The following is a 119,313-nucleotide window of genomic DNA, read 5'->3' on the forward strand; positions in this document are numbered from 1 at the left end:
ACAAAGAATTGTCTGGTTTACCATGTCAGCAGAGGCAAAAATGAGAAATCCTGATTTATTTATTTATTTTAAAAGATTTTATTTATTTGGGAGTGAGAGAGAGAAAGAGATCACGAGTGGGGAGGAGGGGTAGAGGGAGAAGCAGGCTCCCTGCTAAGCAGGGAGCCAGATGGAAGACTTGATCCCAGGTCCCTGGGATCATGACCTGAGCCAAAGGCCCTTACTTAACCAACTGAGGCACCCAAGCACCTGAGAAATCCTGATTTAAATCAGTTTCTTTTGGGAGTGGCTGGGTGGCTCAGTTGGTTAAGCAGCTGCAGGCTTGGGTTGCCATTGGAGTCCTGGGATCCAACCCAATTCCCATCTCAATAGATCGGGCTCCCTGCTCAGCATGAAGTCTGCTTCTCCTTCTCCCTTTGCCCCTCCCTCTTGTCCATGCTCTGTCTAGTGCTTTCTCTCTCAAATAAATAAAATCTTTTTTAAAAAAATCAGCTCATTTTCTCCTAAACTTAGTAATACCTAACATTTATTAAGCAACACTATATTTTGAATATTTTTCTAAATGCTTAATATGCAATGTCTCACTGAATCCCCACATTAACCTTCTGTGTTAATTTACCATTAAACCTGTTTCACAAGTGAGGAAACTGAGAGTTACTTAATTTATCCAAGGTCTAATAGCTAGTAAGTAAGTAGAGGAATCTGAATAGTATGATGCTAGAGATCCTGAACTTAACCAATGGGATCTACTTTATATTACTACTTAAATGAAAACCAGTATCACATGCTTTATGTAGTAGAAGAAAATATAAATAAATTCAGTGAGAGCACAGTGTTATTAAGCTGTAGCTGCATATTGTTGCCTACATAGAAGCCTCTGGATCTAAAGCCTGTGGCTCTTCTTAAAACCAGAGACTTAGTGTTAAAGAGATATTAGTATCAAGCCAAAACTTTCTCCTTCATATAATGAGAAGAAATGAAAATAAAGGGGAATAACTTTTTCTTTCTTTTTTTTTTTTTTTTAAGATTTTATTTATTTGTTTATGAGAGACACAGAGAGAGGCAGACACACAGGCAGAGGGAGAAGCAGGCTCCTTGCGGTGAACCCAATGTGGAACTTGATCTCAGGGCACTGGGATCATACCCTGAGCTAAAGGCAGACGCTCACTGAGCCACCCAGGCATCCCAGGGAATAACTTTCTTAATATGTGATCCGGTATTATATAATACTGTGTTTGGGGCACCCCGGTGGCGCAGCGGTTTAGCGCCGCCTGCAGCCCAGCGCCTGATCCTGGAGACCCAGGATCGAGTCCCACGTCCCTGCATGGAGCCTGTGTCTCTGCCTCTCTCTCTCTCTCTCTGAATGAATAAATAAATAAATAAATCTTAAAAACAAAAATACTGTGTTTGTGTGACTTAAAATCCCAACTCTTCAATAAAAAAGCCCTGGGACGTTTTGATTCTCCATGAATTAGTACCTGGGTTCAAATTCTGAAATCTCCTACTTACTACTGGTGCTATATTAGATGTGATTTAATATCCTCATTCATAGAACTTGGACAGTAATGTCTGCCTCAGAGGGGTGTGGTGAGAATTAAGACTCTGAGATACAGAGTCTTGCAAGATTCTTGGCAGAAAATTATACAGCATAAAATAAATATTAGTTCCCCTCATTTCCTAAAGACTCTGTGGTCTCTTTCAAGTACTGGCTTAGATTCTCATATGCTTCCACGATTATACAAGCTTTCTAAGAGCTATGGCAGTTCAGGCAGGCCACAGTTGGCTCAGAATATTCTAGGAAACAAAGAGCTGCCTTCAGCCCTATCCAGAGTAGCCTCTTGGGAGGCACTGGCCTTTTGAGCCATGCTGTGTAGCCACAAACCACCCCTTCCCACCCCCCTGCCTCCTGTGAGGGGTGTTGATGATCCAGGGAAGATTTAAGGAAATTGTAAGCATGAAGGCCCCGTGACAGTGATTTTAATAGATGACACACATCCCTGGAGGTTGCCAGAGGGAGGAAAGACACTGGAGAAGGAGGAGCCTTTGTTCCTTGGAACAGAGTTGTGGTTCCATCTTAATTTCTTTACACATACACCTGCTCCAATTTTAGACCTGCCATTTGACCATGCAGTCATTGAGCTATGGCTAAAGGCTGTATTTTAAATATTCACAACACTCCCTATAAAATTTAGTTTGCAATTCTGTGGTATCAAATAAAGCAGAGTTCAACATAGCATTGGAACTATTGTCCGCTTGGTGGTCAGGAGAACTTTTTTTGTCTTTACACTGTGACTCTGGAATTTCTTCCCTACTCGATTCCTGATACCTTTACTCTTTTAAAACATTGCTTTAATAAGGCTTGAGATTTCATGCCATAATTGGGGATCGTGAAAATGCAAATACAACTAGAGTTAATGCACTGACAAATTCAGAAGGTCTCCTCCCCACTAGAATATAAACTTCTTGGGGTCAGGGAATTTGTTTTGTACCCTACTATATCCCCCAAGTACTGATAAAAGTAATAGCATATGGTTAGTACTAATAAATATTGTTGAGTGAATAAATGAGAGTTCATCCTATGGCCATCAGTTGTAGCAGTCAGCATTTCCTTTGTTTACATGTGTTTTTTTCATGCTTCTGGGCTTTACATATGTGGCATTATTTTTCTTTTTTTCTTTAATTTTATTTATTTATTCATGAGAGACACAGAGACATAGGCAGAGGGAGAAGCATGCTCCCTGCGGGGAGCCCAATGCAGGACTTGATCCCAGGACCCCAGGGTCACATCCTGAGCCAAAGGCAGATGCTCAACCACTGAGCCACCCAGGCGTCCCCTGGCATTATCTTTCTGTAATGCCTTCTCTCTGCCTCTTACTCCTCTATCATTCCTTCTTTTTTTAAAAAAAAAAAAAAAGATTTATTTATTTATTCATGATAGACAGAGAGAGAGAGAGAGAGAGGGGGGGGGCAGAAACACAGGAGGAGGGAGAAGCAGGCTCCATGTGGGGAGCCCGAGTCAGGACTCGATCCCGGGACTCCAGGATCGCGCCCTGGGCCAAAGGCAGGCACCAAACCGCTGAGCTACCCGGGCACCCCTCATTCCTTCTTGATCTGGAGAAAGTCTACTAATTCTTCAAGACTTGCTTCTTTGGTAAAAGTCTCTGTGATCTTTATTTTCCTTCTCAAATTAACTCTTTCCTGAGCTGAGCTCCTTTAGCTCTTGGCACATAATCCAGTTAGATTTTGTGTTGTAATTATTTGTTTATAGGTCAGGCTCTGGCATTAGAAATGAGCTCCTTGAGGGCTGAAATGTATATTTCTTTTGTATCCTCCTCTCTAGCATGGTGACTAGTTTATGGGAGATCTTCAATAAGATCTACTGACTGAATGAATAAATCTTGCAAGTGGTCCTTTATAGTAGGGTTCCAGAAAGGTCTCAGATCCCTCATTAGGAGTGCATTACAAGATTACTTCCTTTAAATGCCTTATTTTGGATAGGAAATCTTCCTGATCATTGTGGTTTCATTCTACGACAGCCCTTGCCCTGTACTCACTTGAAATGATCGGTGTGGAAACACAGAATAGAGCCTATAAATAAGGGATTTGGAAACAGTTGGTCAAATTTCAAGGTGGGACTGATCATCCTGGGCTGCTTCTCTACAGATGCATCCTGGTTACCTTGATACTGTACTAGCCTTAAAAGTAGTGATATTTTGGGAGGGTTGAAATATTTCTTCCAAGGAAAAAATAAACAGGTTGACTATCACGGACAGATTCCTATTGGTGCAGTATAGAGGAATTATATTGTACAAAGGAGTAGCTCACGTCTCCAGCTATACGAGAATTGTGGCCTTCTCAGGTTGCTATGGTTGTGACCATGACAACTGTGAAAAACATGAGAGAATGCCAAGAAGAGGGTGTGGTAATGACCATAAGCAAGAAAGAACAAATGGCTGGGACTAGGGACTGCCCAGGGTCCCTAGAGTCCCTAGGCAGGGATTCAAGACCATATTGGAAGATCTGAATTCCATATTTCATTGTTTACATTGATGTGAACCCTCAACTGCTCATAACTAATCTCTATTATTCATCCATTCTGCTTTAAGGAGGGGAATGGAGATGGGGGAAGCAGCTGAAGAACATAGGGCATAACCCAAAGGGCTGCAGCTCTTGAGAACAGGCACTATTTAATTAAGCCAACTGTGAATTTGTGTGGGTGAAAGTAACAGCTGCTGCTTCTCTTAGGATATTTTTAAGTTGCAGCCAGTTGGGATACTCTCCATGCCTATATATGGTCTTTCATGCTAAAGGACCTCATGGCGATGGGTGGGCTAAAAACAGACTCTTTGAAACTGTATCATCATCTCTTGGTCTTTGACAGCACATAAGCAGCTTGCTCTTTAGGGAAACCTTAGCAAGGTTAAAAGCTGAGCTGCTCATCTGACATACTTAGTAGTGATTCCTCTATCCCTCACCCTCCACATTGTTGCTAGGCCTCTTTGAGATTTAAAGAGAGACTTATTTGTTTAGTTCCCATACACTTTCAGGCTGCTTAGCTACCACATCTTGTGCACATCTTGTGCACAATGTGCACTCCAGGCAAACAAATTTTAAGGGCACGGCAGATTGAAGCGGCAAGCAAGCCTACCAGATTGAGCCCCCTGAGCCCATGTGTGATATGAGGCAAATGAAGATACAGCTGGTAGAGTTAATTTTAGGCTTTCTGACCTTGGAAATGTCCTATCAATTCGGGAAAAGCAGCTTTGAATAGGTTCAAAAAGGACCCTTCTCCCAACGCAGCTGCCTAGAAAAGTGGCTACATGGTCTAAGTTTAGTGGGAAAAACCAATTAATAATGGACCATAGTAAACTTGATAGATCAAGAAATTCAACATTTATTTAGCAAGTGCAAAGTCCAGGCAAGAAATATTTTATGATTTTTGTCCTATGAACTAAGATTCTAACACTTGTACAGAAACTAACACCTAAAAAGTTCTAAGACTGGCTTCTTGAAAACAAAAATCAATTTCGATGTCATAGTGCTTCAAAACATCACAAGTTGGTAAGCAATAACAAGAGGGTTAATAGTTTTATTTAATTATGCTGTTTATAAACATAACAGGAATTTAAATCCAAGGATAAATATGTACTATTCATTTCTCAATGCATAAGAACCAACACTCTGGTAACCAAAATAGATGAGGTCCCTGTAATAAATACTCACATATAACATGAACTTTTCCTTCCTGAAAGTTATACAATTTTTTAAAATTTTGCTTTTATTTATTTGATTGCCTGTATTTTCTAATGACCTATAGGATTCATAATGTTTTTTGCTCCAAGAGGCCATAGTAGACAATAAATGCTTGTTCACTGGATAAATGATTTACATCTCATCATTGTCTTAAATTTAGCATTCCATTGTGCGAACCTCACTTTCAAAAGAATGAACAGCTTGACGGGGAGGGTACTGGGTAAAGTTTAGGATCAATGGAAGATTTATTCTTCTATTATAACACATTATATAAACTTTGTGTTTTGATACTTTATGGCTTTTAGTGATAAATGAATGCACTGAGACACACCAAGCTTCATGAACCAATCTTTTATACTTCCATTCTTTTCTATTACATCAGAATAATATGTCCTTGAGAAACATTTATAACCATACACTACATACATGTTTGTCTGTAATGAAGCAAGATATAGAATTAAAATCTAAAGAGCATTAAAAAGGGTTAAGTTGAATTGCTAGGTATGTGGGATTGTGTAGCATGCCAAAATTCACTTAGGATATTTTCATTCTAATTTAGGTCACCCTGGGAATGGGGGGTAGGGAAATGGGCTCTACTGAATTGAGATCATGCTTATTAGCTACATGATTTTGAGCAAGTTACATACATAACCTCTTAGCATTAGTTTCCTTACCTATAAATGGGGGGAAATAACACCTAACATCAACCTTATGGGGCAGTCTAAGGAATAAATGACATAAGGATAAAATATATGAAAAGCTTAGCAGAGTGACTAGACTATTAGAAATATTCAATATATGATAGCTATAAAAACAATCTTATGTAATAAACTAATTAGGTGGAATAATTACCACATCAATCTAGATGCTATGTAATCAAAATACTCCGGTACAACAGAATGCATTTTATCAGGTTACTAAAAGATTTGTTGCCCGGGTATACTTTTTCTAGTATATACTGTTTGGGTGTCTATTCTTTCACAGTCAGATCACATTTCTAAATCAGAAGGGATCAGCTACTTAAGAAATACTGAGGCCTAGATTTAGCCACAGAGTTTGAATTCAGCATTTCTTCTCTCTGGCATTAACAGCATTTGCTTTTACTTTTACATGTTAAAGAATATCTTAATATATAGGCAGAAAAAACTGGCCAATATGAGGGCAAGGAAAGAATGCTCTAGTCCAAAAAATCATTGTCTACATCAGCAAATTTTAAATTCCCATCATTAATAATACTTTTAATAGGCCTCTTCAAAAGGAGACTTACTATTTATTTTTCTTTTTTATTATGGGAAAATTCAAAACTAAACAAGAGTAGACAGGAGAGTATAATGATCCTCATGTACTTATCACCTGGCTTTGATGGCTATCAACTCATGGCCAATCTCCTTTTTTTTTTTTTTTTTAGTTTATTCCTGAAAGACACACCAAGAGAGATAGGCAGAGACATAGGCAAAGGGAGAAGCAGGCTCCATGCAGGGAGCCCGATGTAGGACTTGATCCGGGGTCTCCAGGATCACGCCCTGAGCCAAAGGCAGATGCTCAACTGCTGAACCACACAGACATCCCAACTCATGGCCAATCTCAATCCATCTATACTCCTACTTCCCTCTCCCACATAATTTGAAGCAAATCCCAGGCATATTATTTCACCTGTAAATATTTCAGTATATATTTATAAAACATAAGGACTTTTTGACACAACACAATTACAACATCATCATCATAACTGGGTAAATGGGGGCATCTGGGTGGCTCGGTGGTTGAGCATCTACCTTTGGCTTAGGGCGTGATACCAGCGTCCTGGGATCGAGTCCCACACTGGGCTCCCCGCAGGGAGCCTATTCTCCCTCTGCCTATGTCTCTGCTTCTCTCTCTGTGTCGCTCATGAATAAATAAATAAAACCTTAAAAAAAAAAAAAAACTGGGTAAATGGCGATCAGAAACCGGAGATATCTGGGAAGAGAAGTAAAGAAAGAACAAACTCAGATGCTTACAGGTAACACTTTGCTATGTTTATCCTCATTGGGCATATACATTTCTTTTTGGATCTTATGGCTTCAAATACTTTTTTTAAAGATTGTATTTATCGGGCAGAGAGCCCGGTGTGGGACCCGATCCTGGGGCTGCGGGATCACACCCCGACCCAAAGGCAGATGCTCAACCGCCCAGCCACCCAGGCGTCCCATTCAAACACTTTTTTTTTTCAAACTATCAAACTCCACTCATTGGGCCAGAGACTCGTGTGTTAGGAGTAGACTTGCCCCTCTTGTAGCACACTATCTACACTGTGTGTTCATCGGCCAGCCAGTGGCCTCAACTCCAAGCTCTAACAACGTGGGGTTTCAAATATGATTTACTTACTGAGGTCTGTATTCATGCCACTAGTTCAGATCTTGACCCCCGCCCCTGACATGCTTTGCACTGTAGGCAAAACTCTACCTGGTACCACTACTCTGCTGTCTAATGGACATCTCAAAGCAAACATATCTAAAATGGAACTTTTAGTTTTACTCCCAAATTGTGACTCGTATCTTTCCTATTTCAGTAAATGGGTATTTCCATCAATTGCCAAAGCCAAAATAATAGTAGTAATCTTTGTCTCCTTCATTTCCCCAACCTCCACAATCAATCGATCACCAAGTGCTGTTGGTATTACCTTGAGATTATTAATTTCTTCTATTATTGATACTACACGAAATCAAATCACAACTGAGAAACAACTGGACTATTAGAATAGTCTTCTGGTTTCCCTTCTGACATGCTGGCCCCTTCTGGTCCATTTTCCACAAGAAGAGAGAGTGATCTTTCCAAAATGTTAATCACAGATCATGAACTGATAATTGCTGAAGCTATGTGATGGATTCATTATATTAATTTCTTCCCCTTTGTATATGTTTGAAATTATCAAATTTGAAAAACCGAAATGTTATTTGGATTATTTTATTTTACTTCTCTGCTGACTTCTCCAAATGTCTTGCCTAGGCCTGTGAACCCCAGCCTGCCCTCGGACATGTCCAGCTTTATCTGATGCCATTCTTCTTGCTCACTTGCCCAGGTTATAACCTTTCAGTTTTAAGAACTCCTTAAGCTCTTTCTTATCTTAGAGCATTTGTGCTTGTTATTTCCTCTACCAGAAAATGCTCATCCGCTCGCTCTTCGCAAGTCTGGCTCCTTCTCTGTTTCAGGTCTTAGCAAAAATGTCACCTCCTTAGGGAGGCTTTTCTTAGCTCTCCCTTCACTGGTACTATCACATTATTCTATTTACTTCCTATCTTACCACAATTTATAACTATTGTTTGTTTATATTTATATATATATAATTACACTTACTTGTAAATTTGAACGAAACTTTTTATTTTAACTTTTGTAAAATATTTTATTTATTCATTTGAGAGAGAGCACAAGCAGTGGGAGCAGCAGAGGGAGAGGGAGAAGCAGGCTCCCGCTGAGCAGGGAGCCCAACATGAGGCTCAATCCCAGGGCCCCATGATTATGACCTGTGCCAAAGGCAGACGCCCAACCAACTGAGCCACCAGGTGCTTCTGAATGAGTCTTTTTTTTTTTTAAAGGACATTTTTAAAAAAATTTTTATTTATTTGTGATAGTCACAGAGAGAGAGAGAGAATGAGGCAGAGACACAGGCAGAGGGAGAAGCAGGCTCCATGCACCGGGAGCCCGACGTGGGATTCGATCCCGGGTCTCCAGGATCGCGCCCTGGGCCAAAGGCAGGCGCCAAACCGCTGCGCCACCCAGGGATCCCCTGAATGAGTCTTTTAAAAAGATATTTGAAGGTATATCCATACATGTTCTGTTCTATTCTTGTTATAGTGTCAATTCTTTGAAAAATTGGTAAATACAAATTTTAATCATCTTCCTTCATAAACAAAGACTTATTTTGGGGGAAGATTTTATTTATTTATTTGAGATAGGAAGAGAGCAGGAGAGAGAGAGTGCATGAGCAGGGGTTGGGGGCTAGGGGCAGAGGGAGAGGGAGAGCAGGCTCTCCACTGAGCAAGGAGCCTGATGTGGGGTTCGATCCTAGGATCCTGGGATCACAATCTGAACAGAAGGCCGATGCTTAACTGACTGTGCTACCCAAGTGCCCACATAAACAAATATTTATAAATAAAATAAGATTTTGATCAGGAGAGTAACTTCTTGAAATTTTAAGAGGAGAGTAATATGAAATATGAATTGGTGAAGGTGAAATTGTCATTAGAAACGTCTATTTGAATATACCCTTTATTTGATTCTAAATTTTCCAGTGCTTTTGAAGCTGAATAATTTTGTGACAGCCACAGTATGATTTAAATGTTTAATCTATGGAATTATATTCTGTATTATTAACATGACACCTCTATCATTTCTAAGACCAATATATTTAAATTTTATCACGCGTTAATTTCAGGCAGCTCTCCTTGAGATATGAAAAGAAGAACTCAGCAGGTAATTTGGCAGATTCTCTTCTCTGCTGATCATTATTCTGATTCAGTGTCATAGAATTCATCTAAACTGTGTTAGAACAAAAGCAAAGCCACATAAGCCACCTACCAAGTCAGTGAGCAGATGAGAACTGTCTGCCAGTCCTTTGAATGAAACCCCTGACATAACAGATTTTAGAACTGGAAGATATCTTACAGATCATGTAATAATCCAAGGCTCTCATTTTAACAGGGGTGAGACGGTTGTTTGAACAGGTCAACTGATTTACTCCCCCCAAACATAATTTCCTAATCTGGTTAATTCAAGGTCTTACTTTCAGAAGACCCTTAAGGAATTATATAGTAAATTAGTAGCACCAAATCAAGATCTGGGCTTTTGTCGTAAATCCATTATCTTCACTATATTAAGATGGATTCTTCCCCTCTTCTTTCCTGCATCTTCTGAGTCTTTAAGTCTCAAATTATTCCAGTGACCTCTGCTTCTTTGGAGTTGGTGTCAAGATTCCAAGATTTTCTTCTTTTTTTTTTAAATTTTTATTTATTTATGATAGTCACAGAGAGAGAGAGAGAGAGGCAGAGACACAGGCAGAGGGAGAAGCAGGCTCCATGCAGGGAGCCCGACGTGGGATTCGATCCCGGGTCTCCAGGATCGCGCCCTGGGCCAAAGGCAGGCGCCAAACCCCTGCGCCACCCAGGGATCCCTATTTTCCTCATTTTTAAAACACGGTTTGATTTGCCAAAGTAATAGTGCACAAACGCAACAGAATACACTGCATATTAGTACTTCTTTTAAGTAACCAACCCAAGGTGGGTTAATAGCTGCACATTATTTAAGTTTTGTTCAGATACTTTGAAAATTTACTTGTCGATTTTTTTTAAGATTCAAAAAAGTCACTTATTTGACAGAGAGAGAGAAAGCATAAGCAGGGGGAGCAATAAAGGGAGAGAGAGAAGCAAGCTGTCCCCTGAGCAGGGAGTGCAACAGGGGCTGGATCCCGGGATCCTGAGATCAGCACCTGAGCCAAAGGCAGGCACCTCACTGAGCCACCCCGGCGCCGCTTACTTGTGATTTGGTGCTTGCTGCGCGTAGAGATGCACATGTCATGTGCAATAAATGGGTCCTCAAATTGATAACGTTGGGGGGGGGTTGGCTCTCGGCGGATGCTGATTCAGCAAGCATTTACGGGGCCCAGGACCACTGTAACCGCTGGGCGCTGCACGAAGCATCCTGGAGGCCGGACATGGCTCAGTCTCCCTTGCAGAGCTCCGCATTTCGGAGTCCAGGGTTCTGGGCCAAACTCTGGGATCTGCTCAGGAACGCTCCGGGCACCAGGGCCGAGGACAGCCTAAGCTGCCTGCGGAGGCAGTGACGGCCCCGGGCGGCCCCCGGTTCAGGGCTCTCAGGCGCGACCTCACGATGGCAGGGACCCTGAGCCCCACGCGGACTCCCGGGCTCCGGCGGAGCCACGCCCAACCTGTTCCAAACACGTCGCCCTCCTCGGGTCTCTAAGGCGGCAGGGGCGGCCCCGCCTTCGTCATCCCTGGCACATCCGCAGCCGGCGGGTCTCCGCGGGCAGATCCGTCCCTCGCTGCAGAGCCCCGGCATCCCGGGGTCGGCGCTCGCTTCCCTCCTGGCTGCTGGAGCCCCGCGGGGCAGCGCCGCGCCCCCGACCCGGTGCACCGGCCCGTAGCGGCGGGCGGGCTCCGCGGGAGGAGGAGGGTGGGCGCGCGCCGCTCTCGCGAGAGCTCGCGGGGTGAGGGCCGCGGGGGGCGGGGCGAAGCGGGAGGAGGGGGAGGGGAGGGGGCGGCGCGGCGGGCGGGCTCCGCGGGAGGAGGAGGGTGGGCGCGCGCCGCTCTCGCGAGAGCTCGCGGGGTGAGGGCCGCGGGGGGCGGGGCGAAGCGGGAGGAGGGGGCGGCGGCGGCGGCGGCGGCGGCTGTGCTCCCGGGGGCGGGCGTGCGGCCTTTCCCCGCCTCCCGGAGGGCGATCCGCGCCGGGCGCCTCTCCCTCCCGCCCCCTCTGCCTGCCGTTGGAACTAGCAGAGCCGAGCCGGCGCCGCCTTCCTCCTGCTGCCGCGCGCCTGCCGCCCCGAGGCCTAGAGACGCCGCCCAGCCCGCGCCGCGGCCGACATGAGCTTCTTGTTGTGAGTCGCCGGGCCCCGCGCGCCGGCTTTGTTCGGGCGGCCCCGGGCGGGGGGGGGGGGGCGGGGGCTCCCCCGCGGTCCCGGCCCCCCTGCAGCCCCGCAGCCCCCGAGCAGGCTCTGTCCGCCCGGCCCTGCACCCCGCGGCTCCGAGCCTCCCTGCCCCTTGCCCGGGGCTCGCGCGCTGCGCTGCGCTGCGGGGACACCTGCTGCCCCTCCCCTCCCCTCCCCGGCCCGTGCGTCCTGTGCCGCCAGCTGCCGCCCGCCGCCTCCTCCTGGGTCCCGAGCACAGAAGAGTGGGCGCTGCGCTTTTTTTTTTTTTTCCCCCCTGTGGCCTCAGCGCCCTTTTAACTTTCCCCTTAGGTTTTAGGCGTGGAAGTCGGGGCGCCGAGCCCCGTGGAGGGGACACCCTTAACGAGGCTGCTTTCGGGTCCGGATGCCCTGGCGACAGCCCGAGGCCTCGGGGTCTGCAGAGCCGCCTGCCTCCCCCCCCCTCCCCGGCGTGCGCCCCCGGGAAGTCCGGGCCTCATCCTTTCAGACAAGCACCCATCAGTCGGGCTTGATTAGGTCCGCGGGGAGTTGTTTTGCGAAGGATTTGAAAATGCCAATAACGTCACGTTTAGGACTGACTGGTCATTATTTCATTTATTCGTCCTTTATTGTGGACGATTTTAGGAGGGATGGGCAGACCAACGGGATGGGCAAATGGGAGTATGGGGGCAGCAGACAGCCTCAGGTCGTCAGCAAACAGGACTTGACACCCTCGGAATTCCTCTTTTGAAGGCTTCGTTGTGATTCACCCACGTTTAGTCTGTGGTTAGAGAAGCTCATAAAGACTCGGAGGCTGAAACTTGCACCTTATACTCCTTTACTGCCGTGGACGGGATAGCATTTTCCTTCACAACAATGACCCTAGCAGTTGTGTCCCGATTTCCTCCTTTCCCCACCTGTAATTTTTTAGTCATCAACATTGGCACTTGGATCCTGAGAATTTAATTGACCCTTAATTTCACGTGCTCATACGTGGGATTTTAATCGTTTTCCGGGCATTATGCAAAGCTGTGATCACAGAACATTAACTGGCAGGTGGTGGGCTTGATATTTCTCGTGTGCACAGGAGCCCTGCCTTGAGTCACCCTGCGGAACACATGTGAGTTGGTGAAATCTCTTTCTTAGGCTCATCCTGGAAGTTGATCTGAGTGTGTCATACAGGTGTGCTACATGAGAGGCCTGGGTGACTTTATGAAGGTCTCTGCTTCCAGTTTTAGCTTGAATCCAGGTATCCAGGTGTCTCAGCTTGAAGCTTCTCATCTAGACTATGTTTTACATTGCTTGCATTTGATTTCTTCAAGAATGTAGACGCTGTCTTCAAAATAGCAATGTGGATGATGTCCATGACTGCTGCCGATGGGCTTGTGTCTCTTGGAACTCAGAGCTAAATTGGTTGAAGCAGGGAAGAACCATATTTGGCTGAAACTAGGGGATGTCTCGAGAAGGTCTTGGTGATATTTTCTGAATACAAATAGAATAGTATCCTATTTTTACATGGCTCAGTATTTTATAGTTACTGAAATGCAGTGCTTAAGTTCATTTCTTCTGAAGCATACAAGTTACATAAGAAAAATCCTGCCATAACAAATGTGTGTATATATATATGTATGTGTGTGTGTGTGTATATATATATATATATATATATATATATATATAGCACATTATAGGTTTGTACTCTCTGGAGCACAATTTTTCAGTTAGGTTTCATGTAGCAGTTAATACATTCCCAATATATTTGGCCCTCATGCCTGACAATCCAAAAAAGTTAATCCAACCTTATTGGTTTTGTTTTTTGTCTACCAGTAGTTTCAAATCTAAAGTGAAGACCTCATGGATAGAAGTAATTATTATCAAAGTGAAAGAACAAAGTTTTGATTATTTCATCTATATATTATTTGGTATATCTTCCTGAAGATATACACCTATTTCTGTACCAGTAGGTGAGCAGGAAAATTAAAAGTTGCAAGTTAGGAAGTAAATGTAAACATTTTCTTCTAGCTCTTGGAAGCCTACTTGTAAGGCTACTGTAAATGATGGAGCCGAGGAAATAAGGGCAATGTGAGATAGGTTTATGAAGATGCTGACTCATAACTCCTGACGGCTTTAAGTCAGAAGGAGAGAATTATTGGTTAAGAAAATCGTTTATTGTGCCAGGTACTGATATAGGCACCAGGTATCATTTATGAACAAAACAGACAAAAATTCCTGTATTAGTTCAGTTTATGTTTTGGTAAGTGACCATAAACACTGAATACCAGTAAATTATATTGCATTGTAGGAGGATGTAAGTGCCATGGAACAAAGTAAAGCAGGGTAAAGAGGTTTTTTTGGAAGGGGAGATGAGGTAGATTAGGTAATCCCCAAACGGTACCCAGATAATCAGCAGCAATGATACCTTTTATAGCTTTTGTGCAAATGCTCAGAATAAATTGTACAGCATCTATAGATATGACTGGGACAAAGCTTTGGTTGTGCTACACATTGGCCTTTATGTATCTTCAGATTAATAAGCTAAACTCCCAAATGTACATAGGGAAACTTCACAGGAACCTAATTTAACTTTGTAGTCTCAAATCTTTAAACATCCTCAGCACCTGCTGTGTGCTAAGCATTGTGCGCAATGTGGAACTCCAGAGTGGTAGACAGTTTATAAATAGTCATCTGTAATAGATGCAATACAGTCATGGAGGTCTAAAGAATATGGAATAATTTGCTTTATTTGGGCTGGAGGAAGGCTTCTTGAAATAAGTGATTGATAGTTAATGGAATGTATAACAAGGGTTCTCTAAAAGGGTGTGGGAAACTAGAAGATTTCAGTCGCAGGAAACATCACAGAAACGTGAATTTGCTTGTGAATTGTCCATTTTCAGGTTTGTCCAGGAGGCTATGGAATTGTGGAGCTAGATGGGATCTATAGTAACATAGCTTACTCAACCTCTTTTGGGTAAAATGGCAAAATCACTGACATCAGGTTACCGGCCTAATTATTGGCTTGTGTTGAATTGAAACACAGGCCTTTTAGGGTTTTTCCTCTCTTGGCATTTTATGCACATAACATTCAGGGAAATTTAGGATCAGAGTGAGTTCTCAATGTTCATTCAGAGTACGTTGAGTGTTTTCTGTTTCTAGCATTTTGTAATTGCTGGTCTCTTCTGACCAATAGAATTTCACTGAAATATTTGACTTGGAAAAGACCAAGATATTATTTCCTAATGTAGGGCTACTTGATTGGAACAGAGTTAAAACAAATATTTGTAGTTAACTTTAAAATGGAAGTCTGGAGGAAAGGTGGTTTAGGGATGTGAATGAATATAAACCAGGTCTGTTTCTGTATAGGGAGAATCAGATCCGTTGGGAAAGGAAGGAAATACTGAGCATTATTCTAGGTAAATTCAATTTATCTTTTCCAAAATAATAGCAATTTAGGAAAGGAGATGTAGCTGTGTTTATATGTGTCTCTGTCTCCCTCTTCTACCTCTTTCAGTCCTGCCCCCCCTCACCAAAAATAACCCCAGCATCTTTGTTTTAAGGCAAATAAGCTGACTGACTGGAGTGCTTCAGCATCTTCACCTATAAAGGAAACTAATATTAATAATAGTAATAATAAATATTGCTAAGTGTTTACCATGTGCCAGGCACTCAGTGCTCTAAATGATTAACTTAGTTCAATAACTAGCAGAAGAAGAAACTAGCAAAGAGAGGTTAAATAATTTGTTTAAAATTATGGGGCCAGTGATAATAGCAGGGGTCTGAATTTTAGCAGTCTAGATCCAACAGTCCTGCCTCATATCTATAATTGATAAAATTATATAAAAAGATGGGATCCCTGGGTGGTGCAGCGGTTTAGCGCCTGCCTTTGGCCCGCCCAGGGCGCGATCCTGGAGACCCGGGATCGAATCCCACATCGGGCTCCCGGTGCCTGAAGCCTGCTTCTCCCTCTGCCTGTGTCTCTGCCTCTCTCTCTCTCTGTGTGACTATCATAAATAAATAAAAATTAAAAAAAAATTATATAAAAAGATAGTATTCAAAAGGCCTTGTTTTTAGAAGTCTCCCATTCCCAGGTATTAATAGCTCATACTCCTGGACTGTTTGCTAAGGGTCACCAAGAATATAATAGTGGAAGAAAAAAATAGAAGCTTTTAAATTTAAATAATACTTATAATTATTTTTGACTTCCATCTTTTATAAAAGATTTTATTTATTTATTTATGAGAGACACAGAGAGGCAGAGACAGGCAGAGGGAGAAGCAGGCTCCCTGTGGGAGCCTGATGCGGGACTCAGTCCCAGGACCCCAGGTTCACGAACTGAGCCAAAGGCAGATGCTCAACCAGAGTCATCCAGGTGCCCCTTGACTCCCATTTTTAATGTAAAAATAATACACATGTTGCAGAAATCACAATATAGTGCTAAGAAAAGCAAGAAAATAAGTCACTCATAATCATTACACCTTCCAAAATAACTATTATTTGTATTCTGTGATACAGTTTCCTCATCTTTCCTGCCACGTTTCTACTACATATAGACCAGATTTTCCATTTGGGAATTTTTTTATGTCAGCAAACATCATTCTGCAATATGATTTTGAATGGCTGTTGACCAAGTGTTAACAGTTTTGTTTTCTGACAGCCTGATTTACTATGTTATGCTTTTTTTGAGGGGAGGGGGAGTAGATTAAGTGTGGTCATCTTTTAGAACTACAGTTTGAGAATTGTAGATACCTGACTGGGTTTAGTTTACTTTTCCTCTCTAATATAGAATTGCTTTTGCTTTACATTACTGAGTGCAAAATAATTACTATGTGATCACTTTTATCATTATTGATTTTTTTTTTTTTTGCCCTCATAGTTGCAGAGTTTTTGTACCTTTGGAGTGTCTAATATACAAAAGCACATGTAGTACTTCTTCTCAGCTGTATATTTGATTATGAGGTATTGGGACAGAATAGCTACGTGTTACTTGAAAAAATGGTACCTTTTAGGAGCGTTAAGTCTTATAGAGAAATTTTTTTAACTCTTCTTTCCACATTTCCGTTTTTTAAAATTGAGATATAATTGATATATAACATTATGTTAGCTTCAAGAGTACAACTTGCATTTTTGTTTTGTATCAATCATCTAACTTAAGGCCATCCTTCATAGCTCATTTAGTAAAAAGTGTAGCTGTGAAACCTGTTCATTTGTAGAAAGTGGTTTTTAAATTTTATTTTGAAAGATTTTCAGATTTTTAGAAAAGTTGCAAAAAATAGCCCAAAGAATTCCTACATAGTTTTTATCCAGAGACCCCATTTAGTGTGATCCAATAATGTTATCCTCAGCAAAAGGGTCCAGTCATGACTCACCCAATTTTGTTCTTCAGCCTTCTTCCAACTGAAATATTTCCTTAAGTTTTCCCTTGCCTTTCAGGACCTTGATATTTTTGAGGATTATAGGCCAGTTATTTTGTGGAATATCCTTCAGTTTGAGTTTGTCATGTTTTCTTGTGGTTAGACCTGGTTATGCATTTGGGGCAAAAATATTACAGAAGTGTTACATAGGTTTATCTTATAGCTTCTTATGGTGCATTTAACATATGTTTGCCCATGATTGGAAGTGATCCTTTGATTAAAGCGTCTACAGAGATTCTCCAGTGTGACATTATTATATATGTTTTTTCCTTTGAGTAATTAATATTTTGTGGGGAGGTGTTTTGAGACTGTGGAACTGTCTCATTCCTCATTTTGTTTTCACCCACTAGTTTTAGTGTTCTTTGATGTTTCTTGTCTAACTTATTACTACTTATTACATTGATGGCTGTGTTCTAATTCTGTCAGGCTTTTACATTTATTTGACATTTTTACTGAAGAATTTTATCTATCAGTGGAGGCATTTTGATTCCTATTGTATTTAATGATTTATAACTATAATTATTTATGTTGATGCTCCTAATGTTTCAGCTTTGGCTAGTGGGAGCCCTGTTCAGTCTGGTTTCTAAGTCTCTCTGCTTGTCTCTTTTTCTGAGTATTTCCTAACTTTCTGGCACAACCAGGTATTCCAGATTTGTCCTACATTTTCTGTGCCCTGTACCTGGAAATGGCCATTTCTCTAAAGGTGTTTATTCTGTTCATTGAAAAATGGTATTTAGAAAACAGAATGTAGGTGATAGGTATGTTAGTACAGATATGTTGCTGTTCCCAGGCCCTCTCAGCAGATAGTGCTAGAAAATACCATGTCCACATACATTTACATGTATGTATTGAGTGAGTTCATACTAATATCTGCAGGTCTGATCCGAGTAGCACAGGGTTCATTCTACTTTCTCTCTTCACATATTTTTCACTTTGTTAGTGAAAAATAGGCTCCCATAATTCTCAACATATGTATTTGCTCAAACGACTGTGCATTGCCATTCTCCTAACCCTTCCTGGCCACCACCCTTGTTGTGGCTCCAGCTTCCACATGTCATCCATGTCTCCAGAGCATGTGCAGGCCCCTGCTTCAGCCGTATTGAAAGCAGACTGAGACTCCACTGTGTATGGTACGAGTATGACAGTAATCTAATTTTTTTCCTATGAATCCTGTGTTAGGATCAAGACCTCAGAGATGTTGGAAGAATTAAAGATATTGAATGTAAAAGGCCTAGCTCAATAAATTATAGTTAAGTGCAGCAGCAATATCTAGTTCATTATTGATAACTCAACAGTGTCATGATTGCTAGTAGCTGTTGTTATTTTTTATTGACATATTCATCATTCTGATTGCTTAAATCATACACAATTTCTGTAGGTTTATAATCATATGTATCAGTGCTACTTTGATTTTTCTGCAGTTAGAACTTAAAAGCAGGAGTTGAAGGCAAGCAAATATTTGAGTAGTGGTTTACCTCATAGCCAAGTAGTCTTATTATTACTATTTATGAAGGAAAGTTTGCATTTTCTTTTATTGCTACTATTATTTTATCTTTCAGCCTAAATCCTTTTGTTCTCAAATTCAAATTTGATGAGAATAGTTCAGTAGTTATAGTATTAAGTATTAGAGGAATATTTTTTGTGTGTTTCTTTGTAGAAGTAGATAATGGTATAACAAATACTTTCTTAATAATCAGTGTAAATATAGAATAATAAGTAGAAGCAATAGAGGTGAAAGCCTTTTATGGCAACTTTTCTGGTATCTTGGTGCCTCGATCATGTTCCAGACAGAGGAGCAGCAGCAGCATGGCCTTTTTGCTCGGAGGGAAACTTTTTGCTTGTTAGTGTCCTGTTAGCATTAGATTTTACTACTGGAAGAACTCTTTGTTTAAAAACTCCCCGTGGCTATAGTTTTTACTTATAGGCCAAGTTCCATTCTCCCTAATTCTTCCCCACATCCTGCCAAATATTTAGCTGGCTCTCTTATTTTCAACTCTTAGAAATGTCACTTTTGAATCATGACCAACAAACTGAATTGACAAAACTGTATTCTCTCAACCAGAATGAGCGAGTGTTGAAGAGTGTTGCTTGTGTCTCTAGTCTATTGTTAAGGACTTCCAAAGGGATCTTATCAGTCAGCTTGTTTAACTCTTTAATCAACCTATTGTCAACCTTGCCATTTTTTTTTTTTTTTCTTAAAGTAAACTCTACCTCCAACGTGTAACTCCAACTTTACAGACTGAGCCAGCCAGGTACCCTAAACTTGCAGTTTTTAATTTGGGAAATGACAAGTTACCAAGAACCAAAATAAAGTTTTTTGTTTTTTGTTTTTTATCAGACTATATTTACAGCCAAACTATTCCAAAAAGTACAATTCTAAGTTCCTGGATATGTATGGGAACCAAAATGTGCCTCACTTGAGTTGTACTGATTTTACCTTTGCTGAAGTGGGAACATAATTTAGGTGTTGGGACTGTATTGCCTAGTGATGCCTGTAAGTTCTAGAGATACCTTTATTTATTTTAATGCCATTCAACATTTAGAAAAAAAGTACCACTGTCATTTTATAGCACTATTGGGAAGCAAGGCTGTAGTTGACTCTCTGGTGTCAGAAGACCACCCCTAGGACTGAGGAAATCCATATCTGTACATGATTAAAGCTCTTGGTAAGTCTACTTTAGACCCTTAAAGTGTGGGGCTTTGGGCATCACATGGGAGCATGTTAAAAATGCAAGATTTCAGGCCCAAAACCTTGAATTAGAATGCATTTTAAGATTCCTAGGTGAAAAGCATGTTCAAGTTTAAGAAGCTTTAGATAATAGCAAGTGGACGATGTCTGTATATTGAGTTAAATGATTCAAAATAAGGTAAAGAAGAAAAATCCTTGGGATTCAATATTAACACTACCTCCTTTTTTGAGACATTCTGTGAAGCCCTGGTGCTCTTGAGCCCTGGTAGAAGCTTGACAAAACTTTAGTCAGGCTCTTGAGCCTTCTTCTAGGTTCATCTGTGTACTTTATAAAGTTTAGTTTTAGCAGAGACCCTACTTGCTGAATTTAACCAGAACCCCCTTTCCCCAACCTCAATATCTGATTTAGCTTGGTCATCTACCATTGTCCCTCAGGTGATGTCTGATCACCCTGGCTTGTGTCTTCAGCAAGAATCCTGTTAGGTCAATTTAGTTAGAACCCTTCTAATCCTGATGTTTTCTCCTAGTAATTTTCTATCCACTTATCCCTATACCCTGCTCCTTGCCTCTTAATTCCCACTTGCACATGCTTTATTTAGATTTGAACCCCATCTCCCCCAATGCCACTCTCCCCAACTGTAAAATCCCATTGCAGTTGTTCCTATATCTATCTCATTGTTCCTGAATAAAGTCTGCCTTACTATCTTTGACAATTGTCAGTGAATATTTTTTTCTTTAACAGTTCTCAAGGAGCTTAGGTCCCTTGGTTGTCTTTGCATACCTGTGATTACCTTTATTAATTATTAATTAAGGTTTTTCTCCCCTTCTGAACATTAAGTTTCATAGGGTTTGTTCGCTATTTTATTTCCCAGGGTGTTAGTACATTGCTTGGTAAATATGTCATCTACTTACTTATCTATCTGGACCAAAGACTTTGAAACCCAGGACCCCTCATTCATAGGCCACTACTCTTTCCATAACAACCTTATATATATATATATAAAGAATAGTGGCCCATGAATGAGGAGACCTAGGTTTCAAAGTCTTGGTCTGTCACCAGACATGTGACTTTGGGCACATCATTTAATTTCTTAGCTTCTGTTTCCTTTATCTACTGGGTGGAAAGGAATGCCTTTTCCATTGGGTAAATGTGAGAATTGAATGAGAATGTATATGGAAGTTTTTATAAACCAGAGAATCCTGTACAAACACTTTTATTATCCTTACTCAAGAAGTTCCCAAGCCCAGTATGTAAACTCTTTCTGCATTCCAAATTTATTTAGCTATCTTATAAATGAATGGTATTATTGCATAATACAATAATTTATTGGATATCTCCTGTGTCTAAAGCAAAGTGTTAGCTGGTGTTGGGAGGAGAAAGAGGTCAGGAATAATACTTGGAACACCCCGGGAAATTAAAGAGTAAGGGAAGGGAGTGGCTGGAATCCTTTGGATTTTCTTCCTGCAGTTCACTTCAATTTTCCAGGTAGAGATTGGAGTGTGCTAGCAGTGGTTGGCAAAATCCCAAGACATAGAGAACCTCTGTGATACGGTGTTTGCTTATTACTCCAGCCTCATTTGTGCCTTCCTTCCATGTCTTCCCTCACAGAGCCCAGCCATTTTATTTTATTTTTGGAGGGGGAGGGGCAGGGAGAGAGGGAGAAAGAGAATCTGAAGCAGGCTTCATGCCTGGCCCAGAGACCGACTTGATCTCACAACCCTGAGATCATGACCTGAGCCAAAACCTGGAGTCAGATGCTTAATTGACTGAGCCACCCAGGTGCTCCAGTTTGCATTTCTTTCAACATGCATTTCTTCCTTGTCTGCCTGCCTCTGTAAATGCTGTTCCTGTTGTTCTGGCTGGACTGCCTTTCTTCCCACGCTCATTTTTTCAGTTCAAGAGTCAGTTCTTTTTCCCTGCCCTGTGCCCCCTTTCCAGTTTGTTACCATTTGGTGCCATTTCAGATTCCTTCATGTTCCTTATTATAACCATTATCAAAAAAGATACCGTATTTGTCCGTTTTCAGGCCTTTCTTCATCAGAATGTGTGACCTCGCAATTTCAAAAGCCGTTTTTAAATCTCTGCCACCTAGCATAGTGCCTAGCACATACTCAGTAACAAAATTTTTTTAAAAAATCCGTGACATTTTCAAGTATTTCCTGGTGGTAGGTGGAGGTGTGAGTGATTTCTTTTATTCTGCTCTGATTTTGACCTTCAAGAGACTTGGGAAATATAAATAGGTGGCTACTGTGCACAGAAAGGTTTGGAACACCTATTTATTGGATCTGTATCTCACAATTTTGTAGAGACCTTGTTATCTTACCCTCTTTTCAGGATTGATATGTGCCAGGCACGTTTCCTACCTGCCACTGTAAATGGTGTTCCAGTAGTAGTGAATGAGAGTCCTTATTGCCCTATATCCCTACCACCATTATACTAATAAGAATAATCATCAAAAAAACTTCTTGGCTTCTTAGGCTTTTCATATTAATGCCAGGTAAACAAGTTGTTGTTTTTTAATTTTTTTAAAATTAAAGTCGGGCTAGAACTCATGACCCTGAATTAAGACCTGAGCTGAGATCAAGAGTTAGATGCTTGGGCAGCCCAGGTGGCTTAGTGGTTTAGTACTGTCTTCAGCCTGGAGCGTGATCCTGGAGTCCCGGGATCAAGTCCTGCATCAGGCTCCCTGCATGGAGCCTGCTTCTCCCTCTGCCTGTGTCTCTGCCTCTCTCTCTCTCTCTGTGTGTGTCTCTCATGAATAAATAAATAAAATCTTAAAAAAAGAAAGAAAAAAAAAAAAGATGCTTAACTCACTCAGCCACCTAGGTGCTCCCAAAGTACACAAGTTAATGGTATGGTAAAGAGTCTTCCAAAGAATCCCCCCTCCCCCCTTTTTTAAAGACTATTTATTTATTCATGAGAGACACAGCGAGAGAGAGGCAGAAACACAGGCAGAGGGAGAAGCAGGCTTACGTAGGGAGCCTGACGTGGGTCTCGATCCTGGGTCTCCAGCATCACAACCTGGGCAGAAGGCTGAGCCACCCGGGCTGCCCCTTCTTTTCTAACGAAATAGTTAGGGTACTTGCTTACATTACCATCAATCTTTTTCCTCTTTTATTTTAAAAGGGTAAAGTAATGCTTTCTGTTATAATTTAGAATGGAGCTATTTATTAATAATTGAAAATTTAAAATTAAGTCATGTAAAAAAATAGAATATAATTAAAATTTTTTTGTTGCTCAATGTGTTTAACAGTCATAAAATTAAGTTTTTAAAATATTAGTAACTTATTAGGAAGATACTAAGTTTCTCCAAGATCTGTACAGATTATGGTCTGTAAAGGGAGATTTTACAAAATGAAATATTTAACTTTAATTGGATTTCTTCTTAATTATCTTTGATATTTTAATGCAGATAATAAGCTACTGATTTAATGCAAATGGCATGTTTGGGAGGCAGATGGCATACTTGGAGCTGTAAAAATGACTTATAGATTCTGGAAATAGATTTAAAGCAGCTTTTCAGGGCACCTGGGTGGCTCTGTGGTGGAGCATCTGCTTTTGGCTCAGATCATGATCCTGGGGTCCTGGGATTGAGTCCCACATTAGGCTCCCCACAGGGAGGCTGCTTCTCCCTCTGCCTATGTCTCTGCTTCTCTCTGTCTCTCATGAATAAATAAATAAAATCTTAAAAAAAAATAAAGCTGCTTTTCACCTATTACTTTTAACATATTTATTACTCTTCTCATGGAGTCTGATAGAGAGCTCTGCCAGGGTTTTTCTCTCTGTATTATTTCAAGGTAGAGAGTGGTTTTTTTTCTTCCCAAAGTGCTGTTGAATTTGAAGCATATACTTTTATGAAGTGCTTATAGTTTTGAGCATTTATAGGCTGATTGTTATAGTAAGGTATATGGTGTGACAACTCAAGGACATTTTATCATTTTATCAGTAAATACTTCACATATTTGTATATATGAGAAACCTGCTAACCTTAATGGATTTGTTCCTTTTCTTGTGGTAGTTCTGATACATTTCACTTAGTTAAAAAAAAAAAAAAACTGGGGGTGATGAGGGAAGATTTTTATGATTAGTTTTATGCATTTTTTTTTTTTTTCTTTTTCTCCTCTTTGGTGGTTTTCACTTATTTGTGTTATCCTTTCATAGTTTTAAATGGCTGCAGTTGACCCATTGCAGGTACTGGGAAGTATTGCTGAATCCCAGAAAATGTCATTTTTTTCAGTATTAGGATTAGAGTGGCTTTTTTTTTTTTTTAATTGTACCATTCCTTGAGTTTTATATAGTCTTTTTTCTGCCTTGTGTTCCCAGGTTTGATTATTATTTTCACAGGAACTCTCCTGACATTACACTGGTAAATATAAGCTGCTTGTTAGCTTTCATTTAGAGGAATGATTGTCCTGTGGTTGGGTGCCGTAGTCTCATGCTTAAATCATTGGTGATTGGAAAGATGGAACCCTTGCTTCCCAACAGAAAAGGAGAATGAAAAAAAGAAATATTTTATCTGAATTTCTCTAAAGAAGAATTCAGTTTTTCTGATGACCTACAGTTGTACTCTAAAACAGTATACTAGAAAAAAAAAAAATAAAACCGTATACTAGAGCCTGTGTTGGCTCCTGTAAGTCAGGATCACAGAGGTAAGACTTGGAATTTAGGTAATAGTACAGAATTTAAGTTGGGCAAAATCATTGTACTTTTGTGCCTCTTTTTCAACTACTTATAAAAAGCATAGTTTTATATTTACCAATATGCAGTCTTCTTCATGGTGTTTGAGATTTATGGTGACTTGTGGAATTGGTAAGAATGAGATCAAATCTCTGGATAATTTACCGTTTTAGAGTTGGAGAAGATTCTAGTCCAATCTCTTATTTTTAGATGAACCAGTTGAGACTGTGGGATCTTGTGATTTTCCATGGCTACACTTTGTCAGTTGTGTAAACAAATTCTAATGAGACAAATCTTGGTTACACTAAGTATTCCAAGTATCTTGTCATTTTAGTTGTATTTTTTGACATTACATTATTTTTTTGCCCTTTTTAGAGTTGCTGCTTAAATATGTACAATATGTAGCTGTGACTCAAGCTTTTATCTATGGATGGGCTTTTGCTATAAGGGATAAAGAGATGGTATGAATATATTTAAGTGGTATCAGTTATTGAGTGCTGACTATGCACGGGGTGGTTCCTTACATTTCTGTACATATTGTTTAGTTTAGTTTTGGTTTTTAAGAGTTTTAAGATTTTATTTATTTTAGAGAGAGTGAGCGGTTGGGGGGGACAGAGGGAGATGGAGAAGCAGGCTCCCCATGGAGCAGGGAGCCCAACATAGGGCTTGATACCAGGATACAGGACGTGGAGATCATGAGCTGAGCTGAAGGGAGACGCTTAACTGACTAAGTCACCGAGGTGCCCCCATATCATTTAGTTTTCAGAACCATCCTACATGATAGGTGATACAGTTTCTCTTTTCTGTAAATCAGAATGATTAAGTAGTTTACCTAAAGTCACATAACTAGTATAAGCCAAATGAGGGATTCCCGGGTACCCAACTGCAAAAATCAAGATTCTGCATGAAATAGATAACGCCCCAAGTTAAATAATAAACAGTAGGGATCTTTGTGCCAGGTATTTTACTGTCTGGTTTCTAATCCTGAAACAACTTCAGCATAACACTTTCTCCATTTTGTAGATGAGGCAAATAAGGCTGTAGAGAGGCTAAGTAACTAAGTCTAAGTGTCTCACTAAGTAGTAGAGGCACCATGTCATTCTAGGGCTATAGGATTCCAGTTAGCAGTCAGTGTTCTCCCATTACTCTGTGTTGTAGGCTGCTTTTACAAATCTCAAATTGATAATGTACTTAATTGATGGCTTTTGGTTTTCTCAAGAGCCATTGGTTCATTAAATTGAATCTGGCAGTTTCTAAAGTGAATGAATGTTTTTGAGACAATTTGATAGTAGAGCTAAGCAATAGCAGCCACCAGCTACTAAACCATTAGGATGAGAAGTCTCCATATATATAGGTGATTTTGGCTTACTGATCTATGGTGTACTGTAAATATGATGAATCATAAATATATTGCATAGTATGCTTTGATTTTAAAGATAGAACAGTTTATTAACATTTCTGTAAACAATCCATTTTATTGCCATGTATTCATAAGCATTCACATTTTTTAAACTTTCATACTTTGAAAATTTTACTTTTGTTGGCATTATACATGTACATGATTTAATTTAGAGCTAAATAGTTCTGTAAGGCTTGTCATAAAAACAACCCCTTTTTTCCTGCTTCAGGATACAGCCATTTGAACTCTTATATCGGACTGTTTTATCTTTATCTCTAATTTTTTATCTCTAATTTGTATTGTTTCTCATTTTTTAAAAAATTTCTGTGTGTTAAATATTGGGTTCTTTTTTTATTGAAGTATAATTGACATACAGTATTAGCTTCAGGTGTACAACAGACTGATTCAACATTTGTATACATTGCAAAATGATCCCTAAAAGTCTAGTCAATTCATGTGTCATCAAAGTATGATACAGTATTATTGACTCTATTTCTTATGCCGTATATTACACCCCTATCACTTATTATATAGCTGTAACTTTGTATTTCTTGATTCATTTGTACTTCCCCAACCTTCCTCCCCTCTGGCAACCACCAGTCCGTTCTATGTTTCTATGTGTCTGGGCTTTGTTTTGTTTTTTAGATCCCACACTTAACTGAAATCATGTAGTATTTGCCTTTTCTGTGATTCATTTCACTTAGCATAATACCTGTTGATCCACCCATGTTGTGGCAAATGGTAAGATTTCATTCTTTTTTATGGCTTAGTAGTAGTCGTGTGTGTGTCACATACTCTTTATCCATTCATCTATTGATGGCCACTTAGGCTGTTTCCATATCTTGGATATTGTACAAAATGCTGCAATAAACATAAGAGTGCCTTATGTCTTGTCAATTTAGTAGTGTTCCCTCCCTCCTATAGACGCTCAGTAAGTAGTGGAATTGTTGGCTCATACGGTAGTTCTTTTAATTTTTTGAGGAACCTCCATACTTTTCCATAGTGGCTGTAGCAGTTTACATTCCCAGCAACAGTGCATGAGGGTCTTCTTTTTTACACGTCCTCACCAATACTTGTTATTTCTTATCTTTTTTATAATAGCCATTCAGACAGATGTAAGGTGATATCTCACTGTGGTTTTGGTTTTTTTTTTAAGGTATTTATTTATTTATTTATGATAGTCACAGAGAGAGAGAGAGGCAGAGACACAGGCAGAGGGAGAAGCAGGCTCCATGCACCGGGAGCCTGATGTGGGATTCGATCCCGGGTCTCCAGGATCGCGCCCTGGGCCAAAGGCAGGCGCCAAACCGCTGTGCCATCCAGGGATCCCCTCACTGTGGTTTTGATTTGAATTTCCCTGTGATTAGTGATGGTGAGCACCTTTTCATGTGCTTGTTGGCTATGTCTTTTTGGAAAAATGTCTATTCAGGTCCTTTACCCATTTTTTTTTTTTAAGATTTATTCATGAGAGAGAGAAAGAGAGAGAGAGAAAGAGGCAGAGACACACGCAGAGGGAGGAGCAGGCTCCATGCCGAGAGCCCAATGTGGGACTCGATCCCAGGTCTCCAGGATCATGCCCTGGGCTGAAGGCGGCGCTAAGCTGCTGAGCCATCCAGGCTGCCCCCTTTACCCAGTTTTTAATCAGATTTTGTTGTTGTTGTTGTTGAGTGGTATGAGTTCTTTATGTATTTTAAATATTAACACCTTATTGGATATATCATTTGCCCATATCTTCTCCCATTCAGTAGGTTGCCTTTAAGTTTTATTGATGGTTTCCTTTGCAGTGCAGAAGCTTCTTAGTTTGATGTAGTCCCCTTTGTTTGTTTTTGCTTTTGTTTCCCTTGCCTTTGGAATCAGATACAAAAAAGGTATCACTAAGACCGATGTCAAGGGAGCTAGCCACCAATGTTTTTTTCTAGAAATTTTATGGTTTCAGGTCTTACATTCAAGTCTTTAATCCATGTTGAGTTAATTTTTGTGTATGATGTATGACAGTGGACAGTTTAATTTTTTTGTATGTAGCTGTCCAGTTTTTCCAACACCATTTATTAAAGAGATTGTCCTTGGGGCACCTGGGTGGCTCCGTCAGTTAAATGATTCTTGGTTTCAGCTCAGGTCATGATCTCAGGGACACGGAGTTGAGTCCCATGTGCAGCTCTGTACTCAGTACAGAGTCTGATAATTGGTATTCTTTCTCTCCCTCTCCTTTCCCCTGTGTCCCTCCCCTGGTTGCATGTGTGTACTCTCTCTCTGTCTCAAATAAATAAATCTCTAAAAAAAAAAAGGTTGTCCTTTCCCCATTGTATATTTTTGTCTCCTTTGTTGTAAATTAATTTACTATATATGCAGGAGTTTATTTCTGGGTTCTGTATTCTATTCCATTGATCTATGTATCTGTTTTTAGGCCGTTTTGATTACGGTAGCTTTGTAGGATAGTTTGAAATTAGGGAGCGTGATACATCTGGCTTTGTTCTTTTTAAAGATTGTTTTGGCTATTCAGGGTTGAATTCAGGGTTGAATTCTTAAAATGGGAGAAGAAAATATCACACCCCCTCCTATCACACCTCCCACCAAGTATATACATAGTTCTTATCCTGCCAGCTTCTCAATATGATTGGTACTTTGTAAACACTGTTGACAGTTGAGCCAAGTATGTACTGTAATTTTCTTTTTCCTTTCCTGAACAACTTTAAGCTGTCTCTGGAAATGTTTTCTTTGTACTCATTGTTCTTTTAATCCCCAGTACTCCCCAGTTAATCTTTAAAAATATTTATCTTCTTTTGCTCTATTTTCGTAAGTGCCTATTGGAGTTTTCTGACCTGCTCTAGTCTGTATTGTCTAATGGTATCTAGTGCTGTTGCATAGCTGTTACTTTTGGAATCTCTTTTCACTTTCTGAGGATTCCTCCTTATATGACTTTTGGGTTGGGTTTCTTGTTTCTTGGGTATCATGTCCTTTCTCTTGGGTTTCCTTCCTTATTTTGGTGGGGCAGATATCTAAAAACTCCCTAGACATAGTAAGTGGAATGTAAATATTTTAAGACCTTATGTGTATAGAAATATATTTTATCTTCATACTTGATTTTATTTTTATTATGTCAGAGTATAGAGTTCTAGGTTGTAAATAATTTTTCCACAGAATTTTAATTTTAATTTATATGAGAGCTAAGCTCCAGCTGTTGAGAGACATCTAAATACCTTTATGATTCCTAACTCATAAAAACTAGTTTTTATTTTGTCCTCTGGACTATTGTAGAGCCTTCTCTTTATACATACAGTTCTGGAGTTTCATAATGGCATCTTTTTTTTTTTTTTTAAAGATTTTATTTATTCATGATAGTCACACAGAGAGAGACAGAGAGGCAGAGACACAGGCAGAGGGAGAAGCAGGCTCCATGCACCGGGAGCCCGACGTGGGATTCGATCCCGGGTCTCCAGGATCGCGCCCTGGGCCAAAGGCAGGCGCCAAACCACTGTGCCACCCAGGGATCCCCATAATGGCATCTTTTGATGTGGATCTATTTTCATCCACCCAATTAGGTTGCTCAGTCTAAAAGTGCATTTTCAATTCTGGGAATTTGATGATTTATTTCACTGATAAAGTATTTTTATGATTAAATATTTCCTTGTTATTCTGTTACATCTTTTTGGAATTTCTTTTTCTTGGATATTGGACCTCTTAGACTGGTCCTTGATTTTCTGCTTTCCATCTCTTTGTTTTGTATGCTTCGTGTCCCAAGAGATTGTTTACTTTCTATTTTTTTTATCATGTTTTTCATTTCTGCTACCATTTTAAAAGAAATTCAAGGGTTGGGATGCCTGGGTGGCTCAGTGGCTAAGCGTCTGCCTTTGGCTCAGGTCATGATCCCGTGGTACTGGGGTCGAGTTCCGCATCAGGCTCCCCATCGGGGAACCTGTATTATTATTTAGTTTCTTTTTTTTTTCTTTTCTTTTTTTTTTTTTAATATAGTATCCTGTTCTTATTTCATGAAGCATTTTTTTCCTATAAGTATTAATGTTTTTTTGGAATGGAGTAATTTTTATTCTTTTGCATTGTTTATTGTTCAAGTTGCCTTTTTTCTGTTTTAGTGTCTTCTTTCATGTTAGAGGGTTCCTACAAGTACCTGGTAACCCTTTGAAGCTTTCTGCTTTTATTTACAAGTAGGACAACTGAAAAGCTAATTGGAATCTGTATAAAGGGTGAGTGGTCTTTGCCGAAGGATAGTGTTTCTGCTGGGCTATTTCCCTGAAGAACTCCTAGTATGAATCCTTTTAGGTCTTTGTACATGGGTGGTCAAATTTGTTAGGAAGAGCTCTTCTGATGTTTGCTTGGAGATTATTATCCTGGCTGCAAGGTTTTTAGGATCCTGATGGGGAAAGGTGCAGGGGAGGCTAGAGGTCTTGACACTGATTTTTCACAGTCATCTAATCTCCCAATGTTAGGTATGGTGCATGTGCCATAAGTGTGCCTCGCCTCCCAAATCAGACACCCTCTCTGTTTTGCCTTTTTCATAGGATAACCCTTAGCTCCTAGTCTTTTCTTAGGGTTGGGATAGTATAGAAAACCGCTGTGCAAATTGCAGAGGGAATTTGGATATGTAATTTCTTAGACTGTGAAAGTCTTATTCCATCTTCACTCCCATTTCCAGAATATTCTTATTTCTGAACCCTTTGTGGGATCTGTGGTGTAAATTGGGTTGCTTCTAAGTTTAAGATTGGGTTTTCTTAGGTAGGTTAGTTACTTCAGTTATTTATTCATCTACTTTTCTAATTTTCAAAATTTTATTGTCTCTTTCATTCTTTTTGTCCTTATGGGATTATGATTTTTTAAAAATTCACTTTATTATCATTTTTAGTAGGGAGTGGAAACTAATGTGTATTTGTAGCCCAGCCCACATCTTCAACTATCACTCTTCAAAATAGTTTCATTATAAGTTCTAATTCATTTTATTGCCATGCTCTGTTAAGTATTGACAGTTCTGTGCTGTCTCTAAGTGAAAGGAAATTATGTCTCTGTGTTAAACTACTCTGTGTTTTTTGAGTTTTGTTTCAGTGATGTATTAGTAGGTAGTGAGTCTGAAAGCCCTTTTTCCAACTAACAGGCTCAATAACTTATTTTTACAAGAAAACTGATTAATCCAAATTTGAGCTGTAAGGAACTTTTATTTATTATTTATTATCAATCTTCATTGAATTCCACATTATTCAGGTTATGTTTCTGAAGTATATTTTAGCAAATCTCATTTAAATCTTTAATGTCTTTGACTTTAATTATTCATTGGGTGAAATATATTTCCAAATCAAGAATGATCCCTTTTATTCAAAAACAAATAAAAACCAATCAGCTGTATTTGAAATTATATATATGTTTTTAAAGATTTTATTTATTTATGTTATTTTAGAGAGAGAGAGAATAGGGGGATGGACAGAGGAAGAGGGAGAAAAATCTCAGGCTAACTTTGAGCTGATCATGAAGCTCCGTGTGGGGCTTGATCTCATAATCCCAAGATCATGATCTGAGTGGAAACCAAGAGTCAGACACTTGACTGATTGAGCCACCCAGGCACCCTGAAATTATATTTATAGAAGAAAATGGTTTATAACTTTTGTATTCATGTTTGTGATCTCTTCCTCCAGCTCTAATAAATAAAAGACTTTTCCCATTTTCCTGCACACTTTATCAATTTTTATAGGCATCAACATGAGCTTCCTTATTTTCTTAAGACCATTAATTTAATGCATTGAATTTCTTATGAATACCATGGTTTTGAACTTTATTCTACAAATATGATCAAAGCTTGCTTTCTTTTAGAATCACTGTTTAATAAATGGTAAACCATAGAATATAAACAATAGATTTTTTTCATTGAATAGACTGCACTTATTCATTCTGAATGTCTGTGTGGCTTTATCCAAAAGAGTACATCTATAGGATTAGAAAATAAGTGTAGAGGGGCACCTGGGTAGCTCAGCAGTTGAGCCTCTGCCTTTGGCTCAGGGTGTGATCGCTGGTCCTGCAATCAAGTCTTACATTAGCCTCCCTGGAGGGAATCTGCTTCTCCTTATGCCTGTGTCTCTGCCTGTCTCTCTCTGTCTCTCATGAATGAATGAATAAAATCTTTTAAAAAAGAAAAAAAACAGAAAAAGAAAAAGGAAAATAAATGTGGAGCTGATAGAAGATTTCACAAGAAAATGAATGTTGTCATTATAGCCTGAGAGAAAGGAGACAGGTTAGGGCAGGAGTTGTTTATCTGGGTTTATGAACAGGTTTTAGTGCTTTTCTGAATTTCCTGTATGTAAAATATTTTGTCTCTTATATCTCTAGAGTAAGTTCATAAATGTTCAAATTATCAGAAGCTCAAAACAGATTAAGAACTGGAGGCAGAAAAGTCAGTAAAGAAAAAATAATGTTTAAATGTTTTAAGTATATCTATCATGGGAGGTGTATTTCTGTAGTATGTAGCTCAGAGGTATGTCTTAGGCTAATGTTCACTGCTTTAAGTTTAGTTTTGATTTTGTTTATGGAAGTATTATTTACAGTGAAATCCTCAGACCTGAGTTATGTAGTTTGATTAGTTTATTTTTACATTTTTTTTAAAGATTTTATTTATTCATCACACACACACATACACACATACACACACAAAGGCAGAGGTAAAGGCAGAGGAAGAAGCAGGTTCCATGCAGGGAGCCTGATGTGGGACTCGATCCCGGGTCTCCAGGATCACACCCCGGGCTGAAGGCAGCGCTAAACCACTGGGCCACTGGGGCTGCCCAGTTTGATTAGTTTAGACAAATGTGCACTCCTGTGTAACCCCTACCCTTGTCAAGACCCAGAACATTTTCATCACCCTTGAAGGTACATTAACTTTTTAAAGTAAAACCAAAGGCCATTCTTTGTAGCTCTTTGATATTAGGACACACTTCCCCTTCACTTCATGTAGTTGTGGAGAATCTATTAACTAAACAATTGCTCAATTTTTTTTTTTCCAATTAAGTTCAGTGACCACAATGTGGGGCTTAAACTCACAACCCCAAAGAGTCGCACACTCTACTGACTGAGCCAGCCAGACAGCCCATAAATTTTATTTTATTTTATTATTTTTATTTCTTTTTAAGTAGGCTCTATGCCCAACATGGGTCTCAAACTCATGACCCTGAGATCAAGGATCGTATGTTCTACCAACTGAGCCAGGTTAGCATCCCTTGAGTTGCCCAGTTTTAATGGGGGAAAAACAAATAGTCTCCTACAGTCTACTGTTCACACTTGCTGCTAAATTTCTCCCATTAGACAACACAGCCTTTTTTTTTTTTAAGATCTATCTATTTTATTTTATTTTTTTATTTTTATTTTTTTAGATCTATCTATTTTAAAGAGAGAGAGTGCAACCACTAGTGGATGGAGAGGCAGAGGGAGAGAATCTTAAGCAGACTCCCTGTTGAATGGGGTTCCTGATGTAGGGCTCAAATCCCACAACCCTGAATCACGACCTCAGCTGAAATCCCACAACCCTGAATCACGACCTCAGCCGAAATCAAGAGTCAGATGTCCAACTGCCTGAGCCACCCAGGTGCACCTGGACAACATAGCTTCTTAAACTATGATGATCTTTTTGGTGAGCAAAGCACTGAAATGACACTTCAGTACTTCAACTTCTAGGTCCTTAAAGAAATTAGGTCATGTGAATTCTTATAGTTAATCATGTTACTCACTTAATCCACAGTGGTTAATCAACATCTGATATAATGAGTGAAAGAGCTGTAATGAACTTTGCTAAAGATAGTAGTTTAAGGAGTAGCAACTTTTAGAAAGATTAACAATTATTGATCATTTATTGTATTAAAAGTAGCGTCTGAAAAAATATCCACATGAATAAGAGGTGTAGGACCAACACTTAAGCACATGGTGGTAATAAGGGAGGACAGACTGGTTAGCATATAATTTTCAGTTTGGTTAATACAGTAATAGAAGACTATGGACTATAGTGGTACTTGAAGGAAGGTATGGTTAATTCTTTAGGGGATGGTCAAGGGCAGTTTCTCTGAAAGATATCTAAATAAACTTATATGTGGATAATTGAGAGAATCAGTATATCAGCCAACTTCTAATTTTCCATCGGTTGGTATCTTTTGTGATCCTTTAAATGGATAGAGAGACTAGAGATTTGGGAGCCCTTGAGAAAATGAATAAAAATCATGAATACAAAATTAGGTGGTTAAGTAAATATTTAGAGTAAAAAACACAATAAACTACATATTTAAGCTGAGTGAAGTAAGTCAGTCGGAGAAGGACAAACATTATATGTTCTCATTCATTTGGGGAATATAAATAATAGTGAAAGGGAATAGAAGGGAAGGGAGAAGAAATGTGTGGGAAATATCAGAAAGGGAGACAGAACGTAAAGACTCCTGACTCTGGGAAACAAACTAGGGGTGGTGGAAGGGGAGGAGGGCGGGGGGTGGGAGTGAATGGGTGACGGGCACTGGGGGTTATTCTGTATGTTGGTAAATTGAACACCAATAAAAAATAAATTTAAAAAATTACATATTTAATAAAGCAAAGTCCATGAATATCACAAAATATAGAAAAATAGCATTTTTATTAATTAACTACCTGGTATGCCTTAATATATTTTTACTTAACATTTTTTTTGGCTGCATACTTTCTGACATCTTGTCAACAATTTGTGAGATAGGGTTACTGTTGGCTATTCAGAGAATAGAAAGATTATTTACTTTTTCTTCTAAAGGGAGAAAGAAAGAGTCATGACTGATCAAAATGTGTTTATTATTAGTATAATTGATAGCTTTCAAGGGTTTCTGGTTTATAACTCATTTTAGTGGGAATGTCATGTACTATTTTTAAGATTATTGTCAAATTTGTGTATATCTCTACTAAGTTTCTCCCATAGGTGACAGAGAGAATAATATTCCTGTGTCTTTGCCAATACTCTGTGGAGCTCATATCTAGATGACTCTGTTGCCACACACTAGTGTAAATGACACCAGATAAGGCAGTGCTTAGGTGGTAGGATACTCCTGGAAGTTAATTCTATATTTAGAGTGGTAATAATTTCATCATACATGGAAGTGATTGAGAACTATACATATCCTGTGAAACCTGAATATATCTCCACCTCAACCTCCCTTTAGCAAAATACCCAGATACCACATTAGCCCAGGAGGAAGTATAATGGAGCAGGAATTAGAAAAAGCAGTTTTTTTGTTTGTTTTTTTGTTTTGTTTTTGTTTTTGTTTTTTAAGAGAAAGCAGTCTTAACCAATTGCAATTACTTACCTTTTGCAACTTTTGTGAAAACTTAGGACCATGGGAACACATTGTTAGGACCTCCCAGCACCTTGGAAAGGACACTGACATTTAGGATCCCTGAAGTTTAAACTGTTAGTGTCAGGGTAAATCCAATCCTACAGTCTCAGGCTGTAATTTTGTGCTTGGATGATTCTATTTGTTAACTGACTACCAAAATGTTAGTTCAAAACATAATGTGTGGGACGCCTGGGTGGCTCAGTGGTTGAGCGTCTGCCTTCAGCTCAGGTCATGATCCTGGGGGCCAGGATCCAGTCCTACGGGCTCCTTGTGGGGAGTTTGCTTCTCCCTCTACCTATGTCTCTGCCTCTCTCTCCCTTTCTCTATTTCTCATGAATAAATAAATAAAATCTTTAAAACAAAACAAAAAAAAAACCACCCCACTATAATATGTATACCACTATACATATGTAGTAATATAGTATGTGCTATGCTACTTTTACCTGTTAAGACTGAACCTATTTTTATAAGCCCAGAATATGAATAGAGCAAGTGTTGCCAAGATACTGCTTTACCTTACCATTTTTTTTTTAAAGATTGTATTTATTCATGAGAGACACAGAGAGAGGCAGAGACATAGGCAGAGGGAGAAGCAGGCTCCCTGCAGAGAATCTGAGGCGGGACCTGATCCCAGGACCCCGGGATCATGACCCAAGCCAAAGGCTCAACCACTGAGCCACACAGGTGCCTCACTGTACCATTTTTGACCTGAGTCCTTTTATCAGTTTAGCTCAACAGACATTTAGCAAAGATCTGTTCTAACCTCCGCCTTCTGCTAGACTCTGGAGGTACAGTGTTGACTTAGAAATAGTTCTTGCTTTTGAGAAACTCATGGTACAGTGGAAAATAGATACACGTGATAGTTCCTGTGTGAACACAGAGAAGGCTTCCTTAACCCAGTTTAGGCTATCAGGGAAGCCTACTGAAAATGGTATTTGAATTAATGCTCTTGGGATAAGTAGCCATCCAGTAAAAAAAAAGTTCAGTTAAAAGTATATGAGATAAGGAGGAGTAGGCTCTACCTGATTTTATTTTATTTTCTACCTGATTTTAACTTTGTACTGTTTTTTTTTTTTTTTTTTTTCTTTTTTCCTAGTCAGGCTGGCATTACTATAAGAATTTAATTTCCCGGCATTAGACCAAGACTTCTATATTTTGCACTGTATCCTTTTGTTTTACTGCTTTATATTTGTAGGCAAATGATAGACTATAGGAATTGGAGGTGAATCAAGTGTTAACTTGAGATCTATATCTGATATAATAAAAATTGTTCAGGGGATGCCTTGCTCATTTGATAGAGCATGTGACTCTTGATCTTCGGTTTGTGAGTTCAAGCTCCACATTGGGCATAGAGCTTACAAAAAAAAAAAAGTAAGAAAGATTGTTCCATTACTGCCAAGGCTGCATACTTCTTTTTGCTTTAGGAAAAAAAAAAAAGAAAAAATAATCCTATATGACAAGGAAGTACGTATTAGCTTTTAAAGTATGATTAAATTCTTTAAACTATGGGGAGGATGTAGCAACCTATTTAGTTATTAAATATATATATAATGAATATATCACAGATGAAAAGTACAGTGTAGAGAATATAGTCAATTTTATAGTAACATATGGTGACAGATGGTGACTACACTTATTGTGGTAAACTGTTGAGTAACATATAGAATTGTTGAATTGATATGTTGTACACCTGAAACTAATAGAACAGTGTATGTCAGTTATATTTCAGTAATAAAAAAAGTATAAAAACTACATCCTCCCTCCCTTTCCCCTCAGTGGGGAGGAGTAAGCTTGTTTAAAATTGCTGAGATGTCTTGCTTTGATTGACCAGTTTTGTTTTTTTTTAATTTTTAAAGATTTTATTTATTTATGAGAGACATAGAGAGAGGCAGAAGCAGGCCCCTTGCAGGGAGTCTGATGTGGGACTCAGTCTTGGGTCTCCAGGATCACGCACGCCATGGGCTGAAGGCGGCACTAAGCCGCTAAGCCACCCAGGCTGCCCGATTGACAGTTTTTATTTATTTATTTAAAGATTCATTCATTCATTCATTCATTCATTCATTCATTCATTCAGAGAGAATGAGAGAGAGGCAGAGATACAGGCAGAGGGAGAAGCAGGCCCCATGCAGGGAGCCCGACGTGGGACTGGATCCTGGGTCTCCAGGATCACACCCTGGGCTGCAGGCGGCACTAAACTGCTGCGCCACTGGGGCTGCCCTTGATTGACCAGTTTTTAAACCAAGGTTTAAGTAGAGCAGGACTACAAAGGGTCCAAGGTTGAAAATGAAATTTTGGTATCAGGATTAGGAATTAACCCCAGTCCACCTGCTACTTTTCTTTTTCAAGATTTTAAAAAATTTATTTATTCATGAGAGACAGAGAGAGAGAGAGGCAGAGGGAGAAGCAGACTCCCCGCAAGAAGCCCGATGCGGGACTCGATCCCAGGACCCTGGAATCACATCCTGAGCCAAAGGCAGTCAACCACTGAGCCACCCAGGTGCCCCCATCTGCTACTTCTTTTGTTGCAATTAAAATCTTTTAGAGTTGTTGTACCAAATAAAGATTATAGATCAGTTTTTTTTCTTTAATATTGGGAGCAGTTGTTCCCTTTGCAGTAAGAAGCTTTTCTCCCCTTTAAACATCATTATTTAAAATTAAATAAACATAAATAAACATTTATTAGGTATCAAGCTCTATATTAGGTACTTGGAATTCATGGGTGACTTAGACATTTATATTCTTGAGTAACTCACATCCTAGTGTAAAATGTAAACAAATAGGGAATGTTTTGAGCTGACTCTTTATGGATTAATATAAGTGTGGAAGTAAAATTGCTATGGTCTGTATGTGTTCCCCCAATTTATATGTTGAACTCCTAATGCCCGATATATGGTATTTGTAGATGAGGCCTTTTGGAGGTGATTAGGTCATGAGAGCTCCACCCTCATGATTGGGGTTAGTGCCCTTATGAAAAAAGGTTCCACAAAACCCCCAGCCCCTTCCACATATGAAGATACAGTGAGAAGTGGGCTGGTAGCAACCCAGAAGAGGGCCTTCACCAGTATCTGACAATACTGTCACCCTCATCTTGAACCCCTGAAACTGTGAGAACTAAACTTGTGTTGTTTATAAGCCAATCTGTGATATTTTGTTACAGCAGCCTGAATGGACTAAGACAAGGATAAAGTGAGGATTGGTGTTTTATTTATACATGTACAAATATGTATACGTGCATGTAAATGTGCATATACATATAGTCATTTGTTCACTGAACAATTTAAATCTGTCCATTCCTGTACTGTGCATATGTTATGTGATAGCTACCTTAAAACTTAGATGCTTTAAATGTATTCACTCATTTAATTGTCATAATGGTCTTGCCTAATTGGTGATGTCATCTCCAGTGTACTATCTAAAAGAGAACAAACACAAAAATACACATATAAGGTGTTTATAGGTACTTTAGGCTACAATGAAACACAAGAGAGAACGGAGTTTTTCCTGGGAGGTTAGGAAAAAATTTTATACAAGAAGTGATATTTAAGCTTTCTAGGTGTTTCTTGGTTGAAATACCAGTATATTTGGAATTACTGCCAACTTAGTTTCTAGATTGATGTTCATTCTGAACTTTGCACGTGGAAGTTTCTGTTTCTTCCTTTTAACAGTGCAGCAAATTGTATAGGATTCTGAAAATGGAATCACTGCTGTTGCATGGAAATCACCCAGACATTTGACTCTGGGCACTTCCTAGAATCTCTTGGGGTTTCAGTACCTATTTACTGACTAGAACAATGAATTTAGTGCTGGGCAAAAGAAACTGCAGCTTGTATACAACTCAAAAGCTCAGCGGGTGATCGGAGATGAGTGATTAAACTTTAGTGTCTTTGCCTATAGCTGAGATAATGCCTTAGGTCACTTCACAGGTATAGAAACTAACTGGCCTTTGTGTGTGAAGTGCTTTATTATTTTCTAAGGATTACATTATAAAATGTTATGGGGCATTAAATAGTGACTTGACCAACCATCTGCTTGGTCTTATATGAAGTCACTGAATTATACTTTGTAAAGTTGTAGGTGTTGTGAATCTGCTCTATACTGAGAGGCATCCCAGTTAGCAGGTTAATATACTGGTGAAATATTCCCTAATAATGTGTTAAAGAGCAAGATGTTAAAATATGGAAAAAAAGTTCCCATGACTAAAGATGTTTTGGAAGCCCTGGGCTAAATCATAAACAATTTTTTTTTTTACTACTATAGGACATCTCACAGCTTATAAAATACTCATTTACTAATATACTAGAGTATCTTTTGACACTGTGCTAACCAGTGAAGATATCAAAATTATTAGTTATCTTTAGTCTGATCTTTCCTCTGAGCCTGAGTCTTATAAATACAACTGCCTACCTAACATATCCATTTGAATGTCTGGTATCTCAAGTTAACATGTCTAAAACTCATCTCCCCAAACCTGTCTCAATAAATGACCCATCTTCTACCTACTTGAGACAAAAAAAAAAAACCATAGGAATCCTCCTTGATTCTTCACCATTCTCCATAAATCATGAAATCCAAAAGTGAATCTTGTTGGTTCTACCTCCAAATATTGAAATCTTTCTTCTTTCTATTCCCACCTTGAGAGTAGGGTCTTTCTTGTTCAAAGTTACATCTCAGGGCTTAAAACAGTGCTACTTACAATATAGATGGTGGTCCGAATATGTTCTTTGGAAGACAGAATGCAAGAGTGGATAAATGGATGAAAGAAACTGACTTATTGAGGTGATGAGAAGCATTATTTTTTAATAATAAAGATTATTTTTAAAAAATGGAACTGTAATTCACACACCATAAAACTCATCCTTTAAACTATACAATTTAGTGGATTTTTGTATACTAATAAAGTTGTACAGCCATCGCAACTATCTAATCCCAGAACATTTTCGTCATACCCCAGAAAAAAACATGTATCATTAGTAGTCACTCTTATATTTCTTCCTCTCCAGCCCCTATTTTCTGTCTCTGTAGATTTATCTATTCTGGACATTTCATATAAATGAAGTCATACAGGGACACCTGGGTGGCTCAGTGGTTTAGCATCTGCCTTTGGCTCAGGGCATGATCCCGGGGTCCTGGGATCGTGTCCCACATTGGGCTCATGACAGGGAGCCTGCTTCATCCTCTTCCTATGCCTCTGCCTCTCTCTCTCTGTGTCTAATAAATAAATAAATAAAATCTTAAATAATTAATGGAGCCATACAATATATGATACAAAATATGATATTTTGTGTCTGGGTTCTTTTCACTAGCATAGTATTTTCAGGATTCACTCTTGTTATAGGAGGTATCACTGGGCATTTTCTAGGCTAGGTTTTCTAGGCTTCTCTGTCACTGTATCTCATCAACATTTTTTTAAATCTATTTTTTTTACTGAAGTATAAATGATATATAATATCCTCCTAGTTTCAGGTATATTCTCATCAGCTTTTTTTTTTTTTTTCTTCTCATCAGCTTTTTAATCTTACCAGAATTCCTCAATTTCTGGTCTGCTGTTAGCTTTCTTTCTTTCTAGCAATGTTAAGGATTTTTACTCTCTAACATTAATGATAGCAATAGTACCACTCATACTAGTCACTTAGAAAGACTGTTAGGCATGGGGCACCTGGGTGACTCAGTCAGTCAGTTGAATGTGTCAGTTGGTTTTGGCTCAGGTCATGACCTGGGAGGTCCTGGAATCAGCCCTGTGTAGGGCTCCAGTGCTGCTCACAGAGCCTGCTTGAGATTCTCTCTCTCCCTCTGCCCCTCCCCCTGCTTGTGTGCATGCCCTGTCTTGCTCTCCAAAATAAATAAATGAATCTTTTAAAAAAAAAGAATGTTAGGGTTAGGCAGAAATGTAATTATTTATGTTTGTTCACATTGTTAACTTTCTTGAATGAAGATTGTCTTTTAGCCTATAGCTTTATTTTTAGAACATGCTCTACTTGATTTTGGTAATTTCTAACATTTTTTTTTGCTGGTACATATCTGTCTTTCTGAAAGCATTGGTATGTTTGGCAACCTTTAGGAGAAATTGCTATCTGGCAGGGTTTTATTTTCCCTTTTTTTTTTTTTTTTTTTTTTTTAAGATTTTATTTATTCACGAGAGACATAAACAGAGGCAGAGACACAGGCAGAGGGAGGAGCAGGCTCCACGTAGGGAGCCCGATGTGGGACTCGATCCAGGGACTCCAGGACCATGCCCTAGGCCGAAGGCAGACGCTAAACCGCTAAACCGCTGAGCCACTCAGGGATCCCCTTATTTTTCCTTAATGGGAGTTCTAAGTATTCATATAAATTAGAATAAGTATGAGGAGGAAATGGAATTAAGTAGTTTGAAGATTGTTTTAAAAATGTGCCTAAGTGATAACTCTCTCAGTGTGAATTAGTTTTGTGTTCCATAAGTGGCTTGATTAAACTGTGCTGATTTAGGAAGAAAGTTGTTTGAAATAATTGGATAGAAGATAATGGAAGCATCATGTAGTCTTGGGTAGCAGGTACAAGAATGGACTTTAAAGATTTAAATCCCAGACTTAAATTCTGGCTCATTACACTCTTATAATCTTGAGCCAATTACATAAGTACCTTAAGCCTCAGTTTTGTTATCCATAAAATAAAATAATAGCCTTACATAATAGAATTAAGAAGATTAAATGAGATATTGCATGTAAAATACTTCTGAGCACAAAACCTGCAGTAAATGCTAGTTGATATTAATCATCATCATTGCTATCCAGATGTAGGAGTTCTTAGCCTGAAGTTCACTGGAACTGTCAATTAACAGGTATTTATCAAGTACCTGATCTTTAGTATTGGATTAGACCTATGGAAGGAGCTACTGATACAAATAACAGATTGGTACCTAGGGGTGGAGCAAAGAGAATTAATATTAGTATAGTTTTTACCACAGAGTTCAGTAGTAAGGTAGAATATTATTATTCCCATTTTATAGATGAGGAAACTGAGGCTTCGTAATGCTAATAACTTGTCCAAGATAATTGACATTCTCCAGTGTCAAAATATACAGATACCTATTTTCTAACCTTTACCAGTGCCCCTGTTTTGAGTTCTCTATATATCTCCTCCCTGCCCCAATTCCTTTAGCCTTAAGATTCTCCTGTCCAAATTTGAAAGTATCAACCTCATTCATAGTTCGATTGGACAAAAAAGTTAAAAATTAAGGGTAATGATAGATGTGACAGTGTTGAGATGGTAGGAAATAATGGTTTGTGGGAACTAACCTAGGTGTCACTATGGGGGCTAATCTATTCTTTAGGTTCTCAAAGAGGAAATAAATAATGCCGTTCAAATTTACAAAAGGTAGATCAAATTGGAAGACTAGTTATAAGGGAGATTTTTTCTTTTTTTAAAGATTTTATTTATTCATGAGAGAGGCAGATCCCAGGGTCTTGGGATCAAGCTCCAATCAGATTCCTTGCTCATGGGGAGCCTGCTTCTCCCTCTGCCCCTCCTCTCTGCTCATCCTCTCTGTCTCTCTCAAATAAACAAATAAATAGAATCTTAAAAATATACATATATTATACTATATTATACACTTATATGAGGAAGTCCTAGTCATTCTTTTTTTTTTTTTTTTTTTTTAAGATTTTATTTATTCATTCATGAGAGACACAGAGAGGCAGAGACATAGGCAGAGAGGGGAGAAGCAGGGGCTCCATCTCAGGACTCTAGGATCATAACCTGAGCCAAAGGTAGACGCTCAACCACTGAGCCACCCAGGTAGCCAGTCATTCTGGGCACCTAATCATTCTTAAAAAGAATAAGTTAGATCTATTTCTATCTTAATATACAGCCATCTCCTGGATATATTAAGTGAAAAATACATACGAGTATACTATAGCATGCAACAATTGTGTAAAAACAAAACAGGCCCAAGCATTCTTATGCTTATTTAGACATAGAAATGTATCTCTCTGGAAGGATACACAAGATATTTCTCCTGAGATTCTCCTGATACACAGATTTCTTCTGGAAACAGATGATGGGGTGGGAGGACAACATACTTTTTGTTATTGAAAATGTTTGTGGGGCAGCCTGGATGGCTCAGCGGTTTAGCGCCGCCTTCAGCCCAGAGCATGATCCTGGAGACCTGAGATCAAGTCCCGCGTCGGGTTCCCTGAATGCAGCCTGCTTCTCCCTCTGCCTGTGTCTCTGCCTCTCTCTATCTCTCTCTGTGTGTATCTCATGAATAAATAAATAAAATCTTAAAAAAAAAAAAAGAAAATGTTTGTGAATATTTGCATCAAATGTCTTAAAATGCCTTGTGAGATATATGCATTTGGCCTTACATTGTTATTATAAGAATTTGTACTTGTTGATGAGGACTTTTGTGTATATGCTTTCATATTTGTTCTTTTCAACTTGAGGACTCTGTCAGTTGGTCTTTTGACCTAGGAATGGGGGGCAATATTGATCACCTCTTCCAGGGTAGGGTGGATACTGGTAAAAGTTTCAGGTAGCAGTTGAAAAAGCTGAATATGGTCTTTAAAAAGAATATTTTAAACATATATGTTGAAATGGTTATTCTGCCTGAATAAAGCAGAAGGGTCAGAGAGAAAGAAAATTAAAGGGCTTAGGAACATTTTGGAAGTTGAATGTATGTGAAAAGAAACAGAGAAGGGAGTCCACAATTTGCAAGGAACTAAAATCATTTTATAAACATTATCTCATCTCTTAAATTGTACCCTTTTGTAAAAAGTTATTTTCCAGGCTTTCAAAAAACAAAATAAAGTGAATAGATGATAATTTGTGGTTTCCTAAGTAACATAAGAAAATAGCAAAATGAGAAATAGAACCTTTTTTTTTTTAATTTCCAGTCTAGCTTCACAATTAGGATTAGATCACCTGAGCCTTGATATAGCAAAAGCACCAAAAAAACCCAAAGTGTAATTTTTAAAACTTCTTTGTGGTGTTTAAAGCATCATCTGGTTAAACTGAAGAAGAGTTTCTGCACTCTAGTATTGGTCCTGGGCCTGTGTCTAATGTTTGACATTTGGATTTGATCTGAGATCACTGGAAAACCACTGAGTGGTTTTAAGCAGAGTAGTAATGTCTGATTGGGGCTTTTACCTTGTTAAGTAAAAATACTGGCAGGGAGAGGAGGCAGTGTTAGAGTTGAGGAACCTCAGTTTACTCCAACTGAACACCTGAGGAGAGACTTCGGTGTAAAGGAGAATGCCATTGCCTTAGAATGAAAAATACTTGTAATTTGAATTGGATATTTGGGTTGACTGGTAGATTCTCTCAGGAATCCTCAGTACTTTTTGAAAGCGCATCAGATGACTATAATATGTAAGCAGCATTGAGAAGTACCCTTTATCTTGGGGAAAACAGGAGAGATCACGGGGGTAAGCTTGGGAGAAGAGGGTAGTAAGTGAAAAGCTGTGGAGAGCTTGGAGAATATTAACTATTTTCATGTGTTCTTTTTGGAATTCCCCTTTCATATTCATAAGTTCACATGTCTGAATGTTTTGGTGATATGGATTTAGTAACATTAAACTTTACAGACTTTCCACTTACCCAGCCTTGTCTAATTCATTCTTTCTTAACTGTTCCTTTTTATATGAAGAGAAGAGGGAAGTGTTGAGAAGGGATGACTGGGATATAATACAGTTGATAAGAATTTGATAGCATTAGCAGAAGAATCCACCTCTTAAAAACTCTTAAGACCTTTTCTAAGACTAGTTTCATTTGATCCATTTAAAAAATGCACGTAAAAAAATAAAAAATGCACGTATGTATCCACACAAATTCAGAAATTTGAGTAAGTCAACCTTATTAATGTCTAGCTATTTATCTGCATCTGTGGAATTCTTGATTAAGATTGCTGATGCTTCCTATAATTGAACAGAACATGTAACTTCTCTTTCTCAGTCTAGGATTTTTGTGTTTTATTGACATAAAACTGTATCTTTAATGAAGTAAATAAATTATTTGTAGTAGGATGAGAGACTTAAAATAGAGGTGAAAAGGAATGAAATGACCAAAAACAATCACAGAAGTACTTTTTGTTTTTATTGATTACAACCTATAATCCTGAGTCATTAATTTTATTTTTTATTTATTTATTTTTAAATTTTTATTTATTTATGATAGTCACACAGAGAGAGAGAGAGAGAGAGAGAGAGAGAGAGAGAGGCAGAGACACAGGCAGAGGGAGAAGCGGGCTCCATGCAGGGAGCCCCACATGGGACTCGATCCCTGATCTCTGGGATCATGCCCTGGACCAAAGGTGGCGCTAAACTGCTGAGCCACTGGGGCTGCCCCCGAGTCATTAATTTATTGTGAAAAACTGGATTAATTATAGCTAGAAATTATTTTTCTCTTTAGGAGTTGCCTTAGGGAATGTAAAGAAGGTTTGTAGAAGTTTTGGGTATCAAAATTGTGGCTCTAACAGTTATTTTGCTGGGATTTAATGCAGCCAGTACAGTTTAGGTCTATTTATTTGTAGACTTTAGGATCACCTCAATGTTATTTTATTCAGTAGTACAATAGAGTATATTTTGTTGAAAGTCATGCCTTAAATACTGAGGTTCTTTTTTTTCCTCTTCTATTTATAGTGGTAGCCGCTCCTCTAAAACGTTTAAACCAAAGAAGAACATTCCAGAGGGTTCTCACCAATATGAGCTCTTAAAGCATGCAGAAGCTACACTTGGTAGTGGCAATCTCCGGATGGCTGTCATGCTTCCTGAAGGGGAAGATCTAAATGAATGGGTTGCAGTGAACAGTAAGTAGCCTGTGTCTCAGTAGACTTTACATTAGGTTAGTAGCCTCATTGTAGGTGAGTGTTGGGTTGTTGTCTGTTCAGGGATCTAGTTAGCAACCTAATGTCACAGTATAGTGATACTTCAATCCACTTTAGCCTTTATTTTATTTGTGAATATGGAATTTTATGACATCTTTATCTCCCCTTATAATACAAAGCATAGATTTACCATCTTCAGTGGAAAAAAAATAACAGCAGCAATTAATATTTACGGAACACTAATTCTATGTCTATTATCCTTTCTATATGGATTATTTTTATTTCATCTTTATAGCCTCGTGATGTAGTTACTATTATTATTTCAGTTTAATATAGATAAGGTGAGACAGAAAGATTAGTTATTTGCCTAGGTCATACAGCTATCAAATAATAGAACCTGGGCTTAAATATATTTTAGAATTTTAGAGACTACACTTCTTTTTTAAGTTTTAATTTTAATTCCAGTTAACATACAGCGTTGTATTAGTTTCAAGTATACAGTATAGTGATTCAGCACTCCATATATCACTTGTTGCTTATCATGACAAGTAGAATCTACATTTTAGCCACTATACTAAATTGCCTCTTTTAGTAGCATACTCAGTTATTTGTCTGTATTATGCTTTTTTTTTTAAGGCAGTTTGATAGTGATCTTATGAAATTAGTAAAATACATTTATGAGATACTCTTGTATTTTCGGGCAGACTTTTAAAAAAATTTTAAATCCAGTGTAGTTAACATACAGTGTTATATTAGTTTCAGATGTACAATAGAGTGTTCCACTAATTCTGTACATTACCCACTGATCATCAGGATAAGTGTACTCTTAATGCCCTTCACCTGTTCCATCCTCCACCACTGCTTCCTCTTTGGCAACCACTAGTTTGTTATCTATAGTTTAAGAGTCTGTTTCTTGGTTTGTCTCTTTTCTTTGATTTCAGTTCTTAAATTCCATATATGAGTGAAACCATATGGTATTTGTCTGTCTTTGGCTTATTTCACTTAACATTATACTCTGTAGATACGTCCATGTTGCAGGTAGTAAGATTTCATTCTTTTTTGTGGCTGAGTAGTATCTCATTATATATATAATGAAATACATGTACACACACCATGTCTTCTTCATCCATTCATTTTTGAATGGACACTTGGGTTGCTTCCTTATTTTGGCTTTTGTAAATAATGCAGCAATAAACATAGGGGTGCATATATCTTTTCAAATTAGTATTTCTGTATACTTTGGGTAAATATTCAGTAGTGGAATTACTGGACCATATGGTAATTCTATTTTTAGTTTTTTGAGGAGCCTCCTTACTGTCTTCCAGTGGCTATGTCAGTTTGCCTTCCCACCAGCAGTGCATGAGGGTTCCTTTTCTCCACATCCTCGCCAACAGCTGTTGTTTCTTGTTGATTTTAGCCATTTTGACAGGTATGAGATGATTATTGTAGTTTTGTCTTTCCCTGGTGATAAGTGATGATGAACATCTTTTCACGTGTCTGTTGTCCATCTATATGTCTTTGTAGAAATGTCTGTTCATGTGTTTTGCCCAATTTTTAATTGGATTATTTATATTTTGGATGTTGAATTTTTTAGTTCTTTATATATTTTGGATACAAATCCTTTATCAGATATGGCATTTGCAAATATGTTCTCCCATTCAGTAGTTGCCTATTAGTTTGTTGATGGTTTTCTTTGCTGTGTAGAAGCTGTTTCTTTTGTTGTAGTTCCATTAGTTTATTTATTTATTTTTTTTATTTCACTTGCCTCAGGAGACATATTTAGAAAAATGTGGCTCTCCTCTAAGTCAGAGACATTACTGCCTGTGCTGTCTTCTAGGATTTTTATGGTTTCATGTCTTATATTTAGGTCTTTAATCCATTTTGAGTTTCTTTTGTTTTTGGTGTAAGAAAGTGGTTCAGTTTCATTCTTTTGCACGCAGCTGACTAGTTTTCCCAGTACCATTTGTTGAAAAGACTATCTTTTTCCCGTTGCATATCCTTTCCTGCTTCATCAGAGATTAATTGACCATATAATTGTGTAGTTATTTCTGGGTTTCCTCTTCTGTTCTATGGATCCATGCGTCTATTTTGGTGCAAGTACCATAGTGTTTTGATTACTACAGCTTTGTAATACACCTTAAAGTCTGGAAGTGTGATATGTCCAGCTTTGCTTTTCTTTTTTAAGATAACTTTGGCTATTCAGGATCTTTTGTGGTTCCATACAGATTTTTGGATTGTTTGTTCTAGTTCTCTGGTATTTTGATCACATTAAATCTCTAAATTGATCTGAGGTAGCATAGACATGTTAACAATATTTATTCTTCCAATCCATATCCTTCCAAGACATTCCTGTTACTTTATGTCATCTTTAATTTCTTTCATCAATTTTATAGTTTTCAGAGTATAGGTTTTTCACCTCTTTGGTTAGGTTTATTCCTAGGCATGTTATTATTTTTGGTGCAATGATAAGTGAGATTGTTTTCTTTTTTTCACGTGAGCAGGATGGGGCAGGAGAGGAGGAGAAAGAATCTTAAGCAGGCTCCATGCCCAGGGCAGAGCCTGGTGTGGTGCTCGATCTCACCACTGTGAGATTATGACCTGAGCTTAAATCAAGAGTCAGATGCTTAATTGACTTGAGCCCCCCAGGTGCCCCAGTGGGATTGTGTTCTTAATTTCTCTTGGAAGAAAGCATATTCATTCATAGTCAATATAAATGAATGTTGAAAACAAAAATATTAGGATTGTTATTACTATCCCAAGATTATTATTACTGATAAGTAAATTTAATAAGATTGCTAGTGGAGTCAATATAAAAATTATAAATAGCATCAAAAATATAAAAAACCTAGGAGTAAATCCAGTGAAACATAGAAAGCTCTACTTTACAATTAGTCCTTTTTGTATTCTTCTTAAGAAATATATTTGTGGGGGCGCCTGGGTGGCTCAGTTAAGCCTCTGCCTTCAGCTCAGGTCATGATCCCAGGGTCCTGGAATCAGCCCTGCATCAGACTCCCTGCTTCCCTCTGCTTCTGCCTCTCCCTCTACTGTTCCTCCTGCTCATGTTTGTACTATGTCTCTCACTCTCAAATAAATAAATAAGATCTTTTTTTTTTTTTAGTTTTTATTTATTTATGATAGAGAGCGAGAGAGAGAGAGGCCAGAGACATAGGCAGAGGGAGAAGCAGGCTCCATGCATCGGGAGCCCGACGTGGGATTCGATCCCGGGTCTCCAGGATCGCGCCCTGGGCCAAAGGCAGGCGCCAAACCGCTGCGCCACCCAGGGATCCCAATAAATAAGATCTTTAAAAAAAAAAAAAAAAAAAAAAAAATATATATATATATATATATATATTTCTGGAGGTGGGTTGGGGGAGGGGTGAAATAAGCAGAGGATTAAGAGTACATCTTATGTGATAAGCACTGAATAATGTTTAAAATTATTGAATCACTGTATTGTACACCTGAAACTAATATGCTTCTGTGATTGCTGTTTATTCTAAACTCACCTGTTTCTGGTCTCCATTCTGTTCCATTGGTCTACTAAGACCACAGTGTTTTCTTCATTGTGCTTTATAAATTTTAATGTTCATCTTGTTCTTTTAGAATATGTTGGATATTCTTAGCTTTGTATTTCAAATACATTTTAACTTTTTTGATGGCTATGGAATGGCATCCCACTATCACTGAAATGTGTAATTCCATGATTGCCAATGTCTTTTCATGTGCTTTTGACCATTTGGAAACTTCTTTTGTTAAGTGCTGGTTCAAAACTGTCTCACAGGGCAGCCCGGGTGGCTCAGCGGTTTAGCGCCATCTTCAGCCCAGGGCCTGATCCTGGAGACCCGGGATTGAGTCCCACGTCGGGCGCCCTGCATGGAGCCTGCTTCTCCCTCTGCCTGTGTCTCTGACTCTCTCTCTCTCTCTGTCTCTTTCTCTCAGGAATAAATAAATTAAAGAAAAAAAAAACTGTCTCACATTTTTCTACTATGTTGTCTTTTTCTTTTTGATCCATAGGAATTCTTTATATATATTCTGAATACAAAAAAATTTTTTTTGAGAGAAAGCATATGAGCGAGGGTGTGTATGTGGAGGTGGAGGGAGGGAGAGAAAGAGAGAGAATCTTTTTTTTTTTTTTTTTTAAGATTTTATTTATTCATGACAAGACAGAGAAAGAGAGGCAGAAAGAGAGGCAGAGACACAGGCAGAGGGAGAGGGAGCGAAGCAGGCTCCATGCAGGGAGCCCGACGTGGTACTTGATCCCGGGTTTCCAGGATCACACCCCAAGCCAAAGGCAGCGCCAAATCGCTGGGCCATCGGTGCTGCCCGAGAGACAGAGAAAGAGAGAGAGAATCTTAAGCAGACTCCACATTGATGTGGGGTTCCATCTTACAACTCTGAGATCATGACCTGAACTGAAATCAAGAATTGGCTGCTTAACTGACTGAACCACCCAGGTGCCCCCAAATTTTTGTTGGTTATATGTGTTGCAAAGGATTTCTCCCACGCTGTGCTTTTTTTTTTTTTAACCCTCTTAAGGGAGTCACTTAATAAACAGAGCCCCTAATTTCAGAGTAGCCAAATATTGTAATTCCTGTGTATACTTTTCATCTCTTCTTTGTAGAAGAAAGAACACTGATAAATCTAGGATTCTGCTTGAGTAAAATTAAAATTTAATTTTTTACTCATAACTGATATTTTACTTTGCAGCTGTGGATTTCTTCAATCAGATTAATATGCTTTATGGAACAATCACAGATTTCTGTACAGAGGAAAGTTGTCCAGTGATGTCAGCTGGCCCAAAGTAAGACACGGTTCATGATTAATTCTCGTTTTTTCTTAAAAATTCTTAGATAAGAAGTTTTTGACCATATAATTTCTCTACTTAGGATCTCCGTCAGTGGTTCACTAATGACTGATATATTAAAGTCCAGATTTCTTAGCCCAAGCTTTATTGCCCTCCTAGTATAAGTTTGCTTATGAATCTCCTCTGGTCAATCCAAACTAGATTACTGGAAATGCTTATTTCCTCCATTATTTACACTCTGAAAACCTGCACATTCCATTATTCTCTTGGATACTTTTCTTTTCTTCCCATCTCCCTCCAATCATTTTTTGGTAATATTTCAAGAAATCTTACCCATCTGCACGGCCCACATCAAATGTTTCCTTGTTTATGAAACTTTTTGATTTTTTCAGACTAAATTTGGTCTATTTAGCTTCTTTGTCATTGTGATTACACTTCTTTGTTATAGTACTACTATTTACACGTGTCTTATTTAACTTATTAGATTCCTTCTTCATTTAAATCCCCTTTGATGTAAGAACAGTGCCTGCCACCTAGTTAGCACTTGGTAAATGTTTGCTTGGATCAATAAATTTTTGAAACTGGATTTTATTATTTTTATGGCTGATAATAACAATGACTGGTGCAATTTATTTAGTGTTCACCTAAAATGTTAAGCCTTTCATGCATTTCATCTTTTATTTCATATAGCAACCTTATGAGGTAAGAAAAGAAATGGAGACTGAGAAAGTTAAGTAACATGTCCAAGGACCTATTATTATCTGTAAGTAGGCAGAACCAGTATTGAAATCCATGTCTCTTTGATTGTAGTGCCACTACTCTTACTTGCTACATACAATAATAACAAAATATTATTTTATTATAAGAAATATTAATTGATACTTATAAGACATAAAGACAGGGAAGTTTTAATTTTTTAGTGCTTTTTTATAAAGTATATCCTATACCCCCATTACATTCAAGATAGAAATATCAAACCAAAACAACACTGCCCAAACTTACTCATGCTTAGGAGTGTTATCATTATAAGTTGTGACCTTAGTTTGCTAATCAATTATTGTAGAATACTTTTGGTGACTTATAAATTGGAGTGTCAGAGTCAGATTGCTAACTACCCAGGAGATGCAGTTTTAGTACTTCATAGTCCTACTTTACTTTTTTTTTTTTTTTTTAAACCAATTCACCTATTGAGCAAAGTATTACCTAGTTGGAGTTGTCTGCCTTGTCTTTCAAATTAATTCCAAACGAGTTTAGATGTTTCTTGGAATCCAGTTCTTTTAAAGAGGCCTGAAAGTTTGCCATCATCAAAGATGTTGAAAAGAATATGATTTGAATATTTCTTAAGGTAATTTGTCTGAAAGAACTTATTTTCAGACTATTTCAAACTTTGAAACTTATAATAATTTTAAGTGTACAGAAAAGTTGCCAGAGAGCACAAGGAACTCCCATATCTCTTTCACAACAGATTGCCCAGTTATTAACATTTTACTGTATTTGCTTTGTCACCTACTCTGTGTGTATACTCCTTAACAGTATTTTTTTCTGAACCTTTTGAGCAAATTGTAGACAGTAAGGCCTCTTTACCCCTTCATATTCAACCATGGATTTCCCAAAAGCAAGGGTACTCTTCTACATAACCAGTATACAAAACCCTCCAAGTCACTCCTTCCAGTCCACAGACCCCATTCACATTTCATTACTGCTTCAACAGTATCTTAGTTTTCCCTTTTTGGTCCAGGATCCAGGATCCTATCTAGGAATATGTATTGCATTTATTTGACTTACGTCTTCAGGTACCTTCAGTTTGAAATAATTCCTCAATCTTTTTCTGGTATTGCCCTTTATATAGAAAAGAGTTAACAAAGCAGACCTCTTGAAAGGCCTATATTCAAAACTGATCCATGGATAGCAACTGGGAACTTGGTTTTCAGAAGAGTTCCCACCTTCCTAACTGTTAAGACTGGCTCATAGTGCTTAAACTCTTTGTACAGACAGTATAGTTAATGCTTTCCTTCTGGGAATCTAGAATTTTATTAGGTGCCTGCACCCAGAAGATGCCTACTTGACCATCCTCAATAAATATAACCTGGACATTGAGTCTCTGATGAGCTTACTAGCTAGACATTATTTAACATGTGTTACCATAACTGAGTCTTGGAGGAATTTAAGTGTGGCCCTGTGACTCCACTGGGAAAAGACTCTTGGAAACTTGTGCTTGATTTTCTCTGAATTTTGCTTCATTTGTTTTTTCTTTTTGCTGATTTTGGTTTGTGTTCTTTCACTATAATAAATCATAGCTCTGAGTACAACTGTGTGCTGAGTTGTGTGAGACCTCTTAGCAGATCATCATACCTGGGGGTGATCTTGGGAACCCCTGCAGAGTCTAGTCTGTCTGCTGTTTCCTTATGACCACATTTAGGCTATGCATTCTTGACAGGACACCATAATTTTTTTCTCAGTGAATCATATCAAGGGGCATATAATGTCAGCCATCGCATCATTGGTGATGCTAACCCTGATTACTTTATCATCTTAGCATCTGCAAGGTTTCTTTATTTCAAATTTGTCATTCCCCACCCCTTTGAAATTGACTAGTATTTTATTGTGAGGTTTTCTGATATTATACCAATATCCTGTTCCTGTGAACTAGGGAGGATTACTGCCACTTAGAATACTGCTGTGATCACTTTCCCCACAGAAACCTTAACTAAATGGCTAGTTAGGAAGAATATACATAATTCTTCAAAGTGACAGATGCAGGCTCTCGATACTACAAAAACAAAAAATGATCTTTCTTTTCTTCTTTCATCCTTTTATTCTTTCTTTCCTTCCCTTCTTCCCTCCTCTCCTACTTACCCTCCCTCCCTTCCTTCCTTTTTTTATTTTGAGAATCTTAAGTTTTGTCCATTATTAGGGCTGACAAGATGCAGTGGTCATTGTGCTTTGCTGTTGTTAGCAGATGATGCTTGGGATTTACCAAGGAGAGGCATTTGTTAGTAGCTTAGTATAGGCTCTGTGCAGGGTGTTATTAAGTGATGGCTCAGAGGATTTTGTCAGTTATTTTTTGTTATTATTAACCAAGAAATGATGAATATTTTGCCGTTCATACCATGATGACAGAAATACATTTCGAAGAGAATGATCTGTCAAAATGGAATAAAAAAATCAATATGGGTAAAATAGAGTTACAGGATGAAGTCACTTAAGTAGAAACATGAAAAAAGAAAAAAAAGGGATCAGGAAATCATAGTTCTAGACTGTAGAAGTATAAGCAGTATGTAGTTTTATTTCTCAAAAAACACTAGCATATTCAAAGTATGTTTTAAAAAGCTTCAGAATATTGGAAATGATTTTTAGGTCAACTGTGTCTGCTTTTGATTTCTGCATTTAAAAATGAATATGTAACACCTTATCACTAACAAAATGAAAAATATGATTGGGATGGAAGGCAAAAATGTTAAGATTTCTTAATATGTGGGAGAAAACATGGATGAATCCCTGTCTTTAAGTGAAGAATAATGATGCTAAAAGTTCCACCATTTGTGGTCTCTGTCTCCTAGAACGAGAACAAACTTAAGTCTCCCTCAGGATTTTAGCTTTAATTTAGGAAGAATCTCTTGACTGTGAGAGTGATTAAACAGTGGAACAGAATGCCAAATGTTGGGGAATCTCCTTTTGGAGACCTTCAAAGTAGACTTGACAGTCAGTCCTGTTGCCCAGGGTTGGCAGTAAGACGTGCTGTTAGAATGTTTTTTCAGGTGTATTGTGTTTAGGTTTATTGTTTAGGTGTAAGAATGGAAAGCTTCCTTATTTAACCGATTTCAAGATAATTTTCATCATTTAAAGTACTCTGTATTTTTTCCGTTATATTTTCTTTCACCTTTTTTGTTAGACTCACTGACCTATCATTTTGTCAGTTCAGACTGCAACAAGGTTAGAACAACAAAATTGATTCAAAGTGGTAGAAGTAATCTTTTGGAAACTAAAAAACAAAATGGTAGTTTTAGAGATTTTTATGCTTTGGAGTTTCAGCTGTGTGCTTATTTCTTTTTTTTTTTTTAAGATTTTATTTATTTATTCACGAGAGACAGAGAGAGAGAGAGAGAGGCAGAGACACAGAGACATAGGCAGAGGGAGAAGCAGGCTCCATTCAGGGAGCCTGATGTGGGACTCAATCCCAGGTCTCCAGGATCACACCCTGGGCTGAAGGCGGCTCTAAACCGCTGAGCCACCAGGGCTGCCTGCTTATTTCTTATCTTAAAAATCAAGTTGTTTTTGTGTGTGGGTGTGGGGTGTGTATAAGTCTATTACCATTTTTGTTAAACTGTTAGCTACTCATTTACAAGCCTCTCTCCAGTCTGTTTTCCTGTATGATACAATATGGAAAGTATCTTTCATTTTAGTGTCCATTGATCAAGAACAGTATTCTTTGATAAAGTATTTTTCATGTGGTAGGTGTACATTAAATGTTTATATCAAAGGATAGTGTTCTGTTAATACCCAAATCCTATAGGTATCTTTATTTGGGTTGCCATCTTTTTTTCTTCTTCTTCTTTCTTCTTTCTTCTTTCTTCTTCTTTCTTCTTCTTCTTTCTTCTTCTTCCTTCTTCTTCTTCCTTCTTCTTCTTCTTCCTTCTTCTTCTTCTTCCTTCTTCTTCTTCTTCCTTCTTCTTCTTCCTTCTTCTTCTTCTTCTTCCTTCTTCTTCTTCCTTCTTCTTCTTCCTTCTTCTTCTTTATTCTTCTCTCTCCTTCCTTCCTTCCTCCTTCCTTCCTTCCTTCTTCTTTCCTTTTTTTTTTTTTTTTTTTTTTTTTAAGATTTTCTGTTTTTATTCATGAGAGACATAGAGGCAGAGACATAGGCAGAGGGAGAAGCAGGCTCCTCACAGGGAGCCTGATGTAGAACTCGATCCCAGGATACCGGGATCACGACACAAGCCAAAGGCAGATGCTCAACCACTTGAGCCACCCAGGTGCCCTGCCATTTTTCTTTAAAGACATTATTTAACTCTTCAACCAAATGTACTCAGATATTGACTCATTCTCCTCTTCATACATCTTACTTTGGAGCTTCCATATTAATTCTCTCTCCTTAATCCAAAATTTAAAGTCTCAAATTAAAAGAATTGTATTGCATAAGGAGATATGTTTTTTGAAGGAGAAAAACAACCATAAAGGTTAAAGAAGGTTATCAGAGAAGCAAAGTAGGAAGTTAGCTAGATTTTCTACTATGGCAATGTATGATTCTAAAATATAAATACAGTATCTAAAGAAAAGCTTACAAAAAAATGAGTTTGATGGGATCTGCTTAGTTTGGATCATGATAAATGCAAAATAGTCCAGTAACAGTTTAAAAACTCTAAATTTAAATGCCAAATATCTTTATTTAGAGGAGCAGACTGTTTGTTTGTTTATTTATTTATTTATTAGGAGCAGATTGTTTAAAACGTGTGTCCTGTGTACATTCATAATATACATACATATATAATTAAAAACACATTTTTATAAGTATATACTGATATTTTATGTTCCTATTATCTTTCCAATACAGATATGAGTATCATTGGGCAGATGGAACAAACATAAAGAAGCCTATTAAGTGCTCTGCACCAAAGTATATTGATTACCTGATGACTTGGGTTCAGGACCAGTTGGATGATGAGACATTATTTCCATCAAAAATTGGTATAATTGTTTTGTGTAATTGGAATCCATTATTTATCTAGTTTTATATATTTCTAGAGCTTATTGGCTCTCTAGACTACTATAGGTATCAAAACATTTTTAATTGTTTACATTTAAAATTATTTTATCTCTTTCATACCAGAGTTTATCATGAATATTAAGTTAAACCTCCCTGTAATTTTAAATGAGAATATCAGTGTATCTTGGATAATAACAAAATTTGGCCTGTGTTATAGAAAAAAGAGACTGTATACCGGATAGGCAGCCAGTATCATCTGTCACGGTCATATCCATTTCTTGTTTAGGGAACAAGCTTATATTACTTATTTCCAGTTTTACAGTGTATTTGTGGCAAAGAGGGAGTTTGAGTTTATAATGATAGTGTGAATCTTATACACTGTGAAATCAAGCTAGGTGAGAAGAAACAAGATTTGAGAGGTTAGCCTGTTACCTGCTTTGAGTGACTTTTGCTTTTTTTATATTTACTCTTAAGGAAATTATATTTGTTTTCAAGTAGAAATTATTCACATCTAGATAATTCATATGGTTTTACTCTCTAAAACTTCTTATAACGTGTTTTCTGAGAAAATTAAGAATTTGTTCTTCTATCAACAGACAACTTTTTTAGTATATTTTATGCTTTTAGAGTTTGGAAGAAGGGTGTGGTAGAGGAGACAGCAATGTAAATAGTTGCTGTTATTATGGATTGTTTTAAACACATTTATTGAATGTCTTAACTACTTTGGAGCCTTTGTAATAAGAGGCTGTTTTTTAGGACTGCCTTACTTATATACCTCATAATCATTTTGGTTAAGTGCCCTCTCCTTTTATCTCCCATAATATATTTTGTGACTTTTTATTTTGACTGAATTTCAGGCTTTTAGAAAATTTACAAGAATTATGCAAAGAATCCCTGTTCTCCCCCCCACCCCGTTCTGCACTCCCCACAACTTCATGTTTTCTTTTTCCTGAACTGTTTGAGAGTAAGTTGCATGCATGATGTCCCTTTATCCAAATATGCTTTAGTGTGCATTTTCCTAAGCATGATGTCTCTTTATCCAAATATGCTTCAGTGTGCATTTTCTTAGGAAATCACAGTATAACTATCAAAATCAGGAATTTAACAATGATACAAGAGTATTATTTAATTTGTAGATCTTATTCAGATTTTTCAAAATTTCCCAATAATATCCTTCATAGCAAAAGAAAATCTCTGACATTTGTTTGTCATGTTACTGTAACTTTTTAAAATATGGAATATGTGTACTTCATTCTTTTTTGGTCCTTGATGACACTGACCTTTTCAAAGAATATAAGCATCTATTTTATATAGTGTCCTTTCATCTTGGTTTGTCTTGTGTTTCCTTGTGATCTCTCTCTATATATATTTTAAGATTTTTTTAAAAGTAATCTCTACACCCAACATATGGCTTGAACTTAAAACCCCTAGTCATGTGGTCTGCTGACGGAACCAGCCAAGTGCCCTGGTACCTATAATATTTTTAAATGAATGGTAGGCAATGTGATGACACTGAATCCAGTAGTATTAGGATTTGGCTTGTGTATTACCAATTTGGTTCATTTAGCCAGTGTAACAAAGGACATGGAATTTTTCATTTTTCTAGTCTGTAATTGTTTAATTGCTATAAAAGTGCTCTTATTCATAAAACAATGAGCCTCATTGAGAGGAACTGCAGCTAATTTCAGAATAAATGTAGACCTGGAGTTGTAATGAAATAATTTCCATCAAGAAAATATAAAAACATATTGCAAGCTTTGTAAACAAAACTGAACATGGTTAGGTTAGTACATTGTACTTAACGAATATTTATATTGAGACTTGATGTTAAGAAATCTGAGGGTGTAATTGTGAGTTTTAGCTTCATTACCATCTTAGGCATAAATCTATTTCACGTTTTGAAGTGGCAGGTATATAAGAGACTTAAGGGGCTTATTCCATGGAACTTTTGAGGTTTATTTTCATTCATGATATGTTGAGAACTTCTGAAAAGTACAGTGGGTATTTGGTAATAATTCACAAATACTTTTGAGCTTCGTCTTGTTACTTTATATTGCCTTTTGTTGATAAACTCATACTACCTTGTTCTTGTCTCTTGTTAATAGAGAGGGTTATTTATCTATTTATTAGGTGTCCCATTCCCGAAGAATTTCATGTCTGTGGCAAAAACTATCCTCAAACGCCTCTTTAGGGTTTATGCTCACATTTATCATCAGCATTTCGACCCTGTGATCCAGCTTCAGGAGGAAGCACATCTCAATACATCTTTCAAGCACTTTATTTTTTTTGTCCAGGTAAGTTGAATTAGGAGGCCTTTTTTACTCAGTAAAACCAGTTATCTACAGAGTTCCAGGGTGAGTCTCGCATCTATACTCTTAGGATAAAATTTGCCGTATCTCTCTAGCCTTTATCTTCGTATGCTTGCCATGATGATAAGGCCTTTTGTTTCTGATTCCATTCATCTCCAAGTTGGTGGCATGCCAGTCTGAAATGGATCTGAGAGGTGTCTTGCCTTGAATTTGCTTCAGTTAACAGGCTGTAATGGAGGGGGCTGAGTTAGGAATCTGGCTCGTTTAGCAGGCCTGTAGATAAACTTGGTCTCTTTAGCATTCCTCCTAATCGCCTTAACCCTCAATACCTGCCTACTCTAGATGTTTTTTTGTTTTTGTTTTTTTCAGCAAATTCTGTCCTGGAAATGGGCTTTGAATATAACACCTTTCCCCCCTCCTTTTAAAAACCATATTCTGAATAATTTTTAAGTTAGGTACTACTCATACCTGAAGAACAAAGATGTTCCAAAGAGTGTTGCTATTCCAGAGGTCCATTAGTCTTTTTTCTGACTCCAGTTGACCTCTTCTTCCTTCTCCCTTTAGTTCTCAAAGGTGTAGACTAAGAGGAGTTGGATATTTGCATTCTGCTATGATAATTAGATCATTAGTAGGCAGGATTGAAAGAGGTGGAAATGGTTAAGCTGATCAGCTTTTTTTTTTTTTTTTTTGGTGGAGGTTGAGAGAGTAGATGGTAGGCAGAAGTCCAAGTCTTGAATCTGTGTTTTTTATTTATTTTTTATTAAATATATTATTTATTTGAAGGACGGTGAGCCAGAGAGAGAGAACCCAATCAGGGTTCTCCCTCTGGGAGGGTCAGAGGGAGAAGGAGAAGCAGACTCCCTGCTGAGCACAGAGCCTGTCATGGGGCTCAGTCCCAGGACCCTGAGATCATGACCTGAGCTGAAGTCAGATGCCCAAAAACTGAGCCACCCAGGCGCCCCTATATGATCTTCTTTTAGAGTGTAATGTTCTCTCTCAACTGCTACCAAATAGTAGGGGATTGATAAATACAGCATTTGCCACATCTGAGCCTATTTACATCTCAAGATACTGTGACTTTCTTAAAGGTAGGTCCATTAGTTATACAATGACCCTTTGACTGAGTAAGAGGCGCTCTGACCTGGGCCTCACTGTTAATAGAACCCTATTCTGGCCCTTCTCCAGCTGTACTCCCCACAGTGTAAGGGACCCATAGGGCAAAGAACATACCTCCCAGATCCCACTGGTCTGTGCTTAGGTACCTGACACTTCAGAATTTCCTTTTCACATGGTCCCAGTTGTATTTTCAGCATGTTCACGGATCTTACCCTTGGGTCCATTCTTTCAAGGGAAGGTGATATCTCTGATAGGTGGTACCTCTAGATCTAAGGGGTAGTCAGATGGCAGCTGTTTGTGAGAGTATGACCATGGCCTATATAAGCCTAGGTAAACAGATGGCAGCTGTTTGTGAGAGTATGACCATGGCCTAGGTGTCACAATCCTATAGGCTGAGGCCCCGTTTTATGCAGGGTGGAGCTGGGGGTTGGAAGATCAGGGACATTTGCTGAGGGTCAAGGACAGACTCTCCTCATGTTACTACTTTCCAGTGCAGAATCCTGAGGAATTTTGAGAGTTCTAAATTTGAATTTGCTTTCCTGGTCACTATGAAGGCATATTTGTCAAGGCAGGAGAATAGAATATGTTTTATTTAACAATGTATTAGCTTAATGTATAAAATTTAATAGTCATGTGATATATATCAATTTGTGTTCTTAGTCCAGATCCCACAAACCTTAGGGGGTAGGTTTGCTCTTAAATGCTCCCTAATGCTTCCCCTCAGGTTGGCATATGATCATGCTAATAAATGAATGAAATGGGAACTCAGAATGTCCCACCAGGACAGAAGATCAGAAGATCAGAAGTATGGATGGTTGATGTTTATTAGCCTTACAATTTTATTTATTTATTTATTTTTTTAATTTATTTATGATAGTCACACAGAGAGAGAGAGAGAGGGAGAGAGAGGGAGAAGCAGGCTCCATGCACCAGGAGCCTGATGTGGGACTCGATCCTGGGTCTCCAGGACCGCACCCTGGGCCAAAGGCAGGCGCTAAACCACTGTGCCACTCAGGGATCCCCTAGCCTTACAATTTTATAGTTCAGGGCAAATCTATTCGGAACTGAACTTCAGAATGAGAGGGGTGGAATTTCTAAAGAAGTAAAAATTAAATCCAGACTTTCTCATTTGTTTCTTATAGGATTTAATTTATCATTTGTGGACTTCACATTAGTTACAGTTATTCTCATACCACATTTTATGATAGCTTGCAGATGTTAACTATTTCACTTTTCATATAATACTGAAATTTGCCTGAGATGCTAGTTTTTGGTCCCCACTTGGTTGACTATATCTAAATGATACTCAGGTTATTCCCTTTAACAAGAAGCAGCACTCCTACAAACTGAGTGGGATTCACTTTATGCCAGGGATTACATGAAGCAGTTAACACACGGAATCACATTTAGTCTCCACGGTAATTTTATGAAGTAGGGGGATTTACTCTAGTATTGTTACAGACACGTACAAACATAATATCCAAAGAGCTTAAGTGATTTGTCTAAGGAAGTCACAGAGCTAGGGAGGAGAAAAGCATTTTTTTTTTTAAAAAGATTAGACTTTTATTTACCTTGAAAGCTAATTTCCAACAAATGTTAATAGAAAATCTGCTTTTGGAATGAGATGCAAATAATATGTTTTCACTATTTTTTCCTGCCTTATCATGCATAGGAATTCAACCTTATTGATAGAAGAGAACTTGCACCACTCCAAGAACTGATTGAAAAACTCACCTCAAAGGACAGATAAAAGGATGAAGAGCTGTGCAAGTTGTTCCTCAAATGAAGTGTGTGGAGTGTATTTGGATTTTGTTGTGTTTTATTTTTATCTTGGTCATTTTTGTCTTAGGTTTGGGGGGCTTGTTTGGGTTAGTTTTTCTTTATTCTGAATAAATTAAACATATTCTATTGCTAGAGGAAGCCAAGAACCATTCTCTATATATTTCATAGGGGTAAATTTTGTCTTAGTGGCATACAGTTTTTGTTTTTTGTGTTTTTTAACTTGGTTTGATTACTTCCAAATTTTTTGATAATACTGTGTGTTGAAAGAAAATGCTTACTTAATTGGATTGCTGATGGATGGGGGTTCTGTGTTGTGTAAATTGTGGCCAATTTTTGAAGTCCCCAAAAGACTTATGTTTTTAAGTGCCTTGGCAGGCTCACTTCTGAAGTGCAAAGCACAGACATTGAACTGAACAGGGCTTGAAATACCAGGAATACTACCCAGGGCACTTACTGATGCATGTTTCAAAATATCTATGATAAAAGCCATAGTTTACCTAAATTGGTGATCTCCAGCTTTTACTACATTGAAGAAACACAGTTTGTAAAGGTGTGCATGTAGAACATAAAAAATTATTATTTTTGATATTGATGATAATTAACAAATGCTTTCAGTTCTACAAGCAGGTCTTTTTCCATCTCTTGATATCTGTGATATTGAAACTTGAGGATGTTGAAGTGTAATACCTATTGCATTTTAGCTTCTTTCTACATGTTAACTGCACTGTAGGTGTAAAAATTCAGGTTATATATAGGTTTACCATCTTCAGAGGTGATGCTGAACTGTGAGGTTTCTTAGCAATTGCCAAATGAGCCATAAGTCTACAGAATCCCCTTCTACTTTGAAGAGGAGGGGATGGATAGGAGTGTGTGTTTGGTTAGGAGGGTTAATTTGTATGGGGAGCTATGGATGAGGTTAAGTATGGTGAATCAAATTCGAAAAGTCTTGTCTTAAAATCCTTGAATAGAGTGGCATGAAGATTTTAACCAATTTCTTATTAACAAAGTTTTAGAGACTTCCTTTTAGGAATCAACTTCCATGAGAAGTTAAACATAAATGATTAATTTTAGGTATAGACGTTAAACATGGAATTTGAGGACTGTTTCGGGAAATTGATCACACTCCAGCATTTCCATTCAGTGAATGGAGCTGGTGTTTGCCTGTCATTTTAAAATGATACAGTAACTTCTTTGCTTGTGATAGGTCCAATTTGAAGCATTCTGACTTCTGATTTTTCCACTGTGAAAGGAAATCTTTTTCTTTGCAGTGATATCAAAGTGCTAATTCAGTAGTATTAACTTTTCCATCTTATTTGTCATGACTTTCTAGTAAATTATTCCCATGAGTAAAAAGTTGAGAAACTTAGTTTTAAAAAATATTAGCATTTTTCACTTTAGTTTTATTCTTGAGAAATATCTTTTTCAGACTTCCAGTTTTAATTTTGTCATTTCTAGTATATCTCTTTCCGTCAGTTTAAAATACATACCTTTTTCCTTGTAGAATAGAAATCTTGCTCTGAAATTACATAGACTAAAAATGATCAGTAGGAAAAAATCTAAAATGAAATCAGTTTGTTTTTGCCATTAACAATGAGAGCAGTGATATAATTTAGTGCCATTACAATTATGATCATTAGGAACTGCCTTTTTCTCCATTTCATTTCTAACAATCATTCTCCAAGTACCAACAGTAGAAGTAACAGGAGAGCCTGGCAGAGGCAAATCCATTGGACATTCATTGGTAATGTTTATTGACAAATTACAGTGAGAACTAGCTGATTTCCTTAAAACAAATCTTTTGTTATCCAAACAGGTAATATCAGCCACTGTGGGTTGATTCAGAAATAAAATTTGGTGTCAAGTGATTTTGGGTCCTATTTGTTTATGAAAATGAAGCCCGTGATTTTTCAAGTAGTCTTCCATACTGCATTTGACTTTAATATCAATGCAGTAACAAAAGGGTTGCAATAGCCAAGTGTAGAAAATAGTGAAAAATTGTTCTTGCTCTTTTTAAGCCTTACACAAGTAGTACACAGTAAAAATGGAAAAGTGTTTCTATAAATTAATGTTTAGTAGTAGGCCCTACTTTCCTACTGTATGTAGATAGGAGTTTATTGTCACTGTGTCATAATCTCAGGTGCCTGCTTCTGAGTATTCCTTTAAACAGAGGTATTATTAGGAAGTAAGGAGATGTGTAAGTGTATATATGGTAACAAAGTAGAGAAGTTCTCCCAGGGAGAGGCCTGGCATTGTACATGGTGTTACATGGCTATGGGTAGCATGTAAGAAATAACTGATTTAACAAAATGTTGCTTTGATTAGTTCCCATAAGTGTTAGTAAGATGCCCTACAGAATAAGGATCAAATTTTGGTTTTGCAGTGGAGTTCGCTTATAAATGTATATTGGATTCTTTCCTGATCTCTTAATTTAATTTATAAATAAGCAAGATAATGATTTCCCCCTTGTTCCTTATACAGAAATCTAAAGCAGAAGTTGGTTTTCTCATCCAATAATAAAAGCATAAAATATAAAATAGTTAACATAGTATTATTGTGACAATGCTTTGGTTAAATGTTGAAATGAAGCAAGTTTTAGGAATTATTTTAAATGATGGAGTAATGGTGGTGGAGAGAAATTAATAACAAAGAGTGAAAATCTTTCACTAAGCAGTAGATGGTGCTACTGGATTTCATTTGCTGACTTGATTATTTTGTTTCCCATAAAAACCATGGCATTAGACTGCATTCAAAGAGTAGTGTAGTGTGTGTTAGTTTAGCTGGTAGAGGCTTTGGTGGTCAGTTTAATTTGAAAGATTTTAGATTGCTTTCCTTTTTTCATTTGTACATTCTAAAGGGTCAGCATAAAATATTTTAGGTGGGAGAAGACAGGTTTGGTGTATAATATATCTCAGACTGAGTTACTGCCTGGCTTATCAGGAATTATAAAACACTGCAATCTCTTATCTTCAAGAAATATAGATGATGAGGATATTTATATTTTACATGTAATCACCAAACCCCAAACTGTTTTATGTATTAGCATTTTCCTTGCTCATAGGAAAATAGCAAAATGACATTTCTTTTATACTTTTGTGTACACCCTCTCTAAGAGAGGTTTTGATAACCAATGAAATGGTAAAATATGTGAGATACAATTATTAAGTTATAGGACTTTCTTTTAAAATAAGTGTGTCATACCTTAAACATCCAAATGAGAGTTGATCTTCAGAGTGATTCCTTAGGGAGCTCTATTCTTTCCAGCTATATTTTGAAGGTGTAATGTTTTTGGAACATTTTTAGAGATGCCTTGAGAATTGGTTTATGACTATGCAAGAAAATCTATTTCGTCATTTTAGCGTGCATGAAATCTTTTTTGGCAGCTTAATATGTATGAGCTATCTCAGTCCCCAAACCAACTCAACTTTGTTGTTTCCGTAGAACTTTAGTTCCCTACTGGTTTAGGGAAGTTCAAAAGACTGGCACAGATAGATAGATAGTTAAATAAATAAATAAATAAATAGGACTGGCATAGGTTCTAAATTTGCAGAAGACAATGTTTTGAGCATTGTTAACATCATTTTAATAAGGAAATATTTTCCTGATATCACTACTTTGAAGTAGACAGTATCATTTGGATATATAGGTTTTATTTAATTTTTTAAAATTCAGTTTAATTACCTTACAGTTAAATATAATAATTAAAAATCAAAATCTATCTCGTTTTCTATTTTTGTTTCTTTCCCTGATAACTTTTAAATTTTATCTTCACTACCGTAGGATAATTTTGATTAGAGATAGGAAGAAAAAATGGATCCAATATTTAAGATAGAAGTAGCTTAAGGTGACAACAGCCTTTACCTTTTAAACATATTTTCACTCAAATAAACAATATGAATTTAAAGACGGCAGATCATTGTACAAATTGGTAAATTTTATATAATAAGTATGCTGAGTTTTAAGCCTGTGTATCACAGATAAAATATTTAAAATTGTGTAATCATTTCATACATTTATAACTTGAAATTTTTGAATGTCTTTTTAAAAAAAGATGTGGGACCAGAAGTATATTTGTAATTTGAAAATGTGACTGCTTACCAAGGGGAAAACTTATTTTGAAACTTACTTGAAATACTAAAGAATAGACCAATTTTTAGAAATGCTATTCTGGATCTGTACTTTAAGAACCACTCCTAAAATAAATATTAGACTTTTGTCATAAAGTTAAGATTCACCTGGCAATTGTTAAATTGCTGTTTTTTTCAGCTATCAGTTTAATGGTGTATGAGATTAATATTTAGAGGTAAATATATGTCAAGATTTAATGGACAAGTTTAAGATACAATAATTCTGACTGCAAACAATTTTTTTTTTAAAGATTTTATTTATTTATTCATGAGAGACGGGGAGAGAGAGAGAGAGGCAGAGACACACAGGCAGAGGGAGAAGCAGGCTCCACTCACGGAGCCCGACATGGGACTCGATCCTGGGTCTCCAGGATCAGGCCCTGGGCCAAAGGCAGCCCTAAACCTCTGAGCCACTGGGCTGCCCATACAATTTGAATTTTTAAGGTGTTCCTAATGAGTTAACCATAGCCTATTTTAAAGGAATAGTACTGTGTTCCATGTTTTCCACTTGTAGCTGAATTGGTACTTAAATTTTGACAAAAGGGAGAAAATACAGATTAAAATATTGAATAATACCAGTTTTGCAAATACGATGTAACTTCTTTTTCTGCATATAATGCTATGCAATAGAAAATTTTACGTACAGTTCTCAAGATGGCCTTTTTGTGTTCTATGTTTGTCATCTCCTTCTCCTTAAATTACTTCTTACATTATTAACTTCCCATCTCCCGAACCCCATCTCACTAAGAAAACAAAACAAATAGATTGATTTTGCAGGTCCTCTTTGTTAGTGATTCTGAGGTATTTTCTGTCAATACATTGACAGAAGTTTTGGAAGGTGCAACTTATATAAGCATTTTTGGTTTGTTTTGGTTGATAGCTTCTTTAAATCATGTCACTGAACCTGAGATATTAATGATTTAAACTTTTTGTTAGTATTTAATTTTTCTGTTTATTATTAAATCTCGTATGTTGGTGTTTTGCGTATGTTTTCATTTTTATTTCATTCTGAAATCCTTGTGCAGGTTGTAAAATAGATTAGTGCATTTTCATGTTAAGAACATGTTTCTCCTTAAATTGTTCTGCAGAGATAACTATTTTTAGGGAAATAGTTTTTTACAGCCACTAGATTGTATTTGTTATTTTTGTACACGCATAACTAAGGTGGTAAGGGCCCTAATCCTGTGGGGAACACTTAACTTTTGTTCTATTTGAAATTTTCCTATACATGGTTCCTTAAAATTACCAAGGAACTGTCATGAAATCTAGGTTGAAAGAGAATACAATAAACATGACAAGACTTAAAGGTTGAATAGAGATCATTTCTGAGGACAAAAGTAGAATACTGCCAGTGCCATATAATGGAAGCATAGTGGCAGCATTCACACCTGTAAATATTGCAGAGAATGTGAAAGACAGGGATCTTGCTCTCATGGAGATACATAATTTTTCTCTGTTTTAAGTAGCTGGATGGGGAGAAATGGTCTAAAATATGAAATGCAACATGAATGCTATATTGAAAACTGTGCCAAGATTACTCAAATTCTGGTTATTACTGATCAGTTTAACTGCTTCATCAGTTTATTTTAAAAGGGGATACTGAATGTCAGAAAATCTGTAATATGTTTAACTGAGAGATGTAAATAATGATACAGACTTGTATGTGCTGGGATGGGAAATATTTAAATTCTAGGTTTTTTTTAAAGGAAGAAACTGAATGTTTATTTAAAAAATTAATAAATAGTTATGTTTGACAATGAATCCAGACTTTGCATTACTGATTATTTTTGCTCTAGGTGTTCCCACATTATTATTATTATTTTTAAAGATTTTATTTATTTATTCATGAGCGACACAGAAAGAGAGGCAGAGACATAGGCAGAGGGAGAAGTAGGCTCCATGCAAGGATCCTGATGTGTGGGACTCGATCCCAAGACCCCGGGATGACACCCTGAGCCAAAGGCAGACACTCAACCTGAGCCACCCAGGTGTCCCTAGATGTTCACACATTAAACACATTCCTAGAGAAATATTGTAAGTATGGAATATGTTGGACATTTAAAATTTATGTTATGCATTTTTTAAAGATATTTATTTATTCATGAGAGACACAGAAAGAGACATAGGCAGAGGGAGAAGCAGGCTTCCTGCAGGAGCCTGGGACCCCAGGATCACACCCAAAACCGAAGTCAGACCCCAGGATCACACCCAAAACCGAAGTCAGTCAGTCAGTATAAGCTACCAAGGTGTCCTTATGCATTATTTTATTTAAAAAGATTTGTTTAATTTAAAGTACACGCACATGTGTGCATGAGTTGTGCATGAGCCTATAGACAGGCAGAGAGAGAATCTTGAAGCAGACTTCCCGCTGAACACGGAGCTGGATGAGGGGCTCCATCCCACAACCCATGAGATCATGACCTGAACCAAAACCAAGAGCCAGGCACTTAACCAACTAAGCCACCCAAGGTTCCCTGTTAAGCATTATTTTTTATAATGTTCACAACAACCCCAGAGGTATCTCAGTGTCTTACACACCAGAAAACTGAAGCTCAGGAATTATACAAGTCACTGATTAGGACTAGGATTTAAAGACCTAAATAGGTTTGCTCTTGAAATCAGTGTTTTTTTTTTTTTTTTTTGGTTTTCTTTAAATATTCTATTACCATGAGGATAGTTAGTAAAATAATTATATGTTGGTCTTTCTATCAAGCCTTTATCTAAAATTTTGTTTTCATTACAAACTATTAAAAGAATATTAATAAACAGTGTTGGAAGATCTTCATTTTATTCTGATACCTGAGTTCCAAAAGGCAATGTGTATTTAGAGTATTCTTAGAGTATCATTATTTAGAGATATTTATGTTTAGAGGCATTTGTACCAGATCACCACAGTCTCCCAGTGTCACTAACTGGTATTTGTAGAAGAGTCTACTTATTCCTCTCAGTACATACCCATGTAAAAATTAACTGTCTTTTGATAATTAGATTCATCTCCCATTGTACTAAATTTAAATAGTTACATCTTCATTATGTAATATTTGGAATTATAAATTTTGGTATCAAGTTCTAAATATTCCTTTAAGCAGCCGTGTTTAATAAATACTAATATTTTAACTCCTGTTTTAAACAGCCCAATGAGAACAGTGTCACATTTTCTTGATGACTAGAGTTTACCTTAACCCACATGCAGCATAATATATCTTCCTTTGATAAGGAGCTATGTAGGACTGGTGGCTATGGCCTTCTAAGCATGTTATTTTGCTATTGCACATGAGATTTGCCGGAAGCACCCTGACTCCCCACTCTTGCTTCTATTATTTTTTTAAATTATTTATTTATTTATTTATTTATTTATTTATTTATTTATTTATTTATTTATTTATTTTTACAGATTTTATTTACTTCTTCATGAGAGACACAGGGAGGCAGAGACACAGGCAGAGGGAGAAGCAGGCTCCGTGCAGGAGCCCGACGTGGATCTCGGTCGGGGCCTCCAGGATCATGTCCTGGGCTGAAGGCGATGCTAAACCGCTGAGCCACTGGGACTTACCCGGCTCTTGCTTTTATATTTTATGATGGCTCTGCATTCGTGTACTTTTAGGCAATAATGAAGGTTACCAGAAGTAATTTATAACCAAACTTACTAAGTCAATAAATACCATTTTACAGAAGTAGTTGGGCTGGTGTATACAAATACATGGACTGTAACCACTACTTATCAATGTTCAGGGACTATTTTTTTTTGCTTTTCTCATTTTCTGAGTTGGTTTAGAGTTTTCTTAATAAACCTATATGTTAAAAAAAAAACAAAACACCTATATGTTATCGGTCAAGATCCTGTCTTTAGTTAATACCAGCATTCTCACAGCAGAAAAGGAATTCCCAGATTCCTTTGGTGAAGGAATGGCAGGGTGAAGATGGTAGCATGCTCACAACTGGCTGGTTGCTCCAATGCCCTGCCTTTATCTGCCGTTCCAAAATCTTGGAAAACTGAAAGTATTTTCTTGAATTTAGTGCAAACTTAACCCCTGATCTGAAGTTAATAGTCTTTATCCCACTTAATATGAAATCTCTGTTTCACTGCAAAGTATCTGTGTATATAGCACCTCTGCATGATGGTGAGGGACGGTTACATAATATATGTATTACACGATTGTATTTCTTTTCTAACATCCAAAATATTTTTGCATTCTGAAGCATCTGGCTACAAGGGTGCGAGATAACAGGTTGTGGATAAAAATCAAGTAGATTAAAAAAAAAAAGATGTTATATATTTTAGAGAGAGAAAGTGAGCAGAGGGAGGAACATAGGAGGAGAGAATCTCTGCACCGAGCCTGGAGCCTAACGCAGGGGTCCATCTCATGACCCTGAGATCATGATCTGAGCCAAAACCAAGAGTCAGACACTTAACTGAGCCCCCAGGCGCCCCCAAAACTAAGGAGATTTTTTTAAAGATTTTATTTATTTATTAGACACAGAGAGAGAGAGAGAGAGGCAGAGACACAGGCAGAAGGAGAAGCAGGCTCCATGCAGGGAGCCCGACGCGGGACTCAATCCCTGGTCTCCAGGATCACGCCCTGGGCTGAAGGCGGCCCTAAACCGCTGAGCCCCCCGGGCTGCCCAACTAAGATTTTTAAGAGTTTTTTTCTCTTATCTCTTCCTTGCATCATCCAAAGATTATTTAGGAAAATGGTAAATTATGCTGAACCTGATGCCAAGAAGGCTAGGTTTCCCTTATCTACTTCATATTTATTTTAAAGGAACACTTTTAGCTTTGAGGAACTCAAGTTCTTACAGCCAGAGTTTGGCAGAGCTGGAATTTGAAACTAGTCTTTAATTTTCCACTGCTTCAACCTCTCAATCAAGGCATTTTACTACTTTTCTTGTGTGTCTTTTGTGGAAACCACCCTTGGTATTCCCACTCCTCAACTCTAAACATCTTCATCAGATCCATATGAGATTTCTTCCTTTCCTTCTACTTTCCTGTTTGAAGGTCTCAGAGACTCACCCTGCCTTATTCCTCTCTCAGTACTGCTAATATCTGTACCATTTCGTGGGTTTTCCTAAACTTGGTGTGGAATATAACACCTAGGGGCTTTTCTGGCTTCCTCACCACATCTGATGACAAGTGTTCATTCAGGCTTTTTTCATTTCAAAGGTCCTGCTGCTAATCACTAGGGGTTTAACAAAACTAATAGCCATAAAATAATAGCAAAATAATTATAAGGATGTTAACAAAGAATGATTTTTGCTGTTTTTGTCCTAGAGTTCCCCATAAATTCATATTTTGATTTCTGCGTTTTTTTCTTAGAATGGATTTACCATTAACGCCCCTTCTGACTCTACCATTAAGATGCATTTCAAGTCTGATGGTAATTGCAAGGTAAAAAAAAAGAGTAACGGGGCCTTTAGTTTCTGTAGACCATTTGATCTCAGGAACTTCTAGATTGGGTAGTGTATTTACCAGACCTTTGCCAAGATTAAGAACAAATACTGGGAATTTCTATGCTGCATCTATCCCCAGCTAGGTGAATCTTCTAGCAGAGTTCATAGCACATGGGTAGGCATTCCAAAATTCAACTTTTGTTAACTATGTGCCAGCTGTAGGGCATGCAAAATTAAGCTATCTATAGTTACGCTGAACAGAAACCTACCCAGTGTGGTAATTTCTGCAGAGATAGCATTGTAGGGGCAGAAAAATTTCCCTTCTTCCTAAGGTCTTTGCCTGGTTTATTTTATTTTATTTTATTTTATTTTATTTTATTTTATTTTATTTTATTTATTTATTTTTAGTTTTTTCTTTCTTTGCGTGGTTTAATAATTACATTGACTCAAGACAGAGTAACAGGAGGAAACCAAATTTAATTCTGTACATATAGGAGCTTCATAAACATATGGAATTCAAAGGAATGACCAAAGCAGGTCACTGTATGTTTCAGACAGAGAAACAATAAATTAGAATGGACAAGATAAAGAGGTTTGGGTTTGGAGGTTATAAACTGGCCAAGTAGCAAGGTCTTGCTCCTAGGCCTTCTCAGCCCTAAATCGTCTACTTGGTGACAAGGCCGCCTTCCTCACTCCGGGCCCAGGGAGGGGACCGTTCACGTAGACTCATCTCCTGCTTCTAGTGGGGACAAGGGAGGGGCTGAGCGTCCTTCTTTGCACTGTTTCTGAAGTCCCTTCGTTTCTAGATCATCTGTAGGCCGTCGCGGCATATTCTGGGGCGGCGCATTCTCTTGCGACCTGAGTGAGATTCAAATGAGATGAAGGGGGGTCTGGGGGATGTGGGGTGGCGTCTGGCTTCGTGGCTCCCTGTGCCGGGTCCACGTTCGGACTCCGCGACTCTGAACTGGCGGCCGCACGGCGCAGCTCCCGCACCGGCCGGCCGGGCTGGGGCGGGCCTCCGTGCACCGGGCTGCGGGCGGCGCCGACAGCAGGACACGTGCACGCGCTCCGGAGGCCTGGGCTGCCCGCGGCACTCGGCCCGACGGTCGTCCTCTCGGCCGGTTCTGCTCCAGACGCGCTGCTGGGCTCGGGGCGCACCGCGGAGGCGGGTCCCCGCGCCGCCGCCTCCTAGCGCCCAAGCCCGGGAGCACCTCCAGCGTCGGCGGCGGCCCCGGGCTCCGCAGGCTTCCGGGACCCCCGCCCCGCCCCGCCCCGCCCCGTGCGCCCGCCTGACCCGACGTGGCGGGGGCGCACGCAGGGGCCTCGCCCGCGGCGGCGGAGGAGGAGGGGCCGCGGGGGCGTCGGCGCGCGGGAGAGGGAGGGGAGGGGCAGGGGAGGGGAGGAGAGGGGAGGGGAGGGAGGGAGGGGAGGGGAGGGAAGGGAAGGGGAGGAGGGGAAGGAGGGGAAGAAGGGGGAGGGGAGGAGGGGAGGGAGGGAGGGGAGAGGAGGGGAGAGGAGGGGAGGGAGGGAGGGAAGGGGGAGGGGAGGAGGGGAGGAGAGAGGCAGGGGTGAGGGGAGGGGAGAGGCGGGAGGGGGCGTGGCTTCCCCTCTGGGCGGGCACCCGGCCCTGCCCCGCCCCCGCCCCGGCCCCGCCCCGCCCCGGCCCCGCCCCCGCCGCCGCCGCCTCCGCGCGCCAAAATCAAACCCCGAGACCGGGCGGCCGGAGAGGCTGCGGCTCCGGGGCCTCTGCCTGCGCGTCGGGTCGGGTTCGGCGGCGGCGGCGGCGGCGGCGGGGGCGGCCCCAGCGCGCGCACCTGCGGCCACCTCCATCCCCCCGTCGGATGCGCTCGGGGCGCCGCGAAGCCCGGCATGGCCACCCCGCCCAAGAGAAGCTGCCCGTCCCCCGCGACCGGCTCGGAGGGAAGCCGCATCAAGAAAATCGCCATCGAGGGGAACATCGGTGAGGAGGCTCGGGGAAGGCGCCCACAGCTGGGGGCCCCGCGGCGCGCCCTGCCGGCACCTCCGCTGCTCCTCGGGGACGGCCCGCTCCGGGCGCCGCGTGGCTGCGGACACGGCCTCGGGCCGCCGCCCCAAGGCTCCGCGCCCTGCCCTGCCGGGCCCTGCCCTGCCCTGCCCGGCCCTGCCCGGCCCGGCCCTGCCCGGCTTCCTTCCGCGCCCGCGGGCGGCGGTGCCCGGGGCGCGAGGTCGGGCCCGAGACGGTGCGCCTGGGCCTGGGCCAGGGCCTCCCGCTGTCGGGACTGCGCCAAGGGGAGGGTCGCCTTTGGTTTTGCCTTGGTACCGAGGGTGCGGCGGGGCTGTAATCTCCACGCACTAAATCACCTTTTGGGACGCCCTCCTCAGGGAGCTGAGACGGGCCCGTAATGCTGTCCTACCTGCTTCCATCACGATCAAGATTCGGTACATTTCTGTCCCCTCGAAAGCTTCCCGGCGCTCCTCCGTGGTCCGCTGCCCCTGCACCCCGACCCCTCGCAACCACCCACCGGGTTTCTGTGCCTGTAAGGTCCGCCTTTTCCCAGAATGTCCTATAAATAGAATCACGGACTCTGTAGCCTTTTGTGTCTCACTCCTTTTATTGAGCATGATTAGATTTTTCATATTCTTGTGTCCGTAGTTCTCTGCTGAGTAGTGTTCCACTGCATAGATACACCAGTTTATTTCTTCCCCAGTTGTGAACATTTGGATGGTTTCCAGTTTTTTTTTTTTTTTTTGGATGGTTTCCAGTTTTAACCATTATAGATAAAATGGCTCCAAATATCTGAGTACGAGGAAAGAGCTTTTTAATGATCTTAATACTGAGGAGTTCTCACCTCTTCCCCCACATCCAAGTAAACATTGGCTTATGATTCCAAGACCAGTAGTGTTTCTGTTCCTAACCCACATGAGGGTGGACTATACCATGCACGTCATTTTGCAAGGTACATCTAAACTTACATTCTTCTGTATTTCCTACCACAGGAAACCTATGCCTGATACTTCCTGTTCTGATAGAATTTTTTTGGCACCAAGTTGAATACTGGCCATTCATGCATACGGCGAATGTTTTTCTAAAATTCTTAACACATTCAAAACTCTTGAACTTCTTTAAAAAGATGAGGCAAAGCAGATGGTGTAGCAGCATTCCAAGGAGCTGAACACACCCTCCAAGAGGAGACCTTGTTGCATTGTTCCAGTGAGGCATCAGTCCCAAAAGACTCTCTCATTTGGTCTTAGGATAAGTTCTTTGAAGTTGAACGTTTACTAGTAGGATTCCTTCTAGCAACATGCTAGATAAAGAAGAACATGTATATAGGAGGAAGTAGTTGAACAAAGCCATTTCTTTCTTTCTTTTTTTTTTTAAGATTTTATTTATTTATTCATGAGAGGCAGAAACATAGGCAGAGGGAGAAGCAGGCTCCCCAGCAGGGAGTCTGATGTGGGACTCGATTCCAGGACCCAGGGATCACGACCTGAGCTGAAGGCAGACACTCAACCAGTGAGCCACCCAGGTGCCCCAACAAAGCCACTTCAAAAGTAAATTTGAATGAACAACCCCAAAGATCAATAACACAATGAATTAATCCCCTTCCCTTTCTTAAATCCAGTTAAGCAACATGTCATATCTAGAAAGTTACTACTCCTTAAACATCTTTAATCTTCCCAGCACCTGAAATAATTTCCTAATATGTCACCTCATCTCTAGCGTCTTGACTAGCTCCAGAGGAGACTTAGTATATGCAAATGTAATTTTGTTATTCCCTACTTAAAATTCTCTGATTTCTCCATCATCCACACTTGAATGAGTTGCACACTGATGGCTCGCTTTTGCACAGTAGTGGCATGCGTAGATTTGGAAAACAAATTTTAATGAATTGCTAGCATTTAAAAATTTTGAGATTCCTTGTGAACATCTAGATTCTTGCAATTTCTTACAATAGCAGAAGATCTGGTAACACTGGGCCTGTGTCTCTCTAAGATAACAATTTGCTAATATTTAGATGGGTTATGTTCCTCACCGCTTACTGTCTTAACACTGAAGCTTTGTCAGTTGCTATTAACGTGCTTGTACTATTGTTCCTGTCTCTTCCACCTTATTTGCCAGACCCAAATAAGTATAAATATACAGATTGCTAATATGTATGTAGAATACTATTTTGTGATTCCTAGAATTTGAACTTTAACTGGTCATTTTCCTTTTGTACTCATGTAACTTAACTTCTCATGTTCTCTGTTACTAAAATATTCCCTTGTGTTAGATTTACAGAGGCCTTACCTGCTTCTTCTCATCTTAATAGTTTATAGAGATGATTTTTGGCATCATAATGCCTGCTTGGCATTAGTAATTCCGTTAGGTCCCATGACTTTTTAAAGTATTAACATCTGTGACTTTTAGTTCTTGTTCTCCTTTGCTTTTATAGAATATGAATTTATTCATTGGCCTATTTTCTAGATCCTCACTTTCCCTCCAAAAGTTAAGGAACTAGATATTAATCTGATTGGGAACTACAGGTAACTATTGTTACTCTCTTTGAATTAAGGAGTAATTTTATTTTACTTTTTAAAAGATTTTTAATTTATTTATTCATGAGAGACAGAGAGAGAGAGAGAGAGGCAGACATAGGCAGAGGGAGAAGCAGGCTTCTGGAGGGGAGCCTGATATGGGACTCGATCCTGGGACTCTGGGAATATGCCCTGAGCCAAAGGCAGACAGACACTCCACCACTGAGCTACCCAGGCATCCCTAAGGAGTAGTTTTAAAGAGTACCTGTTTTTGCTCTTGAAATTTTAGAGTATGACCACATAAATTTTTTCTGTTTTTAGGCACATCAGAAGAAAGCTGGATTTTTTAGCTTTACATGTTTTCAGACACTGGCTGTTGCGTGATTTTTAATGTGTTCCTTGGACTCTCTTTCTGAACATCATGTTTTCCTTTCCTTCCTCCATCTAGTTCAGTGAATGTCCATTGATCATTTTATATGCTTCCATTTACCAATCTAAATGCTCCATACAAAATCTGTGGTCACCAGTCTTTTTTTCCATGATTAAATCTAATGGTCATCTAGTTAGATTCTGTGGTGATAATAGGACTTTGTGTTTTGCTTCTCAGCAGTTCTCTGTTACCTTCTTATTGATCGCCTTCATCCATCCCTGTTTTTGCTTTGTGTGTGATTTAAAAAAACAAAACAAAAACAACTTATTTAAGAGAGAGGGTAGGAGAAGAGGCAGAGGGAGAGAATCTTCAAGCAGACTCCCCACTGAGCTTGGGGATCCTGATGCAGGGATTGATCCCACAACTTCTAAGGACCTCTAAGGACCTCTAAGATCATGACCTGAGCCGAAACCAAGAGTTGGGACACTCAACCGACTGAGCAACCTAGGTGTCCCTCTACGTGTGATCTTTTAAAGTTCTGTTTTTTTTCTTCTTTTCTATTGCCTATGTAATGTCCTAGGTTTGAATATAGTCCTTCAAGTCAAAAGTAAGTTCTTTTTGCCATTTTTGGATCCAGTTTATAAGGATGAGGAATCTTTTCCTGTAAGCTTGCAGAAGCTTGTTTTTTAATATTTTAATATCTCTGTGTGTTTTTATTTACATAGGGAGAGAGAAAGAAACAGACTGAGAGAGAGAGAGTGAGAACACATTATGTTGACTAGAGATGGCTAATATAACCGCATTTGGTGACTTCAGATAGGAAGGGTGTGGTGGTCATCAGGAGTGTTGCCACCCTGTTACATTCTAGGTCAAGGCTTTCCTTACTATTAAGTAGAATGTATTACAAAGTAATATTAAAATAGTCAATATAATATGTCCTGATTATACCTGAATATTTCCTTTATTTTCCCTACGGGATATCTCGTTTCTATCTCACTAGAAACTAGTGAATAATCAGGGAAGCAAAGTACATACAACTTTTTTTTTTTTAAGGGTTAGATAAGTGCACAGAATCATGAGAGTGAAGGAGAGAAGACATGGCTATTTCTATTTCATGGCCTTTGCAAAAATGTTTTTATAATTTCTGTTAGTTATTATGGCTTAATGTTGTATAGTTATACAATTAATGTCATATAGTCACCCTGTCTCATTATTAAACTCTAGGTATTAGGCGGATCTTTATATTGATTTTATAGTTCATTTGGCTGTTTCTGAGTTGGTTTTAGATAGGAAAAATTTAAACTTGTTTGTAAACAGAGAATAGAGCCAGAAGACAGAAAAATTTTGAAAATGCAAGAGCCTGTAGTGATTGTCACTGTAGTTATAGCTTGTTTATCATGACAGTTTCCATAAAGAGGGTATTATTATTTCCATTGTATTATGAAGAAACAGGCTCAAGGAGTTTCAATGACCTGCCCAGAATCACATATCTAATTAAGTAGGAGAATAGCCTTAACTATTTCCCACAAAGTTATCTCTAATTACTTGGTTAAAGAAAGTGTTTTCTGCCGTAACACCTTGCCCACAATTTTACCAGGTTTTATTTTATTTATTTATTTTTTAAAAAGAGATTTTATTTATTTATTCATGAGAGAGGCAGAGATATAGGCAGGGAGCTTCCTGCAAGGATCCTCATGTGGGACTCGATCCCGGGATCACTCCCTGAGCTGAAGGCGGATGCTCAACCACTGAGCCACCCTGGTGTCCCTTCACCAGATTTTAAATTCTTCTGCTCCATGGCTTCGATAAGCTAAAACAAGTAACAAATATTAATACAAGTGGGTAGGAATTCTTTTAGTTTTCATTAAAGTAAATCTGAAGAGAAAGTTTAGGAAATTGAATATTTTTGTTTTTTGTATTGTTTGCTAGTATAAATTTTGTTAGAGCTGATGACTGTTTTGGCTTTTTTCTCCCACTAAATCTCCATCCTCATTTTTCCTTTTCCTCTCCCAACAGCTTCAGGGAAGACAACATTTGTGAATATCCTTAAACAGGTCTGTGAGGATTGGGAAGTGGTTCCTGAACCTGTTGCCCGTTGGTGCAGTGTTCAAAGTGCTCAAGGTGACTGTGAGGTATGAAAATAAAATTAGCTAAGTAGAATAAATATCTTTTGTTTTAGAAGACCAGTGGTATTTAACCTTTTGTTAAATTCTAATAAATTGTTTTTTTCTAATAAAATTTTCAAATCTAGCTTTAAGTATCTTCATCTTCATACATAGATATGTGTATATGTGTATGTATAAATATTCACTGAACTAAGCCCTTAAGATTTATGTACTTCATTGCATCTAAGTAGAATTTTAGGAGTTTTAAAAAATTAATTTAAAAGTTTAAAAAATTGAATTGCAAATTAAACTCCTTAGGTAGCTTTTTACATTTTGTTTAAAAACAAGCAAAAACAAAGACAAAAAAAAGTTACCCAGTAACTGAATTTTATTAGTTTCACCTTTTGAAACTTTTGTCTTAAAAGAGACAAGCATCTATTTATTTCTTTGTACTTTTCATTCTTGCCAGACTTTCACCCTAGACACAACTGTTAATTTCCCAGCACTTTCCATTCTACATTGCACGTAAGAAAGAAGGAATAATAGTTAAATTTCATTTTTTATTGTATGTGTATGAAGGAAAGGGATCTGATTGCTAGGACTTTCATTTCTGGAGAAATGAGACTTGAAATTGAAAACAGCATAGCAGAAATCTTCAAAATGGGAATGTGTAACTTTTTTAGAATTGAGGAGGATAGAAGATTGAACAAAAATGTCTATTTTTTCAAGTTTAGCTGTTGATCTGAGGAATCTGGGAATAATAATTGTGTACTTAAAATGTAAATCATTAGCAAGATATTCTATAGACTTAGGATATATGGTTTTGAATAACCGAAAATATTCTCTCACACGCTGATTTGTCAAGCATAGTTAGCTTTAGAGACACAACTTAGTACATTCTGATCCTTAGAATAATCCAGGACTAAATCTTAAAGGAAATTCCTTCCCATATGGACTCCATTTTCTTTTCTTTTTTTAAAGATTTTATTTATTTGAGAGAGAGGGAGAGAGTATAAGTGGTGGGGGGAAAGTCAGGGAGAGGGAGAAGCAGATTCCCCCCTGAGCAGGGAGCCCAGTGTGAGGCTCAATCCCAGGACCCTGGGATCATGACCGAGCCAAAGGCAGATGCTTAACTGACTGAGCCACCCAGGTGCCCTTGGACTCCATTTTCATAAGAAACTGATATTTCAGCTTGGTCTTTGGGGAAAGACTGGATTAGCCATAAGTAGAATTTTAAAGTGGGTAAATTTATTTGCTTCTTTCTTTTCAACATTTTTTAATGACCTATGATATAACTATAGAAAAGCATAAGAAACTACTTGAGTTTGAAGAACAATTGGGAAGCTAACCATAGCCAGGTCAAGAAATAGATTATTACTGATATTCTAGAAGTCCCTATTCTTCCTCAGGGCACAATATCACCTTTCCTAGGGTAACAACTCCGCTAAGGGTAATCACTCACATAAAATAATTCTTGCAATAATACTTTATTCTGCTTTCCAGTAATACTTTGACTATACATGAACAATACATGAGCATATCTCTAAAAAATATAATTTAGTTTTTTCTGTTTTTGAATCTTATGTAAATGAAGTCAACTATAATCTTTATCCTCTTGCTTTTTTTACTTTGTAAGTATGAAATTTGTCCATATTGTGGTATACAGTTGCAGCTTGTGCATTTTCATTGCCATATAATATTCAGTTATATTTATATCTCACTGTTTATTCTGTAACTTTGATCAATTTTTGAGTGATTTCTAGTTTAGTTTCTGTAAAAACAGCTGCACACATACAAGAGTTTCTCTAGGAATAAGAAGTAAAATCACTGGTTGGTGGGCTATTTGTATGATGCCTGTTTTCCAAAGTTGTTATTATCAGCTTCCTAATTTTTGTCATTCTGTTGGGTGTTTAATATTATGTTTTAAATCTGTATTTTGTTGATTGCTAATGATATTGTGATTATTTAATTAATTTATTTGCCATTTTGATTGCTTTTGTGAAGTCCCTGTTCAGGTCCTTTTGTCATTTTCCTTTGAATCTTCTGTCTTCCCTCCCCTCTGCATTTTTATTTCCCAGAGTATGTCTTGTTGGCCTTTTTCACTGAAATGCCCTACTCATGTTTGCTTACCTTCAGAAATGAGAGACCTATGTTCTAAAAACACTTCTTTACCCCTCATTTTGGGGTAAACTATCAGTGCAGTTATTCTCAGATGTTAGATAAGAACTAGACAAATTAAACTAATGTCAGAAATACACAAGAGATTCTTTTATTGAGAGAATGTTAGACTAGATTGGATTAGTTGACCTCCACTTAAGGCCCATTCTAATTTTAATGTCATAAGCTTCTAACTCATTAAATATGAATAACTAGTTCTCTGGCACATTAAATACCTCTGCCTTTCATTATACCTATAATCTGGGATGCAGAAACTGATGCCAAAAATGCCAAAAATTTTAATTTTGTAGAGAGAAATATAATTATCAGATTCACTGAATTCGGTCAGTAAGTTCTCTGTGGAGGCCCATAATTCTCAACCAGTGGAAGGAACTCATAAGAATCCAAAGTTTTATTAGTATGCTTATAGAATGACAGACAATCCCTTGGGAAGTTTAATATGAGAAATGGCTCCTAGTTAAAAATGACTGCCCTAGTGAATTACCGTTAGTGTTGGGATTATATTGACCCTTTTAGTTAGGTTGGAGAGAAGAGATTGAAAACATTGCATTAATATATGTGAGAAGACAAATTTATAGTAAGTCGGTTGTCTACTAACCCTAGAATCAGGGCCCAGGGGAATTAGTTATAGTATCTTAATGACTGATATCATCAGACATTGATACACCTTTGTCTCTATTTTCAGGATTCTCTATTTCCTGGTTTCACGGATCTGATATTCATGTTTATGGGTAGGGGCAATTTCTTCCCACGTACTAGAGTCAAAATTCCAAATTGATCTTTATAACTACCACATGGATGAACCTATACATTCATCATACAGTTTAATCTAGTCATGTTTCCGTAGTATTTCAATTTGATAACCTTAATTGGTACAGATTCTTGGAGGATAGTTTTATTTTTGTATATAAATTGGGGTCTGTTTATGATGTTGGTCCTTTGTACTTCTAGGTGGCATTTCAGACAATGTGGATAGTATTTTGGAGATAAGGTTGTGGAGTGTGAGGATGGTGGGGGACAGGTTCTCTGTATCTTTAGATATGTTCTTCTTTTATTCCAGACCTCCACTAAACTCAGGAAATGGGATTTTCTTCCTTCATCCTGCAGCTCTTCTCCCCCAGACCTGTTTCTGTTCGATTCCTCACCGTTTTAGTGTGAATCACCCATGGTCTAAATCTTAATTTTGTTAGAAGGTTGTCAGTAGTGAGAAGTAGTCGGTCTTCAGACCCAACCTTGGCAAGGCCAGTCTACTTGGGATGTTCTTCATTTATCTCACTCTTTGGCAGTTGCTGTAGAATTGGAAGAGTTGGGTTATTGGTACCTTTGATCTCTTACCTTAGCCAGTAACTTAATTTGCACCTTTATGCTTTGCTTGCATTTTGTTTTTTAGCTGTTTTATTTTTTTTTTACCTGCCACCTAGTGGCTGAAATGTTGCTATACTATTGATAACCACCAATTTTAGCAAAATAATGAGACAGAGTACCTAAAAAGATTATGTAGCCTTCCCTCCTTTCCTCTCCCACGATAACATTATCTTTAAAGGTCTACCCAGATGATCACCAATCTTGGAATTGAAGGTTTATTTCAAATAGTTGCTTATTTGGTGGTTTATATTATTATTTAGGCCCAAAGCTTTGATTTAATAGCTTCCATTTAGCTTATTTTTGAGATGGACAGATTCTTAGGGATATATCTCTGCTCTGTCCTGTTTTTCTTATTGAATTTAAGTCTTAAGGGGTCTTTGTTATTTTTTAAAAAAATATTTTATTTATTTATTCATGAGAGACACAGAGAGGGAGGCAGAGACACAGGCAGAGGGAGCAGCAGGCTCCATGCAGAGCCCCACATGGGACTTGATCCCTGGTCTCCAGGATCGCACCCTGGGCTGAAGGCGGCACTAAACCGCTGAGTCACCCGGGCTGCCCAGGATCTTTGTTATTGTGAAATACTATTTTACTTTTATCCAACACTTCTTACCACTAAGAAGCCACTGAAAAAATTAGAATTGTGATAAAGAAGGGATAAAATATACTTGTTTTTCAAATAACAGCATTTTTTGATAAGTCATTCTTGAAAATTAGTTAGGAATGAGTAGGAAAGTACTTCTACTCATACCTTCTGAAATATCTTGATAACTTTTTTGGCTGTTTTATGATTATCTTGTTTGGTAGATTCTGATCTTTTTTTGATTGAACTTAATTCAACTCTTGCAATGTTTACAAAATTAGATTAGAATTAAAAGATAATGATTTTGTATCTTTACTCAGTATTACTGTTTTTCACTTACCTTGACAATAATATGTGCTTTATGCAAAATAATGAAGTATTCTATCATGAAGTGAGTTATAGAATTATAGATATGAATGACAGAAACAGTAAAAGTTATCTGTTATCCCATCACCTTATCTGTATCTTATGTATAGTTGACATAGTAATTTATTATATCCGATATTGGCAGCGGGGTGGATACATAATTTTAAAAACTATACAGTAATACAGTAAAAATATACAGTAGTATTCAAACATTGTTTGAAGTTAAGAAAATATCATAGATTACCAAAGGAAGGAACTAAAACTCTCCTGGATTACTCAGAGAAGACTGCAGATCTTACTTGGTACAATAGTATACAATTTTGTGCTTTGCTTTTTTCTCTCTCATGTTTATTTCAAAGGTAATTAAAAATGTCAGAGTTTACTATAAATAATTTCTAAAGGCAACCTAACTTACGTGCATGTACCAGTATTTACATAATATAAATGCCTAATAATAGTGGAATGATAGCCTATTTGCTTAGTAATGTGATAAACATCTTTGTGGTTAAATCTGTAATCCAAGTTATTTCTTTAAGACAAATTTCCAAAAGTGCAGTTAAGTAGGCCTAAGAATATAGATTTTAAAAAGTAAATATAGCTAAGCTGTTTTGCAGAGATGTTCTATCAACTTTTACATAATATAATTTGACCCTGAGGCATTCAGATATTTTTATTTGGGTCCTTTTCAGAGGGGAATGAACTGAAAAAATTACACTCAAGTTGGTAAAGATGATATACAGTGTTTTTTTTGATACATTTTTAATCTGAATTTTATTCTTAATGTTCATAGTTGCATACAAAAACCCCCAGCGATTTGTAGTCTCTGAAACTTCATGTATAGAATCAAAAGAAAATATTTTATATGGGCTCTTAGATTATCCTGAAAAACTAGAAAATGATTTCCTGGCTTAACTGTTAATTTTTTAATTTGGTGTGGTTGAACTGAGACAACAGCTAACATCTTGAAAGCTATAAAAATGTACTGTAGATTTTTAAATTTTGTTTTAATTTAAGCATTTGTATTTTTAGAACAACTAGCTGGTTATTATTTTTTCAATTGGGTTATGAGTCAGAATTGGTTCTCTAAATTATTTTCATGTAGTAGACTTTGAAATTACTTTGGGCAAGAGTAAACAAATCTGGAAAATCCAAATAAAAAGAGTCTTTTTTTGTGTGATTAATATTTTCATTGTGGAAAAAACATCATAAACTTTACCATCTTAACCATTTTTAAATATATGGTTCAGTAGTGTTAGGTGTATTTACAAGGTTGTAAAGCAGATCTGTTGTAAAACAGATCTTTTCATCTTGTAGAACTAAAACTATATTCATTAAACAATTCTCCTTTACCCCTTTTGTTTAGCCCTTGGGAGCTACCATTCTTCTTTCTTCTATCTATGAATTTGACTACTTTATTTAATTAATTTTTAAGATTTTATTTCTTTTTTTTTTTTAAAGATTCTATTTTTAAGTAGTCTCTGTACCCCCTATGTGGCTTGAACCTACAATCTCTAGATCAAGAGTACATGTTCCACTGACTGAGCCAGCCAGGTGCCCCTGAATTTGACCACCTTAGATTCCTCCTTATAATTGGAATAATACAGTATTTGTCCTTTTGTGACTGGCTTATTTCACCTAGCATATTGTCCTCCAAATTCTTCAAAAAAAAAGTTTCAAACTTCTCACTATATAACAAGCCCGTTTCATATTATCTATGTAACCTACTTTGTTATCTTTGTGCATAGCAAATTTATCCTGTTTTTCAGATGAACTGAGTTCACTTCTAAGGATATTATTAAATGTCTGTATCAGGTAGATTTAAGGTAATACTTGCTGCTATCATAAGCTCTAAAATCTCTGTAGTTCAAAATAATAAATTTTATTTCTGAGAGAACAGTGCAATATGGTATTTAGTGGATAACGTATCATGCTGTGATGCAGCGACCCAGGCCCTTTGTAAATTGTGGCTCATCCAACCTCTAGAACAGTGCTTCAGACTTTAATGTTTAATAGAATGACCTGAAACATTTGTTAAATCACATACTTGGGCCCTTACCTGCACCTAGTTTTTGATTTAATGCATCTGATGTGGGGTGGGTGCTAAAAATGGGCATTTCTCACAAGTTCCCAAGTAATGTTGCTGTTGCTGTTACAGGGACCCTACTTTGTTATCCCTGCCCTGGAGCTGAAATTGAGAGCTTCTGCTCTAGGATCTTGGTGTCCTTTGCTTCTAGCTGATGGAGAAAGAGAGGAACATCACATTTGAGGTTTTTAGATTGAAGCCTGGAAATGGTATACATTGTTTCTGCCCTACTTTCATTGACTAGAATTGAGTCACATGGCCATGCTCAACTACAAGGGAGGCTGGGAAATAAAACCTGGTTTGTGTCCAGGAAGAAAAGCAATGTGGCTTTAAGGAACACATAGTGGTGTTTATTTTTTAATGTAACTTAAACTCAAAATGCCAAGTTTAATTAATTTATGTGGAAGAGATCTTCAACATATATTCTCTGTTTTCCACTTATAAGGTAAAAAAGAAGTTGATAAACTTCATTTAGCTGAAAAGATTCATTTGTATGAAATATTTTTTTCCCTGGAGGATGCTGAATAAATAGGAAAGTCAATTTATAATTAACAAAACCTTTTCAATGAAACTTAATAGATTTGTTCTTTAAGCAGTTTGGGAAGGCAATTAACTACACCCTTATTTCTGTTCATCACCTGCTGAGTTTTTTCTACACAGACTTATTGTTGACAGTTAGCTTCTTGCTGTTTTATGCCTTTTTTTTTTTTTTTTTCAATTTTGGGAAGAAGATTCAGTTAATTATGTGGTTTGCGGTATGTAATTTAAACTCTGCCTCAAAGTGCCATGTGTTTGTGTGGTTTTTAGTTCTTAACTGAAACTTTGAGGTCAATATTTATACTTCTGGATTTTTTTTTTTTTCCCCAGAGGAAAACCACCTACTTTGAGTGTGAACTTCTAGAAAGTGTTCAGGGGTGTTTATTTGGGCTAGGATTGAGAACAGGAATTAAGCCATCATATTTTATTCCTTATATTCCTTAGGATATAAGATTAAAGACTTCATACGACTTTATTTTGGAAACCTTTATATAGCTTGATGTTACAGAAAAGGCTGGGGAAGCATCCTTTGCCCACCATAGGGACCTCTGAAGACAGCTCCTTGTTTCTTCCTTTTGTCTGGGACTATAGATACATGTTTGACCCTACAGTGCACGTGGTAGATAAACTGTCTTTCTTCTAAAAACAAGAGTATTCAGGAAAGTCAGCTGTTAGGACAGAGCTCATTCTTGGTTTTCTGACAGGTAGGGAAATGATCATTCCTAGTTCACAAAGGAAGGACTTGTCTCCTAAGATGTTTTGCCTTCTGATTCTCTGGACTATGAATACGAGCTCTTCTTTGCCAAAGCAATTGCAGTTGAACTAATAATAATGGGATATGGTTCCTGTAAATGGAGGCATTAGGCTTATATGTTTGATTTGGCATGTGTTGATCCTCTTAGGGGTTACTGTTTGGTCACTGGAATTTAGAGAGACGGAATATTAGGAAGTGACAGTGACTGGCATATCCCAAGGTATGTGAGATTGTCCTTTTTTGCATAGATAAAATTGGAATTGGTTTTATTTTCCTTTCTAAAATTAAAAGTTTAAAAAGGGAAGCATATGCTTAATGATAAGATTGTAGGTGAAATTCAGTTACATTAAATGCTGTTGTAATAAAATTTTACATATAACCTGAATATTTATAAGCTCTAATTCAGCTACTAGTTACAATATAATCTTAGAACACACTTTAGTTTTTCTAAACTTTTCTTTGTCAGTAAAATGGGAATGGTAATAGGAAAAATCAAACTTGTGTAAGAATTAAATAAAAAAAACAAAAATGAAAGTCTATTGGGTTGGAAAGACTATATATAGTCAGGGAGTGTTTTATAGTAAGTTAAAGTACATGAGATATTTGGGAGATTCTTATACTAAAAAATTATTTATTTATCTGAAATTCAAATTTAACTGGAGGTCCTGGGTTTTGTTTTTTTCTTTCTTAATCTGACAACTCTAATACTAAGTATCCTAATATATTCTAGTACTGTGCAAGAAAGAATATTGCCACAAAAAAGAAGGAATTTCAGTGACTTCTTTCTGTTCGTCCTCTTATCTTGATTTGGAAAGTGTGGAATGGTAGGGTTTATTGACTTTGACCTATAATAGTGAAGTGGCATTAGTGAAGTGGCAGTCCTCAGATGCTCAAAATTACTTCTATGTATTTTACAAATTAGAGGTATATTTAGAATACCAGGTCTCTTTAAAAAAAATCCACATATTAAATTAGATATCCCCTAATGAACACTACTATAATCAGACTATATAAAAATCTAATAACAAAAATTTGACTGTATAGAATATTTTAATGGATATTGTGGTTGGGGGAGAGACTGGTAAATAGGTACTGCCTAGGTATCAGGAGTTTTTAAGGATTAAAGAATCCCAGAAGAGACCTAAGATGACCTTGCCAATTTAATTATTTAAACACATAGTACTGGCAGCCCCGCTGGCGCAGCGGTTTAGCGCCGCCTGCATCCCGGGGTGTGATCTTGGAGACCCGGGATCGAGTCCCACGTCGGGCTCCCTGCATGGAGCCTGCTTCTCCCTCTGCCTGTGTCTCTGCCTCTCTCTCTCTCTCTCTCTCTCTCTCTCTGAATAAATAAATAAACCTTAAAAAAAAAGCCACACACCTAGTACTTTATGCAGAGTTGGTACTAGGCTAGAGATATGAACAAAGTAGTGAAATATTTTATTTTATTTTACTTATTTTAGAGAAGTAGAGAGGGGCAGAAGGAGAGAGAGAAAATCTTAAGCAGATTCCCTGAGCACTGAGACCAATTCAGGGCTTGATTCCAAGAACCTAGGATCAGGACCCAAAGCGAAACCAACAGTTGGACACTTAACTGACTAAGCCACCCAGGTGCCCTGAAGTGAAACATTTATTAAGCTTTTGTGATATTTTGTAAGAGCGGTAGGTAATTTCACTGTTTCTAGAGGTCAAATATTGAGAAGAATTTTAAAATTTCTAGTTACAGAATGCCAAATTCATACATTTCTTTGTCAAAAACTTGAGGAGTGAAGTAATCCCATTTAGAAATTGAGCTAACAATTTGCAAACATAAGAATTTTATCTATTGGGTCAGATCATGACTAATTATATCTAGCATTTGAGCTGTAATTATGATCACAGAGTATTATGTGGGAATGTGTGATTGCCTTTCCTCCAAAGTTTAGGGTTATATCAAGAGTACATTTGGGGCTCCTGGCTGGCTCACTTGGTAGAGCATGTGACTTTTGATCTCTGGATCATGAGTTCGATCCCTGCATTGGGTGTAAACAAACAAAAAATCTTTAAAAGAACTATTATATTTATCAACATGAATTTAACAATTTCAAGAAATTTTAAAGCTGTGAATGTTCATTGATTATGGAACAAAATCACACTTTAAAATTTGGGTCTAAATTTTTTTTTTTTTTTTCTAGTTTTAGTTGATCCTCATACTAGTACATATAGAATTGGTAAACAAGTCTGTATATATATATTTTTCAGGATTTTGGTCCACCTCTTTTCTGATTATATCTAGTCATGTCAGCTTCTTGTTCATTTTAGTTAACTGTAGCTAATTTGCTAAAATCTAATTTACAAGTCTTCATTTGCCTTTTTGTCAGTCACAAGGAAAAGTGGCTTATACAAATTCACCATTTAAATCACTTGTCAAGAAGTTGGCTTAATTTTATTTTCTCCAGAAAGCACTAGAATTTGAAATAACCCTGATAGGTATTTTTCAAATTTACTGATTATAGTAATGAAGTTCCATTTTTATAATACTTTAAAATTAGGGGTTTAATTGGACATTTTCTACATTAATTATTTAGGCTGATCAGAATATGTAACTATATATTGTTATATTATTTAGTAAAGATTTATTTGAAGTAGATACTATATGTGTGAAGTTTTTAGGAAGTAAACTGCTTATTGAATCCTAGGAGTTCTTAATTATTTTAAGATATAAGGCACCATCATTTAAAAGCTAACTTTATTTAAATAAGCAAGTGTATATACACTATATATATGTGTGTGTGTGTATATATATATATATATATAAATATATATGTAGTCTATGATTATTGAGGAACCAAAGACTTTTAAGTAGATCTATTAATATTTACTATGTTAGAAATTTAACTTGAAACACTTAAAAAATTTGCCAGCTAATTCATTTAAAAATCACAGTTGTAAGCCCATTACATGTTAACTAACATAAATAACTATTTTCCCCCCCCAAAAAAAGAATTTAGTGAGGAAAGTGAGATTGTTTTACATTTTGCATATCTCTTAATGTCTGACTTATTAGCAAACCTGAGTTCTCATATCTGCTTCTACATTCCAACTGTTGCAATATCATGTGTTATGTAGCATCTAGAAAATTATACATTCATAAGAGAATGAGAATGGAAAAAGGTACATTTGTTACTAAAATCTTTTTTTTTTTTTTTTAGGCTTGTAGACCCCTCTCAGAATCTCAGGAACTCCTCAGGCATTACCCTGCCACACTTTGACAACCTCTGTTCTAGATAGTATCTTTAATCTGTAGAAATTAAAGACTCAAAAGAAATTCTATAAAAGGGCAGCCTGGGTGGCTCAGCGGTTTAGTGCTGCCTTCAGCTCAGGTCGTGATCCTGGGGTCCCGGGATTGAGTCCCGCGTCGGGCTCCCTGCATGGAGCCTGCTTCTCCCTCTGCCTGTATCTCTGCCTCTCTCTCTCTTGTCTCTCATGAATAAATAAATAAAATCTTAAAAAAAAAAAAAACTATTAAAAAAAAGATTCTTTAAAAAAAACCCTGCATCCAAAAGATTAGTAATTCCACTGTGTCATCACATCTGGTTTGTGTTCATATTTCTCTATTGTCTCCTAATTTTCTTATAGTTTGTTGATATCAAGAGTCAAAGTTCACATGTTATATTTGGTTGATATGCCTTTTAAATTTTATTTTTTATTTTTATTTTTATTTTTTTTTAAAGATTTTATTTATTTATTCATGATAGTCACAGAGAGAGAGAGAGAGAGAGAGAGGCAGAGACACAGGCAGAGGGAGAAGCAGGCTCCATGCACCGGGAGCCCGACGTGGGATCCGATCCCGGGTCTCCAGGATCGCGCCCTGGGCCAAAGGCAGGCACCAAACCGCTGCGCCACCCAGGGATCCCGCCTTTAAAATTTTAATGTCTTGGTTCCTCTTCCTTTTTTTTCTTTGTAGTTTAATACTTGAAGAAACTGGGTCATTTGCTCTTGTACAGTTTCCATCATTCTGGTCTTGGCTGAGTGCATCTCTGTGGTATAGTTTAACATGTTTCTCAATCTCTGTATTTCCTGTAAATTTGTAGTTAGATCTTCTAGAGCTTTGATTAGATTTGGTTTTAGTTTTTTTTGGCTAGACTTCTTAGGTACTGATGTGTACTTTCTTTCACATTTCACCAGGAGCATGTCTTTTTGTGATGTCAAAATCGATTAGTCTGTTCAGGTTTTGTCAGCTTATAAAATTTCCCTCTTAGTTTTTCTCTAATAATTTTAGGATCTGTTGCTAATTTATGCCCTAATCGTTCGGTGTTGGAAAGATGATATTCTAATAATCAAGGCTGTTAGCTAAGATTCTTCAGTCAAAGAAGACCATTTCCTCTTCTACTATTTCATTAACCTGAAGTAACATTTGTAAAGAAAGGGCCAGAATAAAAAAAAATTTTTTTCTCATTAAACTTTTGTTTTAATGGGTCTTAAAATTCTGTGACAGAATTTTGGTCAAGTTGTTTCCATTAAAAAGTACTGATTTTAAAAACTAATGACTTAAAACTGCCACACACACAAACCAAATGGTCCACACAACATTCTCCCTTCCTTCTGAGGGTTTTACGATGCGTTGTTCTCATTAACCAGACTTTTACTATTCAACCCAAGTGGCCGATTGACACAGTTCTGAGGCCGTTCTTCCACCACCGATCAAGACTGGGGTGGCAGGTGTTGGGGATAATACTCATTTAGCCTCCTGGGCTTTCTGGGCAGACTGGGGGACTCTGCCAGCTCCAGCTGCCTTCTTGTCCTCCGCTTTGAGGACATCCGCGCCACCGTCTGTCTCATGTCACGAGCAGCAAAACGGCCCAGAGGAGGGTGGTCAGAGAAGCTCTCAACACACATAGGTTTGCCAGGAACCACATCCCCAGATTTCACGAACTTGGGACCATCTTCCAGCTTCTTTGCAGAACGACGATCTATCTTCCCCTTCAGCTCCGCAAACCTGCAAGCGCTGTGAGCTGCGGGTCGGCCCAGCACAGGTGCGTGTCCAGCACCGATTTGGCCTGGAGGTTCAGGAGGATCACCTGAGCCGCGAAGCCAGCTGCTTCCACGGGTGGGTCCTTGTTGCTGTCGCCGGCCGCGTCGCCGCGACGAACATCTTTGACAGACACGCTCTTGACATCGAAGCCCACGTTGTCCCCAGGAAGAGCCTCACTCCAGCGTCACGGTGCATTTCCACACTTTCCTTCGGGTGTAACATTGACCGGAGCAAGGTGACCCCCTGCCAGGCCGAAGAACACCAGCCCCCCTCGGCCCCGGGCCGGTACCGACACCACCGATTTTGCAGGCGTCCCGGAGAGGCAGGTGCAAGGGCTTGGCAGGTGGACGAGTCGGCGGCGGGATGCAGCCAGAGCTCCGAGCAGTGGGTTCCCGCATCCCCGTCCTCACGGGGCACTTTCCATCCCTTGACCCAAGGCATGTTAGCCCCTGGCTCCAGCATGTTGTCACCATTCCAGCCAGAAACTGGCACAAATAATGCTACTGTGTCGGGGTGGTAGCCAATTTTCTTAATGTAGGTGCTGATTGTTGGTGTTAACACAATGGATTCCACTGAGCCACCTTACAGCCAGAAGAGATAGGAGGAAATTGTTAAGGAAGTAAGAATACAATTTTTTATATTTTTTCTCTAAATTTCCAGAATAATTAATTGGTGACCTAGCAACCTCTAAAGATGTTTAGAGAGTTTTTTTCCCCCAGGTTTTCTTTAGATTATGAATTTATAAATTTATGCCTTCCATTCACCATCCCTTTCAGATGTTCGAAGACTCCTGTCTTTTTGACAAGTGGAAGCCCTTGCCCTTGGTACAACCTCAGTAGATTTTGATAGTTTACTTGTTCCCTGGAACAAGATGTATTAAGCTCATCTTGTACATTTCTTTCTTCAGGCATAGAATCTGGTATATGACCCTAATTCCTTTCAGTGGGAAATGGTATTTAGACATCATAATCTGGGTGACATTTATGTTTATTTCTGCAAGCTTGTCATTGTTTATAGTCCTTTTGGTGGGCAGAGTTAGGAAAACTGTATCTTATAGAAAGGAAAATAATTCATGAGTTCTAGATGCTAGTTCAAATTCATAAATAAGATTACAGAAATTGGGGTACCTGGGTGGCACAATTGGTTGGGCATCCCACTCTTGGTGTTGGCTCAGGTCATGAGATGGGGCTCCGTGTTGGGCCCCACATGCAGCACAGAGTCTGCTTGAGGATTCTCTGTATCTCTCCCTTTGCCTCTTCTCCTTCCTGTCCATCTCTCTATCTCAAATTAGAAAAAAAAAAAAAAAAAGATTACAGAGATTTTACTTTATTTTTTATTCTGTATTTTTTTTTCTTAAACTGGAAATATTGGTTGTGATTATGAAATCACAAAATGCTGGGGAGACCTTGCTCTGTTTTATTAAGAAGATAGGCCCCAAATGCCTTAAGGGGCCCAGTAGCTAAACAAATAAATCAGGCCTGTTGTGAGAATCAACAGGAAATATCAGAGGCTGATAAAACGGAGAGCATATGTCCCACCTGATGGAAGCATGTGTGACGTGGCTATAAGTAGTTTTTACTTAGAGAAAATACAGACACAGTATTGCTTGGTTTTCACAATAATTTTTTTTTCATTTGAGTATAGTTAATACACTATTGATGTTACATTAATTTCAGTTGTTAGCATAGTGGATTCAACAAACTGAATCTTGAACTGTGCTCACCACAAGTATATCTACTGTCTGTCACCATACAACTTTATTACAATATCATTGACTATATTCCCTATGCTGTGCCATTTTTTCTTGTGACTTACTCATTCCTGAACCAGAAGCTTATATCTCCTACTCCCCTACATCCATTTTGCCCATCCCCCATCCTCCTCTTCTCTGGCGGCCATCAGTTTGTTCTTTGTATTTATAGATTTAATTCTGCTTTTTGTTTATTTTTTATTCTTTTTTTTTTCAGATTCCACATATAAGTGAAATCATATATTTGCCTTTTTCTGACTTATTTCACTTAAGTAATACCGTCTAAGTGCATATATTTTTTTTGAGTTAATATTTTTGTTTTCTTCGGGTAAATACCCAGTAGTTGAATTACTGGATTATAAGGTCATTCTATTTTTAATTTTTTGAGGAAAGTCCCTACTGTTTTCCACAGTGGCTGTACCAATTAACATTCCCACCAATAGGGTATGGAGATTCCTTTTGCTCCACATCCTTGTCAATACTTGTTATTATTTTTTATTTTAGCCATTCTGACAGGTATAAAGTGATATCTCATTGTGGTTTTGATTTACATTTCCCTGATGATTAGTGATGTTGAAGATCTTCTCATCTGTCTTTTGGCCATCTGTATGTCTTCTTTGGAAAAATGTCTATTTAGGTCTTCTGTCCATGTTTTTTTTTTTTTTTTTTTTTTTAATTTACTTATGATAGTCACAGAGAGAGAGAGAGGCAGAGACACAGGCAGAGGGAGAAGCAGGCTCCATGCACCGGGAGTCCGATATGGGATTCGATCCCGGGTCTCCAGGAACGCGCCCTGGGCCAAAGGTAGGCGCCAAACTGCTGCGCCACCCAGGGATCCCTTCTGTCCATGTTTTAATCAGATTGGGTTTTTTTATGTTGAGTTGTATGAGTTTTTAATATATTTTATATGAGTTTTTAATATATCATCCCTTATCAGATGGATATATCATTTACCAATATCTTCTTCCATTCCATTCAATAAATTGCCTTTTTGTTTTGTTGATAGCTTCCTTTGCTTTGCAAAAGCTTTTTATTTTGTATTGCAATCTCAATAGTTTATTTTTGCCTGAGGAGACGTATCTAGAAAAATGTTGCTATGGCTGATGTAAGAGAAATTACTGTCTGTTTCTCTTTTAGGTAGTTTTATGGCTTCAGGTCGCACATTTAGATCATTAATCCATTTTGAGTTTATTTTTGTGTATGGTATTAGAAAGTAGTCCAGTTTCATTCATTTACATGTAGTTGTCCAGTTGTCCCAACACCATTTACTGAAGAGATGGTCTTTTTTCCTATTGTATATTCTTACCTCCTTTGTCATAGATTAATTGACCATATAAGCGTAGGTTTATTTCTGGGCTCTCCTCTTCTATTCCTTTCATCTATATATCTGTTTTTGTACCAGTACCGTACAGTTTTGATTACTACAGCTTTGTAGTTTATCTTGAAGTCTAGGATTGTGATAATGTTACTGAAAGATCCAAGTTCGGCTGCTCATTGCTCAAAAAGCCAATACTCAAGATGAATTTTGATTGATAATATGAACTTTATTCAGGAGGTCCACCACCTGGGGAGAAGGTAGAGTCTTGTCCAAAAGCCGACTCTGAGATTTCTGCCTGGCCCAAAGATTTTTAAAGGAACTTTAGAGCATTTAATCAGTAAAAAGGGAGCACAGTGGTCTGTAACACTTTTTGATTGCGTGTAGACTCAGTGGTGCCAGCTATAGATATTATGGTGGTTGTGATTGGTGCCCAGGGTGGCGGGGGAGGTTGTGCAGGAGAGTTTAGTTCCGAGTTTTTCTAGGAATTAATAAACGATCTGTAGATATGCCAAGAAGGTTAACTGATCATGATCACTAGGGCTAAAGTTGCTTGCTAAGACTTACAGACTACTAAACTGTCTGGAGGGGCTGAGGCCATGGATTCAATGTGATTTTTCTTTCTCATGATTGCTTTCGCTATTCAGGATCTTTTGTGATTCCATAACAAATTTTAGGATTCTTTGTTCTAGTTCTGTGAAAAATGCTCTTCTGGTTTTTGCATTTTTTAAAAGAAGATATAAATCTAGGTGTATTATGTGAAATTATTTAGCTTTTAAATTTTGACAACTAATTCCAGTTTTTAAAAGGGCCAAACAAGTATTTTCTGCCATAGGCTTTTGTTTGTGACTTCTTGTGGAAAAGCTCTAAGGAACTGATGGTTAAGCTGGCCTTTCAAGTTCTTCTAGACCTCAGGCATCCTGAAGAATACCATGGGAAAGAGCAGGAGGAAGAGGACTTAATCATGTTGGTTTTGCTAATTGTGATGCATTTATTTATCTAACTTCTCTTTTGGGCTTTTTAAAAAATTTAAATAACTATTGATCATTAATTTTGCCTTTTGTTTCTTTTTTCAAATTCAAAATAGGAACTGACAACATCTCAGAAAAGTGGTGGGAATGTTCTTCAGATGATGTATGAGAAGCCTGAACGGTGGTCTTTTACCTTCCAGTCATATGCGTGCCTCAGTCGAATAAGAGCCCAGCTTGCCTGTCTTGATGGCAAGCTCAAAGATGCAGAGAAATCTGTATTATTTTTTGAACGATCTATATATAGTGACAGGTATATATAATAAATGAGTTGCACTTGTCATTTTGGAATCATGGCTTGGAACTGGAGCTTTTTTTTTTTTTTTTTTTTTCTGTTTCCTGGTAATCAAAACAAGGCTGTTTTGAGGATTTGAAATGCAACATTACCTTTAGCAGTTTAGTAATAATGGCTAATGCCATTATTAATTATAGGGAAGCCCTAGTGTTAATTAAAGTTGCTAGCTTCCGTGGAAACTTTAAGGAATATGATAGCCATCTCATTCAGATTTGCAGAGAAGTATTTTTTTCTTCTACCCTTCTTAAAATCCTCATCTCCTTTGGTTAAATCTGGATCTGTACTCTGGACTTGCATCTTCAGCAAGATCAAAAATCTCTAAGGGGGGGGATTTTTGATCCTTAAGTTACCCTGCTTATGCAAAGATTCTTTTAAGCTAGAGTTGGCTCAGAACAAATGTTCTCAAACTTTGGTCTCAGGATCCCTTTTCATTTTAATAATTATTGAAGAGCCCAAGAGCTTTGTGTCTTATTGATATTTATGTTATTAAAAATTAAGATTGAGAAATATAAAGAACATTTACTTACTAATTTATTTAAAATTAGTAATAATAAACCTATTACATATTAGCATAAATAACATACTTGTAAAGTTATATTTTTCAAAACAAAAGAATTCGTGAGGAGGATCATTTTATATTTTTGCAAATCTCTTTAATGTCTGACTTAATAGGAGACAGCTGGGTTCTCATTTATGCTTCTATATTCATCTGTGTGCCATGTTCTTTTGGTTGAAGTATAGTATATACAGTAATCTGGCCTCTCATGGAACCCTTGAGAAGATCTTGGGGACTACCAGGGGTCCTTAAACTACATTTTTGAGAACTGCTGGCAAAGAACATATTTCCTATAGTTGGAGATATTCTGTTGATTTTTTTTCTGCTGTCTAAGGCATTATCTGCCATGGATCTTGGGAGAATGTTCCATGTCCATTTAGTAGATTTACTTTCTCTTTTCTGTTTCTTTGTGTTTTTTGGAAAGGAATTATGTGTTGATATAGACTCTCTTTCAGGTATGTCTTTGCAGCTAATCTGTATGAATCTGAGTGCATGAATGAAACAGAGTGGACAATTTATCAAGACTGGCATGACTGGATGAATCACCAATTTGGCCAAAGCCTGGAACTGGATGGAATCATTTATCTTCGAGCCACTCCAGAGGTGAGACTCAATAAAAATTTGCTTGCTCCATTGACAATTTAATATTTAGAAATCCTTTTGGTGGCACGCAGTGAAGGCAGTTTAGTTGAACTCCACTCCCTTACTCTACCTCTCACATCCAAATTAGAAACTCATATCTGTGTAGATAGAAGCATTCTCTTTGTCAGCAAAGTAGAAACCCAGATTTGGCAAGTTGCTCTTTTTAGGTCTTTCTTTGTACTTCTCAGTTTTGTTCTTCATTATTTCTTCCTAACTTTTGCAAAGTCTCTTACCTGTTACAGCTAGATTGAAATTTTGCTTGAGTGACTGCTAGAGTATAGGCATCTTGGTGTGAGACGGGGTATTTTAATTACTGTTGGATTTCCATTGCCTAGAACAGGACCTAGATACATAGTAGGAGCTCAGCAAATATTTGTGAATGAATTGCAAAGTTGATGGAGGTCTGTTTCAAGAAATCTTTTATGTCTGTTCATGGCTTGGACTGGATAGCAGCTTTAGTTGAGAAGAGACTTAGAGGGCTCTTTCCATCTTCAGTTAAGGGAGCTTACTTAGAAATGTGCCTTTCATGATCGGTTGTAAAATAACTGTTCTTACTTATATATGAAGTTATGTAATGAATCCAGGAAGACCAAGTGGATGACTTTCATAAAGCTAACCTAAATAAGAGCTTATATTTATTAAATTCTAGATTTGGTGCTTACATTCCAGTTTTTCTGTTTTTTATTCCTGTCTTCCCTAAGACACAAAGAAGGCTCTGATGAATATAAATGTCATGATTTCTAGCCTGAGAGAATATTATGTTATTATTGAAGCTGAATTTTTAAAGAAACCAGGTTTCTGATTCCAAGTGATGACTTTGTTCTTTTTAATATAAAGGAAGCTCGAATTTAACATCTATTTTGAAATTCACTTTTGTTTTTGAGAATAATTTTTTTTTATTTTAATTACGAAAATAGGGACGCCTGGGTGGCTCAGTGGCTAAGTGTCTGCCTTCGGCTCAGGGCATGATCCTGGGATCTGGGATTAAGTCCCATGTTGGGCTCCTTGCAGGGAGCCTGCTTCTCCCTCTTCCTATGTCTCTGTCTCTCTCTTTTTCTCATAAATAAATAAAATCTTTAAAAAAATTACAAAAATAGTAAATGTCAATATAGCACATAAAGAATACTAATAATTTCATTTTGTTAGAAAGTATAGTCAGTATCTTAAAGTCTAACACAAGTCTAACTTTTATTTCATCAGTATTATTTATAATATCTTGATTGTAGGATCATGTAAGTATTTGAAAAGAGGATTTATAATACATTTTGAAGCATTTACATTTTACCAAGCTTATTTTGTACAATATTTTTCAAGTATGGATCCCATAAGTTTATAGACTTACTCTAAAAGTACTATTTGGTTTAGAGTCATCAAATGATTGAAAAGCACATGAAGGGAAAAATGAACTATTTCAACTTTTTGGAAGGAATAAATGGCGATTTTGGCTAGCGTAACTCAAGAGACACAAAAGAAGAAAAATTTAATGGTAACAGACAAGAATAATTATTCCTTGCTCCTAACCTCTTTCTTATTGTTTGCTTTTAGAAATGCTTGAATAGAATATATTTACGGGGAAGAAATGAAGAACAAGGCATTCCTCTTGAATATTTAGAGAAGCTTCACTATAAGCATGAGAGCTGGCTACTTCATAGAACACTGAAGTAAGACTTCCTTATTCTTATTTACTATTTAAAGACCTTTAAAATAAAAATTTAATCTAAAACGTGTACAGATTTTCATTTTCAACCATTTTTATTTTAAACTAGTATTGTAAGATCTACCAGAATTAGGTGTCAATTGTGATTCTTTTTATTGTAATGAGATCCTATTTCCTTAAAATTTTTATGGCTAATCTTCCCCAGTGGTATTGATAGCATATAATTAAGTGATGGAGTAGGAAATATACCTGTGTATGTTACTTAGGTACTCTCTTTCAGAGAGAATTTAAGATAAGATCCTTCAAATTTATTTTTTAGATCAAGGCTTGGGAGGTTGTATAACACAGTTGTTAAGAGCATGGACTTTGTTGTCATTGGATCTTGGGTCAAATCCAGACTGACTTGTTAGGCATCCTCTGAGCCTCAGAGTGTCTTCCCTGAGCTTTAAGTTTTCTCATCCTCAAATGCAGACATTCCTTATTTTATGTTAAGATTTTGGTTTTTGAGGATTATATGTCATAATGCCTAGCTTTATATATTTTACATTGAGATTTTTAGATATTATTAGTATATAGTAGTAAATCTAGGGAAGGAAGAAGGGGCTTTCAGATAAAGTACTTGCAGAATAAATTTAATATAAAATGATTGACAACATTTTGATATTCCAGAGATGGTATAAGAATAAGTTTTTAGTGTTTTTTTTTTTTTTCTTTATTGCTTTTTAAGATTCTGTTCACCTCTTTCTTTTTAAAACAGAACCAACTTTGATTTTCTACAAGAAATCCCTATCTTAACTCTGGATATCAATGAAGACTTTAAAGACAAACACGATGGTCTTATTGAAAAGGTATATTTATACAAAGACTATACACTAACATTTGTTTTGTCTAGAAAAGTGTTGTAACTTGTGGGAAAACAATTTTCTAACAGGAAAGAAAACAAAATTATACTGAGACCATTAAGAGCTTTAGAGGGATTTAGACTTTAGATTCTAATCCTAACTTGAGATTCTAGCTCTGTGGCCTTCGCTAAAATGAGGAGGTTCTTTGATCCTTCTGTCCCTTTATCTGTAATACAGGGATGATCACATTAACAAAAGTTCTTGCTCCCCTCCTCTCTTCTGCTGTTTCGTCTTCTTCCCCTCTTCTCTATATCATCAATCTTTAGGTACTTGAATAATGAACTACTTGCGAAATTAAATTTATCTTTTTTAACTTAATTCAGTATGAAAGATACTTGAAGTTGTAGGATAAAGATTTCATTCATTTTTATATTTAAGTCTTGAAATTAAAGGATTTTTAGTTTTGACTTTCTGTGGGACCTTGTCAATGATGAATTGGCATTGCCTGATCATTGAGTCATTGTCTTAATCAGACTTAATCTGTCCTCTACATATTTGGGAGCTGACTATATTCTGTTAATGAGTGGTGCCTGTACAGATAAAGGGACTGTAGTAAACCTATTGATGTACACTTGAGAGAGAATAGTAACGGGAATTGTATAATAAATATCCTACTGTCCATGTTAATTAACTTAGTGATGATCCAAGATCTAAAGATGAAGCCACATTTTTTTTTTGGTTTGTTTAGTTTTGAGAGAAATTTAATTTTTTTTCTCCTTCACAAAATATCTGTTATTTACTATAATAGGAAGCTGACGTTCATAAATGGTATATCTCAAAAACTTTGAAAATCTCAACACTTATTATTAACTACTCATATAGTTGTTTTTCCCATGATATATGTAAAGTAAAGCAAATCTGGAAAATTCAGATGACCTCTTTGTATCATAATGATGTTAAAAATATAGGATATATATGGATACCTGGGTGGCTTAGTCGATTAACCGTCTGCCTTCAGCTCCAGTCATGATCCTGGTATCCTGGGATCAAGTCTCAGGTTAAGCCCAACATTGAGCCCCACCATGGGGCTCCCTGCTCAGTGGGGAGTCTTCTTCTCCCTCTTTTTCTGCCTCTCCCCCTGCTCATGCTCACTTGCTCTCTCTCTCTCTCTCTCTCTCTCAAATAAATAAATATTTTAAAAATTTTATTTAAATTCAGTTAATTGGGGCACCTGGATGGCTCAGTGGTTGAGTGTCTGCCTTTGCTTCAGGTCTTGATCCCAGGGTTCTGGGATTGAGTACTCCTGCATCAGGCTCCCTACAAGGAGCCTGCTTCTCCCTCTGTGTATCTGCTTCTCTCTCTGTGTCTCTCATGAATAAATAAAATCTTTAAAAAAATAAAATAAATTAATTAACATATAATGTATTATTGGTTTCAGAGGTAGAGGTCAGTGATTCATCAGTCTTATATAACACCCAATGCTCATTACATCATGTGTCTTCCTTAATGTCCATCACCCAGTTACCCCCTCCTCCATACCCCCTCCCATCCAGCAACCTTCAGTTTGTTTTCTATGATTAAGAATCTCTTATGGTTAGTTAGCTTCTCCCTCTCATTCTGCCCTTGCCCCTGCTCATGCTTTCACCCACTCTCAAATGAATAAAATCTTTAAAATATTTTATAAAATATATAGGATATGATTCATTTATGATACTATGAAATTAAATGAAATACAATTAAATCAGCCATTGTAATACTAACAGCCAACCAATATTTTAACCGAGTGAATCTGTAAAACCACTTTTTAACTTTATCTAATACTTCTGTATTTTGACTAAGAATCGTATATAAATGTTATTGTTTACCTTTAATTAATACTAGTAGTGGGCTTTCTTTTTTTCTTATTGATATATGTAACTGACATACAATGTGATATATAGTTTCAGGTGTACAACATATTGATTTGACAGTTCTATATATTATGCATTGCTTACTACTGTAAGTGCAGTTACTGTTACTATGTAACATTATTACTATAAGTATTTTTTTTTACTATAGGTATTTTTAAGATATTATTTCAAGGCAACAATCTTCCTTTCTTCAGAAGAATTATGTGTTATCTAGAATTTATAGAGAATAGAATCTTTTTGCATTGTGATGTTGGTTAGTTGATTAGGTTCATTCACAACTTATATGACCTTTCCTTGCATATTAACATTACAGATATGTATACATGACTCATATTTGTGCTTTAGAAATATTATAAATTTTACATGTCTGGACCTTTCAGAGTTGTTTAAACCATCACAATTTCTAATACTTTTGGTGCTAAAGCTGCATGTCAGTGGTCTATGTTATTATAAAGAAATTATGAAATTTGTGTTATGGCTGTTATAGAACTGTATGAATCTTAGATGAAAACTTAATAACTCCTGTAATGACATTTTAGGTCATTTATCTTTTACTACTATGATATTAATATATCTTTTGAAAATAAATACTGTGGCTTTGTGATGGAGTTACTTAGTACAATTGAGGTCTTCAGCTGTTATATACTATTAAATAGAGATGGATATTAGACATTTCAAATTATTCAAGAATTATATTAATATTTATTTCCTCCCCTCAGGTCAAAGAATTTTTGAGCACTTTGTGATTTTGCTGAAGACTAAAGGCAGCCAAGTGATTCTAGATACTTCAGCTTTGTGTATCTTCATAGCTCGATATTCATACAAGTCTCTAGAAAACTCAGGTTTTTTACCATTTTTTTTTTTTTTTGCCATTTTTGTTCCAAGAAAAAAATTGTTTTGATGAATTCTGTATAAAAGTTTATGAGCAATTTCATTTCTTTTTGGCTTTTTAAAAATAAAGACATCGAATTATCTCTCACAACAAGAAGTCTGGAGGTAGATGGTTCCAGAGTAAGTACTGGCTGAACTACATCATGAAAGGACCCGGCCTCCTCCTGTCTTTCCCTTCTATTACTTTCCTAGGCAGGTTGGCTTTTTTTTTCTTCCCCCTGGTGCTTCTTATTTCACTGGTGAACAGTTTCTTAAGTGGGAACTTTAATGTTACATAGTAAGTGTTAGTGTGTGCTGTATAAATTAATGCACCGATTACAAGTTGGAAAGTGGAATTTAAGAAATCCCAAAAAAAGGATTATGAAGTTTTATTTTAAATACTTTTGATCAAGCGTCTCTCCTTCCATCTTAATTTATGTGGAAGATAAGATCAGTTTAGTATTTAATCACTTCATTGATATTTATGAATGTATCTATAATTCATTAATAAAGGAGCAGGTCAGACTTTGTTCCCATTTTGTAATGGCATAACCTATCGTATAAGTAATTAATCTTTATTCTGCTTTTGTTTTTACATTTGTGGTATGGGTGAGACTTGTCTTTTTGCATGGGATTTTAGAAGATTAGAGAGGAAATGATAACATGTTTCTGTATTTAAAAGATAAGTGTAAAGATTCAATTTATATGGAGCTTAAAATAGCTGCCTATTTTTTTCTCAGACCATTCTCTTAGAGTGTATATTAAACTTATAGTTAAAAGATTGGTTTAAAATATGATTGCCTGTAATTTGTTTGAGGTGAAAGTATGGTTTTCCCTAAGTTTCTTTCCATTTTTATTGGTAAAAATTTAGTGGAACATAGCAAGGGATAAGTTTTTCCATTTTATTTTTTGTCGACTCTACTGGGAGTGAGTAGTTTCTCATCTTTACCTTTATACTTACTTAAGAGGTCAAAAGAGAAACTGAAGACAAGGTAGATTATCTTCTTAGATGCATCATCTCTTTTATCCTAGCTCTAACTTCCTTCCCTACCTGCTTTCCTTACTGTCTGGATTAATTAGGCAGCCTGCTACTTTATTATTATTTTTTGTTTTTGTTTTTATTTATTTTTTCGTAATTTCTATACCCAACGTGGGTCTCCAACTCATAATACCAAAATCATGAGTTGCACACTCTTCTGACTGAGCCAGCCAGGCACCCTGACAGCCTGCTGTTTTAAAGCTTAAATGAAAGTCACACGTTTCTACTTTTGAGAACATGATCACTTTTCACTTCACAGTTTGCTTTGCTTCTCTGTAGGGGTTATACCTTCAGTTTTTTCCTCTTTTATATGTTCTGTATCTTGAAAGTATTATCATTTTTGTTAAATATATATTAGGAAACATATGTAATAATAAAGAATACAAGGGGGTAGAATAGTTGTAATTTTTAAAACTGCATGGATTCATTTTAGGTCTGTAGATAAAGGTTTTTCTCAAGTTTGCTTAGTTAAGGTGTGCAGTGTTTTTCTATGTAACCTTTCTACTTGATGTTTTAGAAAAATTCTGTTTTTGAAATGAGAAGAGTCACTTTGACTTTGAAACTATCATTTTCCTTTTTAAAATGTAATTTTTTGTTTTGTGTTTTTGATAATTAAAGATGATAATTTTGTAGGTTAAACATTGTAGATGCACTGATCTTGAGACTTTGTCTCAAGTCCTATACTCACCACGAATATTGAAACCATTTCATGATATTGTATGGGGTTTTTTTTTGTCTGTATTTGATACAAATGAATTTGTTTACTAAATATTAGTTTAGTAAATAAGTGTAAATCTCATGAACTGTGATGGAGCTATACTCATTGAAATGATTATATCTTTTTAAAATTAAAATTTATCCTACTTTTGAAAAAAATATGAATATAAAACGGTGACAATGGTTTAAATAAATAACATCGATTCTGTTTTAAGTGAAGACATAATTTGGAGATTTTTAGTGACTTCTAGAAATGTTTAATTTAATGCCTTTTTAAAATCTGTAGAATTGAAAAAACCTTTAAAATTTTTTTTGTTAAGATTCACAATAAAAGCTGTACCATTGGTGGGTACAAGAGTATTGAACCTAGTGGTCTGCATTATCTTTTTTTATCCTATTTCCCATATTAGATCATCTTACATCAGACTGTATGGACTAATTTTTATTGTTTGCTGTTTTAATAAGGTAATTTTAATTGTGCAAGACATTCCCTCATTCAGAGTAGTCTCATCTTTTATGTCAGAAACTGAACACTATATACTGAACCCTGCTAAAAATTGGGTCTCTCATATTTTATTTTTTTTAATTTTTTAATTTTTTAAATTTTTTTAAAAATTTTTATTTATTTATGATAGTCACAGAGAGAGAGAGAGAGAGAGAGGCAGAGACATAGGCAGAGGGAGAAGCAGGCTCCATGCACCGGGAGCCTGATGTGGGATTCGATCCTGGGTCTCCAGGATCGCGCCCTGGGCCAAAGGCAGGCGCCAAACCGCTGCGCCACCCAGGGATCCCAGGTCTCTCATATTTTAAAGGAGAAAAAGTCCCAAAGTATTTTTTATAGAAAAATGTAAATGTTATTACCTCCAGAAATGCTAGACTACAGACCTTATTTGGATTGTATCCGTCCTATCTCTCTCTCACTCTCTTTTTTTAATAGACTATTTTTTAGAGCAGTTTTAGGTTCATAGCAAATTAAGTAGAAAGTAGAGTTCCCATCATACTCTTTTCTCCCATATTTGTACGGCCTTTTCCACTATCAACATCTACCACCAGAGTGGTACATTTGTTTTATTTCATTTTTTAAAGATTTTATGTATTTATTGATAAGAGACATGGAGAGAGAGGCAGAGACATAGGCAGAGAGAGAAGCAGACTCCCTGTGCAGAGCCCGATGCAGGACTTGATCCCAGCACTCTGGGATCACACCCTGAGCCAAAGGCAGATGCTCAATCACTGAGCCATTCAGGCGTCCCGGTACATGTGTTTTAATCAGTGAACCTACACTGACACATTATCACTCAAAGTATGTAGTTTACATTAAGGTTTATTCAGTGTTGTGCATTTGTGGGTTTTGACAAATGAATAATGACGTATATCCACCACTGTAATTGTAATACAAAATAGTTTTGCTGCCCCCAAAATCCTCTGTGTTCTCTTCATCACCCCTATCCAACCTCTAGCCACCACTAATATTTTTATTGTCTTCATGGTTTTGCTTTTTCCGGAAAGTCATATGGTTGGAAGCATTTAGTATGTAGCCTTTTCTGTTAGGCTTTCACCTAGAATTTGCATTTCTTTTCCTCCATGGCTTCTTTTCATGGCTTGATAGCTTGGTTTTTTTTTTAGGACTGAATAATCCATTGTCTCCATGGATCATAGTTATCTACTTTCCTGTTGAAGGACGTCTTGCTTGCTTCCAAGTTTTGGCATTTATGAATAAAGCTGCTACAAACATCTGTGTGTAGATTTTTGTGTGGACATAAGTTTTCAGGTCACTTGGTGAATGCCAAGAAGTACAATTGTTGGATTGTATGGTAAGAGTGTTTTAGGTTTTTAAGAAACTTTGTAATGGTCTCCCAAAATGGTGGTATCATTTTGATATTCTACCAGTAATGAATGTGAATTCCTACTGCCTGGCAACTTTGGCAGTACTTGGTGTTGTCAGTGGTTTAGATTTTGGCCATTCTAATAGGTATATGGTTGTATCTCATTTTAATTTATAGTTTCCTCTAACTAGGGGTGGTGGAAGGGGACGTGGGCAGGGGGTGGGGGTGACTGGGTGACGGGCACTGAGGGGGGCACTTGATGGGATGAGCACTGGGTGTTATTCTCTATGTTGGCAAATTGAACACCAATAAAAAATAAATTTATAAAAAAAATAAAACATGAAAGACAAAAATTATAGTTTCCTGATGACATAATAGCAATCATCTTTTCAAACATTTATTTGCTATCTGTGTATCTTTGATGAAGTATCTGTTAAGGACTTTTGCCCATTTTTAAATTAGTTTGTTTTCTGGTTGAGTTTTAAGAGTTGTTTATATACTTTAGATTACAGTCCTTTATCACATGTGTCATTTGCAAGTATTTTCTCCCAGTCCAGTCCATGGTTTATCTTACTTTTTTTTTAAATAGATTTTATTTATTTATTCATGAGAGACCCAGAGAGAAGCAGAGACGCAGGCAGAGGGAGAAGCAGGCTCCCTGTGGGGAGCCCGATGTGGGACTTGATCCCAAGACCCTGGGATCACGACGTGAGCCAAAGGCAGACACTCAACCACTGAGCCACCCAGGCGTCCCTATCTTATTCTCTTGACATTGTTTTTTACAAAGCAGAAATTCTCAATTTTAGGGAAGTCTAGTTTATTAATTATTTCTCTTATGGATTATATCTTACTTTGTTTTTTTTTAATTAATTTTTTGTCCTATATCTTGTGTTGTTTCTAAAAAGTCATTGCCATACCCAAGGTCATCTAAGATTTCTCCTGTGTTATCTTCTAGGAGTTTTAGAACCATGCATTTTACATTTAGGTCTATGATCCATTTTGAGTTAATTTTTGTGAAGTGTGTAGGGTCATTGTCTAGATTACGGTTTTTTTTTGTTTGTTTGTTTGTTTGTTTTTTGGTATGTGAATGTCTATTTGTTGCAGCACCAAAGATAATCTTTGCTTCATTGTATTGCCTTTGGTCCTTTGTTGAAGATCATTTGATTGATCTGCTTGTCTCTTCTTTTGCCAATACCACACTGTCTTGATTAGCTTTATATTAAGTCTTGAAGTTGGATAATCTGGTGTTTCCTGGAGGCCTGAGCTACTTAGGTTTAATAATATTTTGGAGGCTTTTTGAAGTTATCCTTATGAGGTTTTTTTTTTCATTTAAGTATTTATTTGTACAATGAAATTTTTTCTCATCTTCAGTTAGTTCAATTAATTTTTTTCCTTATTCATTGTAGTTCTTGCAATCTTATCTCTAATTATGAAATATATTAGTACTGATATTAGTAATGTCAATTCCAGTCTTCCCTCATAAGAACTGTTTAGTTAACACCATTTTGCTATGTCTTGGGAAGTTCTATCACCTTACAGACAATCACCCTTTTTGCTCTTGGGTACAAAGACTTTCTCTTTTCCAAAATACACTAAACAAGAATGCAATAAAAATCAATATTTAAGCATTACCATCTCAAACAAAAACATACTAATATACTTAACATTTTCTATACAGAGGTTATCATTTAAAAATGTGAATTATGTATCAGGTTATTTTGCTTTGTATAGGTATATCAAATGAGAAGAATGTAGAGGATGCATCTTCTAGGACTCTATTCTGTTATGTGTCAATGGCATTTCCATTGGTTTTGAAGTTCCCTAAATTTAGTTTTTTTTTCTGTCGTGTTGTAAGTTAATTTTAAGTGCAGTTTGAATGCAAGATAACTATTAGTCCCCCAACGGTGGAAAATTGATGGGGAGAAAGCAGAATTTATCTTCCAAAGAATAATTCCTTTATTTCTTTCCTCCACTAACCACTACCCACTATCAGGTTTTCCACTTTGGCAAGTACAATAAACCTTTTTTAACAATATATTTTATGTAAGTCTGTATTGTTTATTGCTTATAAACTTGTTCTTATTATTCAGTTGATTTTTTTTTCGTATCTTGGTATATTGTATAATGGTATGTAATATAATGTAATCTTGGTATGTAATATAATGCGTCCTATTAAAATTAATGGGAAAAGTTTTCAAAAAACCTTTTCCTTAGTGACAGTGCTTTCAGGAATAAAGACAGTAAGTGAGGGATAGGTATATGTAATATAAATTTGAATAAATTTTGCCTAGTCTCCTCCCAGCATTATTTAGATTATTATAGGCTGCAGCTCTATAATTGTATGTTTCTTGACTTATAAATTCCTTTTTTATTTTTTTAAGTGGGCTCCACATCCAGGATTGGAGCCCAGCATGGGGCTTCAAACTCATGACCCTGATATCAAGACCTGAGCTGAGATGAAGAGTCAGGTGCTTAACCAACTGAGCCACCCAGGTGCCCTGAGTTATAAATTCTTAATATGATATTGATGTTCTCAGAATATATTCTATCAATGAAGATGTAGATTTGGTTCAGGGATTTCACAAAAAAATTAACACCCAAGTTCTTTGGCTGGTTTTAAATTGATAAATATTGAAGTGTGGTTTTTTAAGAATTAAGACTATCCTCAAGGGAGTTTATTACCAATATGGCTATCCTTTGAATTTACTTAATTTTAGTTCTATGCCTAGTATATGATAAATACTATACCAGTTAGTATCCACTGCACTAGGATAAAAGGTGACACTTAGAAGTCTACCTAGGTAATAGTACTTTGGTTTTTGGTTTATGTTTTTTTTTTTTTTTTTTAAGATTTTATTTATTTATTCATGAGAGACAGAGAGAGAGAGAGAGAAGCAGGCTCCATGCAGGGACCCTGATGTGGGGCTCGATCCCGGGACTCCAGGATCACACCCTGGGCCAAAGGCAGGCGCCAAACTACTGAGCCACTCAGGGATCCCTAACTAAAACCCTTGGTTTAGTTTTTATCATGAGCTTAAAAATGCTTTATATATAGAATAGTAAGTACCATAAGTAAGGTGAAAGTACCATCTAAGATATTATAAAATCCTTTCATATACCATCTTCTAGCCTTACAAGTCTGTAGTAGACAGAATTTACCACCATTTCACAGATGTGAGAGGCTAAAGAATTTCTCAAGATCCCACAAAAATGAACAAAGCTGAAACAAGAATCCAAATATTTGACTTTATCATGTGGGGTCATTTTATTTAGTCAATAGTGACTCTATTTTTGCCTCTTTTTTTTTAACCTTTGCTCTTTGTATCTAAGGTCATTTTTCTTTTCTTCCTTAATTCTGGGCAGTATTTAATGCCTGTTTCAAATAGAAATTTAAGAATAAAAATTTGATAACAAAAGTAGTTAATAAAGCCCATGGTTACTTCATAGTTAAATCAGTAGTTATAGTCATTTGCCACATGAGGTCATTATATACCTGATTCTTCTACTCTGGCTATAATCCAAGCAAAATTATTTTGATGGTGAGTCATTGGAAAAAGATAGGAGTTGATGAAAGGTCTTTTGTATTGCCAGGGCAAAAGCATTAATTGATTAATAAATATTTCATTGAGTGATATTTTATGTGTTCACATGTAGGGGGAAGAAATGTGCTTTTGGACTAAATATAGGCAAACAAAGGTCCTGTTAGAATTATTTTACTATAAGAAAGTCCACCATAAAACTCCCTTCTGCTTCTCTGAATATTCGATTGAGGAATACCAGTTGTTTCTTTTATGGAATGGTACTTGGTTAATTATGCTTAACAGGTTGATAGGGAATTTAATATTCTAATGTTTACTCATTAGACTATGTGAAGGGCTGTCTTGCCAAATTGTTTCCCATTTATTTAGCACTTGTGTATACAAAGAAGCATGCATTCATTTTTATTATTCTCTCGAACTATATGGAACTCAGATGATTATTTTTCTAGGAAAAAAGATTTGCTTAACAAAACCGAGACCAAGAAAGTGATTGGATAACAGAAGTAGTCAAAACCTGGTCTTTGATTGATCCATCTTCTGAAATGTATCACCTTTAAAAAATAAAAGATTATTTATTTGAGAGAGAGAGAGGGAGACAGCAGGTGCACTCATGTAGGGGGGGAGGGACAGAGGAGGAGAGAATCTCTAGCGGACTCTCCGCTGAGTGCAGAGCCCGATGCAGGCTCTACTCACAACCCTGAGATCATGACCTGAGCTGAAATCAAGAGTTGAGTGCTTAACCAACTGAGCCCACCCAGGCACCCTGAGATATATCACCACTTAATGTTAATTGGCATAACTTCAAAATGGTGGTGGTGACACTAGTGCTTTGGTGATATTGAATATATCAGTATGTCTGTGTATGTACTGTTTTTACCATCATCGTTTGTTTAAAACTAACATGGTTCATTCAGAGGTAAAGCCTCTCCTAAAATTGCAGTTTTGTCCTTGCTGTTATGGTCAGCTAGAGTAGAATTACTTTATGCTAAAAGAGTAAATTAGGAAATTGGCTAATGTTACAAAACAATTTATGTTCCACTTGGCATAGAAATGCTATTTTGTTATGTTATAAAGTGCTTAGAATACTAGCTATCTGATGTGGGAACAGAATAGCCAATATGGGCATAAGTTATTATTTTGCTGATGGTTGACAAGAACTGGTTGTTGGATTAGTTAATGAAATAAATCTGTTAAGTAATAATTAACAGACTGACCTTAGACAATTGAATATTGTCCTCTTCAGAATAGTTACTTTGAGAGACTATATGTTTATCTCAAAGATTCTGCCATTATTCAAAACCCTCTTGGATCTGAGTTTAGAATCTGAGTCATATAAAATATGATTTGGGTTCTTTTTTTGTGTGACTGGATATAGTGTGTATGTGTGTTTGTTTATGACCATAAATCATTGGGGACAGTTTAGTGAATAAAATGTATAGTAAAACAAAAAAAGCCACTTTGGGCCATGAAAGATGGTAAGACACTTAGATCTCTTTTCTCGTTAAGTTTATGAAATACATATGAATGAAATTTATATGTTTTTTTGCTAAATCAAATGTATTGACTAATGGCGGACTCTAAACTGAATATATAACCTCTTGGTATGATTACTTTGAAGGCACTAGTAAGTATAGAAGGTTCTGGTATAGTTTTTTTTTTTTTTTTTTAAACACCAAAACATGTCCTGTTATGTTTGCATCTGGTATGCACCGACAATCATTATTAAGTAAGAATTTATTTATAATATTTTTAACATCACAGTGTCAATATTGGTTAAGAATACTGGGTCCTGGGCAGCCCCGGTGGCGCAGCGGTTTAGCGCCGCCTGCAGCCCAGGGTGTGATCCTGGAGACCCGGGATCGAGTCCCACGTCAGGCTCCCTGCATGGAGCCTGCTTCTCCCTTTGCCTGTGTCTCTGCCTCTCTCTCTCTGTGTGTCTCTATGAATAAATATCTCTATGAATAAATAAATAAAATCTTTAAAAAAAAAAAGAATACAGGGTCAGACTGCTGGCTTCTAATCCTGCCCCTGCCACTTATTGTCTAATTTTGGGCAAGTCATTATAACCTTAGGCAGGCAATATATTTTAATTTCCTTATCTATAAGAGGGACATAAGTAGTAGTATGTACCTATAAAGTTGTGTAATGTGTAGTATCTATACATTTTAGAACAATTCTCAGTAAATGTTTTCACTCAATGTCTTGGTGGCTAAAAGCATCTGGAAACTTAATAATTTTGTGGAATTATTAGAAACAAATGAGTATATCCACTGTATTTTTTTAAAGTGGAATAGTTATAGTATGATCCCCTTTCTTTCTCTCTCTCTCTCTCTCAATAGATGGATAGATAAGCAGTTACAGAGATAAGTCTATATCTATCCATTACTATAGATAGTATATACCTCTCTCTGTCTATATGTGTATTTACATACATATATATGTGGTATGTGTGTATAGTATATGCTTCTGTAGAGAGAGATTCACCAACCTTGTGGTTGCCTCTGGTGAGTAGGATTGGAGTGGTGGTTGAGACTCTTGGGAGAATGTCTTTGATATAAAAACTAAAAATTAGGCAATTCATTGAAAATTAGTCAATCTGAAAATATTTTATTAATTTCCTACTACACACCAGGGTCTGATGAAGGAACATTTAAATTGTTAGGAATTACTCTTTCCCTTGAGGAACTTTGAAGCTATGTCAAGGGGATTAGATTGCTACCTAAGTTCTTAGCATTTCCTTTATTTTTAATTTCTGTATTTTAATTTTTGAGTGATGCTGAATATAAACATTTTTGGTGTCTTTATTAATGTTTAGAAAATATAATTTTTCACATGTGAATATAAAAGTTCTAATTTTAAAATGTAGAAGTAGCTTAGCTTTATTGTAGTCAGATTATAAAAAATAATAAATATTGTTATAGGAAACTCTCAGGAGAAATTTATGCTTGATATTCCCCTAACACCAAGAGACCTTCCTTCTCTTGGGAAGTAGATGAGATTAATAGGCTATGGCTTTAAGTATTGTTTTCAAGCAAAGTGCAGAAGGCTCTTTGTGCTCTTTCCTAGAACATAAGTTGCAAACAAAACAAAACCAAACCCAGAACTCTCAGTATCTATTATAAAATCTATTTGTTTAGAAATTGCCCTTGTGGGACGCCTGGGTGGCTCAGCAGTTGAACATCTGCCTTCGGCTCTGGGCGTGATCCTGGATCCAGGATCGAGTCCTGCATTGGGCTGCCTGCATGGAGCCTGCTTCTCCCTCTGCCTGTGTCTCTGCCTCTCTGTGTGTGTGTCTCTCATGAATAAATAAATAAAATCTTAAAAGAAAAGAAAAGAAAAGAAAGAAATTGCCCTTGTTCTTTTTATTTTTGTAGAAGTTTGAAGTCTATTACTCTTCTCTTATTTGAATAAGAATATTAATATTTTTTAAAGATTTATTTATTTTAGAGAGAGTGAGCGTGAGTGGAGGGACAGAGAGACAGAGAGAGAGAATCCTGAAGCACACTCCCTGCTGAGTGGGGAGATCATCACAGGCCTCAATCCCATGACACCTGAGATCACAACCTGTGCCAAAACTAAGAGTCATTATCTCAACCGACTGAACCACTCAGGTGCCCCTGAATAAAAGAATATTATGATTAATGTTATGAGTCTAATATTTCTGCCCTGGGTTAGTGATAAAAAGGACAATGCTCAATTCCTCATGCACCCAAATTGTTACCCAGATGCTCCTGCAAGGGTTTGGTTGTAAGCTGTAGGCAAAAATCCTGCATTGGTTTCATTTCTGGTTGGGACCTCAGGACTGTTTAGACAGTTAAAGAATGCCTTCTTTGGTGAAGCAGGACTGAATACCAGGGTAATACTCGATATTATTTAATAGGGACCAAAAGGAAAGTGAATCAAACTTTTAGTCTGTTGCTGTTCTGCAGTTTTATTACAAACAAAGTAATCAAGGAAAAGGAGAAAAATACCTTCCTAATTTCATGGGTCCTAGAGCAGTATTTAATATGGGAAATTAAGCCATCTAGAAAATCGTAAAGAAAAATATAGTCTACTAGAAATTCCACTCCCTTGCACCCATCCGCTGTGTATACATCCTCATGTGTGTGCACATATGTGTATATATATGTATACATATATACATATACGTATATATATAGAGAGAGACCTAATTTGTTTTTTTTAATTTTCTTTTAATTTTTATTTATTTATGATAGTCACAGAGAGAGAGAGAGAGAGGGGCAGAGACACGGGCAGAGGGAGAAGCAGGCTCCATGCACCAGGCGCCCGACGTGGGATTCGATCCCGGGTCTCCAGGATCGCGCCCTGGGCCAAAGGCAGGCGCCAAACCGCTGCGCCACCCAGGGATCCCGAGATACCTAATTTGTACATCTGTGTATATTTGTCACCTTTGGAGGGCTTTTGTTTACATTCAAACCCTAAATCCTGAATTCCATGTTGAAAGTGATAAATTTAGGGTTTTTTAAACTAGTATGTGATTATCAACAAAATTTATTGACATCTTTTATATTTAGTGAGATATACCTATACCTAACTTAATGGACATAAAACCAAAACTTTTATGAATTAGAATTTGGGTATACTAATGTCTTTCCATTGGTTTATAATTTAATATATTTTTTTTTACTTTCACCTAATTTCCAGTTGGAAATGATGATAAACCTAAAAATTTTCCTTTTCTTTATAAAAGTACAATGTGCTCATTAAAATAATTTGCAGATTGCACAGATGTTCAAATAAGAGAACTCCTGGATCCCATCATTCAGAGGTAAGTAACACTGTCCTAGCAAACTGTTACCTTCCAGCTTTAGGTACTTGCATCTACAAACATTTTTCTTTTTTATCAAATTGAGATACTATTGATTCAATTTTGTGTCCTGCTTTTTCCTTTAAAGTATATTGTAAGAAATTTTTTATGTCGAACTTATTTTTGAAAATGCAATAAGTATAATTTCTTGCTTATATGAAATTTGAATGTACAGAAAATATAATAAAAAAAATCTGTAATCCTACCACTGAAAGATAAGCAACTTTCACATTAGTGTTTCCTTCTGAGCTGTTTATTTGCTCCCACTTTCAAACAAACAAAACTTAAATGCCTATGATAACTTAAATGCCTATAATTTTTTGTATATGCTGCTGAAGCGAGCACATACACAAAAATGTATATAATTTTGATAGTGAAAATAATTTTGAAAAATGAATTTCTTTAAAGAAATTTATAATTTTGTAGTTAGTATAATTAGTAAATTCGTATTTTCATATTTGTAAAATGTTTACATCTGTAAAGGATCTCTAATCTAAGAAATTGTAACATTTTCCCATAATTGATATATGTACATTTGTACATGCTTATATATGTGTGAAACTTCAAAAGTTCAAACGTTAAATTCCATTATGTTGGAATCTTTAGGGAGGGGTGTGCTTGTGTGTGTGTAAGAGACAAAAGTAGAATCCAAAGATAGAAGATCTACCTCTTTTTTATCGGGATGGCTTTGGGCAAGCTGCAACTTCTGTAAGCCTCAGTTTTCTCATTTTTCAAATTGTAATGCTAGAACCTCCCCAAGGCACAGGCTTGTTGTAATGGGCCAAAAACAAAATCAGTGAAAAGACTTCTTAAATTATAAAACATACAAATGTTAATAGTTATTATTCAAGATGCTCCAAGAAAGAAAAAAGACAAAGGCAATTCTTGATTCCAGAAGTTATTGTCAGATTTCCTTTCAGAACAAATGGAAATTGAATATGGAAACCTTCCTGTGAGAATTACAGAATATAGCTTTGCCCTGACTTCCTCATCTTTCTTAGCAAAATGTACAAATTTTCCTGACTACATGTTTAGATCTCAGGACAAGAGAGAATATAATTATTTTTGTACTGTTTATTATTGAATAAGCCATGTTTATGGTACCTAGCTCTTAGGGAAAAAAAAGAAAAAGAGCAAGAGAGAAATGGTATATCTGCCCACCACCACCTGCTATTTTTAGATTGGCTAGGAAGCCCTATTTGGCAGCCTTTGCCCATCTCATTTGGCAACTCTTGAGCCTGCATCATTCAGAGATATAAGAAGCTTAGAAGGTGGAAAACTGAATTTCTTTGATTTTCCAGACGTCATTGCTGAAAAAACATATCACCACAAGCAATTTGAAGGACATTGGCTGTAAGTAAAGCACTAAGTGTTTTCATTTAGTCAGATGGGCATTTTCAGTACAAAAGACATGATGTATTTTCACCTTTTTGCCTTAATGGGGGGTGAGGAAGGGATGAGCCTTCTGTCCTGATTTGATTTATATTCATTATCAAGAGAAATAATAATTTAGAAAAAGAAGCAAATACTGTGCATGTGCAGGCATGCATACACATGCACAAATACATATTTGCTCACACATTTTTATGGCTTTTTAGAATAAAATCTTTGGAAAAGAAAAGGAAACTATATGAATGCCAAGGAAAGAAGCACAGAAACAATCTTCAAAATGTCAGACTTTAAGATTAATGTACTATGATGAATTTGAAAGCTAAGTAAATAGAAGGTAAATAGAGATAGCTAATTTTCCATTTACACTGATAAAGAGACGTAATATTATACCCATGGATCATTTTAAAATGAGCATACATGTTGGTATTTTATAGATAATAAAATTTAACCTATTGTATCTATAGTTTCTATGAAGTGTTTTGAAACATTTTTTTTGTTGGGTTTAGTAAGTTACCAAAGCTCTAATAAAAGTCAGGTTACATATGCTGTGTGTTTTTTCTTTTCCCTAGATTATTTTATTGTTTTGACAATAACTTTCCTTTAACTGTTAAACTTTTCTTTAATTGTTAAATAATCATTTTCCTATAACTGAATAATTTTATTAAATGAGTTAACAATGGTTAAGTAAGTGCTTTGTTTTCTATTATAGTTATATTGGCATTTTTAATATATGCACAATTTTTAACAAAACGTATGAGAAAATTGATTTAAAGCTAGTCCTATTGCAAGTTATTTTAATTATTTTATATAACTACACCTTTAAGATGAAATTCACTTTCCCATAGCTCTTCCAAAGTTGATTATTTTCCTCCATTTTCAAAAGAGTTTGAGGAAAGCTTGTCTTGGAAGCGTAGTCTTAGTAGTAATGTAAAATAATTTTGCTTGGTAGGAAAAGCGGTGGATATATTGCTCTATTTAAATTTGTCATTATTGATATTAGTGGCATATAAAGGAGAATCAATTTTCAATGACTTAAATTCAAAGATAAAATTTTTTCTACAGGTTTAACTTACTTATAAAGGAAGTTCAGGGAGCATTTGTAAATTGCTTTATTGTTTGCCAAGGACCTTTACATACTCTGTCATTAAATCCTCACAATAACTGTGAGGTAAATAGTAGTATTGCTTTTATAGATGAGATAGGTGAGCCTTTCTGAGGCTCACAGAGGTCCCAATTTGTATGTGACAAAGCTAGGATTTCAAGAGACCGGATGATTAGGAAGTGTTGTAAAAAAAGGTTGCCTACATGATGTCTGCGCTGGAAGGGATCTTGTTAAAGATCTTAGGAGGTCCTTTTAAATGCACATTTCTGTGACTTCTGTAGTTTTAGGTGGGACGCAGCATGGTGTAGAGGAAGCACTTGAGAAATTTACTATACTCTGGCCTTGAGCAAGTACCAGCCTCTCTCAACCTCAGTTCCTTATCTAGAAACAGGAACAATTTTAATAATTTACAGTGTTATTGAAAAGATGAAATGAGATAATGTAGAAAAGGACCAGGCACATAACTGCTTCATGATAGAGCTATTGTTAATACGTATAAATCCAAATATAGTAGTCCTTCGAACATACCACAGTTACTACATTGCCCATTAGTGCCATTCCTTTGAAGGGGAGTACAGTGCTACTTATCAGTAGCTATTTTGGCTAAATGAGGAAAATGAATGGAGAATTTGTTGAGATGTTAGGAGCAGAGAAAGGAATTGCATAGAATGGAACCCATGGATATATTTTGAAGTGGAAACCAAGATCACAATTAAAAGCAATGCAGATGGGAGGAAGAACACTGCAGAAGTAAGAAATAGCTCATAACCTAGTTTGGTGGAAGGAAAGAGAATCGTTTGGCTACATCCTGGGCACACCATTTCAGGACCAACCATGGGCCAGAGAAGCCTCCAGCAACTTCTGTGGTTCAGGCAAATGCAAAGTTTCAGCAGCGGAATGGAATGGCTCACATTGGAGCTTTATGGTTCGATAGGCACAGGTTAAAATTTTGTCTGTGCTACTTGCTAGCTGTCGGACCTTGGACAAATTATTTGATATCCCATATCTCTTTGTAAAAAGAGGATGATAAATCCTATTTCATAGAGTTGATTCAAAGATTAAATAAGATATATACGTAAAATGTTTACTTTATTTTTTGTTTTGTTTGTTGCCTCCTCTGCCAACAAAAATTTAAGATCTCTATGGGTAGGACCTTCATTTTGCCTTTGTACCTGTTGTATGCATATAATAGTAGGCCCTCAAATATTTGTTGAAAGACTAAATGAATGAACTCATCAGTGTCTGTGTGTTAATAAGCCCATAGACCTCACTGAATGATGTGAAGAAAATATTCCCAAGTTGCAGTAGCATTTATAAGATTTTTATCATGATTTACCCTTGTCTAAATTTCTATTACATTTATTGCCCAACCAAAATCTATTAAATTTATGGTCCAGATGTGATTAATATTTAATCACATACTATTTTATGGCATCTATTTTATGTTATATTTTTCTAATTGGACTGTTAAACTCATAGGGACTAGAGAGTTGTATTTATTCATCATCATCCAGTCTTGATGCTATGTTTCTAGTATCACTAGATTGGAATAAGGATATAAATTGTAAATTATTGGCCCTAACCAGGAATTTATGCTTGATCATGGTGATGTGTCATGGTAGGATTTGGGCTGAAGATGAAAATAAATTTTTTTCAGTGGTCTGCAATAGGTGTTTGTCAGATGAAAGGCTGAAAGACATGATGTCAGTGGACAAGGAAAGGACAGAAAAATTTAACAAAAGTAGTTATGTTCTAATCCCAGAACAGAGAGTATGTGTTGGTAGATATTTTGAGATATATTTTGACAAACATGATGTCTCTTGCTTCTGGGTCTTTGCATATGTCTTTGCCTAGAAAATTTTCCTTAATCCCTCTTCTCCATTTGTTAATTCCCATTCCTTTCAGTTTTTAGCTTAATGTTACTTTCTCCAAGAAACCCCTGTGGTATTAACCTGAGTCTGGATTAAGTGTCTCTCCTTGCATTCTCTTAGTACTCTATACTTTCCCTATTAACAATACATATAAAATAACATTTTAATTTTCACTTTGTGCCTACTACTAGATGACAACTCCATGAAGATAGAAGTTGTATATGTCTTATTCACAATTATACCCTAGTGCAGTGCCTATTAATAAATATATATTGAATAAGTGAATAAAAAATGACTAAAGGAAAGGGAGAAAAATTCTAAATAATAGCTTTTATTGGATGTCTGTTAAGTGATCGGGCTTTTCTGTAAGTTAATATTTAATCCTTGTGACAACCCAGGTGGGACATTTGAGTTCAGAGAACTTAACATGGTCAAAGTGATACCACTGAGATTTGAACCAGTATCTCTTAGATCTAAGTCTCTGTTCTTTTCACTTGATAATGCTACGTAGCTCTCTCATACTTTACATTTGTATAAGTTGTTACAGGCTACAAAACTTTTTTTACTCCTTATGACAGCCTTGTGAAGCTAGATATTCTTTCCTATTTTATATCCACTAAATGGCAAAGCCATGATTTTCAAATTAGATATTCTGGATCCAGGTTCAATTCCTTTTCCATAATAGCACACCTGTCTTATTCTGGAGGATTCAAAGCTGTAAAGTCTTTACAAAAATGGTTAGATGACAAAAATATAAAAACTGATAAGGAGTTTGATTCACAAATAATAGAAACAATTTCAGGTAGATGTATTTTAGCAGGGCTGCAATAAATTCTGTATTTTCCTTATTATCTTTTTTTTTTCCAAGAAGAGAAAAATAAAATTAGGAATAATTCCAATTAA

The 119,313-nt window shown here is 37.2% G+C and overlaps 2 protein-coding genes, 2 long non-coding RNA genes and 1 pseudogene across 9 annotated transcripts; 3 read left to right on the forward strand and 2 right to left on the reverse strand.

The window, feature by feature from the left end:
• Positions 1-7,452: 7,452 nt before the first annotated feature.
• Positions 7,453-7,597, reverse strand: LOC144283843 (small nucleolar RNA SNORA62/SNORA6 family; annotated as a pseudogene).
• Positions 7,598-11,605: 4,008 nt separating this feature from the next.
• MOB1B (MOB kinase activator 1B) lies at positions 11,606-69,736 on the forward strand. 4 transcript variants are annotated; one of them, XM_077848304.1, is made up of 8 exons: positions 11,606-11,839; positions 12,200-12,403; positions 45,974-46,140; positions 50,866-50,959; positions 56,511-56,644; positions 58,794-58,957; positions 61,761-61,875; positions 69,389-69,736. In XM_077848304.1, the coding sequence occupies exons 2-7, from the start codon at positions 12,273-12,275 to the stop codon at positions 61,836-61,838; spliced, it is 768 nt and encodes a 255-aa protein (XP_077704430.1). In that variant the 5' UTR covers positions 11,606-11,839; positions 12,200-12,272; the 3' UTR covers positions 61,839-61,875; positions 69,389-69,736. The 4 variants fall into 4 exon arrangements, with proteins under 4 accessions (XP_077704430.1, XP_077704429.1, XP_077704431.1 ...); XM_077848303.1 differs by lacking the exon at positions 69,389-69,736 and having other exon boundaries at positions 61,761-67,755; XM_077848305.1 differs by lacking the exons at positions 12,200-12,403; positions 69,389-69,736 and having other exon boundaries at positions 11,611-11,839; positions 61,761-67,755.
• LOC144283767 (uncharacterized) lies at positions 58,928-60,402 on the reverse strand. Of its 3 annotated transcripts, none has more exons than XR_013352339.1 (3): positions 60,203-60,402; positions 59,441-59,577; positions 58,928-59,199 (listed from the first exon to the last, which is right to left on the reverse strand). It is a non-coding gene; the product is annotated as an uncharacterized LOC144283767 (long non-coding RNA). The 3 variants fall into 3 exon arrangements; XR_013352341.1 differs by having other exon boundaries at positions 59,441-59,580; XR_013352340.1 differs by having other exon boundaries at positions 60,235-60,401.
• Positions 69,737-73,111: 3,375 nt separating the features above from the next.
• On the forward strand, positions 73,112-104,217 carry DCK (deoxycytidine kinase). The gene is made up of 7 exons (XM_077848308.1): positions 73,112-73,342; positions 78,266-78,381; positions 95,384-95,577; positions 96,631-96,778; positions 98,363-98,478; positions 99,232-99,322; positions 101,946-104,217. Exons 1-7 carry the CDS (start codon positions 73,252-73,254, stop codon positions 101,970-101,972), a joined length of 783 nt encoding a protein of 260 aa, XP_077704434.1. The 5' UTR covers positions 73,112-73,251; the 3' UTR covers positions 101,973-104,217.
• Positions 104,218-113,954: 9,737 nt separating this feature from the next.
• LOC144283772 (uncharacterized) lies at positions 113,955-115,821 on the forward strand. The gene is made up of 3 exons (XR_013352344.1): positions 113,955-114,006; positions 115,347-115,398; positions 115,644-115,821. It is a non-coding gene; the product is annotated as an uncharacterized LOC144283772 (long non-coding RNA).
• Positions 115,822-119,313: the final 3,492 nt, after the last annotated feature.

Source organism: Canis aureus, chromosome 14 (genome assembly GCF_053574225.1).
Source record: "Canis aureus isolate CA01 chromosome 14, VMU_Caureus_v.1.0, whole genome shotgun sequence".
Lineage (NCBI taxonomy): Eukaryota > Metazoa > Chordata > Mammalia > Carnivora > Canidae > Canis > Canis aureus.

Coding starts and splice junctions, on each gene's coding strand:
- DCK (XM_077848308.1), top strand. CDS start 73,252: ATGGCCACCCCGCCCAAGAGAAGCTGCCCGTCCCCCGCGACCGGCTCG. Junction 95,578..96,630: donor CGATCTATATATAGTGACAG/GTATATATAATA, acceptor ACTCTCTTTCAG/GTATGTCTTTGCAGCTAATC. Junction 98,479..99,231: donor CTACTTCATAGAACACTGAA/GTAAGACTTCCT, acceptor TTTTTAAAACAG/AACCAACTTTGATTTTCTAC.
- MOB1B (XM_077848304.1), top strand. CDS start 12,273: ATGCCCTGGCGACAGCCCGAGGCCTCGGGGTCTGCAGAGCCGCCTGCC. Junction 12,404..45,973: donor CATCAGTCGGGCTTGATTAG/GTCCGCGGGGAG, acceptor TTCTATTTATAG/TGGTAGCCGCTCCTCTAAAA. Junction 46,141..50,865: donor TGAATGGGTTGCAGTGAACA/GTAAGTAGCCTG, acceptor TTTACTTTGCAG/CTGTGGATTTCTTCAATCAG.